At 48.1% G+C, this 142,384-nt stretch overlaps 2 protein-coding genes, 2 long non-coding RNA genes and 2 other non-coding genes across 11 annotated transcripts; 3 read left to right on the forward strand and 3 right to left on the reverse strand.

The window, feature by feature from the left end:
* Positions 1 to 2,830: 2,830 nt before the first annotated feature.
* On the reverse strand, positions 2,831 to 43,497 carry Mpzl1 (myelin protein zero like 1). 4 transcript variants are annotated; one of them, XM_021658259.2, is made up of 6 exons: positions 43,263 to 43,496; positions 18,247 to 18,413; positions 15,223 to 15,436; positions 14,100 to 14,232; positions 11,195 to 11,300; positions 2,831 to 4,291 (listed from the first exon to the last, which is right to left on the reverse strand). In XM_021658259.2, exons 1-6 carry the CDS (start codon positions 43,351 to 43,353, stop codon positions 4,190 to 4,192), a joined length of 813 nt encoding a protein of 270 aa, XP_021513934.1. In that variant the 5' UTR covers positions 43,354 to 43,496; the 3' UTR covers positions 2,831 to 4,189. The 4 variants fall into 4 exon arrangements, with proteins under 4 accessions (XP_021513934.1, XP_021513933.1, XP_060220587.1 ...); XM_021658258.2 differs by having other exon boundaries at positions 15,211 to 15,436; XM_060364604.1 differs by lacking the exon at positions 43,263 to 43,496 and adding an exon at positions 23,149 to 23,287 and having other exon boundaries at positions 15,211 to 15,436.
* A 141-nt stretch (positions 43,498 to 43,638) lies between these two features.
* LOC132646390 (uncharacterized) lies at positions 43,639 to 47,783 on the forward strand. Of its 2 annotated transcripts, XR_009584630.1 has the most exons (4): positions 43,645 to 43,776; positions 44,624 to 45,062; positions 45,782 to 45,912; positions 47,538 to 47,783. It is a non-coding gene; the product is annotated as an uncharacterized LOC132646390 (long non-coding RNA). The 2 variants fall into 2 exon arrangements; XR_009584629.1 differs by having other exon boundaries at positions 43,639 to 45,062.
* A 3,818-nt stretch (positions 47,784 to 51,601) lies between these two features.
* Trnap-agg (transfer RNA proline (anticodon AGG)) lies at positions 51,602 to 51,673 on the forward strand. The gene has a single exon. It is a non-coding gene; the product is annotated as a tRNA-Pro (tRNA).
* Positions 51,674 to 52,066: 393 nt separating this feature from the next.
* On the reverse strand, positions 52,067 to 52,138 carry Trnap-cgg (transfer RNA proline (anticodon CGG)). The gene has a single exon. It is a non-coding gene; the product is annotated as a tRNA-Pro (tRNA).
* A 108-nt stretch (positions 52,139 to 52,246) lies between these two features.
* LOC132646391 (uncharacterized) lies at positions 52,247 to 57,966 on the forward strand. Its single transcript, XR_009584631.1, has 2 exons — positions 52,247 to 52,623; positions 57,728 to 57,966. It is a non-coding gene; the product is annotated as an uncharacterized LOC132646391 (long non-coding RNA).
* A 1,633-nt stretch (positions 57,967 to 59,599) lies between these two features.
* Positions 59,600 to 118,026, reverse strand: Rcsd1 (RCSD domain containing 1). Of its 2 annotated transcripts, XM_021658262.2 has the most exons (8): positions 117,880 to 118,026; positions 117,236 to 117,412; positions 75,593 to 75,700; positions 74,191 to 74,280; positions 70,249 to 70,320; positions 68,377 to 68,580; positions 66,835 to 67,569; positions 59,600 to 60,835 (listed from the first exon to the last, which is right to left on the reverse strand). In XM_021658262.2, the coding sequence occupies exons 2-8, from the start codon at positions 117,239 to 117,241 to the stop codon at positions 60,803 to 60,805; spliced, it is 1,248 nt and encodes a 415-aa protein (XP_021513937.1). In that variant the 5' UTR covers positions 117,242 to 117,412; positions 117,880 to 118,026; the 3' UTR covers positions 59,600 to 60,802. The 2 variants fall into 2 exon arrangements, with proteins under 2 accessions (XP_021513937.1, XP_021513938.1); XM_021658263.2 differs by lacking the exon at positions 74,191 to 74,280.
* Positions 118,027 to 142,384: the final 24,358 nt, after the last annotated feature.

A 142,384-nucleotide genomic window follows, 5' to 3' on the forward strand; every position in this document is an offset into this window, starting at 1 on the left:
GCCTGAGAGGTCTGTGTTTCCCTCCTGGTAAACACAGCCCACTCTCCCGTTGATCCCCGGGCTCCCTCCTGCCGTCTGCTCCCAAATGTTTTTCTTCCAACCCACAAAGTCAGGCTTTCCTGTCAGCTCCCAGAGGCTTCGGGAAGGATGTGAGGATGGGGGGGGGGGGCCCGGGGTCCCCCCCATCACTGACAGATGTTAGGTCCCATTTCCAAGAGCCTGAAAATTTCTGACCCCGACCGAGCTGTGATTCCTCTGCCCAAAAATTTACATTTGGCAGTTTTGTTTTGTTTTCTCTGTAAGAGTTCATAAGGACAGATAACCACACAGTTACTAGTAAGAACAACTGGGAACAGCCTAAAATGTCTTCGAGTTTAGAAACGGCTTAAGATGCCATGTGTCTGTAGGTGTGGGTGACTGACGGCTGCTCCCTTACTGGTGTGGAACCTTCCCTGGCAAAAAGCTAAAGGGCAACAGAGGTGAACTGCAAGAGTATCATGATCCCATTTTTGGTTTTAAGATAGACTTCCCTCATTCCCTACCCCAAAACTCTTCACTGGGACCACGTTTGGATCCTGATTTGAAGAAGCTGCTTGTTTCACAAAAGAAATCTGACTATACGGAGGGAAATGGATGAAACCAAGACTTTGGCTTTCAGAATGGTTTTTTCAAAGTGTTTGTGCTTGGCCACGGAGCTGGCTCAGGGGGTAAGAGGGCTTCGTGATAAACCGGACAAGGGTCTGTTCTGAAGGACCCAACATGGTAAACGGATTGAGGCAACTTCACCAAACTGTCTGCTGCCTTCCGCACTTACACGGCGACACGTGCTTTCTTAACACGATAAGGTGAAGTTGTTCTGTACGTATGGATCCATATTTTTAATTAACCCTTCGAGGTTAGCACAGTAGTAATGGGTTTCACGCATGTGCCATTATCCTTGTCTGTGTTTTAGTTTTTAGGTTTAATGTGTATTAGTTTTTGCCTGCACGTAGGCATGTGTACTGTGTGTGTGCCTGCTACCCTTAAGAGTTCTGATCTGGTTTGTCTGGGGTTTTGTTTATATTTTTGAGACCATGTTTCACATAGTCCAATTCCCAATCCTCCTGCCTCAACCTCCCAAGTGTCAGGAAGATAAGTATGTACTGCCACACCTGGAGACTGACTTTACTTTTCTTTTCCGAATATTCGAGTGTGTTCAGAACCACAGTCTTGATTCTACAGGAAGGAAGTGCCACCACCAGGGAAGGGTTAGCCCCTGCCATTTCTGCCAGTGCCCCAGAGGATCACCTTCCCTGGGCAGGGCAGGATTAAGTCCAAAATCCCTCCACCATCAAGGTCATCCCTCTGTTTTCAGAATGAATCCCAGAGACTTCCTCTTAGCCCAGCTCAGCTTGTGGGGCCCAGGCCTCCATGAGAGGCTTTGGATAGGGTTGACATGTTTCCTGAGAAGCCCTGAAGCAGGAGGAAGGCCAGCAACACCAAGTTCTCCCTTGAGAGAAATGTAGATGCTGAAAACCCCCAAGGAATCCGTCTCTCCCAGCCAGAGAGCCCGAAGCCATGAAGCCAGGGACGCACTTCGTATCCTTGGTAACCAGCAACACACACACACACACACACACACACACACACACACACACGCACGCACACGAAAGCACCGACCCTTGTTTGGTCAGTGGCAGTATTTGTGGTACAGCTTTTGCTAGATTAAGTCATCACGTAGTTTTAGCTTTTTCTATTTCCACCACACTGTCTTCAACCTGAAACCAAGACCCCTGAACAGCTATGCCTCCGTCACCTGCCTCCCGCTCCCCCCACCCCCCGCCCAGCCCCACACCCAGCTCCTGGAGAAAAACTGGGAGAAAACTGCCACTAGGCGTGCGGAAGCTGAGGAAGCTGATCGGAATAGAGAAGAAATGAGGTGGTTTGGGTTTTGTTTTTTTCCTTTAGACTAAACATTTCCAGCTTGGATAGTCATTGCTAGGTGACAGTGTTTGGGCAAACTATGTAACCTAAGCAAGGTTAGCACAGCTGGCCCCAGTCAGTGTGCAACAGGACAGTAAGAAAGGCCAACAGCCAGCGAGTGCCAGGTCTTAGCGATAGGTCTCACTGCTGAGTCACTGCAGCCATCATCTCTTCACCCAGCTTATCTTCATCCTCTTCAATTCCTCGTGCTCAGCGCACTGCCTGGTTCAGGACAGTCCTCAGCGTCTCTTGCTGAAGGGACAGAAATACCCACCCAGCAGGCATGCATAAGCAGCTGTAAAGTGCAGGGTGCTTTTCTGCAGTGGGTGGAGCCATGGACAAGACAGAAGAGTCTTGCTATTCACGTTCTTGTTGGGGGACCAGAAGAGTGAACACTCAGCTGACAGACACAGAGCGGATCTGGTGGGCTAGGGAGTGGCTATTTTATTTCAAGTCATTTTAGATGTGTGTGTGTGTGTGTGTGTGTGTGTGTGTGTGTGAGAGAGAGAGAGAGAGAGAGAGAGAGAGAGAGAGAGAAAGAGAGAAGGTCAGAGGACAGCCCTCAGGGCCCAGTTCCGTCTTTCCACCATGTGGACGGGGGCTAACTTAGTTCCTCAGGCCCACCACACCATCTCTCTGGCCTGAGGTGGCTTTTATATGTTGCGCAAGGTCTCTCTAAGGGAACGTCTGAACATAGCCTTAGGCTAGGAACAGACCACACACAAACCTCTGCCTACGTGCTGTTTTAAGCCCTGAAGGAGGCACACAGGCGGCTCATTTCAAGGGTAGGGGTTTGAGTAGCTGCAGGGCTTCAAATGAAAAGGCTTTGTACCTCTTCTTCTGTTCGATTAGAAACAAGCAAACACCATTCAGAAATTGAAAAAGATGTATTAAAATATTCACAGAAATACAAAAGAAAATATCAGAAAGTAACAATGAACTTGATATCTCTCCCTAGCCGGATGCATTTCCATGAGGAAACACAGACAAGAATTTTCATCTGTAAGCCATCCCTTTTAGGTGTCCTGTCATAATTCGCATGTAAGTTTTAGGCCTCACTCTTCCGGTCGGAAGACATGGGAAGGGCAGGTCTGCCATCTGGACGTGACCTCACTGTTATCTGTAGTCAGAAAAGAGCCCGGGTACTGCAGAGGAGGAGGTGTGTGGCGCTAGGACATGCGGTCTGTGCACTGTCCTGCAGGCGGCAGGACACCTGAATCACGCTGCAGACCGAGTCCCAGGATGCAGGCAGCTAACTGCTTCTACCTGGGGAAGAAAGCAGGTTTGGGACAGAGGATTGGGCTCTGACTGGGCAGGGAGGTCATGGAGTCAGCTGTAGACAGCCCTCAAGAAGAGGTGCCGTCTGAACAAAACCCACAGAGAGTCTCACATACATCCATGGTCCCAGCACTGCAAGGAGACGGGATAGCACCTGTGTCTGGAATGTGCCGTTCATTCATAGAAATGAATAAAAGTCGCTAGGAAGAAGAAAAAGGAGAATTCTGGCTTCCTCTGACGTTAACATCATGCTTGGGCTCTGTAATTTGTACCCTTTTAACCAGGAACACCGCCTCAGCCAGCTGTGCTGTGTGCACGCTGACAAAAGCTCACTGCTGAGAGCTTAGGTAACAGAAGGCTGGTGATGAGGACAATCTAAAGCTGAGAATCCCCTCCTATTTTAGAAAAGCAACAACAAAAACGACCCAAACTGCCCTCAGGTGGCACAGTTAATGGACAGTGTCTATAAGCTAGCATGGAATAAATGGTTCTGATACCGTGAGAAACACGCTTCCACTGAACATCTTTCTCTAGCTACGAGAAATCTCGAAATGCTAAGACTGGTTGAGCCCTTAGATGAAAAGGCCACGTCTGCTGGAAATACTAAACGGTTCTGTGGAGTCTCCAGGAAGGCAACCGTTATCACTGGATGGTAGGGATGTTTCTGAAACTTCCCAGTTAGAAATTTCTCTGCAAGAATATACAGCAACAGTAAGACAATTTACACATACATAGACTCATACCACTTCTTCATCATGCAACACCAGCCTCGCGCATCAGGGAGATTAAATAGAATATACACATCCTTTGTACACTTTTCCTTCTCTCTGAGTAGACATGTGCTCGTCCTTGCCTGACTCCTCAAGGCCATGCGTGGTAACGGGCATCTTCTGCACAGGAGTCCAATTTGCGTTTCTTTCATTGCTTAAGGTATGTTTGGGGGGTTCTCTCAGTCTTTCCGGATGTCCGCATACACCACAGACTCTGACTTATTGATCTTGCCACTGTGATGTCCGCCAGAGTGGTCTAACTGTGCGTATATGACCGGGCCCTGGAAAAGAGAAGCTGAATTAGAGGTTTGGAAAAACAGATGGTCCCTGAGCCACAGGAACACAGGCAATCACTACAGCCACACTCTAGGCTTCCCAGGCAAGGACTCCTCTCTTCTGAAGAGTCAAGGTTCCTTAGGATGATATGTTTAGAAATCAGCCTTTGCAACTGGTGCCTTGCATAAAGACTAGACTGGGCCCTTGATCGACCCAAGGGCCACTGAGATCTTGAGTTTCAGAATCATCCTATTAGAAAACAACATACAGATGCCATCCATAGAATTAATTTGTGCTGGTCACTTTATACAAATAGATCCTCAATTAAATACAACACAGTCCTTTCAGCTTGACCATATCATGACTGATTAAAGGTTTGCTGCTCTGTGAGACCCCCAACTTTTTCCGCTGTTAGGGACCAATCCTCTTGGTCTTGGCCAGGCTGGGAATGCCCTCCACTACTGAGCTGCATTACCAGACTGCCTCTCTGAGTTCCAATACCAGTTAACTGTACTGCCAAGCTTTCTTTTATTTATTTATTCACAGTCTAAGAAACATAGGAAAAACTCTAGACAGACTAAAGTAGACATTCCCTTAGCATCAAGAAAACTGACGAAGCTCAAGATGGCTGTAGAGTGCAATCCAGGAGAGCAAGAGAGGCTGGGCTGCTGGGAACAGGGCAGATGCCTGACTCTCAGGAGACAAAGCTGGGCAAAGGCTGATGGTTCAACTGCCAGAATGGCAGTTTACACTTACAATTTTTCCAATTCCTTTAAATCTGTAAAATTATAAAGAAAATTAACAAAACAGCTCTGGTTTAAGAAGGGAAATGTAGTGTGCCCCAAAATCAGGTCTTCTCCCAGTCTAGGGGACTTTGAGAAGCCTACCGGTGTCTTTGAGCTTCCTATTATAATAAAACAGCAGGTGCAGTGGCCAAAGCCAGGAGTGGCCAGGAGCCCAACCTGAGCCCTCCGGTGTGTAGGTTGAGATCCTGCAGAGTTCAGCATTCCAACCTGCACAGGGAAGACAGGCCTAGCTGCAGTGCTGCGTGACGGTGGATCACAAGTAGGAAAACCAGTCAGTCACTAGACCCATCTGGACTCGGGTAAAGTTACACTCCAGAACACAGGGGGTGCTGTGTGGCACTGGACATACTGGACCTCTGGCCTTGTTACAAGACTAAAATGGTAGCCATAAATGACCTGGTCGGTGCTAGACAGTGCACATGACAGACACCAGCTGTTACTGCCAGCATCAAGTCACACAAGCACACTCTGCAAAACTGAGGTAACTGAACCAAAAAGAGAGATTCCACTGGACTGATGTGCAGCACCGGCTGTTGTAAGCCCTTCGTCTTAGAGTGCTGATATGCACAGCAGCAGGTACCTGACCCAATGTAGGAAACTAAGAGAAGAAACACGGGATTACCCACAGCAGTCAGTAAGTGTTAAAATCCCAGCAGGTATTTCGTGTGAGACAATACTGTGTTTCATGTTGAGCCTGTCTGGAGAGGCAATGAAACAGGAGGAATCCTTCCTGGGGCTGGACTGGCTTTCTTCAGTTGCCTATCAATGTCTGATCTGTTCTTTATTCCCCTTAGAATACAACACATTTAAAGTCAGGGTCTTTGTTACTTATTCACCTAGAAGTTTTGAGATTATGGAGGGGCCAGGCCAGATGAAGGGATGTATAAATAATGCTGAGGACTGTGGGGTCCTGGCTGGGCTCAGGGATCAGCTCCACTGGAACAGCTCATGGAAGCTTGGTTCTGGGGCTAGTCAGAAGGTGATGTACACTGGGCTCTCTGTGGAACATGCCTCAGGACCTTGATTTTGACGTTCAGCGAGACTGCAATGGACTTCACGGGGATCCAGTGAAGAAGACTGATCTGGAAGCGAATCCCCTACTTCTAAGAGAGCCACGAGGGGTGAGGAAGAATACAGGAGGAAAAGAGCAGCAGCCAGATGCACAGAAGCCTAGCTGCCTTACCGCACAGCTCTGCGGCCAACCTTCGACTTTTCTTCCCCCAACAACTACTGCAACAATGAAGTGAAACTTTCGTTTGGCTAGCACCCCAACAACTGAAGAAGCCAGGTGTAGAACGCAGGCCTTTAATCTAGGCACTTACTTGGGAAGCAGAGACAGGTGGGTGTGAGTGCTAGGCCAGCCTGAGCTACAGGGGGATCCTGTTTCAAAAACAAAGCCAAACCTTTCAAGAAACACAATGCCTGAGGTGGCCTATTCTTTTAGTTGAACTCGGTCAACTAGAGAGATGCAATCAGCTCTGAATTCTCCCTCTAATTTCATACCAGTAAACGGTGTGTAATGACTCTTGTAGACAAACCAATTTTGGTTATCAAGAGAGTCGAGAAGAACTCATGAATCAGGAAAGAATCTTCAAGTTAGCCCTAGAGTCAGAAAGATCTAGGTCTAGAGACGCGCTCCGCCAGCAGAGCTTGCGTGAATCCTGACAACACCTTCAGGGGACAACAGAAGCAATAAATAATACATAATCTAGGACCCCTGTGGAGATTAGATAGGAAGCTGCTTAAGATGTGCGTCTTGAAATGTCACTGTGTCTCTAGATAGCCAGTGACAAATATATACATGTCCCACTGAAATCACTCTTCTCCAAATATTTATTTTTTTGCATGCAAATATTGACTCTTTCCAGAAAGGAATCAGGAAAATTCCTCAGATACTCAAACAAATTATCTTAAACCTGTTGTTGTAAAAATTAAGCTTCATAAAGGAGAGTTTGTTGCTTATCTTTCCTGCCATGACACTGTGCTCCAAGCTCTACCCAGAGCCTTCCTGCCCCCACCCTACCCAACCCATCCTGCCTCATGCTGCGCTGAAGGAGCCCTCCTGTGGTTCTGCTATTCACTGTGTGTGTGGGTGGGGGGGGATGAGGGTGATTGTTTTTGTTTCATCCTGAGGCAAAGGCCTTCACCATTTAGGTCCCTAGGGTGAATCATGGCGTTAGCTTGGCCAGACACAGTTATTACAGGTGACTAAAAGACCTAACATACTCTTGGCATGCAGGGGCTACAGGAAAAATGTCTGTGGGGGCTTCTGGCAACGTCTTGTTCATAACAGATATGCACACGAGGAAACCCGGGGTTTCTTCCTGTTACCCATTTTTACATGATGCCTAAAGCAAGGCAGCCATGTGAGGCTGAGAGAAAAGGGCTGGAAAAAAAAAGGCAGCTAGTCACAATGATAGTTCCCTGTAATCCTTGCACTTAGGAGGCTGAGACAGAACTGCTAACAGACCTGAAAAAGGAAACCATGTAGAGAGAGCACACTTGAATTTGTATCTTCAGTGACAATACCTCGGCAGCAGTGAGCACACAGCACCCTCAAACGCAGATATGTTCTCAGCACTCTCAGGAGCAGCTTCCCTGAGAGGTAGGTGCCACAGTCATTATCTGAAGGTCAGGCTGGTCTCAAAACACCTGGTCTCAAAATTTTCCTGCCATGTATGCACCAATCAACTCAGATGCGGTGAGCAAAGGCATCCCTTTGGACTAATTACTAGGGCTCTAAGGAGCCTGGGAACTGAGGACTATTTGAAGCAAATTTTGAACCCTAGCAGAGCAGCCTCTGATGTAAGTTAGCAGGAGCATGGAAACAATCATTAAAACAAAACCCAAACAAAAGCCTACCCAGTAAATCTGAAAATCATGGGATTCACCTCCTAGTACTGTGTCAGCTGTCCATGGATTGACAAATTCCACAGACAGCCGAGGCAGAAACTTCATTAATTACAACTTTTAAAAAGCACAGACATGACTTAGAAAACAACTGAGTAAATGTGCTTCTTTTTGAGATCCTATCTTGTATGCAGCCCAGTCTAACCTTGAATTCTGATCTACCTGACTCAGCCTCCCAAGTGCCAGGATTATATGGGGGGTGTGCCGTAAACCAGGCCTGACTATGCTTTATTCAATCTGACCAACTCCTTTCTTTCTTTCTCTCCATCTATCTACCTACCTATCTATCTTTCATCTATCTATTTATCTATCTATTTACCTACCTACCTATCTTGGAAACTTAACCTAGGATTTTGTGCAATGTTAAAAAGTATACTCTCTGCCATTGAGATCCCTAACCCCTCCAACTTTTAATTGGAGTGTTCTGAATATAATCAGCACAGCTGAGTTTACTACAGTCCCTTTTCATTCTCAGTTTTTCTTCCCAAGTACCACACCTACGTTCTTTGCAAATGGAGCAAGCGCTATGACTGCTGAGCCATCTCTCCAGCCCCAGTCTGGGTTGGTTCCTATCCACTGATTTCTTTTAGCTACCTGCTTCTTATATGCCGACTTTCCCTCAGCCCTCTCTGAGGCAAGGTCTCTGTGTAGCCCAGCTTGATCTTTAGGCAATCCTTGTGTCTCAGCCTCTCAAGTACTAGTACTACAAGTTTGTGTTACCACACCTGGCTTATGCCTAATCATTTTTGATTGGTACCAGATACTATGAACTTTACACCACCAGGCACTGGATTGATGGGCACAGCTAAATGACTTTGAACTAGTTTAATTCTCTAAAGGCTTCTTCTCAGACCCTGAAACAATGGGGACAGAGCACCCTTCCTCCCGTATCACTTTAAGCACCTACAAAGTCCTACAGAGTACTCCGAGCACCAGCACCAACATCAAACAACTCCAGGCGAGCGCCAAGCACTGTGCATCTTGTTCTTTTCTGATGGTTCTTTCCCTGGTCTCAAAATTTTCCTGCCATGTATGCACCAATCAACTCAGCCCAAACTCTCGGAGATACTGCTCCAGGCTTATCAAGTGCTCAAACACACTCATGGCTGTGCATGCTCTTCCTTTCGAATGTCTGTTTTTCTGTCCGGACTCTGATTTCCACCTCTTATCAGTTCCACTTTCCCGCCTGTACCACTGTCTGTGGCACGCTGGTGGGATCAGAGGGTCTGCACTGTTTCTTCCCTTTGAGAGCTCAGAGAGTAGGATGACGTCAATGTCCCGAAAGCCACTGTCTTCTCTGTTCAAAACTAGGGGTTTGTTTTCAGCAGGAGAACAATGCCCACTTCACTGCAAGGGCAAGGCAGAACTCTCCCATGGCTCTGTTAGCCATAAACCTATTTCTAATCTCCTGACTTCGCTACAATGCTCTGCCTGGTCAGGACCCAGATCAGTAAACTAAGGCACACTGTGGAAATGGAGAAAAGGAGGGGGAGGAAGCAGATAGGATCAGGTTCTGGGCCTGAAGCTGCTGGAGAACACATGTTGTCTAGAGACTGGGTTTGCTTTTAGAAATTCAAAACAATGCCTCAGTTTCCTCACTGACCTCAGTCGCCTCACATGTAAAACCCATGGGATGAAACTATCATGTTCTTTATGGAACATATAGTTCCATCTCTTTACTGTTTGTGAAATCTAGTCCTTTTAGCTGTTACCTCTTTAGGGCAAAGCAGAATTGGCCAAATTCCTCAGAATGGTTTCTATTCACACAGACCCCATGGGCACTAAGCTGTGAAGCTCTGAAGAAGCTACAGTTATGGTTCAAACAGCACAGTAAAAGCACAATATGAAGCAGAACACTGGGTCCCATGCTAAATTCCAAAAGATATTCCCTTCAATACTTCCTACAATCAGCCTACTTCCTACAAAAACCCTTCCTTTCTCATCTAGCCTGTAAATTATTCACATATGCATTTCTTCTCAAAAACATTTCTTAAGATTCTTTTGTTTCTATGTGTTTGAGTATTCTGCCTGCACTGTCTGTGCCGATGGACATCAGAAGAGAGCATTGGATTTCCTGGACCTACATAGTCAGAGATGATCGTGAGCCACCATGTGGATTCTGGGAACTAAACCAGGGTCCTCTGCAAGAGCAGCCAAGTGCTCCCAATCGCTGGCCCATCTCTCCAGCCCCTCAGTTTTTTCCTAAATAAAACCAAATTTCTGTTTCATTATCAATACCAAGAATATAAACTTTTCCCTGAAAATAAATTTTGTAGTACTCTGCATCATAATTCCTGACCGCCATGGCTGGTCATGAACTATTTCTTGTTTTATTATTCATACTAAGAACACCAATTTCCCCTGATAACTTCTCTGTGTGTGTGTGTGTGTGTGTGTGTGTGTGTGTGTACGCACATATGTATGTGTGTGTGTATGTACATATGCATGAGCATGTGTACATGTGCTAAAGACTATCTTGCATGTATGTGGTTTCTTGGGAACCACACTTTCTTTTTTTTGATATGTTCTCTGTCTCTCTCTCAGGGGCTTTCTAGACAGCCCTGAACTCACAGAGATCCACCTGCTTCTGCCTCCCTAGTGCTAGAATCAAAGGCATGGGCCACCATTGCTGACCAGACAGGGTCTCTTTAACAGGACCTGGGACTTGCCAATTAGGCTAGGCTAGCTGGCCAGGGAGCCTCAGGGGTCCATGGTCTCTACCTGTCCAGCACTGTGACCGTAAGTGTGGAGTGCCACACCCAGCTTCCCCTCTTTCCTTATGTGGGCTCCACGGACTGAACCCAGGTCCTGTTGCAAGAACCTTCAGGAAAGTTAATAAACTACTGCCCCAGCCCTTTCCTGTTAAATTCTTACAGAATTCTTACCATTACAGTTTACTAGATTTTATTTCTTTGGGCAACTGAAGAATGTTTTAGAGCTGACAAGGCCACTTGCTATTTGCACTTGGGCCAAAGGAGCCACATTTTTAGTAAGTGTTAGTGGTGGTTTGTGGGGAACTTCACTGAGATCAGTTCTTTCTACACATTTTCCTGTGATCTTACGCCGCCCTTTAATTCCTCCATCTTCCTCCCTCTCTCTGTCTGCACGTCTCTATGACAGTGCAGTATTCTCCCTTACACCCAAGAAATTACAGCGTACCAAACCTTAGAGCACCATGCCATCAGCTGTTACCTGGTGAGATCCGGCGGAAGGCGGACTCTTTACTAGCCCCTCTGTGTCGGAGGGATACTTCCGTGGAGCCTGCTTAACTGGTGACAAACGCTCTGAAGTACTGCAGCTGATGAAGTGACAATTTGAAGAACAAATGTAAAAACAAAAAATTATAATAAATGGAAACAAAAGTGATGTGCAAGTGACGGCACAATGAAACAATGGATACATAAAAGCAAAAACAACAGAAAACAAAACAATGGGTCTCAGACAATCGATAGTTTGAAACTATCTTCCACTCCTGAAACTGTAGCATTCTTCTAAACCCACGGGCATGTTGCTGAGGGGGGAAAGAGCACGTTGTGATTCTGTCTGTGTGGTGCGTTTTTGTCTCCTGCCATCCACCCCACCTCAGGATAAATGTTTGAAGGAATAAGTTCCCCTGGCTTAGTGGCCAAGTGCTTTAGTCATCATCAAAGGAAAGGCCCTTCTGGGTGACTTTCGAAAAGAACAGTCCACATCCAGACTCAGCATGGTGGCTTCCCTCACTTCTTCCAATCTTTAGTTCCCCACACTTTGTTTTCCTATCAACACTACCACCAAATAAAACCAGAAAACAAAAACCTCAAAACATGAACAGCCAAGAAATCATGACCCACAGGACACTGTGGAGCCCAACATGTAATGGAACATGCGCTGAACTCTGTGAGAGACACAGAGGCATCTTTGACAAGTGCTACCTCAGCCAGGCAGTGGTGCATGCCTTTAGTTCCAGCAGTCGGAAGGCAGAGGCAGGTGGATCTCTGTGAGGCCAGCCTGGTCTACAGAGCGAGTTCCAGGACAGCCAGGGCTATATAGAGTGACCCTGCCTCAAAAAACCAACAAAGCAAAAATGAAACAAACAAGTGCTACCTCGTGAATAAATCAGGGCAAATGAACACCAGGAAGGTTATTAGGGCTGTGTCATTAGTGCTGATGTACCAGCTTAAGAAGTGAGGAGTCTGGAGAGGACCACATTTGAAGTGTCATTACTTAGACCAAAGCATCGTGGGCACTTTGCAAACCTCCTTCTCTGAATGGGGCCACGCGCCCTAAGCCAAACTGTTCAGTTATCCTATCACAAAGGTCTTAATCTTTAACCATAAAATTCATGTATGGAAATCACACACATATACTTCACGTGAAGGGCACACACACACACACACACACACACACACACTCAGATGAACCTAAGTTTATCTGGATGTTATGTTTTGTTTTCAGGAGAGTCGAATGACACATTCGTGAACACACCAAAACAGCTGTCGGGTTAGCACAGGGCTGGCTGGTTAGTGTTGACAGGGGGAACGGGCTGAGCACGTACACACAGCACTAACAAGCAACGGGCCATGTGGTGGGTTACCATGTGTCTGGTGGGAGCAGCAGAGGCGCCAGCCTGGTGACAGCGCCACCGTGTCTTCTATGTCAGCTTTTCTTAAGAAGGGAAGCTAACCAGGACTCGGGCCCAGCACACCCAGAAAGAAAGGCAAGAAATGGGGGTGGGAGGAACCACAGTAAGAACAGCAACAACCACGGAGCCATGCAGGCAGGGCCCCAAGGAATATCCTCCTGCCACTTTATTAACCCCCGAGCAAGAACTACGCCTCCAGCGTTACTGCCTTAGATTAGCCCCATTTTGAAAACCGTCAATCCCAGTGTATTTAATCACAAAACACTCCTCATGCAAGGGGTAATCGTCAGCAGAAGCATTCCAAGCAAATAACACCTGAACCAGAACACGCAGACCTGTCTAAACACAGCACTCCTAACAACTGCGGGTCAGCAAAGCCCACAGCGAGAGGCCCCGCCCCCCGGGCATGCAGTCTCTAACCACAGTCGCTCTAGACCGGCTCAAGCTAGCGTGTGTGCGTGTTCACGTGTGCGATGCTGCTCATGCATATACCTCCTTGAATGCAGCCTTCACCCCCGGTCTAAGCGTGTGGGTGCTTTAGCTTATATGGGTTAGCTTTCCAGCTGGAGTGGGGAAAAGAGAAGGACTCGCAGTCAGGCACAGCCTACACTCAGATGTCCCTTGTGAATCAGCTCCTTCCTTCTTCCTCTTACAGCTTGACATTAACCCTTATTCTCCCAGTTTAGGTGCTTATAACCAAGGGAGAGCAAAGCGAGGAAGCTGCTCGGGTTGCAGTGTGCTGCAAACTACAGCAGAGAGAAGCCTTGAATCACACTGGACCAGGAGGGCCTTTTACGACAGAGCATCTCCAGTGGGATTTTATATAACCAAGCGAAAGGAAAGCCCTTATAAGATTAATAACAACACATTACAATGAAACTGGTTTTTGTGTTTTTTTTAACCTTTTCTCGTTTCATTTTTTTTAACATTTATTTGTTTGTTCAGAGTGGTGGCACGCATGCGTAGCACGGCGTGCTAATGGAGGTCAAAGGAGAACTTGTGGGGAGTTAGTTCCCTCCTACCCTGTTGGATCCAGGGATTAACCTCCAGTCATTCATTTGGGGTGGGCAACCATCTTTATCTTCATCTGCTATAGCATCTTACCAGTATATAGCCAAGTATGACCCTGAACTATTTCCCAGGAACTAGAATTGCAGGCGTGTGCCACCATGCCTGGCGAGATTAAACCCTTAAATTGGGTGAGCGATGTTTGCGGCTGAGGCTCAGCACATGACTGCTGAGCAAGTCAATTCTCCCAACCTCAGAAGGAAACTGCAGAGCAGACTGGCCTCCTACCCCGACAGCAAGCCCGGCTGACATCTGCTTTCTAACAACATAGCACCCAGGACTGATCGAGGCCGACAGGGAAGCAAACAGCAGATAATTCTCCACAGTGCTTTTCCCATAAAAAGTAAATTTTTATTTAAGCCCAATTTTTTTCTGTCTGGCCCTTTCCTAAAAGACAGCAGTTCTTACCCGGTATAATCCCGCTTTGCGTGTTTCCTTCTGTAGAGGACAACCAGGACCAGGCTGATGAGCAGAGTGAGGCCAAGGACCACAGCAGTAACAGTGCCCACCACCACCCAGACCAGGAACACCAACAGATTGTCTAGAGGGGAGGACAGGGTGAGGTTCGGGTACGGGACCAGAGAGAAGAAACGGAACTTCATTAGTTTAGTAAGCAAGGGTCTCCCTTTAGCAGTTATCATTTTATTTAGCCTCTTTTATTAGCCAAAACCCACGGAGCAGCATGTAATGATGGCCCACTGCTGCCATACCCATGGCCTATCAGCTGAAAACGACCTAGAGAGCCAGGCACTGCTACACCCCCAACCCTCTCCACAGTCAGAGCGAATCTGGTGACTCTCCGGCAGAAGGTGGCCTTGGGAGGAGCCACTGGCACCTGCACTCCCCCTGCACAGCCTCAAACACGGGAAGAAATTACTCTACTGCTTTGAGGCATACTAAAATATCATCCTAGACAATATCAAATTAGCCTCAGTCAGGGCTGGAGAGATGGCTCAGAAATTAAGAGCACTGGCTGCTCTTCCAACAGTCCTGAGTTCAATTCCCAGCAACCACATAGTGGCTCCCAACCATCTATGACGAGATCTGGTGCCCTCTTCTGGCGTGCAGTTGTACATGCAGGCAGAACTCATATACATAATACACATAATAAAATAAATACATCTTTTTAAAAAAGTCTCAATCTCCTTTCCCCACAGCCTACTTCATCGAACCAGAGTGAATCTGGTCTTTCTTGGTCTTAATGCCGAATCAGCTCCACAGGCTCCAGATACAGGTGTGGGAAAGGAAGCCACCTCCTGTCCTGATGGAGCAGCAGCTCCCAAACCAGCAGCTCTGCTGGGCTAAACCACCACAGAGATGGAGGCACAGCTGGAAGGCAAAGCCTTCCCTGCAAGACTCAGGATGTGGCCAGCATCTGTAAGGCCTGGGGTTTGATATCTAACACCATAAAAGCATAAAACTAACCCCCCCCCATACTTCCTTCCAAATGCACCCTGAAACATAAATCTTATTCCCCAGATAAACATGGTAAAAGAGACCATCAGGTCACATCAGCCACCTTGGGAAGTACCTATTTCCACCACATGGAGCCTAATGTGCCCCGGCCGGACAACAATGTCAGGAGGGTTTTTGACATCACAGATATAGGTGCCATTGTGAACAGCCTGGATATTTTCTATTTTGATTGATGCATCTTTCTTCTCAAGGTCCCCGGCCCAGGTGACTCGGTCTTTAAATGGTGGATAATCTCCAATGTAGACTTGTCCTTGCGAGTAGTGGAAAAACTGCAATGAGAAAACAGGAACAGGTGAGCTGCTCTCAGCGGCGGTACTGTGAGGGCTTCTTTTTAAAAAAGACTCCCACAGAAAGACATGCAAAGCACACGAGGGCTTGGCAAAGGGCCTTTACTCTCCTGTCCTTCTGGCTTCCACCACAGGGTGACACAACAACAAAGTCCTTGCCAAATGCGGGGTCCACGGCTCTTCGGCCTCCCAGACGCCCATCTGTGAGAAGTAAATCTACGGTCCTTATGAATTATCCAGTCATTGCCACTTTATTATATCACAAAAATGGCTTAGAAATCTATTGTTCATCATAAACCTTGAAGTGCTCCTTCTCCTCCCACTGCCCTTCCCGTGCAACCCATGTCCTAACAGTCAACCAGTTCACATAACCCAAGTTCTCTGTTTTCTCTTCAGTTCCCATCTGATTTCGTCAAGCTTCCCCTTGTCTGCCCTGAATTTCACAAATGACGAATGTGAAGCTCAGAAAACCGTAGTGACCTGCCCCAGGTCACAGGTCTTGGAGATGGAATTCAAGCCCCTCTTTGATTCAAAGACTAGGAGACTTCTGTTATTTGGCATCTCTCCTGCTCAAAGTCAGCTGCCATCTGCCTTCCTTTCTCCCTTCCTCCCATCCCCAGCAAGGAAACAGACAATAAGTTGTCAACCCAGAAAACAAGCCTTCCCTTCCTGTAGCATCTCTAAATGCCCTCCAACTTGCATTCTGAACCAGCAATGGTGACCCATCACGAAGTAGGAGAAAGTACAGGTACTATGTACCAATCTGGGACAAGGAAGCAGAGGTGCACCTAGCCCAGACTGGAGGAAGAGAGGCAGCAAACGTTCTCATTTCTATTAACAGTTCTTATTTCTTATTAAGAACTAACATAAGCAAAGAACTAACTGGACCAGGTGGAACCATCACTACAGAATCCCACAGAACCACTTCAAAGAACACAACTAAAGTAAAAGGACACAGAAGAGAAAGAGAGGGGAAGAAAGGTCGGTTCAATGCCAGACATGTGGACCCCAACTTCAGGCAGCAGTGGTCAGCACTGTGGAGCATCTTGCTGCATCGGAACGTGGCAGAGTACCCCGGGAAGATGGAATACATGTTCTGGGGAACTCTCTCTGCACCATGCGGACCCTATTTCCTCACTTCACCTAATCTCACCCTAATGACCTCCAAACACGATCAGGGGACTAAGATCCAACGTGGACTTTGGGGAACATATTCAAACCACAGCCAAAAAAGAGCTACTCTTCTGGGTGGGTTGGTCTGTTTGTCTTGGGGAAGGGTGGCATGGAAGGACAGGGTACCACTGTGTAGCCCTGGACATTCTGCAGCTCACTTTGTAGACCAGCCTGGCCTCAAACTCACAGAGATCCCCCGACCTCTGCCTCCCGGATTCTGGGATTAAAGGTGTGTGCCACCACACCACACCTGGCCCAAGAGCTAGATACTTTTACTTAATGATGGATGGCATTCTTGCCCTGTCGAGTACTGACAACTCAATGCACATTACTAAAGCAGGGGCCAGTGTCCAAAGGACACACAGCGGACCCACAGGAGAACAGGGCCATGAAGTCTCTACCTTAGGACTGCAAGAACCAGACACCATACTGAGAACTTTCTTGTTCTCAGCCGCCTTCTGTGGGAGGTTTTATCAGCTCCCTTTATAGACAGGGATGGGAAGCGTTGGTCCATATCTAGCAAGCTCTTGCTACATAACTAGCCTCTACCAGTCACTGATTCTCTGTGATGATTAATCTCAACTATGATCAACTCTAGACACACCTGGAGGATGGGCTCTGCACATGCCTGTGGGAGATCGTCTTGGCTTAATTAACTGACATGGGAAAATTTGCCCACCATAGCGAGCACCATTCCCTGGGCTGGGATCTGGACGGCATAAAAAGGGGGGAGTGAGCTGAGTATGCATTTGTCATTCTGTGCTTCCCTAAGTCACTGTGCTGTGACCAGCTACGTCAAGCTCTGCTGTCTTGACTGCTCCCCTCCATAATGGATGGTGCCGTTGAATTATGAGCCCAAATAAACCCTTTCTCCTTTAGGTTGCTTCCGTCAGTATTTTATCACAGCAACAAGGAGAAAACAGGACAGCACGTGTGTCCCCCCTCTCAGCACCTTCCTTCTGTTGAGCCCCTTGTCATCCTGGAACGACACGCCAGGCTTCCTTCTCAGTATGCTCAGGTAAGAGCAAAGGCAGACCGATACAGACAGATATCTTAAAATAAATAGAAATATGAGCTGGAAAGGTGTGGGATAAGGCACAGTCCAGCAGAGGCTGCTGTGTGGAAGTGAATGACTCCACGCGGACTCTGATGGTCGGAAATTAGGGGATGAGGTGGGGAACAGCAACACGGTAGACATGCGGACGACATGGCAAAGAACATTAAAAGACAAGAAAATAAGCTGCATTCAAAAGATGCTGAGCAAACTTTCTCCTGGCACATTTTGAAGCATGAGAAGAGAGAGCCTTACGGCAGCTCATTTCAGTAATGGGCGGTCAGAGTGGATCACTGATCATAGGAGAGTACAGCAGTGTGTTTGAGGTGGTGAACGCAGAAGGAAGAGGAGGGAGGGGGGGCAGGAGGGGGGCAGGAGGGAGGGGGGGGCAGGAGGGGGGACAGGAGGGAGGGGGGGCAGGAGGGAGGGGGGGCAGAAGGGGGGGCAGGAGGGAGGGGGGGCAGGAGGGAGGGGGGCAGGAGGGGGGGCAGGAGGGGGGAAGGAGGGAGGGGGGGGTAGGAGGGAGGGGGGGCAGGAGGGGGGGCAGGAGGGCGGTGGTCCCTACCGACACAGCGCTGTCCGTGCCGTCTGGCTGGAAGCTCCAGGAAACAATGGTCAACCACCCCGTTGTATTGGGAGAGTCAAACGTGCACGTGAGCTTCCCCTGCGTCCCGTTCGCCACAAAGAGCTCTTTAGGGGTGTGCACCTCCAAGGCTGATACTCTCGCTGTCACTGAAAACAAACAAACAAGTTCAAGAACAGGACATGGCCGAAATTCCACTGTGCACATTTGCCAAAGAAAGGGTACCGGTTTTCTTCACAGTAAGTGTTTAATGGTTTGGGAGACATGTAGTTTATTTGGAGACACAGCCTCACTATGTGGCCCAAGCTGGCCTTGAACTCAGAATCCTCCTGCTTCGGCCTGGTTAGTGTTGGGATTACAGGCATGGACCACCAGACATGGTTTATTTTGAGTTTTTATTAATTAAAGATTAATTTTCTTTTTCACTAGTTTGGCTATAGTTATTTTTTAAAAAAGATTTATCTATTAATTAAATATATAGTATTCTGCCTGCATGTGTTGCCTGCAGGCCAGAAGAGGGCACGAAACCTCATTATAGATGGTTGTGAGCCACCATGTGATTCCTGGGAATTGAACTCAAGATCTTTGGCAGAACAGCCAGTGCTTTTAACCTCTGAGCGATCTCTTTAGCCCCCATTTTTTTTTTTTTTTTTTTTTTTTAATGAACAGATGAGCCAGGTTTGGTGCAAATGCCTTTAATCCCAGCACTCCAGAGACAGAAGCAGTCAGATCTTTGTGAGTTTGAGGACACCCAGGGTTACAGTGAGTTTCGGGTCGGCCAGGGAGAGGTATTGAGTGACCCTGTGTGTATGGGGGTGGAGGGAGAGGGAGGCCCTTTGGAGGCTGGAAAGATGGCTCAGCAGTTTAGAGGACTTGCTGCTCTTACAGAGGACCTGGGCCTGATTCTTTTACATATAAAATAAAATGAATAAATGTAGAAAAAAATCATTCACAGGCAAGAACAAACAGTAAAAGCAGTTTCATGTTTACAGAAACCTGCAGGCAAAGTGCAGAGTTCCCACAAACTCCATCCCCCTCCTCCGGTCTCCTCTCTTACTAACATCTGGCATTAGTGTGGCACATTTGTCTCAATTATAAACATATTGCTACATGACCGTTAACGAAGATCCCACTTTACATTAGGGTTCATTCGTGGGAAGACTCCTGAGTCCTGTGGATTTTAACAATGAGCGTGACAACATATATTCCTCACTGAGGCATCATATCTAATATTTCACTCTCCTAAACATCTCTGATTAGGCTCCTGGCCTTTTCCTGTCCCCAGCTTTTTGTCTTCTTCAGGGAGCCAGAGAGCAGCTGGCCTTGCAGAGCGACTTCTCTCAACCGTCAACAGTCTCTCGGGCTTCCTTGAGGCCTTCCAACGCAGCAACAGTAAAGCAACGAATGCAATGAGAAATATCCTGCTCGTCCATGGAAAGCCTTCCTGGGTAGTGTGTGTGTGTGTGTGTGTGTGTGTGTGTGTGTGTGTGTGTGTGTTGGGGGGGGTGACAAATGCCCTTAATCTCAGCTCTCAGAAGGCAGAGGCAGGAGGATCTCTGTTAGTCTGAGGCCAGCCTGGTCTACAAAGTATGTTCCAGAACAGAAAAAAAAAAAAAAAAAAAAAAAAAAAGCCTTCTTGGGTTTCCCTGGTGGCCTATTTTTAATACCACTAAGGTCTTATTCATACTTGTCTGAACAGTTTTTGTATTTATGTGATATACTCCAGTGGTTATCACATAAGCTTTACTCACATTTATATCTAAAGGAATTAATCTAAGATCATTTTGTTATTACTTAACTGACATTCTTCTGGTGTAGGACTCAAGGCAGGAAAATGTATAATATATTTGGTTTTGTGAGTTAAATCTTACCTCCCTTAAACTTGCCCTGTGCTAGGGACAAGGGGCTCTAGAAATAGTTGATCACATCAGTTTAGGTTTGTATTTCATCCTCCATGTTTGTTTAGTCAGCCCAAGCCCAGGAAATGCTAATTAAAATGTGTCTAACGTTTGCAATTTTAAAACAGTTGGGTTTTTTTTTGTTTTGTTTTGTTTTCTCTTGGAGACCTTACAAAAGTGCAGGGTTGGGGGGCGGTTAGAGGCTGCAGCCTGTAAGACGTCTTCAGTCAGAACAGAGGCGCTGTCACAGGCTAAATGCCTTTTTCCTGAAACTGTTAACCTAAAAACACCCATCTGCAAAATAAGGTCTTCTTTTAAGAAACCATTTGGAATAGATACCTGCTGTGTTCAACTACTCTCAGAATGTAACAGGCCAGCATTGTCACCGGGACTGACAGTCATTTTCTCCCCGAAGGCTGAGCTGTGGCTCCCGCCAAGGAGAATAGGGGCACCCCCTCATTACTTCCAACCATCTTGCAAATGTTTGTTCTCAGAATATAATGGCCACTTTGGCTATTCTTTTAAATAAACTGATAGCCACACTGAAGCAGGCAAATTTTTTTTCTCCTCAGAGAGGGTGGATTATTATTACAGGGAACAATGGATTATTATTTGCGGCCCAGGCCTCAAAATAAGCCTTTCTTTGAGACTCGGAGCAAACAAAAGGCGGGCCTTGCAAACTGTGGGCAGGCAGCAGCAGCCCTGGGGAGCTGGGTTCAGAACCAATGACAAGGAACAAGACAGGCCAGTTAACTGGCTCGTGGCAGGAGCATTAGCTTTACACGTTCCTCACTTACTCTGTGTGGTTTGGACACGTTTTTTTTTTCCCTCAGATGGTGAGAACTGCAAGTCCCAGTCTCTGATGTCCACAAACAAAGTTTCCCAGGGATTTTATTAAGTTAGAGCCTTGCCTCGGGGCCCAGCTGCAAAGGGCTCTTTCCTTGAGATGTCCCATGCGGAACTGGGGAAACTAGGGAAGGTCACATAGGCCTGAGATCCCTGCACAGGGCCTGAGCAGGACGCTGAGGGGTAGAAGCCAGCCTGGCCTAGACAGTGAGAAGCTATTTAAAAAAGAAAGCCCGGTGGCAGAGTTTACAGTCAAGAATTCTGAGAAAAACATTAGTCAAACACCGAATAGGTTTTTGGCATCCTAGGTGAGATGATTTCATTACTTAAGGCTGCTGAGGAGAGCAAACAAGTGGCCTTTCATTATGAAACACCTTCCCACCAGTTCTGCACATGTCACTCTCAGAGCCAGGCTAGGAGTTCTACAGTCCCGGTGTCTGACTTCCAACTCTTTTCTCATGAAGAAACCCAAATCAGATCTTCCTGCTCCTCCAATCAAAATGTGACCTTCACGTGGCTTAACCAATGTTAATTTCTGAATCCTAACAGAGTTCGTCCTTGCTCCTTGAAATTTAATCTGGCTCTGGAAGGCTGCTCTCCCTGTTCTCCTCGTCCCCACAAGTCAAAGAGCCCCAGAGTAACCCCTGAGACCCACCTGCACTTCATGGTGCTTTTTGTGACTTCATCTCCCTTCAGAGCTCCTAAAAGTGACGACTCAGAACCCGAGACTGACATCTGTCACATATCTGAAATGCCCAAACCAAACGCCTGATTCCTGACTTGCAGAGCTGTCCTGACTCTTCTTCCTCACAAGGTCCAAAGTTGTCTAGAAAGCACCTTCTCCCTACTTCAAACCACAGTTCGACTCTCTCCAGGCCTCAGTGCTACAGTCCTGGAGGAAGGCAGCACTTCACTCAGAAGACTTCGGTGGCCTCCTAACCAGTGTCTTCACTCCCAGCCCCACCCACTTAACTGCAAGTGTCCCACACAGAGCTCGGAAAGGTTTTGTTGAAAAAAAAAAAAAAAATAGGTAAGATCACATCACTCCTCCATGCAAGCCTTCCAGGGCTCCCTACATGACTCAGAAGCAGGCCAGTTCTCACATTCCCTGAGGCCTTCTCCCCCAGCTCTCCAACCTCATTCAAACATGCTGCTGCGTCCACTCCTCCTGAAGAAGCTAGGAATGTATCTAAGGGTGGAGAGCACCGTGAAGGACAAGCCTGGGACTATCTCAGAAAGCCGGGATGATGAGAGATAAAGGGAAAGTATTGTGTCGAAAGCTCTGCATAGCTCTCTCAGGAGAAAGCCTCGGAGGAAGGAGCCCTTGCTTGAGCCTGCACATGGTTCTACGCAGTAACAGCAGCTAAAGCCCAGCCAGTTTATACCAAGCAACAGTGAAGTGACTCTTGCTTAAACTTTTTTCTTTCTCTCTCTTCTCTCTCTCTCTCTTTCCTTCTTCCGTTGAAAATTCCTTAATTTTTTTTATTCCTGGCACTACTAGTACAATTTACAGGGAAATATACCTGGTGTAATGAAAAGCTACAAAAGAGGAAAGACCTCGGGAGTGCATTAACAAACAGCTGCACATTTCGCAAACTGTGCTACGACAGTCCTAAGCGAGAAGGCTTCCTGGTTAAGCTGCAGTGAGGTTTCTGACCAGGGACCATCGTTCCTTCAGTGGCTGATTTTTACAGTTCCTCTAATGCATTTGGAACAACTGTCTCAAAGTAACCCGCAGCTTCCCTGACAATGCCTCCCTCTCCTCCGTAGCCATTTTCTGCATTTGTTAAACCTTCTACTACCATATCTACCACTTCTGTCACCAGACAGCTGACTCCTTACGGACTCCCTAAGCATCGCCTGATGCCACCCTCATCCGTGGACCCATGCTTTGACTGTTGTTGCCGCTGTAATTTCCAAAGTCGTCAGAGTTCCCATCACCTCCACAGCTATCTCCACCAGTTTCCTCCTTCACGTCCTCCTCCACCATAGCCTCCCCTGCTGCTGTAACCATGACTACCACCACAATCGCTACCATCACCTCCAAATCCACCATCACCACGTCCATGACTCCCCCTGCCGCCACCACCTTCACCACCACAGCCTCCACCTCCGAAGTTTCCACCACGACCAAAACTACCTCCAAAGTCTCCCCCAGAAGCCATACAGTTGCCACATCCACCTCCTCGACCTCTCCGGGATCCAGCAGACTGCATCTCTCGTATGGAAATAGCTGTCTCCCTTCACAATCATGCCCATTGATTGACTTCTCTGGGATTGGCAGACTGCATCTCTTGTTTAGAAACATCCCTTGACAATCATGCCCTTTGACAGCTAGCATTTCTGAACACTTTTATCAACTGTGTCATGATCATCAAAAATTACAAAAGTAAATCCTTTCTTCTTTCTTTTTCTTTTCTTTTTTTTTTTCCTCTCTGCCTGACTTCCAGAACTTGGACGGTTTCAATCTGCCCTACTTTATCAAAGTGTAGTCTCTTAGATTATACTCTTCTATATCTTTTAATACCACCACCAAAATTTTCTTCACTGCTCAACGGGGCACCAGACTTTATAGACTCCTCTCTAGAAAGGGCTGCGTGATTCCACCACAGGCCCAGCCACCCTGTGTGGCCTAGCACACACTGTTGTAGCCACCTCGTTCAACACAAGAGCAAGTCACAAAACCAAAGCGCCTGGAAAGTTTTATTGAGGATCTCTCATCACCACACAATCTATAAATGCTCCTCAGTTCTCAGAATGTTCTTTAAACTATCATCTGCAGTTTCAAAGCTCAGACCACCAATACACAGCTTCCTCAACTACGCTGGTTCCTTTGGATCATGGCCCGCCATTGTGAGACCAGGCTGGCCTCTTTCAACTCTGCGTGTGGTTTCAACGCACTAACGGCAGCTAGACTTCAACCAGCTTTTGCCAAGCACACTGCAACGGTTTCTCTTGCTTCAGCCTCTGTGCAATGGCGGAGTGTAGAAGCCAACGTGCTTTTACACTAGCACACTGCAAGTGTTTCTGACAGGAATGGCACGTTGATAGAAAAGGTCTCTGCTGTGTGAGCAGAGAGAGAAGCTAGAAGGCAGGTCTCCCTCTCAGGCTGCATTCCAAGCAGAGGGTGGTTTCACTGCTTTCTTAAACAATTAGGAATGGCTTGCTTTGTCCTGCCCCCCCCCTTTTAATTATTACAGTAGGAAAACATAGTTAAATTATTGTGGATTCAGACAGCTCAGCTTCAGAGTCATAAAAGAGAGTTCTCAGGGTCTAATTAAAACATCTACACATGCAAATACGAAGAACACCAAGACACAGAAAGGCCTGTGTGCTAAGCTACATTCCAAGCCACCGAAGGCTGGAATCAACAATGTGAAAAAAAATATCAAATAGAGTCTTTTCAGGTGTAGAATTTATAATTATAGGATCATGACAAAAAAAAAAGTGGCTCTTATTCTTAGATGCCCACCAGCTGATGAACGGGTAATGAAATGGGGGGGGCATACACAATGGGACTTGATTCAGCTGTAAAGAACCTGAAATTGTGACATGTCAGGAAATGGGTGGAACTGGAAAACCGGAAGTGAGGCAACCCAGCTCAGAAAGGCAAAGCGTATGTATTCTCTCTTACGTACACATCCTAGCTTCTAATTTTATATATGTGCGTTTAGGTAAAGTGTGTCCAGAACCAAGAAAACGTAAAAGGGCCTGCGAGAGGGAAAAGGAGATTCTTTAAGTTGGGAAGGGAAGGAGAGCAGAACAGATATACAGATATGCTATAAAAACAGAAGGGTTAAGGTAGGGGAAGGCAGATATGGGAGAGGAGAGGATGGTGGGGAAGTCAACCAAAAATAAAGATGTATGAGACAGCCATGTAGAAATCTGACACTTCTCAAAATGAAGGGAAAGTTAAAGCTGCCGGCTGGATAGGTCAGAGGGTGAAAGTGCTTGCTGAATTTGCCTGACAACTCAACTTCCGTACCCAGAGCCCATGGGGGAAGAGAACAGACTCCTGACAGTTGTCCCCTGACTCCCACATGCACGTTACAGCACGCACGCTACTTCATACCAACTTCCATTATGTGTGCAACTTCCATTTATGTGCAACACACATAAACAAATTAAAGCTAAAAACATAAGAGTTAAAAAAAAATAAGGAAAATGACTGTTGCAATGTGTGTTGGCTAGTTTTTTGTCAGTCTGACACCAACTAGAGTTGGGAAGAAGGAACCTCAGCTGAGGAAATTCCTTCTTTAAGCTGGCCTACGAGCTTTTTCTGTGGGGCATTTTCTTGATTAATGATAGATGTGGGAGGGCCCAGGCCACTGTAGGCAGATGGTCCTGGGAGGTCAAGGTAGCTGAATGGAGCCTACAGAGCAAGCCAGGAACCAGAGTTCCTCCATGGCTTCTGCTTTAGTTCCTGCCTTGAGTCTCTGCCCAGACTTCCCTTCGTGGTGGACTGTTTGGTTATGGTATTTATTACAACAAAAGGAGAAAAAGATGAGAGAGAAAAACAAACAAACAAAACAAAACAAAACAAAAACCGGGAAACAGTGTATTAGCTTTAGGAACAAAAACTCTTTAAAAAGTTTTTCCTGTTGACATCAGGGAAAACTATTGTCTACAAATAAAACAAAAATGAGATGAATGAATAAAAAGATTACTATCAAGCGCTCCCAGATTGGTGAACTTCTGAGGCTCACATAAGCTTCCACAGAAACTCAGACAGTAACGGCAAATGGACGCTTCCCCTTGGTTTGACAAGAAGAAAGAAACCTTGCTGAGTTATGCTAGAACTTAAAGGTCAAGAAAACAAACAAATAAACAAACCGGAAAGATCTCTTCAGTATTGTGCCCTAGAGAACTGCATCTTGTCCAAAGTCATCTTTCAGCAGCTAAGAGACACTGACCGTTACAACAAAGAGCATGGAGATGGCCTCAGACTGAAAGACTTGTAGAAAACACTTGACAGATAGAAACACCTGAGCAAGGTCATTTCCAAGAGAAGCAAATGACGCCCACACTTGTGCTTACACTTTGGATGGAGAGTCAGAACATGTTAGAGAAGAACAAAAGGAAAATACAGAGTTTGAGAGGACAAAGAAGCAGAGCTTTCTTTCTGCTGTCTGGCCCGGCAGCTGGGCAGGCTCATGCTGGCAGTCCTTCTAGCGGAGTCTACAGGCGTGTACCACACCACCTGGCCGGAAGAAAGCAAATTCACACACGGTTTGTCTAGCAGTTTGTCCAGGAGGTCATTTCCTGACATGACCTGTTCCAATAGTCTGATTACTTAAAGCAATATGAAGTGAGCGAGGCACCCTTATTATTCTAAATAAATTCAAACTTGTAAAATCACTAGAAATATACTGGATAGCACAGTTGTGACTAAATAAACACTAACAGCCCACGCAGACAATGATCCTGAAACTGTTATTGGTTGAGGAAATCCTCAGTGCCCCAACCAGGTACTTTTCTAATACATTGCTTTGTAAAAATCTTAAACGTGGGCTAAAGAGATGGCTCAGAGGTTAAGAGCACAGGCTTTTTCTCCCAAGTGGTTCTGAGTTCAGTTCCCAGCAACCACATGGTGGCTCACAACCATCTGTAACGAGATCTGGTGCTCTTTTCTGGTGTGCAGGCACACCTGCAGGCAGAATGTTATATAAATAACAAATAAATATTTTTTAAAAACCTCAAATGCTTCAGATGATCGTGTTTACGGTTTCCCTTAACCAGTTCTTTCTTAAGCTTTGTGAAGTTGTCAGAATGTCCTCTTTGGTAAAAGAGTACAACCAGTCCATTTACTTAGGAACTGCTCTCCGGCCTATCTTTTGTTGATTCTGTTGGGACACGTGATGGGCTAATATTATCTCCTAAGACAAGCACTCGTGACCTTTTAAAAGGAAAGAACAAAATACAACAGTAAACACAAGATTATTCAGAATAATGGTTACGGCTGGGCCACGGCCGAGGGGGACAGATTGGAAAGGCCCATGACAACAGCGGCAGAGCTGCAAGTGCCTGGCGCTCATTTTCACATTTACCCCATTAGCTGTGCACTCTCTCTGTCTCAGTCTCTGGCTCTCTCTGCTTTTTTTTTCTTATACATCTTATTTTTCAGAATAAACACTGAAGGAAAGCCAGGCGGTGGTAGCTCAGGCCTTTAATCCCAGCACTTGGGAGGGGGCAGCAGGCAGATCTCTGAGTTCAAGGCCAGCCTGATCTACAGAGTGAGTTCCAGGACAGGCAGGCCTCAACACCTTGTCTGGAAAAACAACAATAACAACAAACAAACAAATGAGAAAAGACATTAGTAAGGGCAGGAATAGCGTTTTTTTTTTTTGTTTTTTGTTTTTTTTAATTCCAAGATGTTCCCAGTCAAAAAATTCAGTAGTGTTCACTGTGCCTGCGCAATCTGGCGGGGGGTTAGACGGCAGAGCCAGCTTGATCACGTCAGTAGGGACTGCTCAGGTACAGGGCTGCTTGGCTGCTGTTGGTGGCCAGAGACCATGCGGAGCTCAAGCGGGTTCTCCTATGAGTCAGGGTTGCTATTTTGGATCTCTTAGCTGAATGACACAAAGTTAGGGACGGCTACAATAATGTACTCCATTCAGTGAGCCTGAAATACTCATCAAGTGAACTTTTCACTCATCAGGAACACACGCCTCTGCACTCTTGTCTGAAATTCTGCTTCAGGCCTCAATCTCAAAGTAAATTCCTTCCCCCACCCCGGTGCTCCCTGGACAGCCTGTCCTTCCCTTGTCACTCCTCCCATCACGCTCTGCAGAAAGGACAGCTGTCTGTGGCCACCGGTGGGCAAAGGGCTGGCTCGGCAATGCTCACCAATATATCCTCGTTACCTGACTAATGCCTGGTGCTCTCTCAATGTGCTCAGGGTTCAGGGTTTAAATGCAGGGGGTGGGGAGGGAGGAGGAGGATGAAATTAAAGAACTAAGGAAAGAAAAAAAAACATCAAAGTCCTATTTTGCTTCACGATAAAGAATTCAAGATTTTCGAGTCATAGTGGCACACACCTTTCATCTTGGCATTCGGAAGGCAGAGACAGGCAGATCTCTGAATTCGAGGTGAGCCTGGTCTACAGACTGAGAACAACCACAGCTCTGTTACACAGAGAAACCCTGTCTCCAAAAACAAAAAACAAACATACATCCTAGATTTAAAACATCATCACAGAAAGGGTCTACAGAGACGACTCAGGGTAAAGTCTGCTGGCCGACACAACCCCGAAGGGGGCGTCCTCAGGGCTCCTCCAAAGGGAGTTTATATGTTGAGATTTCAGTTGAGGAGAAACTTCCATGTGCTTGTGGAAGCAGACAGGATTCCCCAGTCTCTCAGACTCAGCTCCTTCCACTCACATGCATGTCCAGCTGCCTACATCTCTATCTTGAACTTTTTTTTTTTTTTTTTTTTACCAACAAAGATGGTTCTGTTGCTGAACTGAGAAATATTCAAAAGGTCCTGAATCAGGCCAGTCACTGCGCCGATCACTTGACTATCTGGCCTGGCGTTGCTTCTCTGCCTCTCTCTGTGTGGACTGTCTCTGTCTCCTGTGACTGAGCGCTTTTTTTCTCAGCTGACCATTCATTCTTACGAGCCCACCCTGGACCTGACAGCCTTGTGGAGACACACAGACATCTACAGTGCATCCATCCCCTGCCCCAGAGCACGTGCGTGTAGGATCCAAACGTCCTCAGTTCTTGGCAAGCAGGTGAAAACACGACCCTGTGGTAAATCAGATCATCTTCCTTCTGGGGGGTTGTACCTTAACACCCTATGTTGAAGCTCTGATGGCCTGACCAATGGAGAGCTCACTTCATCCTTCCCGAGTGCAGGAACATGCACAGAACTTCTCTTTAAGCAAAAGATCGCTGTGTCTGAAACTGCGTGAACTCTGAAATCTTAGAAGATTTACGGTATGTCCAAGGATGTGGGGAAACAAAGCCAGCCCACACCAGAAAGTCACTGTAGTGACTGGAGAGTCACTGTGCTCTCTTCTGGAGAGACAGAGAAAAGGCCACCCTTATCTACCCAGCCAGTTCAAGGTCAAAGCCAAGGAGGGCATTCCTCAAAAAAAAAAAAAAACAAAACCGCAAAATAAATAAGTTAGCGGTGCTCATTTAAACTACTAGAAAACTTTGAAACTATGTGTATGTGCTCATAATGGCGGCCCTACCCCCAGACACACTAGAAGTGGACACTACCGTAAGCTCTAGAGTCCTAGGGTTCCAGCGATGTCCCAGGACAGGTCCAGCAGGCTCAACAGCCTTCTCCAAGGCCCCACTCTGGTGGGGGTGTTGGTAACACCGGAGCCTGTGGGCAGGTGTGTGGCTGCGGGAGGTTCTGAATACCTGCACCTTCCTCTGTCTTGCTGTGCCACCCCAACAGCCCTCAAAACCAAAGTTCGCTTAAAAAACCTCGGGGCAGGAGAGATGGCTGGTGCCTAAGAGTGTTTGGTACTCCTCCAGAGCACCTGAATTTGATTCTAAGCACCCAAGTTATTCGGCTTGCAAATGTAACTCCAGCTCCAGGGACTCTAATGCCTTCTTCTGGCTTCCTCGAGCATCTGCACACACACGGTGTAAACACACAGACACAGATATAGACAAAAGCTGCAAGGCTTGCAGCTAGGCATGAGTTCAAGGTCACCCTCATCTACCCAGCCAGTTCAAGGCCAGGCATGGAAACATGAAACCCAGTCTCAAATCAACTAGGAAAAGAATACAAATAAAATATTCATACATGGGTCTACCCTCTCCCCTCAGACATTCTGATTTAACTGTTACGAAGTGTGTACCAAGGCATTCAAATCTTTAAACGCCCAAGGGTCTGAGACCACTCTCTGGCACACCAAAGAAGTCAGGACTTAACTGGTGATGATGTCCTTTCACAGTAAGACCGGGCCTGCGGTAGATGAAGCCAGTTTTGCTGGCATTTCAATAAGGTTCAGACATAGTAAGGTTCACTGGTAAAATAAATGTTATAAACCTGCACACACACACACACACACACACACACACACACAAAACCAGTAACAAAATCTAGTTCACATTGTCTCCAAAGTCCATATATTTATCTCTCTCTATATATAGATATCTATATATATCTATATCTATATATAGATATCTACAGATTATATATAGATATCTATATATAATCTATAAATAGATATAGATTAGATATATAGATACCTCTCTATAGATATCTATATCTATATATCTATATATCTAATCTATATCTATCTATAGATATCTATATAGATAAACAATGCAAAGAAACACTGTGTCCTCTCTAGTGCTGTGATAGCTGGCAGCTGTGTCTACTGCTGATATTCTTGGGCCAATTTCAATTAAATTTGATTCAAATATAAATTTGTTCATGCCAGTCTCTTATTTAAAACACAATTTAAAAATGCCATCTTTGGCCAGGCAGTCCAGGTGCACCTGATCCCAACAGTGGGGAGGCAGAGGCAAGTTTGAGGCCAGCCTGGTCTACAGGGCAAGTTCCCAGACAGCCAGGGTTATACAGAGAAACCCTGTCTCAGGAGAACAAAACAAAAGGAAAGAAAAAAAAAAGTGCCACCAACCCTCAGCACGACACTGATGTCCTTTCAAAACCAGGGCCCCATCCAGGCCTTCCGCCTGAGGTGCCACACAGGTGAGCTGGAGCCGTTTGTTCTCACTTCTCCCTCTTCCTTCCTTTGCACATGTGACACCTACTTTTCTCGGCCCAGAAGCAGGCCAGTCTCCATTAAAGCCCAGCCTTCCAGGGTTCCATCTGACAAGACTGGGCAAGAGGCCTCTGATTTGATCAGCTCTGCCCTGCTACTCAGTACTTCTCATACGATACCTCATGGCTGCAATCTACTGAACCTTTACCTTCCAGAGAAAGACAAACCCTTTTTGATTATTGGTACCGCAGCAGACTTGAGCCCCCCAGATGGATTCTCACTTTCTTAAAAAAAAAAAAAAAACAACAAAAAAACAAAAACTTAAAAAAAAAAGTCTACTTTTTTGTTTGTTTCTTTGTTTGATGTTTTTGAGACAGGGTCTTATAATATAGCTCTACCTGACCTAGAACTAGCTTTGCAGACCAGGCCGACCTCGAACTCAGAGATCTGCTTGCCTCTGCCTCCAGAGTGCCACCATGTCCGACTAAAGATATATTTTTTCTATGTGTATGTCTACAAGTGTGATGTGTATATGCCTCAGGCATGCAGGTTCCCATGGAGGCCAGAAGAGGGTGTTGGAGTACTTGAAGCAGGAGTTACGAGAGGTTGTGAGTCACCTAAATGTGGGTGTTGGGAACCAAACTCAGGTCCTCTGGAAAAGCAGCCAGCTCTCAGCCACTGAGCCATCTTCCTAGCTCCCTGGACACACGACTCCTTGATAGTCTTTATGTCCTGGTACCCAGTGCACTCCCAGTTCCGTTTAAAAGGGAATGACAGCACCAGACATGGCGGTAATCTCAGCAGTATGGAGGCAGAGGCACCAGGACTGCGAGCTCAAAGCCAGAAGGGCAGTGAAATCCGGACCACTCCAAGCTGCATACTGAGATTTTTATCTTAATAAAAAAAGAAAACACACATACAATTTAAAATGGAGTAGGCTATCCTTAATGGTAGAACACTTGCTTAGCATGCACAAGACAACCATTACTAGTATAAAGAAAACAGACCAAAACAAACACAAGTCAAACATACAAAAAAACACAGCAAGAACAGACAGCTAACAGATGATCTTTTGTGATTCCTCTACAAGGATACTATGGCTACTCAAACACGTAAGTACTCATTTTGAACTAAAATAAAGAAACCAACCACCCTTAAGTCACACCTTCTCTAGCTTGTACAAAAACCTGGTGAATGTCTCCAGGATCAATTTACTACAGCGAGGAAGAGTTTGGATGCAAACGCTCACACTTGGAGTGGGAAGTAAAAGAGGAAAGAGACAGAACATCTGTGTCCCCTTCCTGTTATGTAGCACGGCTTCGTCAGAGTAGACAGGAAGGTTGTCAACAAAACAGGTCCCAGGCAGCTCATTCGCTGGACAGTGCTGGGCTCTGCAGAGACACAGCTGGTGGACACAACACATGGGTGTGGACATTCTTGAGAGTCAGGTGTGGTGCCACACACCTGCGATCCCAGCACTCGGGAGGCTGAGACAGGAGGATGACCACAAGTTTAAAGTAAATTCTAGTCTGGCGAGAGTTACACAGAAAAAAAAAAAAAAAAAGGTTAGGTACGCATATTATGCAGGGAAACAGCCTTTGTAACAGGGATGGGACTGTCCTGAGTGTGAGTTATTTATTGGGTTTGCCTCCATTTCTTTATATTCCAACCAAACCATCACCCTGATATACAATATAGAGCACACACAGTTAAGGCCAAAGTCTGCAAAACTACGGCGGTGAGGACATGCTTTATGAAAGTGCACTTTGCCCAGAACGTCAGAAAGACTCAAGGTAGACCACAGCGCATCCTGCAGAAACAGCGTCTACATTGTGGACGACACAGATCTGTAGGGTCTGAGCGCAGGAAGACTAAGGGGTTTTAAACAGGGCAATATGGTCCGAGTGGGCTTTTGGCTGGGACAGGACGTTACACAGAAAAAAGAAGAGAGACTCGAAATAAACTTTTCTAAGGATTCTTTAAAATGCTGTTTCTACCCTCCAAATAGACAAGTAAAAAACTCCCAGAGGCAGAAACTGATCTCAAATCATCTAAAAATGATATAACGAAGAAAATCAAGTTATTTACATATATACAGCTACAAATACCTTAGCTAGGTTTTATGTGTATAAGTGCTTGCCTTCAAGTATGCTCGTGAACTGCCTGTGTGCCTGGTACCCACAGAGGCTAGAAGAGGGCATCACATCCCTCTTGGAACTTGACTAACACTGTTGTCAGCCACTGTGTGTATGCTGGGAACTAAACCAGGTCCTCCAAAGGCTCTTAACAACTGAGCTGTGCCTATAGCACAAGGGATTTTTCTCCTCCCCCACCTTTTATTTTAAGAAAACAACAACTACGCATGCCTAATTTCTTTGAAAGAACTAATAAGAAGAAATTCTAGAGCATGCAGAAGGCAGAGACAACCAAATCTCTGTGAGTTCAAAGCCAGCCTGATCTTTATAGTGAGTTCCCTACATAGTGAAAGCCTGTCTCCAAACTAAGGGGGAGAAATGAATGCTATGTTTTAGCAAATGCCTGCTACATGCTCTTGAAGCTTTATTTTCAAATACCATGGCCACTTGGACGGCAATCTTACCAAACATTTACTCAGTTTCGAAATATCCCGGGGTGGGGCGCCACAAGGATGTAAAGTGAATAAAATAAATAAATGAGAAAAAAATGAAAATCCATTCCTCACAGGATGGCTCCTTACATAGCAGGAAATGATGGTCACTTTAGTGAGGAGCAACATGGCACCAGAAATAGAAAGAGGAGCCAGCGTCTTCTGGTGGCCTGCGTGGACAACAGTGTCACTCCTGTTGCATTCCTGCCAAACGCAAAGCCTGAGTCACCAGACAGATGGGGGTAGGGTCGAGGTACAATATAGCTGGATGCTCTAGTTTATATTTAAAGATACTGGTGTGGATTTAAAAGGGGAGAGGGGAGTGATCCCGACTCAAGGTGACCAGAGAGGCAGGCACTGCCATGCGATAAGGGATAATCTTAGAGGAACAGGCAGTGGGCATGGTGGGGCACGTCTCTGATCCCAGCAGAGGCAGGCAGGTCTCTGGGCCTGGTCTACAAAGTGAGTTCCAGAACGGCCAGGGCTATGCAGGGAAACCCTGATTTGAAAAAAAAAAAAAAACAATACTCATCTCCTGATTATAATGACACTGTGGTGATACAAAGAAAAAGTGTCTTTGGAGAATGTGCAATGTACTTGGGGGCAGGAATCATCATTTCTGAGGGAGGAAGAGGAGAGAGATATTAACATTTGAGCAATCAGGGTGAGCACAGACATTATCCCTTGCATTTTTCTGCAACTTCTTACGTCTGAAATTATAACACAGTGAATATGAACGAGAAAAATAATAGTGTTTTATTCACTCCTGCAGACATCTCAACTACTATAATTCAGCGCTGCATCTGTGGCCTCAAGCGGGGCGATGAGCCCCACCCAGAAACACCCCACTCTGAGACTCAGCCTTCATGAGTGCTCTGACTGCTTAGCCTTCAGACCAGGCCAGCTGCCCTGGGTCGCCACCAGCCTCAGCGGCTCTAGCCTGCCTCCTAATGAAGTGCTCCCATGGCTTACAGGCCCTACAGCCCTGTCTGGCTCGAGTTCCTCTTACAAATGAAAATACTCTGGGCCAGAAGGATGACCTGGTGAAGGTGTGCGGACCATCCTCAACAAAATCGGGATGTAATTCCAGTGCATAGAAGAAGCGGAGTCTCCCATGGAAGAGCTATGTTGGGAGTTACATGACATGGACATGGATGACAGGTAAAGGAGCTTCATCCCTGGAACCCACGTGGAACATGAAGACTCCTGTAAGCTGTGCTCTTTCCTCCACAAGCACGCCACAGCACTAGTGTGTGCGTGCACGTGCGAGCACACGCTCAATTAAAAAAAAATTCTTACAATTTTAAAAACACACACACCACATTTAAAAAAATCTTAGGTGTCCCATTCCCCCCACTGTACTCCCAGACAGGTTTCTCTGTGTAGTCTTGGCTGTCCTGGACTCACAGAGTGCTGAGATCACAGACGTGCGCCACCACATCTGGGTATAAAAATCTTAGTAACCTGATGCAATGCGCTTTGTCCAGCTGGTTTTTGCTTCCTGTGGGCTTTGTCGCTGACTGCTATCCAGTGGCCAGAAGTCACTGAGGACCAGTAATGGGCTGTGTACTTCAGGATTTTCACAGAACTTCCTCCCCGCTTAACAAAGAAAGCCACACCCACATTGTTTCAGACTCGGATGTTTTACCACCTACAGCGTGGCTGCCTGTATTGATCAAAGTGTAGCTTATTACTCTTTGTGAGTTTTACAGACAACAACACAACCACGGGTGAAAGAACACGTACTGTGAATTACGAGGCACAGTCACTTTGGGGCACAACATTCATCCAAGACTTCCCCAGACACTGCCAGGGAACTGTGTCTTCTGCTTCCCGACACTATAAAAGCTCAGCGAAAAGAAACCTTTCTCAATTCCTCGGGGCCATTCTCCCAGGAGATGAGCACTCACCAGAGGCCTCTAGAGGGCAAGAAGTGTCAGAACAACCACGCCTGTCCAATCACCAAGTGTGATGCAAAGTTATTTGAGCAGTGCACAAAACAAGAATAAACAGTCTCTTACAGAAGAATCACGTCTCCAGACTGGATAGCTCAGGAACCTTTGAGAAAGCTAACATGAAACTCTCTAAGACACACTGCCGTTTAAAAAATAATTTTCAAATTCATATACTCATCTGAATTTTCAAAAAGAAATGTTTAAGCCTTGGCTAAGATAGTACCATAGCATCATTAAAATAAAAAATAAAGAAGCTCTCTCTCTATATATGTGTCTGTCCGTCTGTCTGTCTGTGTCAGAGGTTAATGTAAGGGATCTTCTTCAACAGATCTTTATATTATTTTTGAGGCTGGAACTTGCCAGACTCAGCCAAACCGGCTGGCCAGACAGCCCCAGAGATTCTCCTGCCTCTACCTCCCGACTGGGCACCTCAGTACTGGCTCTTACGATGGGGCTGCTGGCAGAATCCAGGTTTGTACTTGGGTGACAAGGACTTAACTGACCTTCCTAGCCATCTCCCTAGCCCAGTAAGAAAGTTCTTTAATGCTGGTAAAACAATCCCCAAGATAGATTATTAAACAAGCAAACAACAAAAGCAAAATGTAAACATACTCTTATACAAAATTTAACTCAAATAGATCAGGCTTAAATATAAGAGGCAAACCTATACAACCTTAAAGAAAACACTGGAATTAACCGCGGTGCATTGTATTGGTCAGTGGATGGTTTCACAGACACCAAAAGCAGAAGCATATAAGATGGTAAATTAGATTTAATAAAAATTAAAACTTGTGTGCTTCAAACGCTCAAGAAATTGAGACAAGAACTTACTAATAGAGTATATTTGCCAGCTGTGTCTAACTTAGTGAGCTGTAGGTCAGAGAGACACCCTGCCTCTAAAGCAAGGGTGGCGTGTGACTGGAGGGCTGCTCAGGGGTTAGGAGCACTGGCTGCTCTGGCAGAGGACCAGTTCCTCACACCCACATGAAGTCTTACAACTGCCTGTAACTCCAGTTGTAGGAAATCTGACACCCTCTTCTGGCTTCCTCAGATACTATAGAGGCATAGCACACTGGCATACATGCAGGAAAAATACACACAAAAAACAAAAATAAATGTTTTAAAATTAAGTAAAAACAACCAAAGTATTTTAGATAGTGCCTGAGGAATGATGTCTGAGTTTGCCCTTTGGCCTATACCTATACACACACATTTCTGGCCGGGGGGGGGGGGGAGGAGGAGTGGAGAATGGGGCACAGAAGGTGGGGGAGATTGAGGGGCAGTATGCTTTCCCGTTTTTGGATTTCCTTAGGAACCTGCCCTAGCCAGGCACGGTGGCACACAGCCTGTAATCTCAGCACTCAGGAGGCAGAGGCAGACGGATCTCTATGATTTGCGGCCAGCCTGGTCTACAAAGCGAGTCCAGGACAGCCAAGGCTACACAGAGAAACCCTGTCTCGATAAAGAAAAAAAAAAAAAAAAAAAAAAAAAAAAAAGAGCCTGCCCTGCTCCCAAAGATTTCTGAACTTTTTCATACCTTCCTGAAGTAAATATGATGTCATCAGCTCCTGAATCAAATTTTGCAAGCCTCTATTTCACAAAATCAAAACAAATAAATTCCCAAACACAAGTACATTAAATATGTTGCATAAAAATAATCTTCAAGCTACTTACAAACGGTACCTAATAAACAAATGAATCTGCATCACAGATTTGGTTCCACCCCAAGATATCTCAGTATATGCTTTATGCACATATTTCAAAGTTAAAAAGAAATCTGAAACACTGCAGCGGGAATTATGGTGTGTTTAAAAGTGTAGTTATGTGACGTAAACATATTTTTGTTTTAACCCCACAGCAGCAGACTTTTTGCCTCATGCACGCTCTGGCAGGGGGTTATTTCTGCCAGCCGAAGTTAGTTTAATTCTGGGGACTCTAAAGAGGGTATAAAAAGACCAGAGCCCCGAAAGAGGCAATGTGGCTGTTCCTCCTGCTGCTTCCCGCTCCTGCTGGTTTGTCAAATGGCGGAGAGAAAAGAGACAAGATGCTGGAGATATCCTGACTAGACAAAGATTGGACTTGCCAAAGGAATTCAAAACCCCTAATCAGCAGGAAGTAGTCTAGAAGGATACCAACGTCCTCTTTCCCTACTAGCCTGTCTCTTCTACCTGGTGCTGGGGTGTTGGAAGGAATTGGGGTTGAGAAGGGTGATGGATATAAGAACCCAAATAAAGAAGCATTTAAAAAAATGCCTACAAAATGCTATTGGTCCTGTCATTTTAAAAAAGTGACTGGGCCTGCCTCATTTGGTTATTTCAGGACTGAAATTGTTTGCAAAGGGCTCAAAATGGTACTTATTTACCTGTGATGAAAAAGTCTGTAGCTGCAAGAACATATATATTAGACAGACTTACGCCCAAAGGAAATTACTTATCAAGAGACATTAGCAGGTGAGAGAACAAAGTTAGAACAGTCAGGATACATACACATTAACCTGCAGCGGGGGAAACTCATTACTTTGTACCCTAACATAAAAAAATTAACAAAAGGCACACTGGTTCTCTTTTCTCTGAACAATTACCAGTGTTAGCAATGAGAGTAAAACCTTGGTTCCACTTAGTTTATGTACATTACTTATCTGTCCAAATAGTCTCTAAGCACTGAAGGACTTAGGCATCCTCAGTCTTCCACTATACCCCGGGACTTTTGCTAGTCTGAGGCTTGTGAGACCCTAGTTCGGTGTTTCCCAATCCATGGGTCGTGACCCCCTAGCAGGTCAATGAACATTTTCACAGTGGTCACCCGAGACCATCTGAAAACAGTTATTTGCATTGCAATTCATAAGAGTAGCAAATTACAGTTACAAAGTAGTGATGAAAATGATTTTCAGGCTGAGGGTGACAGCGTGAGGAAGGGTGAGAACCACTTCCCCGGTTACATGCCTGTGCGGCCATACAGTGCCTCACACAGGCCAAGGTTCCCACGGTGGTTCTGTGCAGAGGAAGCCAGCAGAGCTGAGACCACCCGGCCCCTCTTCTCAACATGCTTGCTTGTGGGAGCTCCATGGCAGGGGGGAGTTCACTGCTGACTGTCCAGGATTAGAAGGTGTGCTCCTGGCGCTTTCTTTCTTGGCCTCCCCCTGGTATTGCTGGAGTAAACACGGGGGGGGGGGGTGTGCTGCAAACAAAGCAGACAAACTAGAGGCTAAAGGGAAGAATCGGGAAAGAAAGATAAAGGCGAATAAAAGATCCGCGATGGAAACATCAAATTCCAAGACCTCCAGACGACAAGACTTAATTATTAAATGGAGGCCAGACACTTCTGGAGAAATTTTGCTGAGACCCGGAGCTTAGAGGTATAGCTAAGGGGAACTGTGGGGTCCGAGGTCGGGTTTCTTAACAAGACAAACTCTACAGCACGTCTGTACTGCACAACAGTAAGAAAGATCTGACTGCAGCAGCAGAGGCGAGAGCGGACGCGAGGCGATGGACGAAGGCAGTGGAGTTCCCCAGCAGACTTGAGGCACTGCCAGGTGCATACAAGGAAGGGCCAGAAGGCCTGGGAAGGGAAGAGCATTTGCCAGGAAATGAGTCCAACAATGGGCTGCGGAGAGCTGGAGAGGGAGAGAAACAGCCAGGAAGCGGCTAACGCACAGAAGGGGGGGTGTGGTGGTGAGGGAGCAACCACAGCCCTCAAGAGCTCCAGTAACTTGCTGTGGGCTTGGGAGGCGGCACTGAAGAGCAGGGTGACATTCTGCACTTGGTACATTTTTTAGTAATGGTGCCGGAGACATAAGGAGGGAGAGGGAGGGGCTGGAGAGATGGCTCAGCAGTTAAGAGCGCTTGAGTGATCTTCCAGAGGTCCTGAGTTCAAGTCCCAGAAACCACACGGTGGCTCACAACTGGCTGTAAGGAGATCTGATTCCCCATTAATGTGCATGAATACAGAGCGCTCTTGTACATAAAATACATGAATGAAGGAGGGGGAGGGGATAGAAGGCCAGAAGAGTAAGAAACAGGCTGAGGCTGGGCATGACCTCAGAGACACAGGGACTTCCTGTAAGGCAAGGATCATCCAGGGGAATAGCCCACAGGGAAATGACAAACAGAAGGTAAATTGGGAGAAAGTGATGCAAAAGTCGTCACCCTCAGGCAGATGTCACTTCCCAGGACCCGTGGGTCGTGTGGAGTGTCAGGGCAATGTTTATGTTTTCTTAGGAGAGCAGTACCATTCAATTTTTAGACCTCAATTTCAACATTTGTTTACAGTAAATTATCTGCGTACCTTACAAGTTTAGAAAGCTTTTAACTATGATTTTAAAAATTCACATCAACTGTGCTTGCTCATACTAGTAATCTCAGCATTTAGGAGGCTAACACAGGAGGATTACTGTGAGTTCAAGGCCAGGTTGAGTCTGAAGCCAGTCTGGGCTACATAGTGTGTGAGGTCCTGTCTCAAACAAATACATATAAGTAAATTAAATAAAAGGTTAAAAACTCAAAAGTTCCTTCACTTAAAACTTCAGGTGCCAGGCCTGAAGGTGGCACACACCTTTAATCCCAGTGCTTGGGAGGCAGAGGCAGGCAGCCGTCTATGAGCTGGAAGTCAGCCTGGTCTACAAAGTGAGTCCAGGACAGCCAGGGCTACATAGAGACACCCTGTCTCGAAAAACAAAGAAACAAACATTTCAGGTAACAAACTTCAACTTGCAGATGACGTCATGCCACCTGTGCCACTCAATGAAGGCACTCAGCAAACACTTACTGAGTTCCTGTCCGGTCGCAGGCACTTCCCTAGGCTTTTCGGTGGGAATCTTTCTAAAATAAGCCCTCTGCTCGAGTAAGAGCCGAAGACAGGAGACGTCACTCACTGGTGGACCTAAGCCAGGACAGTACCTGAGGAGCTTTGCTCCCGGGTATGCAGGTTTTGTGCTCTAAAACCACAGGTGGGGTGGGCAAGCTTACTGGCGGTCAGCAGGTTGTTAAGCGTAACTGCCCAGGGTTTCAGCTACCTTTCCAGGTCACTATGTTTCAGGTAGCAAGTGAAGTCATGCTTGGCGACTAGGCAGTACAAGCAGTGCTTTAGGTAAATCACTAAATCATCAGGATCTAATAGTTGTTCTTTTCTGCCTTATTCTCCTTCAGCCCTGGTGGTGAGTCATATCATCATCAGTGGAAAAGCCAAGAGACAATAAACATGAAAAAATGAAATAATCTCCAGGAGACAGAATATGAACCAGAGAAATAGGGCTGAGTGTGGTGTAATGGGGTCAGTAGGCTTGTAAACAATTTTGCTCCCAGCAGGCATGACTGCTGGCTGTGCACACGGGCATTTTTGTGTACTCTGACTTCTCAGTCCAATATTCCTCCCATTTAACATTAGTCTAAACATGAGGACGTACACAGCACTGATGCGACTGTTAAGCGGGGAAGGGGAAGGAGAAGAGGGGCGGGGAAACATGATTACAGAATGGACAGCCCTGGTCATTTGTAGATTAATCTACTTTCTCAACGGCAAGCCTCTGCCCTGGAAAGCTAAAGCCCCAGAGAAGAGCCCACTCAAGTTTCAAGGCTGTACCTCCATCTCTACGATGTAACCATCAGCAACAACTAACAAGTTTCAAGGCTGTACCTCCATCTCTACAATGTAACCTCAGCAGCCGCAGCCACCGTTGTTGGACCACCTTGCTGGAGAGACTTACAATGAGGGTCAACGGTGGGTGAGCCCACCGCCTGAGCTGGACCACTTAGACCTGCACATGCCTCTTGCCCTTTATTTAAACTTCAAACGTTCAGGATTCTGGGGATGGGCTGGAGTTGGGTCACTGGATCTCTCTCTTCCCAACATGGCTATACTGAATATAGCTTCATTTTCTACATTAAAAACAAAACCAAACCTTTTGGTTTCACTGTTCTGACATCTCAAGAACTGGGCATCCTAGGGTAACGCCTGTCACCCCAAGTTCCGTCACAGTTTCAAATACTCAACATCTAAGAAGTGCTTATGGACATTTGCTCAGGAACTGGACAGAACTTGAGAAGCTGCTCCTGAAGGGTACACTGGTGTGGTCCTGTAGTCCCAGGTGTCTGGAGGCACAGGCAGGACCGCTTGAGCCTACGAGCCGAAGGCCAGTCTAGGCAGCATGGTGAAAAATAATCTCAAAAGCACAAAGGTCAGTGTGGTGTACACCTTTAGTCCAGCACTTGGGAGGGGGAGGCAGGAAGATGTCCAGTTCCAGACCAGTCTGCAATACATGGAGAGAGTCTGGCTGCCTCCAAAGAACTTTCTGTAAAAGATGAACCCTTACACGCAGGATCTTCAAATCATCCCAGATTGGCCTCGAATTCATGGCAACCTTCCTGTCCCGACCCCTCAAGCCCTGGGATTTCAGGTGTAAGACAGCACACCTGGCTTCTAAAAATAAAGATTGCTTTATTTTATGCCAGAGCAGGCGACATTTCATTCGTAACACCAACGTTCCTGCCTCTGCTGCTTTTAACACCCTGAATTCAAGGTCACTCTGTCCTTTCTTAACAGCAATGTCTGACATAACACAGTTCAGCCCACAAGAGTTCTGGCAAGAGGGAGTTTGGGTCTATTTTATCCTTCTTTGCTTAAACACGAATACAAGCCATACCAATACAAAAACAAACAGCAGGCAAAACACCTTTTCTTTTTCCTTAGGAGAAAGAGGAAAACACAGAACAGATCCCATCTGATACAGACAAAGCGAATCTTTGTCCATTTTCACATTTATACTAGGTTAAATGAAAGCTGGTAATCTAACAGAATCTCACCTATATTTCTGGTTCCAGAGACTACCACATTAAGAACTTTTACACGGCTGGCCGCAATGGTGCACGCCTGTAATCCCAGCACTCAGGGAGGCAGAGGCAGGCTGATCTCTGTGAGTTTGTGGCCAGCCTGGTCTACAAAGTGAGTCCAGGACAGCCACGGCTACACAGAGAAACCCTGTCTCAAAAAAAAATAAAAAATAAAAAAGAGAGACCTTTAACACTAAAGATACTGAGTAATGGGCACTGAACAAATTATATTTTGCACAACAAAAGAAATGGGGCGGGGAGGAATCCCCTGTGTTTTCTCAGCAGTTCGTCCTCTCTGTAACCACTACTTAACCGAATTTGGAGACAGAAACAAGTACTCGCTTCGAACGACAGACACACACACACACACACACACACACACACAAAGTTCTGGGGCAGACACCACTTGAGGCGCCTCATAAAACAACTCATCCAATTCACATAAACCAAGCCGGAGCCTTTATAAAAAACTTTGGTCTAGTTATTTGGTAAGGGGCCGGGAAGGGTGCTTTTTAAATCAAAGTAAAAACATGCTTTGTAAATGTTCTACGTCTTGTCAAATTATGGTACCTATGCTTGGCATCGGTATGAATTCGACTCAAACTTTCTAAGCCTTTGCATTTTAGTCCAGAAGTAACATAAATTTCTTCTCTGTGATTTGCAGACCGCAGGGGTGAGAAAAATGAGATTCTGAGTTTTCTATCACGGAGGCTTACGAATGCGTATGTGCACATTCGAAACAGATATTACCAGGTAAAAGGAAAACACTGGCTTAAACAAGGAAATAAACCAACAAAGGCCCCAACAGATGAAAAATCCTGCAACCTTCCGCCATCTCCCAAAGGTGGAAAGAACCCCAATTCCAGAGCCGGACTCCCGGGAGACCCCGAACGACCCAGTCACCAGGAGGCGACGGCAGGGGACTGAGCGCGAGTGGGCTCCTGCGTGTGGCCCCCAGGGAACTGCAAGATAGGGACCCCCCCCCTCCACGCAAAGGGATCCAAAGAAAGAGGCTCCTCGGCCGCCGGCCGCGCTCCCCGGGCGGCGCGCCCGGGCCCCTGAGCGCGCAGGCCGCGCCCCCTCCCCTCCGCGGCGCCCCGAGCGCGCGCGCGGCCGCCGAGCCCCCGCCCGACCCCGGCCCGGCCCGGCATCACTCACACAGCCCGAGCACCGCGGCCAGCACCGACCACAGCCAGCGCCGGCGAGCCGGGGCGGCGATCAGTGCCACGGCTCCGAGGGCCTCTGCCATCCTGCTCCCGCCGCTCCGCTCCGCCGGCTCCCCGCTGCGGTCGGCTCGACCTCACGACTCCGAGTCGCGGCTGCGGGCGCCAGGACACCTCCGCGCCACCGCTCCCCGCTCCCGGCCCCTGCAGCCAGCCGCCAGCCCTCCGCCCAGCCGCAGGCCCCACCCCCGGGCCCGCCCCTCTGCCCGCTCATTGGTTCACCGCGCATCCCGTGAGAGGAACCATTGGACGACGCGAGTGCCCCTCTAGCGAGGCCCCGCCCCCGGGTCCCACCCTTCGTGTGTCCGTGCTGCACGCCCGCGAACCGTGCCTCTGTAGCGGCCCTAAGCCGAGCCTGCCTGCGTGGCTGGCCCTGGGGTTGCCCTGCTGCCCACCGCCGCCAGAGTCTGCCCTCCCCGCGTGGCGGCCAGTCCCACAGATCTCTTCAGGTTCCTCCCCGCGCTCTCCTCCAAGTCCTGATCTCATCCCTCGCTAGGTTCTGCTTGGTTGCTCCCGGCCTCCCCTAAAGAAAAGCAATTAATTTAGGGACGGGGTGCGGGAAGGGGGGTGGGAGCGAAGTGTGAGACGAGAGACTTTCCATTCAGTCGTCCAGACATAAAAGGACCCACCGTCCCTTTGACCTGTGCCCAGAGTCTGTCTTGGCCTGAAATGGACCGTTTGTGTTGCAACCTGAGACGTCTCCATCTTGCCCTAACCTCTGAGCAGCCCCTCTTCTAGCTTTCAAAAGACAGGAAAGGAATGGGAATTGGAACTCTTTCCTGCCACCTAAGTCACCAGTGAATGCACTTACTGTTTGTTTAGCATATCAGTGTCCCTCGGCCTGTAAGTTAGGATGGGGGCGGGGAGTTGTCCCGCCTCGATTCTGAACTTGCCAGTCCAGAACAGTGCCTGGCTGCAAGAGAGCTGCCCAACGAATCCTTAAAGAGCAGGATTCTGAGAATAGTCTCCAAAGGGGAAAAGGAAAAAGAGAAGGACCAGCACACAAAACGGATGAGAGTGAAGGAAAAATAGGAAAATCCAAGGAAGAGTGTTGGGTAGGACAACAAGTTTTAGACAGGAGCAAGACTAGAAGCAGAGCATTGTTGCTGGAGTCCAAACTGCGGGGAAACTGCAGTCTCCCGGTTCAGGGTTTTGCAGAAAGCCGGTCTTACCTGTGTCCTTCTGATGTCTGTCCTGTTCTAGGCTATTGACCATGTAGTAGAGCAAGCTCCTAATTACCAGGCAATTAGAGAAAACCAGGAGAGAGCATATCACCAGTGTTTCGTCTGTCCCCAGGTCCTTCCAATGAGTGGCAGTGTTAGCTGAACTGCAGGTGCCAGCCCCAAGACTTAACTCTGGGGGAGACTTCACTCTGGGGGAGCACCCCTCCAGTAGGCAGCCTGATACTCAATTTTGAAAACAACGCTTTTGGGTTCTCCTGTTGTTGGAACTTGCTTTGCAGACCGGGTTGGCCTCTAACAGAGATCTGCCGGCCTCTGCCTCCTGAGTGTTCAAATGAAAGGTCCTGAATGCTGGGATGAAAGGCACGGGCCACCACAGTCACCTCAAAGCAATTCTTGAAGAGAAAGCAAATAAGGCCGTTGTTGGAGGCTAATGGAAACAGCGGTTCTCGCAGACGTGTGTCAAAGCTTGACGGATTGTACGTGCACTTCAACACGGAAACGCTTGGCCAAGAGGACTCTGGGAAAGATTTATGAAAGATGTCATATTCGAGGTGGGCTTTTAATGAATGAAAAGTTTATTAGAGAAACAGAAGAAGCAAGCTGTGGAGGGCGAGTCTGAGAGAGGGCTGTTTCAAGTGTGAGGACAGCCTAGGCTGCAGCGTGAGTTCTAAGCCAGCTTGCACCACAGTGCAGAGTATCCTGCGAGAGTCTTATGTCAATAAATAAACGAAAAAAACAAAAACAGAACAGGAAGAGCAAACTCAGAAGACAGGAAAATGTGCATCAGGCATGTGTGGGTGCACACACAACAGATCTGCAACAGCTTTTGGTCTGGAGGGAGAGAAAAGGGAAAGAAAGAATGCCAGCCCTGTGCGCCTCGGTGATATTTCAAAGACCCTTAAGCTATTCTGTGGAGAGTAGAGCGTGACGAAAGACACAGTCAGGTCTGTGCTGGGGGGGAGGGAATGCTTGCCTTTCGTCCTGCCCTCAGGAGGCAGAAGCAGACAGTCTTTGTGAGTTCCTTCTACACAGGGAGTTACAAGTCTGACAGGATTACACACTGAGACCCTGTCGCAGAAGGAAAGAGAGAGATAAAGAAAGGGCTGAAAGAGCAGGTGGAGAGAGAGAGGAAGGCAGCATTTGAGAGGTAGTGCGGAATCAGATTGATATAAGATCCTATAAACCGAGTAGGAAATACAGTCAAGAAAAAGAGTTCTGATTTCTAGACTGTCAACCTTGTCTCTAAGATCAGTGTCTACCGTCTTTTCAGCCGGCTACTTCCTCCAGGTGACCACCTCAGTCTGCAGCTGTCAGCACCATCACCTTCCAGGACCTTTGTCTGACATCTCCAGAATCCAGGAAATTTTGGTCAGGCTGTGCCTCAAGGTGGAGGACTGGATGGTGAGTAGGATAGACGGTGACATGGGTGACTCGCTCATTGGTGGAAATGCTTCCAGAGAAGGCCAGAGGGCCAAGGGACCAAAAGCACAATAATGACAGGTGAAGGAAGCTTCTCCAACAGGAAACTGGCTTCACAAGAGACCAGGGCCCTAAAACAAGTCATCAGAGGTGGGTGTTAACTCACTCAAAATAAACCTGGAGAGCAGAAGCAAGAAAATGTAAAGCCCTTTATGACCCGAGCTACAGTAAGTACATCCTGGTCAGCTTCAATAACTACCAGTTTTGTGAGTAAAAGCATTGCTCTTCTGGACTCTGTTACTCCAGACAGGATTTTCTCTGTTTTTAAATTAAATTTTTATTTTTTATATTAATTACAGTTTATTCACTTTGTATCCCAGGTGTAGCCCCCTCCCTCATTCCCTCTCAATTCCACCCTCCCTCCCTCTTCTACTCCCATGCCCCTCTCCAAGTCCACTGATAGGGGAAGTCCTCCTCCACAGCCATCTGACCTTAGCTTATCAGGTCTCTCCGGGACTGGCTGCACTGTTCTCCTCTGTGGCCTGGCAAAGCTGCTTCCCCCCCTTGGGGGGGGGTTCGGTGGTCAAAGAACCAGCCACTGAGTTCATATCAGACAGTCCCTGTTCCCCTTACTAGGGAAACCACTTGGATACTAAGCTGCCATGGGCTACATCTGAGCAGGGGCTCTAGGTTATATCCATACATGGTCCTTGGTTTGAGTATCAGTCTTAGAAAAGACCCCTGTGCCCAGATATTTTGGTTTTGTGGCTCTCCTTGTGAAGCTCCTATCCCCTCCAGGTCTTTCTATCTCCCCCTTCTTTTATAAAATTCCCTGCACTCTGCCCAAAGTTTGGCTATGAGTCTCACCATCTGCTTTGATACCCTGCTGGGTAGAGTCTTTCAGAGACCCTCTGTGGTAGGCTCCTGTCCTCTTTCCTGTTTTCTCCCTCTTCCAATGTCTATCCTGTTTGTCTTTCTGATGAGGATTGATCATCTTACCCAGGGTCCTCCTTCTTGCTTAGCTTCTTTAGGTGTACAGATTTTAGTATGTTTATCCTATATTGTAGGTCTAGTATCCACTTATAAGTGAGTATATACTGTGTGTGTCTTTCATGCTTCTGGGATACCTCACTCAGGGTGATCTTTTATAAATCCCACCATTTGCCTGCAAACTTCTTATTTTCCTTGTTTTTAATTGCTGAGTAGTATTCCATTGTGTAAATAAACCACAATTTCTGTATCCATTCCTCTGTTGAGGGACACAGACAGGATTTCCTTTAAGAATGGTTTAGAAATGAAAAAAAAAAAAAGCACTTAGCACTTACATTGGCTCTGTTGCCAGTCACCAAACTTGCCTGCTGCTTGTCATGCATTTAACACCGAACCCAAGACAAATGAGACTGATGTCATTTTAAACTCTTCTTTAATTTTGACTGTGATTTATTTAGAGTAGAGATAGAGGCATACATTATATATGTGTATATATATATATAATATAATTATGACATATATTATATATATAATATAATTATAATTATCTTGTCTAAAAATAAAGTGTATTTAAACAAAATGTTAGCACAAGAAAAATGAAACACTGTGATCTGCAGGTAGGGGCAGAAAGATGTTCTGAACCCTGAATGGATGACCAACCATTAGACCCAAAGATGAGTCCAAGGACTGCTGTGATGGCTCATCCCATAAAGACACTAGCCCTCAAGCCTCAAGATTTGACCTCAGCCCCTGGGACCGACATGGTGGAAGGGTATGATAAACCCTGTGATTTAAACTCCTACAAGCTGTTCTGTGACCTCCACGTACATACTCCACAGGCACTACGTAAATAAATGTAAAAAAAAAAATTATTTTAAAGTTATGAATTCAAGTTATGGCAGGTCGAATGAAAATGGTCCCGAAAGGCCCACATGTCTGAATACTTGGTGGAACTGTTTGGGAAGGATTGGGAGGTGTGGCATTATTGGAAGAGGTGTGGCACTGGGGGTGGTCCTAAGGCTTCAAAAGCCCACACCATTTCCAGTTAGTGCTTGCTTGTGTTCTGTCTCGCTCTGTGTGTCTGTCTCTCTGTCTCTCTCTCCTTGTGCTTGTGGGTCAGATGTGAGCTCTCACCTACTGCTACATGCAACGCCACGCCTGCCTGCCTGCCTGCTGCCGTATTCCCCAGCCCTTTGGAACGGACGGCAAGCCCCAACCAACTCCTCTGGAGGTTTTCTGGGTCGTGCCGTCTCTTCCCAGCAACAGAAAGGTGGCTAAGACACCGGGTCATCTTGAGAAAGGCTTGCCCAAGCAAAGTTAGCTTCGTTCACAGTCCTGTAGAAAGAACGCCTTCCTTAGGGAAATATCTCTCATCCCGAAGAGCTATTTTTGCTAGAAAAGTTTGCATCTGGAAATCAAGGTTTTCGTTTCTTCCGAGCCTACAGGCAGAAAAGTATGGGAGTGAGGGCAATCAGGTCCTCAGAGGAGGAGCAATGACTAAAGGAGAAGTGACAGTGGTGGAGGCACAGCTGCCTGCTGTCACCCACTGCAGCCTGGGAACGTTCCCTTGTGTTTTAGGAACCTCGCTCAGGTGAAGCTGAGGAGGCTTCACCACAGCAGAGGATTTCAAGGTGAGCCTGGGTGGCGAGGGGTTGGAGTTTGCGGAAAGGCTTCGATGGCAAGCAGCAAGTTAGGAGGGGAAGAAAGGCGCATGCGTGCTCCTCAGAGAGGCGCCCTTCATTCTCTAAGATAGTTACAGACAGGATTTCAAAAGACTGCAGAGAAGCGAACTTCTTAAAGAACTTGCCTGCATTTATCCCGCATGCGTGGGGAGGCGTGCAGGCTGAGGCACGTGTGGAAGTCAGGACGTGGGGAGAGCCAAAGGAGCTGGCTCCCTTCTCCCACGTGGGCTCAGGGCATTGAACTGAGACTGCCAGGGCTGCTGGCGTGCACCCTGACCTCCCGAGCCGTTTCCCGAGGTCCTCCCGACAGCTGATACGTTAAATCGTACATCGCTGATACAGCAAGCTGGTAGCTCACTTAGACGCAGGAAGTTAGGGTATCATTATTGTGAATTAAATTATGGGCCAGAGATAGGGTCCAAGTTCGGTTCTCATCATCATACACGTACAGACTGCTGTTATAACTAATAATACTAACCCCAGTTTTATAAACAAAACCAACCAACCAAACAGTGACAACAACAAAACGCCTCAGAGTTAAGAGCATCATTTGTGAGATTCCCAGCGAATGTCTGGTAGAGGAATGGGGTCCTACCCAAGGTCACACACATTCCGGCCACAAGCCTGGTTTCCTGCTATGGTAACAAAAAATGTTTAAAATTTAAAATTATCTGTAGTTGGCAACCTTTCTAGCAAACATATTGGGGTTCTTGCCTCAACCAGAATCCACAGAGGCTGTTTTCTTTCCATGGCCCTATAGTTCTCCCTGTCTTTCTATCCTGGTCCAGAAGGACATGCCACTAGGCATTTCATTCAGTGTATCTGGGGGGAAAATGGTCCTCAGGATTCAGACTCCCTGTGCCCTGCAACCACCCTTGTCCTGTTCCTCAAGGACCTTATTCTGGGGAAGGACGTGCTCAGGGCTGAGCCACAGGCTGTCCTGGTTCGTTTTTATATTGCTGTAATTAACACCATGACAAAAAAGCCTGCAGTCCACTGAGGGAAGCCGAGGCAAGGGCTCACAGAACCACGGAGGAATGCTGCTGACTGGCTTGCTCCTGTGTCTTGTTTCAGTGTACCAGAACCAGCTCCCAGGGCTGAGAGAGCTCAAGGGGGCTAGGCCCTCCTCGCAGCAATCATTAATAAGACAGAGCCCCACAGACATGCCCACAGGCCAATCTGATGGGGGCAATTCCTCAACGGAGGCTCCCCCTTCTTCGGTGACTCTGGTTTGTGTCAAATTGACGAGAGCCATCCAGCCATCAGCTTGGAAGCATCGCATTCCTTCCACCAGGACAGAAGCTTTTCCACCCAGAGGCAGCCGTTACTCTGAGTCCTACTGTCAGTTTCTTTATTATAAATGAGATAGTCTAGTATCTGGACCGCGGAGAGTAAGAGATAAACTCCTTTACTGGCTATGGGGGCTCATAGGACTCCGGAGACCAGGCAAGCCAGGACTGAGAGCATTTCACTGTGCTGCCCCGAAGCGGAGGAGGTCAGCGCTGTGCTAGCTACAGTGAATCCAGGTAGAGCAGGACAGCATGCACGCTGAGTTTGTGGACACTAAGGGATCACATTGTCTCAGTAACAATCACTGCTTTATTTGGGAAATAGAGACTTCTGTGGTGTCTGGGGCACATTTTTTCCCCCAGTTAGATTTCCATGAATAAATTATCCTGGCTTCTAGAATATTCTAAAGAGTATTCGCACCATTTTTGCCCAGAGCCCTAAGAATTAAAGTTTCAAATAAAACAAGGGCGGAGACTGCACATGAGAATCCCAATGTTGTAATTTTCTGGTATCAAACCCTAGGGGGAAAAAATGACAAAGGTCAAGAACCACGGTGTGCCAAATGTTTGCCGAATGAGGGGGCAAGAAACGAATGAGTAAGCTGAGGAATACCATAGACATAAAACGAACGACTCTGTTTAAGATAACCCGCTGCCTGTTTGTAATTTCTCACGGGTTTAGCTGTTTAGCTCAATGACTATGCCTCAGAGTACCAAAATGCACATTGGTAAGGAATTTGGGACAAATTATGATCACTCAGAATTACTTGATGTCTGTCGTAAGCAGCGATGAGAAACATTTAAAGATATAATATACGTAAGAAGCTATGACTTAAAAAAAAATACAGAACACAGGAGCCATGCCATTCTTTGTTTTGTTTCAATTTTAGCATATGGTGTGTGCTGCTGGAGAAAGCGCGAGCTGGGATTTCTTTGTCCATCTCAGGATAAGGAGCAACCAGACCACAATTACACAAGCAGTTGCCAGTGGAACAATAGAATTAAGTTTGGTACTGGGGGCCCCTAAGAAATTACAGGGGGCAAGATTGCAACTCAGGCCTGGTGTGATGCATGCTTTTAAACGATTTAAATTAAAAATATGAAAACCACAGCGTTTGGGAGGCAGAGCCGATGGAGTTCTGTGGGTTTGTGGACAGCCTGGTCTATACAGTGAGTGCCAGGCTACTCAAGATTGCACAGTGAGACTAAGTTCAAGAAAAAATACTGGCTCTGATATGTTAAAGGATTCCTCCACGCTCTGGGATTTAACAAAATAAAACAACAAAAAGTCTCAAGCCAAAGTTCAAGGATGGAAGGGTGGGGGTTTGAAGAGGAGTCTTTTAAAATATGTAATATCGAGAAGTAGACAATTTCACCGAAATTGGAAAGTGTGAAATACTGAGACACAACACTGAAAACTCAGGAAATGGCATTTGCCGCTCGGACACTGTCTCATATAGCTTGTTAGCTACAAAGACAAAATTCTGGTTTTCAGAACAATAGGTCAGTATTACACTAATAACGGTGTTGTCACATTTCCTGACTCTCCTGATTTTCAAAGAACAAAACAGTAAAAAAGGAAAATTAAAAACGAAGTATAAAACGCAACCTAAAGCACAGAAACGCTACCACACGCGGATGGCCACGAGGGGGCGCCAGACTAAATACTTCCATAGACCTTTATGACAACGGGCGAGAGGAGTGCACCGTGGCTCGTTGGTCTAGGGGTATGATTCTCGCTTAGGGTGCGAGAGGTCCCGGGTTCAAATCCCGGACGAGCCCTGGTCCTTGTTTTTGAACTTTTTTCTTTTTATGACTCATAGATGCAAAGAAACCTAAAACTGCTCCTTTAAAAAAAGAGAAAACAAGCAAACAAAAAACCACCACAACAGCAGCAAAACAAGCAGACAAACACCCCGGCACGCTCTACGTTCCAGCGAGAGCGGGAGGGTTCTCTAGCCTCCGCCACGCCTATCCCACTCGCAGCGCAGGGGCGGGGCGGGGGTCGCTCGGTGGTGTCCACCTCGAGGTCCGCCGGTCCTTCGCTTCGAAAATGAAGTCAGAGGGCCGGAACAGCGTCACGTGGGTCTCTCGGAGGAGACGCGCACGAGGAACGAAACCGACGGTGACCTCCAATAGGTTTAAAGGGGAAAATAAAAAAACGTAGAAAAAGTAGGGCTCGTCCGGGATTTGAACCCGGGACCTCTCGCACCCGAAGCGAGAATCATACCCCTAGACCAACGAGCCGCTCCCAGCAGCGGCGCTCCCGGTGCCTCTCTTCAGCCTCCCTCGGGTCCTCCCCGCTGACCCGGCCGGGGAAACCTCTTCCTGTGCGCCGTCCTCTCGGTTCCGAGGCCCCGGGACCGGTTCCGGCCGGGCCGAGGGGAGCCGGGAGGCCGCGCCTTTGCCCTGAGAGCCGCTCGGAGCGGGGTAGCCGGTGCCGCCCGCCCTCGGCAGAGCCACGCGGGGGTCGCCCGCGGCCACCCCGCCCTCGGCCGCCGCAGGGAGCCGGCCCGGACGGGAACCTGCCCGGAGCGAGTCGGAGCCGGAGCCGGAGCCGGAGGGAACGTGCCGCTGTCCGGCTCTGGACCGCGCAGCTTGGGGTTCTGGGAATTGTGGTCTTTCCCCGAAATCCCGGCTTTTTAAGCACTTTGCACTGAAGCCATCCGAAGCAGCCCTGTTGCTTGCAGCAGAGGGGCCAGAGGTCCAGAGACCTTGAGTTGTTCACCTAAGTAAGCGGAGCTCGGGGATGGAGGGACAATAGGGCGGGGAGAGGGATGGGGGAAGGGGTGGCCCTCGTCACGTTTGCTCTTTCCCTTGCTCCTGCCGGCCACTCTGTTCCTCCCTGCCTCCTCTCTCCCACTTCCTAATGCTACTAAGCTTCTCTGTATCTCAAGTCCCTGTATGGAAGGCCAGCCTGGGCTACATGAGTATCAGTTTCAAAAATTATTATTATTATTCCAGAATTCACACACAGAGTTACTTGAAACAGATAGGACAGGAAGTGCAGTCTGAAACATGTTCAGATAAACAATAAATGTCGACCAGCAAATCATTTTGCTGGCCACTGTCCTCCGAAGGCACTCAGCAAACAAAATAGTTACATAGATACATGCAAACACGGGTCTGAAAATGTGCATGAATAATAAGTGACCCGTTAGGTAAACTTAGGTACATCTTGTTTGCAACCTAAGGAAAGTATACCTGGAAATATTTCTATGTAAAAGGCATAATGACCCGGCGTGGTGCCACCGGAGAGGCAGAGGCAGGTGGATCTGCGTGAGTTCCAGGCCAGCCAAGGCTCATAGTGAAACCCTGTCTTAAAAAAAAAAGAAAAGAAAAAGTCACATTGAAATACTAATTAACAGTCTTACAAACCCGTCTCTTAAGGAAACAGCTGATAGAAATGCCCTCCTGCCTATCAATCATTTGTGTTTTAACTTTGGAAACAGATCTACCCATGTAGGTTTTGGAATCTTGGAACCCTGGCCTTTCTGCACTGTGGCCAGACCCTGCCTCATTCAAGATACACAGTTTCTGTAGGAAATGGGGTGGCCCAGTGTTGCCAATGAAAAAGAACCACCCTAAACCCGACATAAAACCGGCTGGCTTTGTAGGGGCCGCCCACATCCCCACTCCTGCAGTGTTGATTGACATCTGCATGGATTCTCCAGTTAAACCGGCTGCTCCCAGCATAACTAGCACTGACTACTCCAGAGCCAAACTGCTTATCCCAAGCGTAAGAGGTCGGTGTCTAGTTCTCTCTCTCGATCTCTTCGGTTGTATTATCATTTATTCACTTATCCCGTACTGATTAATGCACCTGTTTTGATAACGTGTTGAAAAGCCTCCATGTATTCCTGCAGTCCCGTGGTTGCTGCTGGCTGGAATTGACACGTTTTTTTTCCTGGTAGTCCTTAGGCACCTTGTGTATTCTTTTGGCCAACACTACCCAGTTTAATTCCAGATATTTCTTCTCTAACAGGAGAACTTAGGATACTATGAAGGAGAGAAGCTATCCTCTCATTTTCAACAGTTATATCCCCATTGGGTCTCAGACATCTCACAAATTGGTCTTGTCTTCTATCCAATTACAATTTGTAGGTCACTACCCCAATAGAGACAGAGGGATGCCAGACCCAGATTATGGAAGAGCTGTTTTCCAGTGGGCACCTGTATTTCCCACAGGTGATCCTACACAGTCTGTTTTGCACAATCTTTTTCTCTTTCTTTCTCTCTCTCTTTCTTTCTTTCTTTCTTTCTTTCTTTTTCTTTAAGATTTGCGATAAGAATGTAGCTCAGATGATAGAGTGCTGGCCAGCTGTACAAAGCCCTGGGTTTGATGCTCAGCACTTATAAACCAGGAGGAATGATGCATTGCCTGTATCCTAGCACTCAGGAATTGGAGCCAGGAGGATGATTAGAAGTTGAAGGTACTGAGGTAGAAGCCAGCCTGGGATACTGGAGGTTCTATTTCAGAACAAAACAAACATGCACTGAGAAAAATTAAGATAAGCTATATATATATATAAACATCTTTATTTAATTTTATGTTTCTATGTGTATCGTATGTGCACAGTGCCCATAGAGGACAGAAAGTTGTAAGCTGTCACATGGATGCCAGGAGCCAAACCCAGGTCCTTCACGAGAGCAGTAAGCCCTTAACGTATGAACCATCTCTCTAGCCCCAAGATAAGTTATAAAACTGTGTATGTGTCTATTTGTGGCAATTTGAATAGAAATGGCCCCCATAGACTCATGTGTTTGGATGCTTGGCCCATAGGGAGGAACACTAGTGGGGGGTGTGGCCTTGTTGGAGGAAGTGTGTCACTGTGGGTGCAGGCTCTGAGGTCTCTTAGATGCTCAGGCTACGCCCACTGTGGCACACAGTCTCCTCCTTGCTGTGTGCGGATCAAGATGTGGAACTCCTCCAGCACCATGTCTGCCTGCACGCCACCATGCTTCCCACCGTGATGATACTGGACTTAACCTCTGAAACTGTAAGCCAGCCCCAATTAAACCTTTTCCTTTAAGTGTTGCCTTGGTCATAGTGGAACCCTAACTAAGACACTATTCAAGAATGACTAGTGACATAATGAAAGGGCCCGCATCACAAAGCGGGCTCTTTTGTGCCTTTCCACCATATGCTTCCAGAGGTCATAAATAATAGTTTCTGCCATTCCTGGAAAGTCAAGGCCAACCTCAGAAGTGCCTAATGCCACCCAGCACCCTGACTTTCTCAGACAGCAGTGGTTAGTGCCAGGGATCCCAGTCTCTGAAGAACATTGTTTTCTTGGAGAGGAATTAGTTCTGTATCTTAGTAACTCCTGTTCTTTGAGTGATAACCAGGAAATCATTCTAGAATCTTGTTTTTGAGTGTTCCTTAAAGGGTAACTCAGCTCACTCATTAAAACAGTGTTTTGATTACATCTGTTTAGCCTGTATGTGGGTGTGTGTGCGTACCTTGGTACTGTAAGACCTGGGGTCTCACAGCTCAGGAGTTTAAGATTGTGTCCTTCCCAGAAACTCCCCAGACCAAGACTCATTGCAAAAGCAAGAGGTTTATTAACCATTGCACAATGGGGCCACCCCTGCCAGTCAGCAAATAGTGGCACCGGGAGACAAAGGCCTTTAGGTTTTTAAAAGAAAAATTGTGGGAAATTTGAAGTTGCAGTTTTGGCAATTTAGGATTGGATGAGGAAGCTATAAAGTAAGATAATTGGTTAGTCCTAGATGCTCAAGCTTGGCCAGGCCTGCCAAGTGTGGATGCAGCTGCAATTTAAGGTGGGGGTGGTTAGCTCATACTTGAAGATTAGGGGCTGTGAACTTTTGGCTGGAGGTCAAAAGCTACTCAGAAGTCTGGGTTTGTTGCTAAGAAACACTATCTCAAAGACAGGAGTTTTTCTTTTTGCTGAGTGAAGGTCATTGCTCGCTTGCCTTTTTTTCTATCTGTCCTCATAGATAAGGTCACATTTTTCCATTCTCTGGAAAGGTACTAAGAGGCTTTAGCTTAACCTGAACCTAAAACTCAAAACTATAGGCTTTAGAAGACATACAGGTTACAAAGGTAGTCTAGCCCTTTCAGTACATGTATAGGGGTCAGAGGACTATATATGGGAGTCAGTTTTCTTCTTCCACCATGTGGGTCCTGGGAATCGAACTCCGGATGCTAGATTTGACAGCACACACCTGCTGAGCCATCCCACCAGCCTCGACCCATTCATTCTTTAGCACATTAGCAATGGTAAGTATGTAAAACTGTGTTCAGAAAAGCTGGAGTTATTATTCACGTGAGTAACCAAGGAAGGTCAGATTCATTTTATGTACATTAGTGTGAAGGTGTCTGATCACTTGGAATTGGGGTTACGGACAGTTATGAGCTGCTTGTTGGGTGCTGGGAATTGAACCTGTGTCATTTAAGGAAGAGCAGACAGTGCTCTTAACCACAGAACCATCTCTCCAGCCTCCTGGCTCTTCTTAAGAAAGGGCTTACCGGTGTGGAGGCACACACCTTTAATCCTAGGATTTGGGAGGCAGAGGCAGGTGGATCTCTATGAGTTTGAGGCCAGCCTGGGCTACAAAGCAAGTCCAGGACAACCAGTGCTTGATACACAGAGAAACCCTGTCTCAAAAAAGCAAAAACAAACAAACACAACAGCAAATAAACCAAAAGCCCTCAAAAACTGACAGGTGTGAGATGACAAGAAGGGTGCTTAAATTTCACTTATTTTTGCTTGTTTGTTTATTGTTTGTTTATTTATTTACTAAACAGTCTCGTTATTTAGCCTAGCCTGGCCTCTGACTCAACAAATAACCCAGGCTGACCTTGAACTCATGGTAATCCTTCTGCCATTGTAAGCAAACAGGACAGGAACTGAGCTACATTCCCAGCCCATCTTGGCATCAAAATTTTGTGCCATCTAAAACTGGAAGATAATACTGTTTTTCTAATGACGTATTCCTTTACTTGACATATATCTAACCACTTCCTAGTTGACTGAGCCCTGGCCCAAACCTGCATGGCTGGCTTTCTTGTAGGTGATCTTTATGTTAAAGTGGAGCCAGCAGCTCCTGTGGCCTCTTATGTCCTGGGTAGTTTTTATGTCATCTTCATACAAGATAGAGTCCTCTGACAGGAGGGAACTTCAACTGAGAAAAATGCCTTCAGAGATCCAGCTGTAGGCCATTTTCTTACTTAGTGAGAAGGCCTGAGCCTTCCCCCATGGCCTCTGCATCAGTTCCTGCCTCCACGTTCCTGCCCTGTTTGAGTTTCTGTCCTGGTATCTTTCAATGATGGCCAATGATATGGAAGTGTAAGCCAAATAAACGCTTTCTCCCCACATTGCTCTGGTCACAGCAACAGAAACACTAAGAGACCCAATGAACTAATTCTATAGGAAGCTGAACCAGTGTCTTGGTTAATTTTTATGATCAACTTAACACAAGAGAAGGGAAGAAAGAACCTCAGTTAAAGAATTGCCCGGATCACGTTGACCTTGGATGTGGCTGTGAGAAATTGCCTTGATTAGTGATTGATGGGAGGGCACCCAGTTTACTGTGGGTGGGTGGGCCTGCCGGGGCTGTAAAAAAAAAAAAAAAAAAGCCATGGAGAACGAGCCAATAAGGAGCATTCCTCTGTGATATCTGCCTCAGTTTCTACTCCTTTTCTTCCTTGACTTCCTTCAGTCATGGACTGTGAAAGTGTAACCCAAACAAACTGTTTCCTCCACAAGTTGCTTTTGCTCAGAATGTTTTATCATAGCAACAGAGAAGCAAACTAGAACAAATGGCATCTTCTAAATTCAGCAGGTCTCTTCCTCCTCCCCCTTTCTGCAGGGAGAATGCAGCATGAAATTCAAGGAAAACTGCCTGTAATCCAACACTGAGGGAGTCAGAGGCAAGTGGATTTCTGTGAGTTCCAGGACAGCCAATGCTATGCAGAGAAACCCTGTCTCGAAAACGAAACAACAAAAAGAAATTCAAGTAAAATTAGAACGGCCATGGAAGGACGTGCCTATCGTTGTGGAAGAAACTGTTTTCTTTCGAACCCATAAAGAAATCCAAATGAAACGAGATCTTCCTGGCTGGTTGTGACAATGTGTTTACCGAAGACACAGACTCTGTGCATAATGCATGTTGGTTAGTGAAGCCCCAGCTGGTCTCAAACATTTTGAAACCTTCCTGCCTCAGCCTCCCCAGTGAGGAAATCACACGTATGAGTCACCACACCTAGCTTCAGATGGTCTTCTCTAAACCCAAATATAGTCTCTAGGCATGGCGCCAAATGCCCTTAGTCCCAGCACTCAGGAGGCCAAGGCAGGAGAATCTCTAGGAGTTTGAGGCCAGCCTGGTCTACAAATCACTCTCCAGGACAGCCAGAACTGTAGAGAAACCCTGTCTCCATCCTTGCCCCAAACAAAACAAAAGAAAAAACAAAACAAAACGCCACCCAAATGTGGAATCCCCTTTATCCACCATGGAGGAGCAGCATGCAGTCTCCAGTGCTTCAGAAAGGGGGAGCACACGTTGCCAGAGAACAGGACAGTGTCTGCCCTTTAGAGATACCCTGCCAAGAGGATACTTAGCAATGAAGAACCCCTGGGAATGGGGCTGTTTTCCTTCTTTTTAAAAAACACTTATTTATACATGTGAGCACTCAGTGTGCATGTATGCCTGCATGACAGCCGAGGGCATCAGATCCCATTAGAGATGATTGTGAGCCACCATGTGGTTGCTGGGAGTATGAGCTCAGGACCTCTGGGAGAGCAGACAGTGCTCTTAACTGCTGAGCCATCTTTCCAGGCCCATCAACAAGAACAAGTGATGTAAGTAAGGACTGCGCTGGGATTTGGGGGGGATGGGACCCTGACACCATCAAGCATGTCTATCCCTGTGTTGTTACAACGTCACCACATTTTAAAGTTGCTCCAATCTCTTCTGCTACTACATGCTTAGTGCCTTCAGGACAATAACAGTTTCTTTTCTTCGTTTACAGCCTGTCCCTTGCTTTTGCACCTTTCACACCGCACACAATCATGAATTATCACAATTATATGCCCTGTGTTCACAAAGCAGTCCTGTGAGTGTGGAAACAATCCACAGAGATACACAAATAAAACCACATGCTCTTCAGGGGTCAGACATACCTGGAGATGGATGACAATATGCAGATCTCAAAAACAAACAAACAAAAAACGTCTGGCTCATACTTTCCCCCAAGTTCTGCCAAAAGTTTGGAGTTTATAATGTATATGAAATTGTCGGGTCGAAAGTTTGTTACATCTTACAAATTATTTTAAAAACTGTTCTGAAACATGCCGTAGCTCATATTTTAACATTATCATGGAGCTGGACATGGTGGCGCATACCTGTAATCCCAGCACTCAGGAAGACAGAGGCAGGTGGATCTCTGTGAGTTTGAGGCCAGCCTGGCCTCCAGAGTGAGTTCCAGGACAGCTAAGGCTACACAGAAAAACCCTGTCTTGAAAAACCAAAACCAAACCAAAGCAAACCAAACAAAAACAAAATATCTTGGAATTAGAAAACCTATAAATTGGTACCACCAATGACATTGGCCTTTTTGTCTGTGACACTTTTCTGAAGCCAGAGTTGGTGTAGCCTAATGAATTTCCAGGAAAACAATTGTTCTAGAAGACAGCCTTGCACCTTGAGACACAGAACTACTCAACTCAGAATAAGGACCAACCCTGAAGATTCATCATTTATTTAGTTTAACATTTCTTCAGCAGGAGTGTGTGAAAACGGGAGAGGAAGGGAGGAGGCGAGGGTATCAGAGGAATGGGTATCAGACCCCCATCCCTGCAAACCCTCTTTCATCTCCAGATGAGAGTTCCTGATGCAAACAGGCAGAACCCGATCTCGCGCCTTCTGAGTCCAGGAGAAGAACTTGGACTTGGATGCTTACTGAGAGCCGGGCATGGTGATGCATCCCTACAATCCTGAGGCAGAGGCAGGGGGAATCATGAGTTCAAGTCCAACCTGGGCTACATAGTGAGTTGAAGGCTACATAGTGAAATTAAAAAAAAAAAAAAGGAAATCAAACAAATAAAACCTTCCTAGAGAAACTAAGAGAGATGTTCTCAGAAGACGATGAGCTGTGGACTCTCAAAGTCAGTCCATTTCATGTTCAAGTGTAACATTGTGGAAGAGTGTGACCCATGCTGGTAGCATCAGGCAGGCATACTATGGCACCTTCAGGGGAGGAAATGAAGCACAAAGCCACAGGAATTCCTGTGCCTCGGCAGGATGGGATGAAATGGGCCAGTCACCCCCTTCTTGTCATCGGCCGGACTACGTGACAGGAAAGGAACAAGTTTTCAAATGTTTTAATAAATATCTCTTTGAGTCCGATGCTTTTGAAATTGGTTGGCGGTCTTGAGGGCTTTGATATGTTTTCAGTTCTCTGTCACTTAGAGGATTTTATTTTCCATAAGACTATCCTCTTTATCTAAAACTGGTTTAAGTTACCTCTGAGAACCCATAAAAACTTTAGAACATTGAAAAGGCAGTAACTTCACCCAATTTCAACAAGAGCCTAGTTGGGAGGTCAGCTGCAGGAAGAGCTGGGCGAGCAAAGAATGGCCAGCATGGCCGAGGAGTGGGGACCAAAGCAGAGTCCTTTAAAAACGTCTCACTCTGAGTCAAGTCCATCAAATGACACAGACTCCAGTTGATAAAACTCTACTGTCCTCAACGCTCATCCCCAAGGAGGAAGCCTCTGGCGTGGCCGACGGGGGACAATCCCCCCCCCCCCGCCTCCCGGGCTGAGTCCAGATGCTCAGTGTAGTCTGCGTCTGCAGTGGCTTCATGCTCTGCCGCTGCTGCCATTGTTGCGGCCATTTCCAAGGGGATGCCTCCGGTGGCCTCGTCACTGACACCAAGAGCTCTTCATCACATTCGAGTATCCTCCATGGGCATGCCATCCTGTGGACAGAGGAAAAAGGCCGACACTCAGCAGAGCTCCATGGGGACATGAGGTTAGGCAAGAACCAGAAAGCAGAAGTGACCAGCAGGCAATATGCCTGATGTATTTATTTACACGCCATTTAATTGCCGTCACACTCATGGGAGTTCGGCAGTTCTAGTAACTCTATGCTATCATTGAAACAATTAAGGCACCAGGGAGGGAGGCGACTTCCTAGGGTGACACGGTTAGCAAATGGTAGAACTGGGACTTAATCCCAGGGACCAGAGCTTGATCCCTCAGCTACTGGCGACCACCCTTCTTTGTACCCTGGCTTTGTTTTCCCCACTGCCTTTTCTGTTTTCCACCCAATGTCATCTTCTTGAACTGCCACTTAAGATTTTTGACAGCAAAAAGGGTTGAAAGACCGCCCGGATGGACTGTGACGGAGGCAGGGACCTTGCTGGGCGCACATGAGCCCTGGTTTTAGTCTCCAGCACTGCAAGCAAGAAAGAGAAGCCTCACATATAGAATGCAATAACATCAAAGGCACTATTTGCCCAATGTTCGTCCAAAAAAGGCCTTCCCATTTCCTTCCATGTTAGGACCTTATTTCCACCCATTTTTAGCTGAGAAGTAGACATGTTTACAACATGCCTAGGGTTCATGACCTGGTCCATTCTGATGGGTTAGACTGAACACAGGCAAGTACATGAGGAGTTTGTCGTGTTTTTGCTGGGGTGGTCATGGATGCCCAGGGAGGAGATGGGAGATGATGAGGGGTCCCAGGCATCAGCCATAGCTGGGATCATGGAGTCTAAACATCACCCAGCAGCATGACAGGCCAAGAAATGTGAAGTGAGTTCCTTCTAAGCCGTAGCAAGCTTTTGGGGTAGCCCAGCGGCTAGCAAAGTTGATTTTAGGAAGAGAAATGTGGTGTTCACGTAGAGGGTGGATCTGGAGACCAAAGATTCACGTGGTAGAGAGGTGTGATTACAGAGAGAAGAAAGGCGGAGCCGCCCAGTGCTGGCAAGGCAGCTGAGCTGAGGACGGAGAAGAAGGATCTTGGGGAAGGACAGTTAGGCGGACAGGGTGCAGGTGGAGTGTAGGGAAGGCACCCCCATGAGAGCCAGAAGGGATAAGGTCCCCAAAGGCGATTCAGTGACCTTTGAATTTCCTGAGGGGAAGAAAGAGGTAAATACTCAGAGAGTTTGAAGCGTAGGGGCACTCTCAGTATGTGTATCTCTTGCTACGGAGGAAAAAAAAAATTCAAGTCAGACTAGAAAGCAAGAATGAGTCAGAGAAGCAATCAAGCCAGGCAGTAAGGAAGTCGTATTCAGGGTCAGGTACAGCGCCGGGGTGCTTCATGGCTGCTTGAGAAGAGCTTGTTGAATTCACTGAGCACAGCAGAGCTGTGTCTTATTCACTGTCCTCTGTGTGTCCTTCCTTCCTTCCTTCCTTCCTTCCTTCCTTCCTTCCTTCCTTCCTTCCTCCTTCCTTCCTCCCTTTCTTCCTTCCTGTTTTGTTTTGAAACAGGGTTGCCTGTAACCTTGGCTGGCTACATGGCTGAGGATGGCCTTGAACTCCGGCTTTGCCTGCCTCCACCTCCCAAATGCTAAGATTATAGATGTGTGTCACTGCACCTGGCAAAGCGCTTCCTTTCCTTAGCAACAGAGTCTCAAGTCCTATGACTTGTATGTCCAGACATGATGAAATTCCAGGGACAGCTCATGTTTTTCGGCATGAGCCGTTAAATTACCTGTGAGGGGTAACAGAGGAGGAAGCTATCTAAATCCTTTAGATACCGCCATACGTGGGATGCCTGTGTAACTCTTCCCTGCTCTGTTTTGTGTGTGTTTGTGTGTGTGGTGTGTATATACATACAGTTTCATGCAATGTGTGTACAAATACAGATGTACATCTGTGTGTAGAGGCCAAAGGCAGATGTAGGGTGTCTTCCTAAGCTCCTTTCCATCGTGTTTGTTTGTTTGTTTGTTTATTAAGACAGAGTCTCACTGTGTAGCTTTGGCTGGCCTGGAACTAGCTATGTAGAGCAGAGATTCGCCTGTTTTAGCCCCCAAGTGCTCCCTGAAAGGCAGGCATCACTGCACACTACTCTGTCCACCTTTTTTTTTTTTCAAACATGGTGACAAGAAGCCGAGTTTAGATCCTCATGATGGCATGGCAAGGGCCTTGCCAACTCAGCCACCCCCATCCCCGCATCCCTGTTTCTCTCCAAGAATGTCTTTCTCCATCCTTCAGACCTCATATAGCACAGTTGGCAAGCAGGTCCCACACAGTCTATTGTCTTGTGTCTGCTCATGTGTTTTTCCCACTTTGAAGCTCCAGACTCTCCCACACAATAAAGACAATCGGTGCTTGTTAAGCGCTGACTGAACAAATGCAAGGGTAATGAACGTCTGTGATCAACCGATTTCTATCCATCAAAATACAAAATGGGAATTAGGCGGGAGCAGAGGGAAACTACCTGCTGTTGTATACTGCCTGTCTCTGCCAGTCCCAGGAAAGACCCAGGGTAGGCATGGGTGCCTAGGAACGTGCCAAGGGACCTCTCAGAACTACTGCCTCTGGGGAATCCTTTTGCCCTAGTATCTGAGGCATTCTGACTCTAATCTGGACCAGGCTTGAGAGGGACCAAAGAAGCAATACCCCTGGCAGAACAGACGGATGATTCACATGGGCAGAGGCGCTTCATACACAGTCTATTCTGATGACTTGAACAGGTGCCCAGTAGGTCAGCACCGATAGAGCTTGGTGAACGTGGACAATTTCCAGGACCACAGTGCCTTCCCTTCTAAACCCAGGAGGGTGGGCTAGATAGGATTAAAGTTTGTCTCCCGGTGATGGTCTGGGGTGGGGGTCGGGGGTGGTTGGGATGGGGGTGTAGGGGTGACATGTCTGGAAGAGGCAGGGAGTGAAGCTCTTCTCTTTCTATCTGAGCTGCTATTTGTGGGGATAGTGCGGCTGAGGCATTTTCTCCTCCGGCCAGCGTTCTTTGGGTCAGGAGGGCCAGAATGTAAAGCTGGAGAGGTGACCAGAAAGCCTGCCCCATGGCTTCTGCCTGAATTTTCTTTGGGAATCCATCCTCTACCCAAGACTCTGCTGAGACAACAGAGTCCTGCTGATTCAGGAGTTAGGAGACTTCCACTCCTGGGAGACAGAAGGAAGGCAGATACTTCCCAGCCCAGGCAAATGGCCCTGGGGGCCACTGGCAGAGGACTCCTTGGACTTAAAGAGCACTAAGGGTTTGGACATTGAGTGTAATCTGGGGATTTAGTGGACTCTCCAGGTTCCAGAAGATTCTAAACCCAGTGACTATTCATTCTCATCCTAATTTAAAGAAGGCTCAGTTAGAAATGGAAAGTATTAAAGTCTGTCGTCCTTCCTGAGTCTGAGTGGCACTTTCTTCTCCCTAATTTACTTGGCATGATAGAAAACGAGGGCCTGTGGGGAACCGGCACAGCACGGTGACTCCTATTACCTGCTGTCCTATCATTAAGAGTCATTTACTTGGGGTGAAGTGACTTTCACTCCTCTTTAACAATCCATGTACTCAGCTGGACGCAGCGACATACACCCAGAACTCAGGAGGCTACAGCAGGAAGATTCCCTTGAGTTCAAGCCCTCCTGGACTAATAATTGTGAGCTCCAGGCCAGCCTGAGCTATAGAGTGAGACCTTATCTGAGGAAACCAATTAATTAATTTAAAAAAATAATTCATTCTCTCCACACATATTTTTAAGTACCTACCATGTTCCAGATTCTACAGTAAGTTTTGGGGGTATACTAGAGGAACAGTACAAGAGACAATAAAAATACACAGGAGAGGAGTTGGAGAGACGGCTCTGTGGTTGAGATCACTGGCTGCTCTCACAGAAGACCTGGGTTTGGTTTCCAGTACCCACATGGTGGTTCACAACCCTTCCTAACTCGGTTCTATAGGATCTAATGCCTTCTGTTGGCCTCCACAGGCATACATGTGGTATACATGCGTCCATTAAGGTAAAACATGCATATGTATAAAGTCAAATAAATAAATCTAAACAAAACAAAACAAAACAAAAAAACAGGAAAATGACAAAGTGGAATTATGGGAGAGTATCTGGAGTGGGAACAGAACTTTGAGTAAGTGGTCATAGGATGGGCTTCAGTGAGGAGGTCATCTGAGCTGAGACCTGCAGGATGGGCTGAAAGTCACCGTACGAGGATCGGAGAGAGGAGTGCTCTAGTTGGAGGGGGTTACAGAGGCAGAGCTCTGACTGGACAATGATCCTGGTGTGTTTCACGAAAAGACACCAGCACAGCTCCCTGGAGAAGCGTGTGTCCACTCCTGGAACAATTCCATCTTATTCAGAAAGCAGACTGCCACAAATGCAGTGAAGCATCTCAAGATGAGGTCTCGCTGGCTTTAAGGCGCATCCTACACCGGAAGACTGGTGGCTTATACGGGAAGAGAGGAGGAAACCCGGGACACACAGATGCAGACAGAGGTCACACAGAGGTGGTGACAAAGACTGGAGGAGGCATCCTCAAGCCACAGACTGCCCAACATTTACAGCAGCCACCAGAAGCTACAGGAGGCGAGGGAAGGTCCTAAGGATGCAGACAGCAACTAACAAAGGACAGGTTCTCTGTCAGCCCTCTGACAGGGACTTATCGGCATCTTAACTGTGGAGTCTGACGTTCACAACTGTGAGAAAGTACATTTCTATTATCTATCTATCTATCTATCTATCTATCTATCTATCTATCTATCTGCAGGGTCTTTAACTTTAACTCAGGCTGTCTGGGACTCACTATGTAGTCCAGGCTGGCCTTGAACTTATGCCATCCTTCCAGGTGCTGGATTACAGGCAGGAGCAGCACACCTGTTTCTTTCTATCATTTTTAAGCCACTAAGCCTGTGGTAATGTGTCTGCAAACCCTAACGAGAGGCTAGAAGTTTTGTCAAGAAGATCCATGCCAGCCAACTACCCATCGCTCGACCCACTGTTTGGTTACTGTGTAGAGAATGAAGCCCATTGAGGATACCAAAAGGAATAGCAGGAAGGCAAGCAAGAGACTACCATAGCAGCATGCACATGGTAGCTGAGTGGCAAGACAAAACCTAAGCTGAAATGGAAGGTTTTTTTTGGTTTCTTTAAAAACTTGGTTACATCATGCAAGTAGGTTTTTGTTTTTATCCCAAGGGTGCGGTTTTAGTTTGGGCTTTAGTGTGTCCCCAGCTGAAAACTGCCTCTTGGTGGGTGTGATCTTTGGAGTGTGCAGCACCGAGAGGGGCGTGGCCTAGGACTTTGAGGAGTGTAAATAGGAGAGCCCGGAAAGAAAAGGTGTGTCACCTGGTGCAGGGCAGTTTGGAGGGACTGGAGTTGGACGGTGTGAGTGTTTAACTTAAGTGTCTCAACTTAGTGGCTTGGAGGAGACTGCTGGCTGCGTTTGCTGTCGATGGAGATTGGGATAGCCCCAAAAGAACCCACTGACCCTAAGCAGCTGGGGGAAGTAAGGGGGTCTGCACCCCCTCTCCCCACTAACCTTCTCTCTCCCACTTAGGGTTGGGGGGTTGGAAGGGAGAGGCTTTTAGGAGCCCCAAATAAAGCAGGGTTGAGAAACAAGCATAGCAGTCAGGGACTGTGCCGCTCCCTGCTCGGCTGCGGCACAGGACATTGCCTGTGACTGAGTGGGTGTCGCATAGCCTCTTCTAAACTCCAGGGACACCTGTGCTTGGAAGTGTCCCTGATGTCTTACCCTGTCGAGCCCGGCTCACTCCACACTCGCACACCCAGAAGCTGGCCCAGTCAGCCAGGAGCAGGCCAGACACGAGATAAACTTCCCTTCCTGGCTTCCACAACGGAAGAGAGGCAATCTCTGCACGGCTGGGGGCAGGGGCCCGTGATTTTTCTCTCTGCATGAGCTGATTGATCACCGGACTAGGAACAGGACATGAGACCATAGGGGCAGCTCTGGTCCTAAGACAGTGGGAACCATCAGGGCCACCTACCTTGGGGACGCCGTGATCATTCTGGATCTCGTTGCTGGTCTCTGCTGGGGCCTGGTGGGCCCCCGGGCTGCAGCTCAGCTCCTGAGGTGCCCCTTCCTTTTGCTTTGTCTCCGGATCTGCACCAATGATGCCCTCTATCCTTCCAGAAGAACTTGGCGGAGCCTTCTCCCTGATTTCAGCCCCCTCCTCCAGCGTATTCGCATCTGGGCTTCTTTGTCCGAGCCTGTCCTCTTCATCTGCTACCCTCTCCTCGGAGGCTGTCCCTGCTGTGGCCTTCCCAGTGTCTGTATGCTCTCCAGGGGCGGACTCTTCCAGTGGGCTTCCACACCCATTCTCAGACTGTGGGCTGCAGGTTTGGGGTGACTCCGGGACCTCAGGACTGCCCTGGCTAGCTGTGTCTGGATTCTGTCCAGCCTTCTCTCCAGCATTGGCCTCCTCTGGGGTCCCGATCTGCTCCTCTGGCTTCTCTGTGCTGTTGCGCATGCTCCTCCTCAAAGGCTTTTCAGCAGCCCCCAGGGTCCTCTCCACCCCGTCTCCCATGGCCTCCTGGTTGGGTGTGGGGGACCCGGGGGCCTTGCTTTTACTAGGGAATACATCATCTCCATTCTCATCCCTGGCACCGTTTTCCTGAGACGCTTCCACAGCCCTGTAATCTCTGAGGTCCCCACAGTCCGACTGAGACCTTCGGAATCGCCGGGAGGGAGGACGTCTTTTTATCGAGCCTCTAGTCCGAACCTGGAAGAAAACATGAGGGACTGTTAACTTAATAAAAAACAAAACAAACAAACAAACAAACAAAACCCAAAGCCAAGAGGAGGACCATGTGTACTGAACAAACCCACTGCAGGACCATTTTGTTTCCTGGGAAGGTGTAAAGTTATTTGCTGCTTATAATGATCAGAATCTAGAGGTTTGAAAAAAACGACATGGTAAACCGCAGACTTTTGGCTCAGGAAGATGTAGATGCTTTCCATGGGCTAATAACATGGGTGGTAGCTCAGGGAGTGAGGTGTTTGCTGTGAAAGCGTGAGAGTCTTGAGTTTGGACCCCCAACACCTGTATAAAAAACATGGAAGGTGCTGGGTGGTGGCGGCACTTGCCTTTGATCCCAGCGCTTGGGAGGCAGAGGCAGGTGTATCTCTGTGAGCTGGAGGGCAGTCAGGGTTCAATTACACAGAGAAACCCTGTCTTGATAGAACAAAAACAAACAAAACCAAAAACAAGCCCGTTGTGGTGGCTCATGTCCCGGTAGGATTTGCTGAAGGAGGCAGAGGCAGGAGGATCACGAGTTTGAGGCCAGCCTGGGCTACTCATGAAAACAAACAAACAAACAAACAAACAAACAAGGAAGGCAACCCGTGTGTTTGAGACAGTAAGTCCTTGGATCTGGCTGGCCAACACTGTAGCCAATTGGTGAGCTCTGGGTTCGATGAGAATGCCCCCAAAACACTGTAGATGAAGTCTTTTCACAGTAGTCAGAAGTCTGAACACCCTGAGTGAAGTTTCCTCGGCACACCACAATGAGACAGCGCCAGAACTCACCTTGTTGTAAGAGGGCAGGTGAGTCCCCTCCGGAGGCTGGTCAAAGCTCACAGGCACCTCTTCTGCCTCACCTGGCTGAGAGCGAAGGCCAGGGCTGCTGGGTGTGGAGGGGGGGCTGTGAAATGGTGACACCATGGCCTTGAGTCCAGGACTTTTGGGGGAAGCCCCAGGCAGGAGAGCTGCTGGGTCAAAGGCTAGGTTGGCCTGGGAAGAAAGGGGAGAAGCTGAGGCTTCTGCTCTGCCTCCCAGCAGGCTGGGACAGTGACTAGGAAGCTTTGTACGCTTCTCCCCAGCCAATTATCCACCGTTACTTACACCGTGGCCCCCTCTGAAAGCACAGCCTACCCATACCCGCAACCTGGCTGAGCGCAGGCTGCCTTTTCAGATGCTCTGATGATGATGAAGTGGATTCGATACAGACCCTCTCAACAAGAGTAGAACAGCCCTGGCCTGACCTAGTGGTACACGCCTTTCATCTTGACTGAGGAGGCAGAGGCAGGCAGATCTCTGAGGAGGCAGAGTTTGAGGTCGGTCTGGTCTCCATTAGGGAGCTCTAGGTCAGCTGGGACTACATAAGTGAGCCCTTACTAATAATAACAGTAATAAAAAGTGATGATGGTGATGAAGAGGAACCGTTGGCAGCACCTTCTGCTCCCAGGTTCTTGCAGTATTTGACACCCATGTCATCTTCCCATTAGCCAATAGCATTTGCTGCTTTTTGAAACCTGCTGTGCACAGCTATCCCCTCGGCAACCACTCTGTGCGGTCAGGGTTCATCTCCTGACAGAAATTAGGAAGGCGGATTAACTCTCCTGGGGTTCACGGTGGGTCTGCTTGTCTCTCAGGCCTCCAGGAAGGGCTCTGTCTTTGGGGAAGGCAGGATGGTGGGCATGGTGCTCTTCAGGGTGTGTGTGCCCGCTAGAGCACCACAATACAGGTGAAACCAGATGGGCGTGGAGGGAGACCAAAGACCAGAGGAGAGTTACTCAAAGGGAACCTAAGCCTAAGGAATCTACAGATTTGGCTGGGGGACAGGTGGGACCCCAGATCAACCTTATGGACAGTGGAGCAGGAAGAAGGTTATGGGAGGATTATGTATGAACAGCCCAGGCTGGCCTTCAACTCATTACGTAGCTGGGAATGACCTTGACCTTCTGACTTCCTTCGTAGTGATGGGATTGTTGGCCTGCCCCACCGTGTCCAGTTTTTCCGAGGTGCTAGGAATTGAACTTCCAATTGAATGGGACTTAGGTCACCAGTACACAGATTTTTAGCGCCACCTAGGGGCACACCTCTTCCTCCTGCCCTCCGTAGTTCCAAATCTGTCCTTTGAGTCCCGTAAATCTAACTGGGCTGGTCAGAGGGGAGACAGGCAGGAGAGGCAGGCGGAACCCAACACCAAATACAGGATCTTTCTCTTAAAAGCTGCTGTGTGACCTTTAGCAAATCTAAACATCCTTTCCGAGTCTCAGGTCCTCCATCTGTCCCAACTTTTAGCCTGACCTCCACAGACTTCTACGGATGATTTCTGGTCACTCTCAGGCATTGCTTGGCGGATACCCCACACCCACAAAGTCTTCCCCAGTGCTCCCCTCGGGCAAGACTGATGACCCTGAGAACTCACAAGTGTCTTTAGCACTCCCAGACCACAAGGCGTTATGTGCGTTTAGGAAGGTAGCCTTCAGGTGGCCTTAAGGACGAATGCACAAAACAGACCAGACTGAATCGTGAGAAGAGTTAACGTTAGGAAACCAACAAGCACCATTAAGCCCAGACTGTGTTAAGGTGGTGGTGGGGCGGGGAGTAGCATATGATGAATATTAATGAAAAGGGCGGGACCACTGACGCCGTGGGCAAACGCTTGGCACTTACCTGCAGCTTCTCGATCAGAGGTGAGCTCTTCACCTTGATTTTAGGGGGGTGGCTGGCGCTGGACGGCGATTTCTACAGAGCAAACAGACCAAAGCAACCAAGTAAGCCAGAGGGAGGAGGGGGACGGAGGGTTCTTAAGCCGTCAGTCACCGCTTCAGTGCCATGGCCACTTACCTCAGACCCAGGTGAGACAGGCTTCCTGTCCCCAGCCCCCTCATCTCACCACTAGCCAGACCGCTGGAGTTTGAGCAAAGAGGCGAGGGCGGGGATTCCTACCACAGGAGGCCTCCCATCCCAGCTCAGGAAGAGCTACAGTGGGAATCAAGACCCTCACCTCACGGCCTTCTACAAGGCAAGCCAACGGGTGGAGGGAATTCCACAGACGAGAGGCAAACTCGGTCATTCACTCTCTTGCCCCACACAAAACAATACATCACAGGCTGGAGTCGGAATTAGGCAGAGGCGTTATTACAATCCCTCCTTTGCATTAATATTTTGGAAAGTTCCACCGACAGCATGGTTCACATGCCAGAATTTCCCCAAGCACTGCGTATTCATTTAATCCAGCGGATTTCAGTGTTAAGATTTAAGATTCAGTATTAGGTATCTATCAGTCCCACCATGTGTCGTGTTGGTTATATGAAGATGAATGCGTTTAGTCTCTGCCATCAGTTAGTGGCTGCTAACTATGATGCAGGTTCTGTAAACTGCTCTTGTGATCAGGGCACGCCACAAATCATTCCTGCTTCCAGATTATATATTTGTAAAAAGACTGGCTCTTTGTTTCATGCTAAGTTCCTACTACCATGCAAAAAATGGTGGCAGGCACATGACAACTAAATGATGGTGAAGACACAGAGGAGGCCTTTCAGGTTGCTAGACGGCGCCAAGCACGGAAGGGGTTTCTGCAATAGTGTGGGACCAATCTCCATATACGACTGCTGACCTCTGGGTAATATTCTGAGACATCTGTTTGTATTTTAGTTGTAGAAAAAGAGAAACTGACCCAACTGATCCCCCGTGGCCCTTTCAAACACCAATGTCAAAGGGATGCATGAGACAGAGGATGGGTCAGCTGATAGCTGCCTCCTCCTGACTCCAACCTCACTCCAGTGAGTGTCAAGATCCTCCAGCCCCAGGTGGGAAGCTCTTAGTTTCTGGGCTTTACCAAGGAATTTCTTTCGTTAGGTTTTGGAAGTTACAGTTTCATAAACTACAGCAAAATTTTTTACTACTAAAACCCATTTTAGGTAATATCACAAACTCTCCCAACTGCTTTTGAAGACCAGAAATCCAACAAAGAGCACCTCTTCACTTCAGTGCTAGAGGTCCAACATAACCCCTTAACTGATTTGACTACGAAGCAAAAGGGATCCTGTACAACTGCTAGTGCAGTTCATAGGATGGACAGCAGGTGGCAGCATTTAGTTTGTAATTTAATCATAGGCCCAGGCCAGTGGCTGGGGCGAAGACCATCTTTGGCATTCGTACATTTTATGTAAATGTGTATTGATGTAACATGCCAATAATGTATAGTGACGCCTAGAAGTTGTGGACCTGATGTTTTCAGATGGAGTGCTATTCCTGTCCTCTTCCCACACCCTGTCATCTGGTTACCCAGAAAAGCTGACTTGTCACTTTGCCTACAGGCGGGTGAAATCCTGGGGGCTGACCCCACATCTCAGGCCCAGAAGGTGTAGGAGGGCCCCACCTCTGTAAACGAGCAACCTAGGGTAGCCTGAAGGATGCTAGGGGTCCCTAGGCCGCAGGCGCTACCCAGGCAGCCCCTCGAGGTGGACGCCTCCTTCTCTCCGACAGAGGTCTCCCTGGAGCTTGCTGGATAGATCTGTCTGGTGTGGAATCAGCAATGCTCCTGTGTCAGTGTCTGAAGCGCTGGGATGGTAACTGTGTGCCATGACACCCCACTCCGAATTTCACGGCCAACAGAAAGCCACTGCTCCTGGGGGCAAATGCCATTTTCATGAACACACAGCATCTTTTCCGGTCTGAAACCATTCTGTCCGTTGGCCATTACTTGACATTACTTTCCGGGTTTCTTGCCCCACAGATGAAAGCTTTATGTTCATATTCTTATAAAGTCCTTGGAATGAAGCTGTATAATCCAGCCACTACAAACCTGACCCACTCCGGCCGCTTTCACTCCCCCGAGCAAAGCTTCTCCATCCAGCTTCCGCGCTCTCTCTGGTCATGTTCTTGTCCGCTTCTTACAGACAAGGAACTAGTGTGGGACAGTGAGTCCTCTTGGGGCAGGCCTAGGTTATCAGGGGACAGCCTCCGGCGGCCACAGCCTCAGCCCATTGTGCCGCAGCAGAGGTACCCAGCTCGGCAGGGGAGAAGCTGACCATTTGTAAGGAGAAGTTGTGGGTCCTAGCACTGGCTGGGAACCCCGTGAAGCCACAGGGTCATGACGGCAGCGCTGGGGGAGACCCATCATCAACACAGAGTTCCTTAAACTCAGCTCTTGGGACCTCTCACCTCACCAGAGCACCCTTGGTCAATGTGTGTGTGTGTGTGTATGTGTGGGGTCATTCCCAGAGCAGGTGGACCCAGGACCCTGCAGCTACCTGACTGAGAGTAGCTACGAGTTCTCTGCCCTTTACATTTTTTAAAATGTTCATTTTTAGCTAAACAAAATTTCTGGGTGGGTGGGTGCTCTGCCTGCATGCATTTCTGTGCGCCGTGGGTCATGCCTGGTGCCCACAGAGGCCAAAGGAAGACGTCAGAGTCCCTGGAACTGGAGTTACAGACAGCTGTGAGCCATTGTGTGGGTGCTGGGAATCAAACCTGGGTCCTCTGGAACAGTGGCTAGTGATCTTAACCACGGTTCACTACTTTTTAATTTTGTTTGTTCATTTAGTGTGTGTGTGTGTGTGTGTGTTGCACATGTGACACTGTGTGTGTAGAGGTCAGAGAACCACCTTCCAGAGCCGGTTCTTTCCCTTCCCCATGTGGTTGCTAAGGGCTGAATTCAGGTCATCTGCTCTGGTGGCGGGGAAGTGCCTTTACCTGCTGAGCCATCTCTCTGGCCTGAGCTCTGTGCTTTTTTGGTGCACTTCTGCTTGTGAGCCTTGGGTTGACAGAAAGCCTTGAGAACTATTCATCTACATCACTTGGCAGGGGAAAAATGTAGGTCTGCCTGCCTTCACAGGGGCATTCGGCGCCTTTTATCAGGAGGCTGGTCCCCAGAAAGGAGGGGAGGGAAAAAGAGAAAAAGCTGAGGTGGGAATTGGGAACTGAGCAGTTTGGCTTGCGTGCTCTATTTTGGGCTTGGCCTCCCAGGCTTGGAGACAACTCGCAAATTGGTTTCTGGCAGGACGGTGACTGTGACCACAGTGAAGGGTCATGGGCTGCTGGGTTGGGGCCTGCAGCAGCCACTCTAAACAGCTACAGTTAGATAAATACGGCCGGGCAAGTGTGCAGGCTTGGACTCTATTACTGGCTATGATCTATGACACTAGAGCCTTTATTATGTTGGCAGCACCGGCTATTTATATCCAAGGGCCAGGAGGCCTCCTGTGAGCTCTGGTTGTCTTCCAGTGATCCAGAACAATGGCCAGCCTTTTCAAGGATCGGGAGAGGCCACGAACTGCTCTAGCATTGTGGTCCCACCTCTGCCGGCGCAGCTCGTCTTTCTAGAGACCCTTCTGCACCTCTTCCACCACCATCTCCCTTAGACTCAGGGACCGAAAAATAGCTCCGGCCTTTGACTGATCCATAAGGAGGCTTAATATAAGAGACCAGGGGAAAGCCAGCCTCCACAGTAAGCGGTCCGGGAAGTGTTGAGAGGCTCAACACCATTCTTGTGCCTGAGGTGAAGAGACCCTTGTGCGAAAGTCAGGGTCTGAAAGTGTGGTGTCGGTCGCTCTTCCTGCAAGGATGAAGCCCCACAGCCAGCAGCTCTGTACCCAGGATGGCACTTACCTGCTCACCATTCTGGCCCAGCTCTACCTTTGGGGGGAACAGGGGTAGGGAGCAGGGTGGTTTCCTTCTTGTTGGTTTACTGGCTGGTGTCTAGAGGGAGAGTGACAGACGACACAGAGAGAAAAAGAGAGGCAGTGAATCGGGCAATAGGGAGGAAGAGGGAGGATCAGAAAACAGCGTCAGGAATGGTTAGGGATGTCTAGAGGAGAAGAGGGTGGTGATGGGTCGGGCTGTCTAACGGACGGTCCGCCCACTGTTTGAACTGGTGCTGTGCATCGCCAACCCATTATTTCAGCAACAATGTCCTCTTGTGCTTGAGCTCCCCCGATCTGAGCCAACCTCTCAAGATGACATCCACATTTTGCCTTTTTGGCCTCGAGGCAGAACTAGGCCCTTAGATCAATGCCATCTCCTTTGTCTTTTAGAGCATTCCTCTCTAGATAGCATGGGTCGATTTTATTTCTAGTTGAGAAAACACAAGTGCAAAATCATGTACCTAAAAGAGCAAGGCAGCTAAGCTGTCCTGGGATCCATGGGCCATGGCAGACCCCTTCCACTGCAGGAACTCTTCCTTCCTCTTTTGTTTTGCTGTTTGACAAAGGGTCTTCTGTAGCCTGGGCCTAGCCTTGAAGTCCTTTATGTAACTGAGAAAAACCTTGAACTATTTTTTTGTTTGGTTTGGTTTGGTTTGGCTTTCCGAGACAGACTGTTCTGGAATTTTCACTGTAGACCAAGCTGGCCTCGAACTCAGAGATCCCCCTGCCTCTGCCTCCTGAGTGCTGGGATTAAAGCCGAGCTCACCACACCTGGCTGACCTTGAACTCTTGGCCCTCCTACCTCTAACACCAAGACTGTAGGCAAGCACCACACCTGCTACCCTCAGCTCACTTCTAAAGGAAGCCACAGGCTACATGACTGAGACCAGACTGTCCAAAGGCATAACACGTCTTTTAAAAAAACTATTTTTCTTCTTCTTCAGCAGGATTCTCCTAGAATCTCCTAGTCCCCGGTCTCTTTCTTCTACATTCCTGGTTAATTTTTGGAATGTGCTTCCTTCTAAATTCTCAGTTCTGGATTGAGGCTAGGAGCAGGAGCTGGGTGTGGGGATGTCTTTATCCTCTGAGCCAATCGAGGCGGGGCAAAGGATGAAAGGGAATCCACACTGCCGGTTCTCACCCCTCCTCGCCACAGTGGGAGCCTCACTCTCACTCTGGTACGGAAGGATTCTGCCCGAGAAGCCTGTGGTGGCACATTCCTCACATTCAGAGGGACCCTCTCTGGCTTCTCTTCCTAATTTGGTAATTGCCAAGGCTCTGCTTGCCCTCCTTCTCCTCAGGGCCTGCCGGGCTTCCTCTTCCTCCAGTCCCCTCCCCGAAAAGGATGCAGGGACCTTCAGACTCACCGGGTCCCTGGCCACAACTGCTTGCTCCCGAAACCGCCCCGCCAGCTGGGCCACCGAAGGCTGCGCTGAGCTGTCCACATTGGAGTTGGTCTCGGCGGCGGGTCTTTCCTGGAAAACAGAGATGTAGACGGTAACCAGCAAGCATGCATTTTCATTTTCAAAGGGTCTGCCCGGCTGCCGTGAGAGGCACCTGTTCTGTGGTCCCACCAGGAATTCTGTGATGAGATATTTTTAACAGGTATTCTGCAACTGGTTCCCATAGCCGAGATTAAGAACTAAACTACAACTTCCACACAGACCCCTGAACTGTTCAGTCACCCACATGTATGTGCATACATGTATGTAGTGATGTATTGGGGTTTTGTGTGTGCCCCTGGGGACAAATAAAACAAGGCTTTGTCCTAGACAGGAGCTGAGGATTGGAGGCAGTCAAGGCAAGGTCCCTCACTCTGCGAAGACCCCCCAGACATGGGCAGGATCAACAATAGCTTGCAAACCTCCTTCCCCTGCTTAGTGACTCTGAAAAATGGGGGCACAGTGGGGATGCAAAATGCCTTTGGAGCCAGGGTCTTTGAAGGGAATGGAGAGAGCATTCGCCCTTTCTAGAATTTTCACATCTGAATGTATGCGATTTTGTTTTTCCTTCTTAACCAAATGCCTTAGGCAACAGTGACCATTTATTAAATGAACGAATGACCTGAGGGGCTGGAGCAGACAGGATATGAAAGAGACTGCTGGAACTCATCCAGAGCCTCCCCCCACCTCTCTCATTGCTTCAGCCATCCCAGCCTTGCAGGGCCTGAGTTTGGTGACTGACTCTATAATGGTCAGGGAGCAGGGTTGCTGTTATCATGACTGGCTGTGGGTCCGGCCTCCAGTTCTGGACATCAGTTCATTGATGCTTCAGGCCAAGATGCCGTGTGCCACTTGTCACCATGACACGGAGGGTGAGTTACTGACCCTCGGAATGGCACCTCATGTCTGCTACATACACATGATCATACACATAATAACCGGGGTTGTTTGATTTTGTTTTCGAGACAGGGTTTCTCTGTGTAGCCTTGGCTGTCCTGGACTCTCTTTGTAGACCAGGCTGGCCGAGAACTTACAGAGATCCGCCTGCCTCTGCCTCCCTGAGTGCTGGGATTACAAGCATGCACTGCCATGCCTGGCAATAACCTGGATTTGAATCTGCTTAGACTGCTGAAGCAGCTCGAGAGGTTAGACTGAGTGTCTGGGAGAGACCCAGAGGCCCTCTTCTCACCATGTTTACTACTTGCAGGGTCAGTTCCTTCCTTCTTTCAGTTGGGCCCTGGAATCGAACTCTGGTTTTCAGCCTTGGCAGCTAGCACCTTTACCTCCTGAGCCGTCCTGCCGGCCCCTCCTCTTGGTTTTATGTGTTCAATCTAGAGCTATCGGGCTTTTGCTGTTTAGTCCCCATAATGGTGACATTTTCAAAACACAGGCAGAGAAGTTTATCACTCTCCCTCTGCCCTGGGAGGCTTGGGCAGCAGTTTTAGGAAGTCTGTCTCTGCCTCTCCGTGGCTCTCACGGCCTCTGAGGTGGGTCATGCCCATCATGCCCAGCAGTGAGGCTGCGTCTCTGTGCCACATATAGCCCTGTGCACAGACAACTCCCATGACCCTCCTTTTTGTGCTAAAAGTGTCTCCAAGTTTTTTTTTTAATTTGGCCCAGTCACCTCCTGGCAATCAAGTGGAGTAAACAGAGCTGGTTGGAAAGGAGAGTTGTGCCGAGGTAGGAAAGAATGAATGGGGTCTTAGGCCTCCTGATGTGAGTGGTCGTTCTGGGGCCAAAGTCAGGTACTTCATTCCTGTTGCCTGTGTCTCTCAAGTTCGCCCCCATTCCAGTCTCAACACCAAGGCTGACTTCACGTGATTCACCTCTATCCAAGATGCCAGATTTTTTTTTTCCCAAGTTGCTGGGAAAGCCTGGAAGCCTGACCCGCCATCCAAAGAGGTTGCTAAATGGGCTCAGGATTGGCCCCCGTCTCATTATTCCACTGGTCTCATGAGTAGAGGCCAGAGACCTGTGTCTCGATGTCCCGGAGGATGATAAAGGCTTTAGGGACAGTGTGTGGTGAATTGAGCTACCCCTGGCAAAGGTGTGGGGTGATCGGTTTGTCCATCCGTCTTGCTTCCTGACACACACCAGCATGGCCCCTGTCCACCGCTATTTATTGCTCTGGCCCTTGCACTCTCCCCCAGCTTCCCAGGCGCCGATGGCTGGTGGGGCAAGGAGAGGCATTCCAGTTAAAAATAGAGCTATACGGGGATCAAAAACGCCGGAACTTCCCTGTCTCAAGACTGTGTTTGGCAAGGGGCTCTCAGGCAGGGGAAACACTTGGAGCTTACAAGTTGGGTGAAAGGAAAGATTCTAACACAGACTTTGCTTTCTTAAGGCCCCTAGGTAATGAGTTTTCCTTAGCTGGCAAAGCTTCTCACCCCCACCTATCTCCAGAACACCTCCTTTCTGAAATTTAAGAACACTGAGAGATGATTGCTCGCTGCCCGCAGGGCACACTGGAGCCCAGAGATGCACATCATTTAGCCAAAGGAACACAGGAGAAACAAAGTAGAATTAACAGAAACACTCGACCCTAACATCCAGCAAAGGCCACGAGTTAAGCGGCTTTCCTCTGAAAGGTGCTATAAGAAGCATAAAGGGCTATTATGTAAGTATCAAAATTATTATTAGCCTCTGAGCTGCACAGATGCAATGGCAGAAGCGTGACCCTCAGGCTCAGCCCGTGTGAGGCTTTGCATCCGTGTCTGCATTGCAATTCTAGTAACAAAGCTCCTTCAGTGGGCACAGCAACACCTTGCAAGCCCATCCCAGGCTGGAGCTCACACTGGGCCTTGAGGTTATCCGTAAGGCCACACTCCCACTGTCCCCTGTACTGTCCCCCTGTACCACGAGGTCTACGAAAACCAAGCTCCTCTCAAATGCACTGTGTAGCTGAGGGTGCTCTTGAACCTTTCGCTTCCTCTCCCCAAGTGCCGAGATTACAAGTGTCCACCGCGATACCCAGTTTTATGCAGCCCTGGGGACTGAACCCAGGGTTTCATGCCTGCCAGGCGAGCCCTCTACCAGCTGAGACACACTTGTAGCCCATACATTCCTGGTTCTAAGAAAGATGTCACCATCTCTGCCTCCTTCTAGGCAATTTCCAGGACTCTCAGCCTCTCTGGATAAATATCTTTTTTTTTTTTTCTGGTTGATAAATTAGTCAGCACTGGGTTTGAAAGGTAGAATGTGCTCATTGGAGCTTGGTTCCTTCGTCCTCATCTGCCAGTGCAGGACATGGGCACCTGCTCTGACAGTCACTGACACCCTTAATTCACTCTCTGGATCACGCCCGGTTGCAGCCCCAGCCTCCACGGCATCCCTTTGGGCCCCAATCTTCCTTGCTATACCCTGCATTCAGTTGGCAGAGGCAGGCAGATCTCTGGGTTTAAGGGCAGCCTGGTCTATAGAGTGAGTTCCCGGACAGCCAGGGCTACACAGGGAAACCCTGTCTTGAAAAAAAAAAAAAGTCTGATTCTGCCAAGGCCAGGAGAAAATCACCTGTGGTGTTTTCTCTCCGTGTCTGTGGGATTTTTCTGAGAACGGAGGAGCCTCTGTCTAGACTGTGTGGAACTTTCCTGGACGCTGTTACCATGGTGAATAAATAAATTTGGAGGCTGCTGACCGTCTGCATAGTAGACCCTTTGTGCATGGGCCAGAGGAAGGCCGTGTTACCTCCCTGGCTCTACCTTGCTTCTTCATCCTCCTTGTTGTTTCAAATTCAAAGTGCCTAGCAGCCTCTGGGACACAGTTTAGGGCAAAGAGGCATGATGGGAAGCCTGGTAGTGTATGGCCATGAGAGGGCTGTGCCTGAGGGTGGGAGGAACTTTGGCTCTTAGCCAATAAGAAGGCTCCTTGCTCAGTAGATCAGTGAACCCAGAGCCTCAAAGCTATGAAAGATGCTTGCTTCTTTGGTTCCCCAGAAAGGAAAAGGATCTTAAGAGAGCGCTGTCTCCCAGGAAAGTAGCCAACTCTTACAAAGGCTTCATCATGGCTTGAGAAGGATCAGCATGGTCCTAGGGTGTTCTCTTTGTTCCTAACTCTTCAGTTTATCCCAGTGTTTCCCTTATTGCCATCCTAGGATAATGGAGAGGCCACTGACCCAGAATAGGCAGGTCCATTATCCTACCTGCCTGTGAGAAAAATGCTGTTCTCAGGGCAACCGCACTGCTGTGAGATTCTTACCTCTTCTAGAGAAGATTGGAACTGTTGGCTACAGAGTAACTTTCTGTTAAGGGAGTAAGTACTGGTGCCGGAACCACCTGGGTTCTGGAGTGCCAGCTTTCCCCACACCCCAGGTCTCACTAACCCTACCCCTTCACTGGAGGGTGTGTCTCAGGCTCCTCTCACCAACAGACACCGTTCTAAGCTCCAAGTGTAGCAGTGAATAGGGTAGATGGTTGCCCTTCCGGAATTTCTATTCCTGTGAGAGAAAGCAACAACAAAGATGCAGATAGATGAACCACAAGGTGATTTGTTAAGAGATTTGACAGAGCACCTCTGTTAAATCCCAGGAGGGAAAAGACAGGGAGGGGAGGTGTGCTGAACAGAAGCACAAGCACTAACAGGATGAAAGACAGCAGAGGTAAGCGAGGCAGGGACGATCTGGATTCCAGATTGAGGTGGCGAGGCAAGGGATGGGTCCGAGTGAGCCTGCGGCCGGCCCCAGTGGATACACTGTAACAGGCTGTTCCTGTTTCTTTCTTAGTGTAGCCGCTACAAGTGGAAGATGAACGGGAGTGAGTCTGAAGGCAGGTGCTTGCAGATGAACGGGAGTGAGTCTGAAGGCAGGTGCTTGCAGTTGCTGACTTGCTGGCTAGGAGGCGACAGTGGAGTGGACAGGACGTCGGGGGAGAAAAGAGCAGCCAGGAGACCGGAGGTAAGAGAGTCTGAAGGCAAAACTGGTGGAATTACTGAAGAAGCGAGGGCCAGAGTGGCATAGAAAAATGATACCTGGGCTTTTGTAAGGGACAATGAGACACAGGAAGTATCTTTGGGTTGGAGAAGTCTGGTTGAGGAAGGAGGCGTGGGTGGGCTAGATGGGGAGGGAATAGTTCTTTCTTGGTCATGAAAGTTTGAAATGTCTCCTAGACACCCTAGTTGAGATGCAGTTGAGAGCCAGATTTTACACCGGAGTCTAGAGACTGAAGGAGGGAACAAAGCCGAGAGTGCCCAGCTAGAGATGGCAGTTGAAGTCAAAGGGCTGCACCGAACCAGAGGACATAGAGGACAGGGAAGGGCAGAGGCTCAGGGTTGAACACTGGACTGTCTGCTCCGCTGTGAGATGGTCTTCATCCACAAAGGCGGGTCATCACTGCTCCTCCAGGGGAGACACTGGGTGTGGGTTGAAAATAGGACTGGACAGTGCCAGAAGTTTCCTCAGCTTAAGAGAATAGGGGTGCAAGAACCCCCAAAAGTTCAACATAAACTGGGTGGTGTTCCTCATCCCTACTGGAAGCCATTCATCCATCCATTCATCCATTCATTCCTTCTTCTCTCTTGAGCATCACCAGATACGGTCAAGTGCATTGTGGGAACAAGTGATGCCCTCAAGCTGTGAACAGCCTGCTCTGGGGGAACACAGAAGGTGGAGGTGAACAACACATACTTGAGGTAGAAGACTAGAAACGGGCACATGGGAACAAATATATCTTTCCCACAAGATTTAAAAAGAAAAAGTCCCAAATATCTCCAACCTACCCTCTTGTAGGATTTGAGGACCTGAAAATGGAAAGTCCTTGGCTTCTGCAACTCCCTCCGAGGGAAAACCCACATAAAGATTCCACCCACCAAAGGAGCCACAGACACTGGTGAGGGGTGGGTCCTCCTTTGGGTCTTTCCGGGCTTTCCATTTCATCTGGTTTTGCAGCTCAGTAACCCCAGCGGGGTGACTATGGGACACAGTCCTGGGTGCCTAAGGGCAGGAACCCTGAAGAATCCTCCTGGCTGGGGGCCAGCAGGCATAATAGCAGTAACATATGCAGTTAGAGTTTGGGTCAATTCCCAGGTAACGGTGATGGGTAATAGAGGAAACAGGATGTCCATGACAGTTGGAGTTCAGCAATGGAATCTGGGAGATCCATTTTCTGAAAAAAAGCCTGTGAGCTGTAGCACAACTATAAGGAAGGAAATTGTTTAGACTTAGGCACATGGACAACAGAGGAGAGAAATGCAGTCAGAGTGAGGTGCCGGCTTCTGGATGCTTTGATGTGTGGAGGGCAGGGCCCTCTGTGTTTGAGCTTTGGTTTCCAGCGTGCCAATGAGAGGGAGTGAAAGCTTTGAGAAGTTGGGTCTAGTGTTAGGGCATTAGATCAGCGGGGAAATGCCCAGTAGAGGAATATTATGACCCTGGCCTCTCCTCTCTCTTTGCATCCCAGCTGCCATGAGATGCTCAGGTCTCCTCTACTGGACATTCCCCCTTTGGTGCAGTACGCTCAGAGCAGCAAAGCCAGCCGGCCATGGACACCTCAGAAATCGCACGCCTCAACAAACCTTTCCCACCTTAGAGTCGATTTAGCCTGGGTATTTGTTAACGTGGCAACGGAAAGTGGACCAACAGTACCTTATTGAGCCTCAGTTTCCTCTTCTGTAAGTGAGGTTTTCATATCCACCAACCAGCCTTTGCTTCAACACAGTATGCAGCTTGTGTCCTGCTTTTTAGTGGCTGTACTGTCCTTCTCTCGTGGACAACAGGAAGCAGACTAACACCCACACGGTCCCCGCTCAACTGGGAAGGAGCCTTGTGTCCCAGGTAGGGGCCCCTGACAGTTTTACCATGCTCTGTGTGGGACACAGGTCAGGCGTCAGACTGACTGAGTCCAGATACTGGCCCTGCAGTTTCTATTCTGTGGCCCTAGATGTTAACTGTAAGGAGGGAGTGAAGTCCTGAGCAAATGAGCCGGCCATGTCAAGGCTCAGGGCCTCTGACTCATAGGGAATCGGCAGAGCCTTTTTCATTTGTGTCAGGCTCGGATTGGGCAAATCTTTCTTCTGGCCCAATAGGAGGTGTTTATGAAAGTGATCAGTGTGTGCAAAAACTACAACTACAGCTTCCTCATCCTGGAAGTTTACAGCCGGGCATGTCTGCCCTACAAACATATCCTTCCGGGACTAGCTAACCCCCATGCCGTGCCGGATATAATAAAGATGCTGAGGTTCTGGGTTGCAGTGGTAGTTGGTACTGTTCCATCAGACCACCTGTCCCCAGCTTTTCTGGGCCCACGTCTATCCTTCCTTCACTCCCTCCATGCCCCAAGTCAGATCAAGTTCCAGCCACAATGGATGCAGTGGTTACTAAACTCAGGTTTCCAATCTGTAAAGTGAGAATGACTATAATAGAACTGTGTTCTTACTGATTCCTGCATGTAAGATGCTTAGAACAGGACTGGACACATGGGAAAGGTTCGATAATTGTTTCCTATTACTGAATGTTGGTTATGAGGCTGGCAGCTCGCCTGAACGGCTTGAAGGACGTTCAGAGTGATGCTCCATCTTCTCTTATCCTTCTACTCCCTCTGGGGTACAGAAGGTCCTTTAAGAGTGGGACATCCTGTGTCAACCATCACGAGGGGCTGTTTTATCACCAAGGTGATGCAGTGCACAGCAGATACGCTTACTTCATCCTTGAACTCAGGAAAGTTTCACAGGGATCACAAACACACATCTCAGCGATGTATGGCTCTAAGCACAATCAAAGCGCCTGAATCAAAACACCAGACTCGTGTCCACTAGCCAGTGAATGGAGAAATAGGATGCAACACAGCCACACAGTGGGAAAATATTCACCTATAAAGGGAATGAAACTTAGGGGCCTGTGAGATGGCCCAGCAGGGCGTGCAGAGGTAGGCCTACATGCCACTTGATCACTTGATCCTATGATTTATATGATTCCAGACCAGGTGAATCTATAAAGATAGAAAGCAGATTAATGGCCGCCTGGAGGGGACGGGAGGACAGAAGGTGGGGTGATGGCTGTAAATCTGGGTTTCTTCTTTTGGAGATGCCAGAGAAAATGCTCTAAAGTTGATTTTGATGATGGCTGCACACACCTGCAGATAGAATGCAAGCTGTTTCCCGCTCCTCTTCCCCATCCTTGAGACGGGGTCTTAGTCTGCAGCCCAGACTGGCATCAAACTCACAGATATCCTCCAGCCTCAGCCTTCCAAGTGCTGGGATTATAAACATGAGCCAACGTGCCAGGTTTTTTTTGTTGTTGTTGTTGTTGTTGTTCTTTTTGAGATAAGGTTTCTCTGTGTATCCTTGACTGTCCTGGATTCCCTTTGTAGATTAGACTGACCTCGAACTCACAGAGACCCACCTGCCTCTGCCTCCCCGAGTGCTGGGATTACAGGAGTGCTCCACCTCACCCTGCTGCCCACTAATTTAAAAAATTTATTTATCTACTAGCTGTATTTATCTACGTGTGTGTGTGTGTGTGTGTGTGTGTGTGTGTGTGCATGTGTGTGCACTCACACACAGATGCCACAGTATGCACCTTGGAGATTAGGAACCCCGGGGATTGAACTCAAGCTGTCTGGCATGGAGGCCTTTGCCCACTGAGCCATCTTGCCAGCGCTGATTCTCCACTTTAATTAGGTAACTTGCATAGCGTGTCAGTCACATCTCAATCAAAGTTTTACTTTAAAAGATGGCAAATCTTTAGCACCGAACCTAAAGGGACTGTTGAGTTGAGATAGACGGGCTAATGGAGAGAAAACTGACTTTGTTTCCACGGTCCTGACTTCCCAAACAATAGATAACTGAGTTGATGATAATTTGCTACAGGCAGCTGGTTGGTTATCCAAGTATCTCTAGGCACCCCCCGTGTTTTCTGAGCCCTAGGAGTACAGGAGCTAAGAGAAATCCCTACTTTTTTATTTGGAGGCTGTTAACAAGAAGTAAATGGGCTGAGGATGGAGCTCAGGTGTAGAATGCTTGCTTAGCTTGAGGCCTTGAGTTCAAAGCCCTGGCACTTCACAAATTGCATGGTAAGCCAAGCCAGGGGTGGTGGCACACACCTTTAATCCCAGGCAGAGGCAGGCAGATCTCTGTGAGTTCAAGGCCAGCCTGGTCTACAAAGTAAGTTCCAGCACAGACAGGGCTGTTAGACAGAGAAACTCTGTCTTGAGAATAAAAACCAATCCAAACCAAAACCAAAACCAAACCACCAAAAATCTGGACATGGTGGCGCACACATGTAAAGTCAGCTCTTGGGAGGTCAAGGCAGAAGATCAGAGGTACAGGGTCATCTTCAGCTACCTCACAAGTCTAAGGCTAGCCTGGCCTAGACCTTGTCTCACTGGACGGAAAGGGATTGGGGGTAGGGTGGGGAGAACAGATGGACCAATGGAAAGACGTAGTAGCAAGTGAATGCATAGCCTGTGAGTGGACGCCATGAACACAGTGGGAAGGGTTAGCCCGATAGATGTAGACTGGGAGGGAAGAGGCTGGCCATCACCTGTGTGGAAAAGGTTGGGAATGGGGAGGAGAAGGCAAAGAGAGAAGCATCCAGTTGATAGTGCTGTGAGGACAAGATGGTGGGAATGCAGAGCAGACACTCCTGATGTGGCTAGAGACATCCCAACTGGTGACAGGAGGAAGAAGGGTGTGTAGGGAGGTGCAGGGTAGAAATGAAGAGGCTTCTGGGTAGACAAGGGCGTTGTTGACAAAGGGGACAGGGGAGAGGCAAGGGCTGAGGAAAAGAAGTCAGAGCAGGTGCCACAGAAAGGGTGAGATGGAACACAGACCCAGCAGCACCGGCCTGGGTCTGTGGGAGTCAGGAGCCTGGAGCTGAATCTTGGCTTGTTCTACAAGGTGACAGCAGAGCCTTCAGACAGGTGGGAATGAAAGGTCACAGACCACATCCAGCTAAGGATAGGTAAGAATGCAGTCCGTCACAAAGTTAAAACACGAACTTTGTAGATGGCAGAATCATGTCCCAGTGTCAAAAGGTCAGATGTACCTGGTTCCTAGGCAATTCCTTTACTTCTGTCAGCAGGTAAATATACACTCTGAACCTCCCAGCCCTGTGCTGTGCTCACACTGCTAATTCTACTAATATACTCAACCTTCTGGGGAGTCCCTCCCGCTGCAAGCCTGGAGTTCTCTGGGCAGCCACCTACAGGGACCCACGAAAACCCTCCTCCAGGGACCACGGTGGTGACAGCATATGTGTATCTGAGGTCCTTGACATTTGTCCTGCCGGCGGCAGCCGAGGGTACTGACTGCCTTCTAAGATTAGAACAAATTTCCCAAGGACCAGGCTTGCCTGCCAGTCAGCTGCTGCCTCTCCTGTTACAGCGGCTTCCTCTTGGCTCTTCTCGGGGCTAGAGCCAGCCTAGCCAGGAGTGGGAGCTTTGTCAGGAGGTTCTCAGGATGTCCCGTGCTTGGGGGGCTCACAGGAGCGTGGGGTGCTGAGCCCCAGAGCCCCTACTGTTGAAAGCCTCACAAAGAAAGATGGGGGGAGACCATCCCTTAACATACCTTCCATCTGAGTTGTGGACCTAGTTTATAGACAGAAGAACCTGCTGGTAATAATCCTAGTAGCTACAGTGCCCTGAGCACCTTTCAAATGCCAGCCCATCTGTGGACACAGCTTCCTAGAACTTATGTAACACAATAGGTTCTATTCAACGGAAGGAGGAATTTTGATCTCTCTCTCTCTCTCTCTCTCTCTCTCTCTCTCTCTCTCTGGTTTTTCAAGACAGGATTTCTCTGTGTAGCCTTGACTGTCCTGGACTTGCTTTGTAGACCAGGCTGGCCTTGAACTCACAGCAATCCACCTGCCTTTGTCTCCCTGAGTGCTGGGATTAAAGGCACATGCCACCACGCCCCTCTGAATATTGGTTCTCATGGCTAGGGAAAGCAAGGCAGAGGGCTGTTAACAGGTTATTCTCCCTTAGCAGGGACAGCAACAGTCTCTGGAGTCACTCTGGGAAATGTCCCACAGATGGGTAGCTTCATGTCAGCTGTGAGGAGCAGACAGAACAAGGGCTGGCCTGAAAATGGCAGGCTAGGCAAACTCGGGGCACAGCTGAAGGCTTGTCTATGGAAACCAGGGTATCTGGGCTCACAGAATCCGAGGTTGGTGAGCAGAAGGGAAGAGGAAGCTACACATTTTCCTTGTTTGCCAATACGTATCTGCTGTACAGTTTTACACAACACGGCTATTTGATTAAACTGCCTGGTACGACTCTGCCGCAGTCCTTTTAAATTCTAGATAAGAAGCCCCCCTTGGCAAGCAAGGCTTTCCAGGGTTTGAAGTCACAACCAAGCGGCTGTTTGCAAAGATGAAGGAAAAGTTTCTCATGCACTGAGTTGCCTTGGCCTTGGTTTGGTCTCAGATGTAACACACGCTGGAACTGTCCAATATGGAGACGGGAGAAGCTAACGGAAGGATGCATACTTCATTATTTTAAATAAATGACTGAACACACAAGCCTGTCTTAAAACACTGTCACAACACTGCCCAGTCCTGAAGAGTGCTAGGAGCCGAGGTAGACAGAGACCTTGCCTGGCAAACGGACACCCCAAGCCCAGCTTGGGCACGCACACACACTTTGTGTGAGGCGGCTCTTACCCATCTGCCAAATTTGGCCAGAAGCAGCTCTTCCTTCTTTCTCCTACCTTGTCTACACCATTTCTATTTAGTTTAAATGTTACAACACGGATCAGGCTTCTTTCTCCTGTGCTTCTCACCCTTGCTCTCTGCGGCATTTTGGCCCTAATAAACTAGAAGCAAAAGTGAAAATAGCGATGGCTGTTGAATGGATGTCTTCTACAGTACCGTCCATTATGGAAGGAACTGTTTCTTGGCTTTGCAAGGTGCTTTGCAAGGTGAATGGTGTGAGTGTGTACATGTGTGCTGGGGGGAGGGGGAGGGATGTCGGTGCCGGGGTGGGGGCTAAGGGGAGTGACGGAGTGGATGCTGGTGACCAGGAGAATTCTCAGCCAAAGCCTGATGAGAAGAGGTTGTGGGGATTAGGAAGCCTGTGTGGCTGGAACTAAGGGGACCTTTAAGATACAGCTCTGTGAGTCTCCCTCCTGTCGGCCCTGAGCACAGAAACAGTATGGTCAATCTCTAGAGGGCTGCCTGGCCCATAGCAGCACCTAGCAAATGCCTGCAAGTGAACAGATGAAGGAACCAGACCATGTCTATGCAAACTGACATTCTGAAGGTCTGATAAATATAGACCAGGACCTTGAGGTGAGAGTGGAAAGAGACTGTCAGCCAGGGCTGGTTCTGAGCAAGCTGGTGGTTTGCACAGTTTCATTAAACTTCAGTGACTCATCGGGGTCACTGGAATAGTGATGGGAAGACAGAAGGCGACTGTCCCTGGCTCAGTCCCTTAGCTAACAATCAAAGCCCCTGTGTCTCCTTGGAGCTAAGAAACCCATTACCATCTCCTGTTCTGCCCCTGGGCGATGTCTTCTCCAGTTTTAAATAACTAACCTATCCTAGAACAGGCTGGTTCTCTAGCAGACTTCAAATCCATTTCTCCACCTGAAGTGGTCGAACACTCTGTGAGCAATTCCATGTTTTTCATCCCCATTTCATCAAGGACAGAGCCGAGGAAAAGGAGGGTTTGGGTCAACTACCAAGGAAGCAGACTGTCCTGGGGCTGAAGATCCAGGATCTGGCAGACCTGCATGTACATTCTATTCCTTGTAGGAACCTCAGACTGAAGAAGCGCCCTCCTAGCAGTGACCCCAGAAAGAAACTGGCCCCAACCCAAGGAGTAGCACTCGTGAGATCTAAGACAAGTAAACCAGCCTCCTTCTGCTGCATTGCCGTTAGCATCCAAACCGTCTCCACCACACTCGGGAACTGTCTCACTGGAGTCCAGCCAACCTGCTCCATGCACAGGTACCTTAGCATGTGACCCATGTTCTCTCTCCTTCCTTCCTTCCTTCCTTCCTTCCTTCCTTCCTTCCTTCCTTCCTTCCCTCCCTCCCTCCCTCCCTCCCTCCCTCCCTCCCTCCCTTCCATCTTCCCTTCCCTCCCTCCCTGTTTTCCTCCTTCCCTTCCTTCTTTCCTTCCTTCCTTCTTTCCAACAGTGGATCAGTGGGCAAACCTAAGCAATGCTTTATGCCATCACCTTGGAACACAACTCACACTTCCTAATTGTCTCTGTAGTAGCCTGGATGGTCACAGACACTGCTTTTCCTGGAGAGGCCTCTCTACCCGTCAGGGCTGTTAACCTAGTTCTCACACAGAGGACTCGGAATTGAAAAGGACCTCTGCATCCTCTCAGAAATCAGAGAGTAAACACGGGGCTCATTGTCAGCTGTGCTGTTTAAGTTGATAGTCTAAGTGGATAAATGTGAAGCAAATATAGATTAAACACCAGCACAGTAAGAAGATAATGGAAGAAACCACGAGGGGCAGAGTGAAAGGCTGGCAAACAGCACCAGCTAGAAGTCAGGAAAAGAGGCAGCGAGGTGGCCCAGTAAGTAAAAACGACTGCTTTGCCAGTGTAATGACTTGAAGTGGGCCCCAGAACCCACATGAGGATGCTGCTTGTGTGGGGCTGAAAGGAGGCTCAGTGGTTAAGGGTGCTTGCTGCTCTTCCAGGGAAACTGAGTTCAGTTCTCAGGACCCGAATTGGGTGGTTTACAGTTCCAGGGGACCCAACACCCTCTCCTGGCCTCTGTAGGTACCTGCACATATGTGCTATTCACACATACAGACATATACATATACATATAGAAAAATTTTTTTAAACTGAAAACCTGGATTATCTGTAATCCCGGCACACCTATAATGAGCTAGGAGGTGGAAACAGGAGATTGCCTGGGAGTTTATAGGTCAGCCAGCTTAGAGAATACAGCACGGTAGAATCAAGAGACTACCCCACCATGGTGGGAAGAGAGATCAGACCCCGAGCCCTGGAAGGGAAAGTGGGGAGAGGATGGGAATGAGACAGGCCCGAGGTGGGTAGGGACAGGAGTGTGCAAGCAACAGCCTGATGCCAGGCTTACTCTTACATGACTGTACACAGACAAACACAGGCAAAACACTCATGCACATACAATAAAAATAGGCAAATCTTAAAGTTAGAAGTCGAAGCTGGGTACCTTTAAATCCCAGCACTTGGGAGGCAGAGGCAGGCAGATCTCTGTGAGTTCAAGGGCAGCTCTGTTACACAGAGAAACCCTGTCTCAAACAACAAACAAACAAGCAAACAGAAAAGAAATCGAATGAGAGGGTGTGTGCAAAGTATTTGCCAGTCTAAGTACTCTATAAATGCTTTTAAACACGAAGCCCAAGTATTTGGAAGACATCCCGAAGAAGTGAGAGCTGCAGAGGAAAACACTTGACCTGGATCTGACCACCCAAAGAGAGACTGCAAAAACCAAGACACTGGGGCAGATCCCGCAGCAGGACAGACATCCTTCCAGAGAGAGCACTGGGTGTCCAGGGAGGGGCGGGTGACCCCACTCAGACCACCTGAAAGGACCTTGTACTCCTGGACATGTCTGGGACAGGGTCGTGGAGAGTTCAGGGACATTCCACAGCTAGTCCACCGCAGCAAAGGGCAAAGTAGAGAAGAGAGCTGGGAAATGGAGACTTCCACGTAAGGAGCGCACGGAGGAGGGAAGGGAAGACAGATAGAAATAGTCCAGACTGGTATCTGCTCTGGGGTGTGGTCAGAGCATGGCCTTGGAGGCTGAGGGAAGCTGCAGCCACAGGATTAAGCGAGGCCCTCGGAGGGGAGCTGTGTTGCAGGACTCAGCAAGCTTGGCTAAATTCCCACACCTGGTTCCGGGGAGCCTGGGATTTCAAAGGCAAACGGTGATAACTTAGTGGAAACGAGGGACGCAGCAGCACAATACAGGACACAGGACCGTCCACAGAACGTGCTTCCCTTTTTAAATGGAGGCAGTGATTCTAGGTGCTATTAAAAAATGTAAAAAAAGCAAGAGCTTCCCATAATTATTAAAACTTTTAAAACCTATTTCTGGTATGTGGCATATGTGTGTTCATGTATGTATGTGATATGTGTGCAGGTATGTATGTATAGTATGTACATATGTGAAGGTGAGATGCCATGTTGGGTGTCTTCCTCAATCACTCCCCTTATTTATTTATTTATTTATTTATTTATTTATTTATTTATTTTTGAGGTAAGGTTTCTCAGTAAACTTGCAGTTCACTGATTCATCTAGACTGGCTGGCCAGTATGCTCCAGGGATCTTTGCCTCTGGCCCCTCCACACCCCAAGGGCTGGGGTTACAGGCACACACCGCCACACTCAGCTGGTGTGTGGGGTCTGAGCATCTGAACTCAGCTCCTCATTCATGCTCACTTTCTCATCTGAGCTGTCTCTCCAGCCAAAAGACCTTGGATGGTAAAAATACTACAAAGAGAAAACAGTAGATCTGGAAAAGAACCTGTAGCACACCCAGAAAGGAGACAGCAAGCTGGCATGATGGCAACAGAACACATACGTTCTCGTCTGTGTGAATGTGACACAAATATGCCAGTCACAAAAGCAAATGTAAACGGCCACATGAAAAGATGCTCAGGCCTGCTCACTGTAAGGAAAATGTGAATTAAAGCAGCACTGAGATTGCTCTGCCTTTCACATGGGCAGGAAGGAGGAGATGGAGGCGCCAGAGGCCATTGGGGAGCCCTCATATATTGCTAGAGGAAATACAAATTGTTCCAGTGTTTTGGGAAAGCAATCTGGCAGTATCTATTAAATTAGATTATACAAATCCCCTTGGTCCAGCCTCATGCTCTGTCCACCTCACAGACTGTAAAGAGACCCATGTAAATGGGCACAGAGGCCGCCCGCCCGCCAAGCTGTTTACAGCAGGAGAGTCCTGACGACAAAGAGAACCCCCGTAAAAAAGGAAATGGTTTACGGTGTAGCCACATAACAGGCTATTACAAAACCATTAAGAGGAATGAAGAGAACGTTCTGAACTTCCAGACACAGGGAAGTCAATGTATGTAAAACCTGTCCCTCATATCTCTATCTGGGCCTGTGTGTACATCTTCATCTTCTACGCATGTGTACCAACACACTCAACTAGATAGCCACGTGAACATGGGTATTCTGCAGAAAGACGTACGTGAGGTTTCTAGCGGCTGTGGGGAAGAGAGCTGACTTGAGGGAAAGCCCAGCCTGCTGCTATAATCTCAGTCATGTGAAAAGGTATGTGATTGAGCACATCTGTGCTGGAATGCGTGACTAGGTAGCAACTCAGAGCTGATGTATAAAACTGTCCATCATATGTTTTTAAGGGAAAGAAACGTAACCGCTAGGATATAGTGAAATATAAAATGTTAAATATAGGGGGAAAAAGTTGAATTGCTGATGTGAGCTTTCCAAGCTCTGCTCTCCGAGGAAGGGGTGGCTCCAACAAAACCTGGAAAACACCCAAGAGAGGGAGTTGCCAACCTCTCAGATGTCAGCGCCAAGTCCCAGGTGTCCACAGAAAGGGCGTACATGCCCAGAGGGGAGGAGGAGAGGAGGTAAAGTTACTAATAATTGCATGAAGATGTTTGGGTACTAAATGTAAATTTGTTCACCCTGAAGGTGGTTTTAGGGAAACCGAAACTTAAGCCATTTGCAGTAGCCCCAGACACGTTTTTTAAATGCTGTCTTTTTCATCTCCTAGGCTCAGTCTGAAGCTCAGACAGCCACTTGACCTCACCTTCCACTCAGAAGAAACAGATTTCCAGGGAGAAGTAGGAGCAGGTGATTTCCTTTCGTCCCCACACCCTGATTTCCTACAAGTCTTGAATAACCCAGCATAGATTCATCTGCATCTCAGTGGAAGTCATGTAATCATTAGCTTGGGAAGGGAGAAAGGAGACAGGAGCCAATATACATGGGGTACTTCCTGTGTATACATTATAGACATCTGTTCTTAGTTCTCTCTGCATCCTCGGAGGTGCACAGTCCTACAAGATCAGTTCCTCCCGTGGAATCAGACATGAAGTGTGCTCCCATGGCCACGGGCTTGGCCCAATGGCATTGGCCTCAAAGCTTGTTGAGTCTGACTGTGTGCCAGCTTCGCTCTTCAAGGTCGACTCCTGCTTCACCTGTCAGCATCGTGGACAGAAGATGCCGCTCTGGGACGATAGCTCAACCCTGGGAGCAATGCTCCACTCTGGAACAGACGGGAAAGGGATCTTGGCAATATATGCGCTTCATTCTGGAGCCTGGATGGTGACCTTTGCAGGCTGAGTCCATGACATGGCCCTCTCTCCCATCATGGGGGCAGAGGCAGATGTTGTAAGCCTTAGGGTCTTCAGAGGACAAGCAAATGACATAAAAGAAGGGATGAATGGGTAAGCCATGTCCATCGAAGTGAAAATGGCTGCTGCTACTCAGCTAAGACCCCAAGCCATCAATTTGATCTGACTTGCAATAGAAGATAATAATACATAATGAGAGGAGTGAAAGTGGGAAAGGGCCTTTCCCTGGAGGTGGGAATGTACATTTGGCCAAGCCACGTATCTGTTTGCCACCACTGATTTATGGGAAGAATTCTTTCATCATACAGCACCCATTTCCCTCGACCTTAATATATTAAGAACATATTAATTTATTTTTACTCTTTTATATGCTCATAATGTATTATGTTCTTAGTATGAACGGACACCAAAGGTATTATTTCTTCCTCCTTGCATCCTAAGTAGGATTATAATGTAAACCTCCAGACAAGGTAAGAGGCCTGGGTTCAAATCCTCCTCTTGTCCCTTAACAACAATTAGACTTCCTAATATTTTGAGCCTTAATTTCCTAGTCAGCAAAATGAACCAGCATCTATGCGGAGAAGTTCATGACCTCCTGTAACTCCAGCTTCCAGGGATCCAGTGGCCTGCTCTGGCCTCTGAGGGTGCCTGCACTCACATGAACAGAACTAACACACAGACACACATATGTACACATAATTAAAAATAATTAAAAAAAAAAAGAATCAGTTGTGGTGGCACATGTCTTTAATCTCAGCCCTCGAGAGGCAGAAGTGATCATATTATGAGTTTCAGGCCAGCCAGCGCTACATAGAGAAACTCTGTCTCAAAAAACAAACAAAGAAACAAAAAGCCCCATCTCATAGAATGGCTGCAAAAGCTTTAAAAGAAGCTACGTAATGAAAATATGTTATGAATGTTCGCTTTATAAAAGCGAAGAGCAGGCTTCTCACGTGCCCAGAGAACGTAGCATCTTCTACCAAGGCTTGAGGTTTGGGCGACGTTTTGTTTTTAAATACAGAAGTGCTGTGTGTTTTTAATGTCAGAGGAAAGGCCTTCTCACCTGTCCTGTAAGTGGGGACAGTGACGGGAGGGTTGGCTTTGCAGAGGAGAAGCCAAGAACAGCTCTACTGGGGTGCCTCGCAGCTCCGTCCCAGCGTGCTCCCCTTTGTGTCCTCTGAGAGCTTGGGGGGTGTAGGGGGGATGGTAATGGGGTGGGGGTAGGAGGGATGCAAGGTTGCTGGAGGACCGCAGTCACTGCCCTTTCTTAGAGGGGATCCAAGGCAGCAACAGGCCAGGGCAGGGATTTTGGAGCTTTGGGGAACAAAGCAGATTATGTCACAAACTCTGTCCTTTTCACAGAAACATCATAGGAAACACCTGTGGACAGCGGGAAGCGAATTAAAAATATCTGCCTGATCCCTTAAAAAAAAAGATGAGAGGAAAATGGTCTTTTTTTTTTTTTTTCTTCACAGGGAAAACAAACAAAGTGATATCTTGTTTGAGGCATTTCCTCTCAGCAAAGTACAGCCCTCCCCAGGCAGAGATGGGCCTGGACCACACATTTTAACAGCCCAAGGCATCCTGATCCTGATCCTGGTGCCTATCAGCGAGGCTTGGAACAGGCTCCCAGCCCCGAAGCTTGGGGCTTCTAATGCAGGAGGGTGAATTAGGGGAAACTAAGATAACCTCATTTCCTTGGGGAGATGTGCAGCCTCCAGCCAGCTTTGGAAACAAGGGGCTCTGGTGTTCCTCCTCCATTGTCTTCTCAAGCCCAGGAAGCCTCCCTAGGGTCACAAAGGATGGTGATGACAACCCCATCCAGAGGGGACGTGATGCTTGCTGTCTCTGCAGGACCTGGCCGAGCTCAGGAGCAGGCTGAGGGTGACAGCCCAGAAATAGATCACGCTGGCTCCTTGATGTCTCTCTCACTGGCAAGAAATCACCAAACCTGGTGCTTTTGTCCTTCGAGTTTATTTCTGGCCTAGCTTTCACATCACTGTGCCGCTGACCATTGGGCTACTGTCATTTCTGTTTACCTAACTGTTTTGTTCTTGTTATCGCTTGCTTCTGTTCTTCCCTTCCCTCTGCTGCCTCCCCCACCCCCCACCCCCAAATATCATTGTTAAAATTGAGTTCAGTCATGTTCTTACTTGGTTTACCCGTAACATAGCACCCACCTGGTTAACCTGTTACGTGGTACCCACTATATGCTCAAAATATCCTTGCACAGGTTAAACATCTTAAATCTTCAAGTCCCCAATCAGAAATGATTTCATAACCCAAAATTCTTTGGATGAAAACATGACAGCGTAAATGGAAAATTCCACACTCAATCCCATGCCACAGGAGGCAGCCAAAATGAAGGAACACACACACACGTATCACAAAATTATTGTCAGCCTGTATGTAAAAGGTGAAAAGGAAGCACACGTGAATCTCATGCTTACACTTTACCTGCATCCTAAATAACTCAAGATGGCCACGCATTTGAATCGAAAAAGAATCTAAGACTGAAAATAATTGTGTGGGCTGGAGAGATGGTTCAGTGGTTAGAAACACCTGCTGCTCTTCCAGAGAACCTGAGTTCAGCTCCCAGGGCCATGTTAGGCAATTCACCACCTACAACTCCAGCTCTAGAGGAGCCAACGCCTCTGGCCTCTGTGAGCACCTGTACTCATAAGCGCATTCCCCTGCACAGACGTACAGACATAACTAAAAATAGCAGAATCAAGCTGAGCATCCTGGCGCATGCCTTTGTCTGAGAGCTCAGGAGCCAAAGGCAGGCGGATCTCTGTGAGTTTGAAGACAGCCTCGTCAGTCTACAGAGTGAGTTTCAGGTCAGCCAGAACTACATAGGGAGACCCTGTCTCCAAAAAACAACAAATAAAAACAAACAAACAAACAAAATCTGGCCCCAAGAATATCTCATATAGGATGCTCCACATACTCAGAACGTAAGACCCCTGCTCATCTGTCCTTTGAGAAGACCCCACTCCCCAGTAGCAGTTGCCAATCCTTACTGAACATTTGCCATGTGGCAGGAACCGTGAAAATGAGCCCACTGTACCCTCACCACTGCCTTCCAAGCATTTTGATCACCACAGTGGTTGAGGGGCTGGAATTTGGGGAGGCTGAATGACTTGTCCAGGGCCCCAAAGCGGTGGTGGGGCTGAAGTTCTAACCCTGAAAGCTCCTTTCCAGGCGTTTGACCTTTCCCATCACACGCCTCTTGCAGTGCTTCAATACTCGTTTCTATGCCCCTGTGCGTGTGCTGTTCCTATACCTCGAGTGCCTGGGATCTGTGGCCTCCAGCTAGACTGCTCTTTATCCTCCCGCACCCAGCTCCTTGCTGAGTTACGTCATCACCACCCCTCTCCACACCCTCTCTCACAGCACTTGCTTTGCCACACTGAAGCTCTGTCTCTTTCCCTAGATGGTAACCTTCCCAAGAAGTTTCAGGACCATAGCCTCTACCTTGGGGTCCCCATACTCTTAGACGAGAGGCTGACATATAACAGACTTGCAACAAAAATCAACTGGTTTCAAGACATCAGCCACCGGAGAAGGTCGAGGGTCTGCCCTTGGGATCCAGGCTCTGGGCTCCCTGTGTATTCACCGAGACCAGCGGTTTGCTCAGCTCCCCTCTTATTGCCAGCAGTCCCCGGGCTTGGAGATTTTAGAAACTCTCTGCACGTTCCTAACGTGCTTCTGGACTTGTGCACCATTGCTGGAGTCTAAAGAAGATAGTGGAGGCAAAGGCTCCCCAGGGGATTCCCATGTCTCTGGGTGTGAAATCTGGGTAATGCAAACTCTAGAAAGCAACAGAGAAGAAAAAACTTCTCAAGCAAGAAAAACACCAACTCACAGTTACCATTGGGAAGGCACTACTAATAAAATGCAAAGTACTGCTGTACTGTTGTCCAGCTTATCAGACAGACAGACAGACAGACAGACAGACAGACAGACAGACGAAGTGTCATTGTAGCGTCCAGCCAAAGCTGCTGGTGAAAATTGGTACCTTAGCAACTGCTGTGAGCAGGCTGGGGGTGTGGCACACTCCTTTAATCCCAGCACTCAAGAGGCGGCGGCAGGCAGGGCTCTGTGAGTTCCGGGCCAGCCTGGTCTACAAAGCAAGTCCAGGACAGACAGGGCTCTGTTCCACAGAGAAACCCTGTCTCGAGAAAACAAACAAATAAACCAGAAACAAAAACAAAACAAAACAAAAATTGCTGTGAACATTACACATTGATTAATTCTGCCCTCTTTGGCACAGTCATCTGGAAAAATATCCTAAGAGGTCTGAAAGGCTTTGTTGTAGGATATATACAAAGTAGAGAAAGCATGTTGTTTACACAAAATTGTATATAGCATCGCTAGTCCTGCAAAGGTGAAAAACAAGAAGCCACCTTGAATGCTGTTTCAGAGAAGAGCTGAAGTCAGTCATGGGGCACAAAGGTGAAGGGTTGTAAAACCTTCTTTAAACACAACACACATACAAAATTTCCAGCACCGAGACATGAATATGAAGCAACGACAGAAAAATAGCGAAGGTACAGAGTAAGTGAGCACAATGGACTCAGCACCAAGCCATCAACAAAGCCTGGAAGATGATGGCAAGGATGGCAAAAAATGGTAAATTTTCAGTAGCCCTGGGGCTGGCTGTTCACATCTCTCGTAATTAGAGAGTAATCATTGGAAAATCTGTGTTTTCCCAGGGGCAGCAACCATTGACTGTCTCTAGGGAGGAACCTACTTGGTTCCAGTGACAACTGCTTGGAGCTTCACTTGACCCTGGGGGCTGAAAACACCCTCAAGTATCTGGCCATGGAGAGGGCTCAACTTTAAAGGGGTTCAGGTTTTTTTTTTTTTTACACTTACATTCTTTCCAGTCCAGGTGATAAGAAAGGAATGGTGGCTCCATGAGGAATGGAAGGCTAGAGAAGAAGTGGGAGCTAGGGGTAGGAGAGTTCCTTCTACTTGGGCCTGGCAACGCAGGTAGGCCCCCCTCTGGAAAAGGGCACCAGGGCTGGCTGGCTGACAGGAAACATCTAGGCTCTACTCCTCAGAGGTAGCTGGGGCCCGAGGAGGGACACAGACACTAGCTGGCTAGCTTGGAGTCTATCTGACAGAGACTCATTCTGCCTCTTTCTCACGTGCCTCCTGTTTGTGACCTACTTGTGTTTGTACTTCCTTCTCCTCTGTCTCAAATGGGAAGACCGAGTTTCTCACACAGAATAACCATAGGAGAATAAAAACCCAGGAGGGACTTCTTGCAGGGCCTTGGGGCAGAGTCGGGTGTTGCTGTGGGAGGAGAAGCCAGCCTGGAGGACAGCAACTATGAGTCATTTGGAAATGTGGCCTACAGCCTCACGTCAGGTTTATCGACCCAGAAGAAGGTGACGGGAGCCATGCCTGGAGTCAAGGGGTGGACAGAGAGTGAGGAAATCTCTTCAGCAACACTGTATTCTGTGCTCTTAGGATATGGCAGGAGCTGAGTGACATGACAGGTGGCCCCGGGGCCACTGGGGTCAAAGATTTCCCCCAAGGGCTGCTAGCCCGTTCTGTAGACCAGGCTGGCCTGGAACGCAGAGAATCACGTCTCTCTGGGTTTAAAGGCATGTGCCCCCACTGCCCAGCTAGACCTTTCCATTCTCATCCACGGTAGATAGTGAGGTTCAGGACTGGGGGATTCCTTATGGGTTGGATTTAATCCTTCATAGTTTACCCGTTGCAGCCTTGATCCTCAGCACCTCAGAATGCAACTGTATTTGGACATAGGGTCTTTACTGAGATAATTTAGTGGCCTTTAGGGTGATCTTTTTATGTATATTAGTGTTTGGGGTGTATGCATTTATGTACACCACATGTGTCTCTGGTGCCCACGGAGATTGGAAGCGGGCATTAGATTCCCTGGAACTAGAGTTATAGGTGCTTGTGATCCGCCAAGTGGGTGCTGGGAATTGAATCTGGGTCCTCCGAGAGCAACCAATGCTCTTAACCACTAATCCATCTCTCTGGCCCCTGAGGGTGGTCTTTCTGACTGCTAGCCCATATGACTGCTAGAACACAAAGGGGCATAGGACGAAGCCAGCACAGGACGAAGCCAGCACAGGAAGCCTTAGGGAAAGAGAAAAAGACACAGACACTCACTGTTATAGCTTCAACATGAAATGCATTGTGTTGAATGCTTAGTCTCTAGGACATCTGGGAATTGGAAACTCTGGGAGGAGAGTGGGGGCAGTGTGTGTGTGTGTGTGTGTGTGTGTGTGTGTGTGTGTGTGTGCTGTGTTCTGTTCTTCCTAAGTATCAAGTCCCTGGCTCCTTCCTGCATCCTTCTCTATTTCTTGATGCTGTTGTGGGAGGATCTGTCCCACCCCTAACCCCTGCCAGGGGAGACTGACCCCTCTGAAACAGAAACCCCAGATAAATCCTTCCTCCTGTATCAGGTATTTTCTCACAGGAAAGGTAACTCATACAGACACCACGTGAGGACATAGAGAAGATGGCCTTCGTACAAGCCCTGAAGTGCAGCCTCAGAAGGGACATCTCATCTACCTTGATCTTGGCCTTCCGCCCTCTAGAACTATGAGGAACAAAGGTTTTGGCGGTTGAGCCATCTGGTGGGGAATGGCATTTGGGGCCGCCCCTCCCCACACCGCACTATGACCCTTCCTGCTCCCTGCCTGCGTCATCTCAGCAACCCTACCCCAACTTGTGACTTTTCAAAGACTCTTGGCTGGGCTATATAATTCTGGATGTCTGTCTCTCTTGCTCTGCCCTTCACTGGAGTTTCTGTTTCTAGAGTTTAGACTCCTCGCCTGCACAGGGGCGTCTTCAGCCTGCATGCCGGTCTTTGCTGTGCTTGGGACAGTTTACGGCTGAATGGCTGGGCAGCAGATCTTGAGGGCTACACAGCAGGTGTCTCTGCGTGTCTCACGCTAGCACGCAACCCTCTTCTGGAGCATCAGAAAGTGCTGCAAGTCACTGGTTGTCGCCTTCAAATGTAGTCTCAGCCTCTCTGCTGGCTCTGCCCAGCCCAGCCCAGCCTCTCTCAGGATAAAACGAGTAGTTACCACAAAGGTGACTTGAGAGAGCTCTTCCTGTATGTAACCCATCAGCCACACCCATGAACGTCCGGTTTAAGTGAAAGAGTGTGCTGGCTATGTGGGCCGGGATTTCAGGCTAGCCCCTGAGACTTTCCTCTGAGGTGAGACTGTACAGAAATCCTGGGTGCTCCCAATCCCAGCCCTGAAGATGCTCTGAAGGTCTGACAGGAGCCCCACAATGTAACCAGCTGTCACACTCACAGGCTCTCTGTCCCCCAGGGCGGCTATCCTTCTCTATCCTTCTGCAAACTGTCCCTGACTCAACCCTGCCCTTCTGGGTTAAGTTCAGGATCACCTCTCCTTGCAAAACACACTATCTGCTTCTTTCCCTGAACAGAATCCCTAGGTCATATCGACCAGAACACTTGGTCACACTGTACCAATCATCTGCCATCTTTCTGGTTCTCTCACTAGACTGCAAAGCACCCCACAGCACTTCCCACCTTCCACCTAAGACAGTAGACAAGACATTTTCCAACTGGGTCCAGACCCAGCAAAGAACCTGACCTACTGGGTACTTGTCAAATATTTATCAAGTGAGTAAATGAGCCAGTGATTGTTTCTCCTCTCAAACCCAGGCCATACCAGACTTCAGCTGTGAAGGATTTTCTAGAAGACATTTGCTTTTCGTTACCCCTGTGCTCTGGTTCTCCCTGTCCCTGACTAGATTAGGTTCTGTGCCTGCAGACTCACTTCATGTGGACACACACAGACACACACAGACACACACACGCACACTCACACGCACAGAAATACAGGTGTATGTGCACACACCTCACCAGCCTGTCATTTCCCCCATCTGCAGAGGCCTCAGCAGGAAGTACCAAATGGTTGCTTCATTTCCGAGAGTGTCCACGTGCCCTTCCGGTTCTGCCCTGCCCTGCCCTGCCCTGCCCTGCCCTGCCAGCTGGAAGGCAAAAAGCAGTTCTCGAAGGCAGCAGGGCACTGGAAGGAGGGTACTGTTTGGAGGTGAGTCCCTCTCCCCTCCCATTCCCCTTCTAGCCCACTGACAATCCTGTGATTTGTAGATGCTGGGTGCAGCTAGGCTGTGTGGAAGGCGATGTAGCAATGCTCATCAAGCGTCGTAAAAATATCCATATCCTTTGGCCTAATAATTCCACTCCTGGGAATTGCTTCCAGAGAAATTACTTAGAAGAAGAAAAGGATACGTGTACTGTTTATAGCTATGTTATTTGTAACGCAGAGAAAGCAGAAGCAAATGCCATGACCCAAAATAGAAAAATAATAAAATAAATGATGGTGCATTTGTGGAGCAGACCAACGCAGAGACATTTAAAATGAAAATACAACTTAGTAAGAACAAGGATATCACCTTTGATCGATTTAAATGAAAAGATAGAGTGCAGAATTGTGGGCATCTGTGCTTATTGCAATTGTGTAAGTGAGAGCCAGAAAGAGGGCTCAGCAGCTAAGCACACTGGCTGTTCTTCTGGAGGACCGGGTTCAATCCCCAGCACCCACACAGTGTCTCACAATTATCTATAACCAGGGGACCCTATGCCTTCTTCTGGCCCTGTCAGGCACTCATATACATGCAAAAATTATCCATACATGTATAACAGAACACTAAGAATAATTTTAAAGAATTATGCATGGGACTAAGAGTAATAGAGACACAAAGTTGGAAGCAGTCATTTTTGGTGGAATCATCATTTTCTCCCCATCTCAACTCTGCTCTGAGACCAAAATGAAACAAGAGAAGGAACCCACCTGGGTTATTTAGTCTTGGCTGGCCTTGATCTCGAGATGCTCCTCCTTCAGGCTCTTATTAATAAATTAATGTTGTTTATTTTAAATGACTAGAAACCAAGGGAAAATACTCTGAACTTGACAAAGTGCTAGAGTTTTCCAAAAGGACCCTACACACTCAATTACAACTTTATCATGGAATATAATAATAAAAACATGGCTCATTTGGACCTCTCCAGTGCCTGGTGGTAGGTTTATAAATTATCTGCTGTGTAGGACTATAGCTTGACAGCTACTAAAACCACTCAGGGGACATTTGCATAATGAACAAATAGTTCTATTTACCCAGGTCTCCATCTGGCTACCTCTCCCCAGCCTCCAGGTCACAGCTCAGCAGTCCTGAGGATGCTGTCTCCCCTGAGACCCCACCCTGAAGCTTGGGTGGAGGGTGGGGGTGGGGGTGGGAGAAGGGTTGCACAGATCTCAGGGGTCACTTGGATGGATAGAAACTCTAATAGGTCCAGAATTTATGCAATGGAAATAAAGCCTGAGAGTGAGCCCTCTTTATTTTTCTTCCCTTCCTTTTCTCTTTTCTTCCCTTCCCTTTCTTCACATCTCCTTTCCTCCCTTCCCCTTTTCTCTTCTCCCTCCATGTCACTTCTTCCCCCTTCTTTCTTTCTTTCTTTTTTTTTTTTTTTTTTTTTTTGTTTGATTGTTTAAGACTTGGTGTCTTTGTGTAGCCTTGGCTGTCCTGGACTTGCTTTATAGACCAGGCTGGCCTCAAACTCATAGAGATCTACCTGCCTCTGCTTCCCCTGGGTGCTAAAATTAAAGGCGTGTGCCACCACGCCTGACTGCTCATTTCTTTTTTCTTTTTTTTCTTTTTAAAGTGTTGGGCTGGAGTTCCAGCTTCATTCTTCCCTTAGTTGAGTTTGCAATGCCTTTGCCATCCCAAACCCAGGGCCACGTCTCACGAGCACTTCAGCCCCTCAACTAATATTTCTGCCTCTCCTTTCTTTACCCACAATACACCGGGGCCAGTCAAAAGCCTGCCAGCACAGCTTTGGAGCCTTGAGAGCCCCTCCTCCAGGGACCTCATTATAGACAGAAGGAGGCACACACAGGTCAATGCTGTCTTTCTAATCAGCACATAGATTCACCCCGCTGCACCCCTACTTGCCCATCCCTGCGTATAGACACCATCCAGCATCCCTTCATCATCAATACCTGCTCATACAAGAACAGTTTCAGCTGAATAGACGGAGAGTGGCTTTTCTCCATGCTCCAACCCCATGGTCTCGCTGCCTCCACAGCACCTCAGCACAGTTACTCCTTGCTCTGTTTGGGGAGCACATTACCTCCCACCACCACTAAACCCCCAACCTACCATAGTATTTGTATTTCACTCTCTCCAAGAACCCAGACAGCATTCTTTGTGCAGCTAGCTGAAAAACTATTGCAGAATGGCTGAACAAACAGATGTGTTTTTCCGGGCCAGTTCCATCCTACACTAAAGCTAAGCAGGGATCTTCACATTCGTCCCTGTTTAATTTCATTCTGTTGGCTTTGGCCCTGTGTCCCATCCGATATAAATCATTTTGAACTTGAATGTGTCATGTATCATATTAAGCATCCCAGCTGTGGGTCATCTGGATTCTTTCTAGGTTTCATTCAAATCGTTAACAAAAATATTTAACAAGTGCGTGCCAAGGACAGAACGCTGCGGCTTGCCACTGGAGACTGTTCTCAGGAAAGACCCAAGGTCCTTAATGAGGATACCCTGGACAGCCAGCTCAATCTGCTCTGAACCCATCTTGCCAAAAAAATTTCTTTGCAATATAAGTAATGGGAGTATTTGAGGGATCATAATACTCTTGTTGATATATGAAAACATTTGGTTCTCTAAATCTAGCCAGGAGTTCTTGATTGATGTCAGCTGAGGTGGGGAAATGGCCTTGTGTCTGATGTTTAGACTCCTACTCTCCCATCCACGCTGTGCTCCTAAGGCTCAGCATCCCACTTTGCTCTGCTTCTGGCAGGCCTCGATACAGAAGGTCAGCAGGGTGGTGGGGATATGGGAGGCACAGGGAAAGCAGACAGACTATCGTCTCCATCAGCCCCCATTGCATTTTCTTTATTTTCAATTACCCATGAGCTACTGTAATCCAAAAATACTAAATGGAAACTTCCAGAGAGAAAGAACTCATCTGTTACAAATTATGCTCTCTCTGTCCAGTGTATCCATTCTGTATATGCTGCCTGCCTGCTGGCTAATAGCAAATCTACTGTCACTTTGCTGCTCATGTTCAAGCGACGTCATGTCACTTCATTATGGCCCCAAAGCACAAGCGAAGCAACACTTGGTAATTTGGATAGGCCAAAGATAAGCTAGGAAGTACTTCCTTCAGGTGAAAAGCTTGAACATTTTTTTTTAAATAAATTAGGGAAAAGAAAATCATAATCCGAGGCTGCTAAAATTCTCTGTAAGATCAAATTATCCATCCACGAAACTGTGAAGAAGGAAAGAAAAGCAGAACAAATGCATGCTAGCTTTGCAGTTGTGCTCAAACCATAAAGGTTATGACCACAGTGCATGCTGTAAGGACAGAAAGAACAAGACAGGCTTGTTGGCTCATGCTTGCCAGACCAGCACTTGGGAGGCTGAATCAGGGGGATTGCTGCAAGTTCCAGGGCAGCCTGGGATCTGAGTGAGACCCCTGTGTCAAAAATAAATAGTGAAGACATTAAATTATTAAATTATCAGGTGTGGTACCCTGAGGTTTTAGGCACATCCTGAGGTCTGTGACTATTTCAAGAGCAACTGCTCTCCTTCCCTTTTCCTGTTTCCTCCCTTAACCGCTCCTCCGGGGTGAATGCAAAAAACACACTTGTCTCTTCTCCTCCTGTCCCTTCTCTAAAATGCATTTATTAAGTCAAGGAGTTTCCCTTCCTCAGGCAGGCCTGGGCCACCCTGGAAACCTTCAGCTTTGATCTGCTGTTTTATACCAGGCCCAAACACCAACAGAAATCCAGAGAGGTGGGCTTGTGGGTGGCCTGCAATAACTAATTGTCACAGACCCTGGGGCTAGAGGGGGCCTTCAGATGTTCAATCAAAGCTGCACCAACGGCATGAGGCTGTTCTCTTCTGAATGAGAACCTCCTCCTCCCTGACTCACTATCCACACCTGGCACTTTTCACTACCGTTAGCTCAGAGGTGGGACTTGCACTCTGAAAGTGGGAAAATCAAGAGCTCAGGAGGTCACAGTCTAGTACATGGCAACATCAGCTTGAATCTCAGCCACCTGGCTCCTGGGCCCAAGCTCTCTCTGCAGGTGGCCATCGGTGGATCCACAGGACACATGCGAACCTGCCTTCATGGACAAGGACACGCTGTGTATGTACCAAAGAGTATCTCATCCTAGAGTTTATAAGCAAGGTGTTTAGATCTCCTGCTTTAAAGGAGTGAAAAGTGGCTTTGCATGGCACAGGTCAGAAATTATTATTATTATTATTATTATTATTATTATTATTATTATTATTATCGGTATAGTAGTAAGATATATGCATGTAGGGATGCATACTAGTCATTTGAAAGTCAAAGGGTAACTTTGTGGACTAGGTTCTTCTGTCTTTACTCAAAGATTGAACGCATGTCATAAGGTTTGGGCTGCGAGCCCATTTACTGGCTAAGCATCTCACCGGCCCCAGAACCTTTGATTTGTCTTGTTTTGAGGCAGGTTAGATAGCCCAGGCTGGCCTCCAACTCACTGTGACGCTGATCCTCTTGCCTTCCCTTTCTAAGTGCTGGAATTACAGGCACGCGCCACCATACCTGCTGTGCGGTGCTAGGGACCGAACCCGGGACTTCGTGCGTGCAAGGCAAATGCTCTATCGACTAAGCTATATTTCTGGCCCCAGAGCTGCTTGGATGGCCTGAGAGTGTCCTTGCTTATATTAGAAGCCTTATTGTCTCAAAGCTCTGCTCGTGTCCCCCCTCTTCAACCCCTCTTGTGACACCTATACTCTAAGACCTGTTCAGGGTTGTCACCATTTTGGAAACATCATTCGATTAAGTATTAACAACACCGTCACCACCAATTTGTGGCTCTGCGGCTTTTCAAGTTGAGATCATCAAATATCTAATCTATGATGCTCACGATCGTATTTCCTTTTAAAAGAGCCTGTATGGTGAAGAGGCATTAGCTTTACTTATGGGGAGCAGGCCACAAGGCTGTTATCAACCTGGAACCTATAACTGGGGTTCACATCTCCCTCTGGTGCAGCACCCTCCTTGGCTTGCCACAAGTCTAATGATTAGATGAAGCGGGGAGAGCGGTCTGTTGTTACTATGTCCTTCAACATCATTGCCAAGTTCTGCTGACCTTCACTAACCTTTCCATAGGTGCAAAAGGCAGGACTTATGAACAAGGGTCATGAAAAGAAAATGGCGATCCCTGGTGTCAAGTAGGGAAAAGGCTTAGGCTCCCTGTTTGATGGGTGCTGGGGTGGTGGGGAGGGGCTTTAAAATCAAAGTCGTTTGGGTGATCCAGCACTGTGTTGCTGCAATAGGAAAAGAGGTTTTCAAATCCCAGGAGCCAATAAAGCTATAAGCCGCATCTTCTGATGCCATGCTCGGTGGAACAGGCTCCCCCAGGACCGAGATGTTTAAGAAACTGTCCAAGCAGCTGTACCTAATGGTTTATGTATAAACTAGGTATATATATATATATATATATATATATATATATATATATATATATATGCTCTTTACTTCCCTTCCAAACCTACTGCCTTTCTAAGTCATCTCCCAAGCACAGAGCACAGTTGCCATTGGGAACAATCTTTCTGCTTGCAAAGCAGCTTTCACTTCAGTCAGGAAGAGCAGATCTGACCACAGAGCTCTGCAAAGCTCTAGAGCCGGAGGCTGAGTGGCACATAAAATCACTGCCTTCCTTGGCCTTCCCTCCTTCAGCTTGAAGGACACAGCCTTGCTCCCAGACCGGCTCAGAGAGACCAGCAACGCTGTGGAGTAAGACTTCTGCAGCCCATAAAAGCCACGGGTGCAGTATTTCTAGCTCTTGGCCTGTGAGGTGATGGTAGGCCTGTACTTGCTGTCTCACCTGGTTGTGAGGAGCTGTTTGGCTAGTTGTCACCTTTCTGGGTCTCTGGACAGATGACGGCAGGGAGCAGAGTCCCCAGTTACGCGCTAACAGTCACACAGCGCGAGTCAGAAATGAACGAACCTGTTTTCCCTCACTGAAACTCTGGCCTTGCTTGTTACAGCAGCATTCACCTGGCTTGTAACTCATGCAACAGAACCACCTTCTCACCATCTTTGCAGAAGCAACCGTACGGTCTTGCCTCTATTTCTGCTCCCCTCTCCACCTACAGGCGATAGAGATCCTGAGAGATCCTTGTGACTTCCTAGCTCTCATTTGCTGACTGCTCAGTATATGTCTTTAGATAAAAGAATGAAAGGACGAGTGAATGGATAAGGAATTCAAGAATAAAACACGGAGTAAGATCAAATGCAATGCCATTTTATAACCTTGCCAGGCCTGCTCCTTTCTGAAGGTGGTGATGAGTTCTCTTTACCAGCTCTTGCTAGCCTGCCAGCCCATCTAGAAAAAAGTGAGGTCAGGAGGAGATGAGGGTGGCTCTGTGAGAATGCTCTTTTCCACCCTAGGGACCCCCTTCCTAACAACAGCTTTTCCAATGAAGAGTTGTAGCTAAGATCCAGGACACTATTGCTACCTAAGGGGGTGAGAAGTTAGTCACACAGCAGGTGGTAATGAATATTCATTATACTCATTAGACATTTACCCCCTGAGCACAGAGGCAGGGATGTTTCCACTATAACCTAATACCAAGGATTTTCCCTATCCATCCCCAGGGACTCTACCTCTGTATGGACAACCGGTTTCCAACTGTCAAGGGGTGATTAGTGGCTCCCCAAACACATAATCACTCCCTGGCACCCTAGAACCTGTAAATACAACCTTCTTTGCCAAAGGAGACTTCATAGATGGAGTTAAGGGTTTTTGAAACAAGGAGATCATCATCCTGAATTGTCACGTAGGGCCATATTTGATGACACGTGTCCCCATAAGGAACACACAGAGAAAAGAAGGGTGTGGCCTCAGGCCAGCACCACCAAGTACCAGGAGTGAGGAGATGTGTGAAGAGGGTGGCTCCCTGGAGCCTTGGTTGGAATGTGGTCCGGCTAATATCTGGCCATGGCCATCTCTCAGCAGAGCCTGTTAAGAAGTGGTCTGGTGCTATGTATTCTAATGGGAATTACTGGCCCCCAAGATCTGGTCCCTGCCCAGACCAGCACATTCTCTTGTACACCTGTCCTTTTTGTGTAAACCTTGCTCTACCCAATTTAATGTTGGTTAATAAAAAAAAAAAAATGCTGAAGCTTGGGATTTGGCAGAAGAGAGGGAAGCAGAGTTTGAGGTTCTGAGGCCTGAGGTCAGGGGATGAGGAGAGAGAGAGGTGCAGGTGAGGAGGAGAATGGATGAATTCCAAAGATCCCAAGTACCTGGGATCTGGGAGGGAGGAAGATAGATCGATAGTGGTATAATAGATTAATTATTATGTTCACTTCTGTGTTTGGCTTTGACTGAATTATAGTCTTGATGTGTGGTTATTTGGGGGGAAATTATTGATTAATGAATCAATAAAGATTTACTAAATATATGACTGAATATTATTTATTAACATCCATCAACAAGAGCCCTACCAACTGCACACATTGACTAACTTCCCCTGACTTAGGCTTCTCCATCTGTGCCATGCCACTGTAGCCCAGAGCATCAGGCAACTCACTGAGCCTCCCACACACTTCCAAAACGAAAACTTACAGAATCATCCTTACTCTCCTTGGAGAATTCAAAGCCAGGCCATCCTGAGGGGCCATGGCCATGACCAGCCAATGGGGGCCACATATCTCCTTGAGGAAGCTCCCTGGAGCTGGAAGGCAGCCCAGGGAGGGAGGCACAGTGCTGCACTTGAAGGGGGCTGAACCCTTTCTAGCGCTGGGTCTCCTGACTAGTTAAAACAGTGACAATGAAAACTGTTCTCCCAACTCCCATTGAGCTGGGAGGACCTCCGACACTGAACGATAGAGTCTGGAAGACTGCAGAGAGCAGGTAGAAGGTGATGCTCTGAGATGCAGAGACAGCAAAGCACTCATGAGTCAGGTGAGGTGTGTGGACCAGATGAGTCCTGTACATCCTGGGGGTTAGAAGGCCATTTCACAGCTCTGACTCAGCCACTAACTGACTTCAAGCAGGGCCATCAGCACATCACTCCCAAGGATCCCACCTTTAAAGTAAAGGGGAATGAGAAACTGCTAAGTTTCTTTTACTTTCCAAACTCTGTATAGTTCTGGCTGCTTTGGAACTTACTCTGTAGACCAGGCTGGTCTTGAACTCAGAAATGCACCTGCCTCTGCCTCACAAATGCTGGGTTTAAAGGTGTATGCCACCATACCCAGCATAATGCATATTCATAATCCCAGGATTTGGGATGTAAAAGCAAGCAGATCAAGAACTTAAGGGCAGCCTGGGTTATATAAGACCCTATCTCAAACAACAACAAAATCAACTTGCAAAATTCTACCTCTTTTTGTCATAGATGTTGGCACTGGTGGACCCCTACCCCTGCGGGAGACACAGTGGTGCCTTCCTGATATCCTGATGAGGATTCAGAATTAACTCAGCTGAGCTAGGCCTTAAAAACTCCAAGCGTTGAGCTTCCTGGCTAGCATGGGCTGAAGGAAGACTGTCTAAACAGAAGAGAAAGAATCAGGCCCGAAGACCCCACCCATGGTGTGATTTCCTCGTGGCTCTTGTGGGGAATTGCTCTCCTGCTCTTTCAGTAGCACTGACCATCACCTACCTTATCCACAAAGCAGATGCAGTGAGATTTTATAAGGACGAAAAGGGTAAATTTATGGAAAACACGCTGCAGCAATCACCACGACGACAGCTTTTAAATGTTGCCCACACTGCCATTGCTGTGGCTGCTCGGAGCGAATTCGCCACTATCCATCAATTCATATCTTAGAAGCATGACAAGCCGGGGGACCCGAGGTCCAGGAATGTATTCTACAGGACTGAGGGGGTGGGGCAGCAGGCTGGATCGAGTGGCCTTGGAGCTCAGGTGTTTGGAATGGACTGTTCAGGGCCTCCCAGGGAGGAGATTCAGAGGAGGTGGAAGCCTTTTAGGCGATGGAAATGCCCTCTCCCATGGGCGCTCGAGTTGTGCAGTAGCAACCACAGGCTCAGCAGGCTGTGTTTCTGTTGCTCTGTTTTAGCTGGGTGGGGCGGACGCATGTGTGGTCTGCTGTTTGTTGCTCCTGGGTCCACTTGGCTCATCCCTTGGCTGGCTGAAGACAAGGAGAAACAAATGGGCTTCCATGGGGTGAGTGGGGGTGCAACCACAGCAAGAGACGTGATTGGAGCTGCAGGTGGAACGGGACAAGAGCTTGTGGGTGTGTGGTTTGTTCTGAGGCCCCTCCTTAGAAGAGAAGAGGGAGCCTTGAGGATGGTTTGGATGGTTTTGGCGGCCTTGATCAAAGCCTCGGGCTGAGGCCGGGTTTAAGAGGGAATGACCTCAGTAGGAGTGGCAGAGGCCGAAAGCCCCTGGGCTGCCAGATGAGGGTGGGAAGCACCTGGAGGGGAAGTCCCAGGAGGAAGCCTGTCTTCTCCCTCTCCTACACAGGAGAAGCTGACTCTGAACTGCACACACCTCGCAGCTTATCAAGATCACATCTTGTGTTTTTAAAGTGCCCTGTCTTCTGTGTGGACCTTGCTTCTCCAAATAGAAAAGAGCCCTTTTATGGTAGTTTCTGCAACCTACATCCCTCTGCTACCACCCGGCCCTCCCTCTCTCTCAAAACTTATCTCTTTTTTACCTTCCAGGAATGAACAGGCACACCGTGCCGTTTGCCTTTGGCTGAGGTGCACTCCTCAGCATTTTCTGCTGCTGGTTCATTCCTTGACTTCTGTCATCACTTGACTCAGAGGTCATCTGATCCGGGAAACCCACCCCAGGCTGGGTGTGGCACCCCTCCTCCAGTGGGGCAATTGCTCATCCTGTTCTGCAATTAAGGGTTTAAGAGCTTGTTTCCCCTCTTAGGCCATCAGTTAGGTGAGAGATAAGATCACAGGTAAGGTCTGGTAAGTGATCATGATGTATTGGTTAATCCTAATTAAACAGTTCTGTGGGCTGAGGAGACAGCTCGGTGGGTCAAATGCTAGCCCCGAAAGCATGAAGACTGGAGTTCGATTCCCCAGCACTTAGATTAAGAGAGAGTTTGTGTCAGGCATGGTGGCACATGTCTAAATCTGCAAGCTCTGGGTTTAGTGAGAGACTCTCAAAGTCCAAGTAGGAGAGCAATTGAGGAGACATCTGGCTTCCACATGTACTTCAGTACTCATATACATGTACATATACAAGTACACACACACACACACACACACACACACACACACACACAAGCCCAGTTATCTGTTATCTTGCAAACTGCTAAAGAAAATGTCGTGATTGCCATCCACAGGTCAGGAGCACAGCCCTGAGAGGGTGCAGGGGTATCTAGAGAGAGGCTCATTTCACAGTCAGGTAGAATGTTAGCTCCAATGTCCAGAACTGAGGACTTCCAGCTGGGGACTCCTAGGGTCCACTGAAGATGGGATTTTCGGTACTACGTGTGGGCCTCTTCGGTAAGGGTCTTGCTTGGGCGCCTCACCTCTCTTAGGGAGCTACCGAGTGTTGCCTGGCAGCGAGAAACCGTCTCCCCAGAACAGGATCTGAGCCACTCAAATGCATGACTTTACGTGGTGGGCCTCATGGCTTCACCAGTTAGTCTCCACAAATCCCCACAGCCAGGATTCCGAAGGCCCCGAAGGGAGGCAGTGAGGGGGAGAGTGGGACCCACACTGCCCCAAAGGGCAAAGACAGTGTCCTCTCTGCTCAGGAGGGTCTGTTGGGAGATGGGAACTGGGAGGGCTCTGGGGTAATGCAGTTGAGGGTGGTGGTTTGATGTTTGTCCTCTGCCTGCCGGGTCCCTGAGAGAGGCCTGCCCACCTGACACCATGAAGGTGGATCTGAGCCACAAGCTGCTGCTGTGATGAAACTTTATGAGCCTGGCTTCTTAAAGAGGAGGATCTCAAGCTGTTGCCTTCCAAAGGGCCGTCTGCACCCGCGGTATGCCCCAGCATACCTCACAGTCCGGTTTGCTCACTCCCAGTAAGGAGCATCTAGGGACTGTCTTTTTTCTAAGTGAGTTAGGTAGGCCAGGCTGGCTCTGCAAACCTCAGACACCGTCAGCTAGAGGAAGGCAGAACTGCCTGGAGAATTTTCTGGAACCGAAAGGCCTTCTCCTGTGGCTCTGATAAGATTACCGCGCCGCTGAGCCGCCAGCGTTCAGATTTCCCACGGCACCGCGGGAGCCCGGGCTCCAGCTCTCCTTGCTGTGGGCAGCCTGCTGCGGATCAGGCCCTGAAACCCGACTCCGCTCCAGGAATGCCCTCGCCCCTCTGAGATAGGGCCGGGTCCTGACAGCCTGCCTACCCGAAACCACCCCTGTTCTCACAGCCCAGCAAATGGAAGACGTCTGCGGAGTGGAGCCAGAGTGACGGCGAGGGGCTCCCCCAGGAGGAGAGGGAGACGGGTAGGTATCCAGGCCCGCCCCCACCCTCCAGCCCAACTCTCCCCTCAGAGTCCGAAAGGTCCCCTTTATGAGCCGGCTCAGTGATGGGGTGGGATGGGGGGAGGTTCACAGAGACATCCCCCAAATAGTCCCCCCCCCTTTTTTTTTTTACTCAGACTTGGAGTTTCCGCTCCAATAAATAAAAAAATAAAATAAAAATGAAGTAAAGAGACAGGCAAAATGACCCAACGGGTAAATGCGCTTGCTGGGTTAATCACCCAGGGATTGCCGTGGTGGAAGAGAGATTTGCCTACTGAAAGTTGTCCTCTGACCTCCACATGCGCAGTGTAGCATTCGCGACCTCACACTCAGACACACACACACACACACACACACACACACACACACGTAATAATTATTGTTAATAAAACAGAAATCTAACGTGTTAAATTGTTTTAAAATAAAGCAGCAAATGTTTAACATAGGTCACAAAATGAGTCCATCCTACATACATCAGTATGTGCACACATGGTGCATATTGCTGGTGTTATGAGTATGAAAAGATAGCCCCACTGTGTGTGTGTGTGTGTGTGTGTGTGTGTGTGCGTGTGTGTGTGCGTGTGTGTGTGCTCTTCGGACAGGGTCCCACTGAGCCCAGGCTGGCCCGAAGCTCAGTCTGTGGTTGAAGTCTGTAACTTGGATCTGCTGCTTCAAGCTTCTATGTGTTGCAATTAAAAGGTGGTCTATCACACCCAGCTTGACACACGCCCCACCCCCTTTGAGACAGCGTCTGTCTCACTAGTTAGCCTTGGCTGGCCTGGAACGGGCTCTGTAGATGACACTGACCTTGAACCCAGAGATCCACCTGCATCTGCCACTTGAGTGCTGTGATGAAAGGCATATGCCACCATTCAGCTCACCTTCTTTTTTTTTTTTTTAAGTTTTTCCTGATAGGGTTTCTCTGTGTAGCCTTGGCTGTCTTGGAACTCACTCTGTAGATCAGGCTGTCCTGGAACTCACAGAGATCTGCCAGCCTCTGCCTCCTGAGTGTTACCAAGCCCTGCTGGAAATACTTTTTATTTATGTGCATTGGCTCACTTTTTTTGAAATTATCATTTATATGTGCGTACCCTGAAAGGCTTCAGAAGGGGGTTTTCCCTGGGTTTCTATTTATAATAACTTCGCTATTATTGTTTCTAGAGACAATCACTTCTGTATCCAAAGAGGTCTGCATGTCTCAGAATGCTGGGATTACTGGTCAGAATGGTCAAACCAACAAATAAACATACTAAAGCCTGCCTTTTTCCTTCCTTCTTTCCTTCCTTTCTTCCTTCCTTCCTTCCTCTTTCTTTTTCCTTCCTTCCTTCCTTCCTTCCTTTCTTTCTTTCTTTCTTTCTTTCTTTCTTTTTTCTCTCTTCTTCTCTCTTTTCTAAAAGCCTAATCTTGCTCATCTCCAATAACACATTCACTCAATCAGCACGTCTTAGCTGGTGCCAATGAGGCTCTAGAGATATAAAGTATGGTCCCTCTCAACAGGGAGCCAGAGAACCAGCCCTAGTGCAGTTAGTTAAGTGCTCTGTGGAGGCTGACCGCCTCTGGGAAGGCCTTCCAGAGGCAGTAACAATTTGAGCTACAGAGTTTCTATTGGGCAAATTTTATTGGGAAATATGGGTTCTGTGATGGGCATTGTTTTGGTTTATAGAGACCCACAGACCAGGAAGACAGCTCCTCCTACACTGAGGTATATTCTCTCCCTCCCTCCCTCCCTCCCTCCCTCCCTCCCTCCCTCCCTCCCTCTCTCCTTCCTTCCCCCCCTTCTGCTAGGAATCAAACCCAGGGCCTCACACATTTTATGCAAAGTGCTATGTCCTCTCTTCTGGGCACCCTGGTGAAGTCAAATGCAGCTGTAGTTTCTGCTTCCCTCCAGCATGTGGTCTTCACCCTCCGTCCTTCTCCTAGAGTCAGACTACATCCTGAGTCTCAGAGGGGCCCCAAGCCTGAGAGCCTTGCACACTCAACGAGTGGCATCTACCACCTTGCTGTATCACAGCCGCCACCTCACGCAGGACCCCTCAGTTCCCTGCTGTCTGTGGAGCAGAGTCCGGGGCCATTCGTGAGCTGGCCTTCAAGGTCTGAAAGTGGTCAATGAGAAGGCAAGTGGGGAGCACAGCGAGGGGAGGAGATTTTGTGTGAATAAAAAGTAATGCCTTCTGGGTGGCTTAGATCTCAGATCCTGGTGGCCACCTCCTATACTCGTTGGTCCTGTGGCTTTATCTTGTTCTTTCCTCTTTTCTTCTTTTAGGAACCCCCTATTCCCTGATCCAGCCAATTGTCCTGCCTTCCCGAATGCCACAGGTCTATTCTTCCTGCACCCCTTCTTTGCGTTTCTCTACCGAATCACTGCCTTCTTCTCAAGGCTTCTGAGCAGCATCTCCGCTGGACTGTACTAGTCATGCTTGCAGAGGCAGTCACTTAGCACACACAGTCAAAGAGCGATGTGTGACAGGCAATTCGGGCCCCATTTCCTCTATCGGACTGGGAGTGTTTGCAAGGCAGGGGTCAAGTGCCCCCTTGTTTGGTTTATAACAGAGAGGTCCCTGTGGGCTGAGGCATGATTAATTTGTTTGATAGCGGTCACAGCGATTCGAAGACTTCCCTAACACTGGGAGCAGGTTAAGTTCAGGTTAGAGCGCTGGCTGGCGCCTGGAATGTTGATGGCAAGTCCTGCTGATCTGGTTTGAATGATCAGTATGGGGACCTGATGGAATTCGGCTTCTTCTCAACAACAACAACAAAAAAGCAAGTAACCTCCTTCGTGAGGCTGATTTCAGAGATCCTCGCTCCACTCATGAGCCTGTGATACACCTGTCCCTGACATTCATTTCCTAGCTGTGTTGTCACTTCCTCTGTCTCTGTTTCCTCTTTACTTCCTTTAATGGTGCTAGCGTGGTGCAGTGTTTTGTTTGTTTGTTTGGGCATTAGTGAGTGGTTTGCCAAAGAATCTTCATAAACAGTCACGGCCAGCCAGCAAGTCCGTGCCGCAGCTCAGGGTGGATGTAAGCGGATCTGCCTGGCATTCTGGTTGACTAGGGGACCTCCCAGTGTTGGTGCACAGCCTTCGGTGCACAGGGATTTGGCTGTCTCCATCCAAGCCCTTTCAGTCACTGTGTGTATCAGCTTATAGACAGGACAGTCTTCTCTTTTCATGCTTCCCGCCCACCTACCAAGCCACACAGGAAGTTGCTGGGCTGATATTTTCAGGGCTTTGGACTCTGTTCCTTCCTCAGCTGAGGAGGAGAGAGTGCCTCTGTGAAGGGGGCCCCTCTGTGTTTCCCTGCTTAAAGTCAGAACTTGCACTGGGGCCCATCAAGCAACAGCCCAAATTAAGCCACTTGTGCCTTCACCTTAGGTCCATTACAGTCCAGCATTATACATGCTTCCAGCTCACCACTGTAGGCACCCTGAGTTCTCCCGGAGGAGGGAACCTACCAATACAGCAGTTTCTTTATGAGCCTTTCCCCAACCCAGCAACTCGAGGGTTCCTGGGGCCATCTCCCTCCTCTGTCCTGTAGCAGTAGCCAGCTCAGAGAATCCTATTGCTTTGAGTTTACAAGGTCTTGACCAAGCCTTAAGAACCCACCTGCCACTTGCTGGCTCATAAATGATGCTACAGAAAGTCCATCTCAGACCCCAGCACCCCAGGTACCCAGCATTCCCCAAGTCCCCCAGAATGCAGTCCTTGTTTTGTTATGACAACAGGTTGAGGTGAACATCCAGGGCAAGCCTGTTGTTCTTTTAGAGAAGACAAGTGGACAGCGAAGCTTAGAGAAGATGGGTGACTCAGGCCTGGAAGGGGCTCTCTGCAGACCGAGGTCTAGGGAAGAACAGTTTCCTTTTGAATGTGAGCAGGAACCACCTTCAAGGCATGTGGAATTTTTGCCTCCTTCTTTTCCCTCTTTGAAAATCCCAGGCCCCGCTGAGGTTGATTAATATAAAATAAAAAGGTCATAGTGTCTTTCTTCGTGGCACTGGGGATTGAACCTGGGGCCCTGGCCATGTGGTGTCTCTGTGCTCACCTATAGGTAGTCTAGGTTTGAAGGGGGACCTCTTTGGAATTCTGTAGATCTGGAGAAGGGAGGTAGGTGAACGAGTACTCCCTGAATACAGAGCGGTGGCCTGTATTCCTTGGAGGTTGGAAGAGTACAGGGAAAGTCCCCGGCCCCCTCTCTGAAGCTCCTAAGTCTGGGACCCACCGCTGCACACCCCTCAGATCTGGCTACCACATCCCAAGGTGCACACAACCTCAGGAGGCAGGGCATCCCGGAGAGCCTCCAGTTTCCCAGAAATAAGCTTGTCTGACAGCGGCGAAGAGAGCTTTTCAGAAAGTTACGGAAGAAGATGTGACAGGCACGAGGGGCCACTTCGGAAGCCAGAAGACAACCGGCCTGAAAAGCCATGCTGCAAGCGAAAGGGGAAGCCATGCGGGCCGAGTCCCAGCCCTGTTTCTCAGTGCCTGAGTCAGGGTTGCTGGAGTTTTTGTTTTGGGGTTCTTGGCTCACACCTTTATCCGTTTATGACCTTAGCTGCACCTACGTTTATCTTCTAAAACACATGTACGTACACAGTCAGAACACCTGAATCCCCCCAAAGGGCCTCCTGTTTCGTCTTGAGGTCCTTTCCTGACAAGCCCACGCCGGCCCACAGAGGTCTCCTAGGCAGGAGCAGGAACCAGCCTCTAGAGTTGGTCCTGGCGACTTTGTGGCTGTGCGCTCTCTGCCGCCGACAGATGGGACAGCGACCTAGGCAGGAGCGCCTTGACCTCACCTTCCCCCTAGCCGCTAGTCCCGAGTCCCCGCTGGTCTTTTACCTCCATGTCCTCCAGGTAGTCCTCCCGTGGCTGACACGCCCGCTCGCTCAGGCCGGAGCTCGCTATCTTCGCTGTCCCCTCCGCTCCCAGCCCGGGTCACTTTCGGGCTGCAGCAGGCACAGGGCGGAGTGGGCGTCGGCGCGCGCCTGGCTGCGCTCGGCTGCGGGACTGCCCGGGCTAGGGGCCCGGAGCCAGAGAACGAGGAAGGAGGAGGAGGAGGAGGAGGAGGAGGGAGGGAGGGAGGGAGGGAGGAGGGACTCAGAAGGAGAGGAGGGGAGGAGAGGGGAGCGGAGCAGGGAGGGAGGCCGGATCGGGGTTTAAATTTAGACACAAATCTAAACAGATATTGTCCCTCCCAGAGCAGGACTCAAGAGCCCGAACCACGACTCCATTAATCTGCCCAAACATGGGCTGGCTAGCGCCGCGCCCCCTTTCTCGCGAAGTTTCTCAGGACCCCGGTCTTTGCACGTTTGCAGACTCTCCCTCTCCCAGCCTGCCTTATTTTTCTTGCCCCTCAAATTAGAATTGCCTTTTGATTCTTTTCCTCTTTGCCATTTCCTTCTTCTCACACCCATCTTTTCAGCCTCTTTTCCTCCTTCTCCTCCTCCCCGCTACATCCTTCCCTTTATTCCTTAACCTCGTACCTGGCTCTCCTATATTCGGTAGCCTAATAGGGCCACCTTTGTTGTGACACCTCTCTTCCTGTCCACCTTCTACGATTCTATTCGCAGGAAACAACTGTCAGTCTGTATAACTGTTATCTGTCTATGTATTAAGAGGAAGAGGAAGTGAAGGGGAAGGAACCCAAGCAAAGTTTTCCAAGTTTCCTGCAGCAGCAAGCTCTTCTTTCCATTTGCCCTGATGCATGCTCGCCTCAGGGGTTTGTGGGAATATCTGCTCCTGCAGGCTGCTTGCTAAAGGACCTTTTCTCTGTTCCTATTAAATATAGCAAAGGGCACGGTCCTAAACATCCGATTCACATAGGGCCCAGCTTAGTAACTCTTCCCTAGGGAGGTCGGTTTGCACAGCCTTCAGGACCGCAAAAAGGCTGTGTGGGAGGGATGTAGGGACTTGAATCTGTGCCAAGGCTGTTTGTTGTCTGCTACTGGATCATAGCTCTGGGTGCCCCTTCAGGGTCCCATTTCCCAGGGGAAGTGCCTTCAGGGAAATGGCTGACAAGGATGCCCGACTGTCTTTTTACAGGATCCCTCAACTTTGTCCTCCAAAGTGGGGCCTGCCAGGCAGGGGAGAGGGAGAATCGACACCGTGGTGGACCATCGCACGGGTGGGGTGGGGGTGCTGCACCCGTGCGAGGAGTCTGAGCGAAACCACTACCGGAAACCAGCAGAGAAACCGGCCACGCTGCGAAAAGGCTGTCCCGGCTGCTTGGCATCAAAGTCGGTCTGTGGACTCTGAGGTCACTAGCCTGCTAAACCTTACTTTGTAATACAAGATATCGGGGCAGCCCCCAGGTTCATGGAACTCAGCAGAGCAAAGGGACAAGACTTCTACTTTCAGAAGCAGATGAAGGTTCTAGTCCGCTGCTTTCTAGCTGTGTTCCTTTAGAACAGCCACTTCTCTGGTCTTCCTTTTTCTGCATCTTCCCAGTGTCGCAGGTGATCTGGAAAGAGCAGCTCTTTTAATAGTGCCTAGTCTCACGTATGTGGTTCAGATGACTGAGCACCCCACGGTCCTTTTACAGCCAGTGGCTCTGGGTCCCAGAGTTCCCATATTCTATCCACACAGCTACAGAGGGGATATTAGAACAGAGATGGAAGCAAGAAAGGAATGTCTTGCTGATCTTGAATCTTGGATCCCCCTGCCTCAGCTCCCCGATGGTGGGATGACAGGTGTGTGACTCCAGGTCAGGCTGACCTTCCCCTTCTTCTTAGAGCTGGGTGTTCCTTTCTACTCAGAAACAGCAGCATGAGTCTTTCCCCGGGGCAGGAGGGCGGAAGCGCCTACCCAGAAGAAACCGTTAGGCCCAGATAACATCACTGCCACAAAAGGTGATACATAGAGCTGCTCTCCTGCCCCACCCTGCACAGGGCCTCCCTTGGCAGAGAACAGATGACCCACAGAGCAAACACTCCAGTGTCTCCAAGCTCCTGGGACCAAGGGCAGAGCAGGTTAGACTCCAGAGCTCTTTGCCCCGGCAGGGCCTTCCTCCCAGGAGAGGAGTAGAGTGGAACGCAGACGCCCAGAGGTCATTCTATAATCTGGAGTACGTGTAGGGTGTATTCTCCCGTTATCGTCCCTCCCACCTCTGCTGAAGATCGCCAGAAACCAAAGTGGAGACTGACAATCTGGTAAACACCCAGATCTTCTGCTGACCAAGGGGAAGGGAAAGTGGCTGTGTTAGTCCCCCTCCCTCCACTCTCCAGGGTCTAGGTGGCTCAGCAGGACTCACTTCCGCCACGATGCTCAACCTGTGCTTCCCCTTTACATAATCTAAACCAGCTAAGCAAGAAACAGGGGCAGGCCATGGTACATCAGAGATGCAGCCCAGGCCGGGGGGAGGGGGCAGGAGAGGAGGCCCCCGTGTATACATACAGGCAACCCTTGGGCAGTGTTGTCAACAGATACTGGGTGAACGACTATGGAGAAAGATGAACGAGAGAAGAGCAAAGCAGACTGATAGAATCTGAGCATGAAAATAAAAGGCAGAGTCGTTCAACAATTCCATATTCACCAGCTCCGGGTCCTAGGGGAGAAAGGACTTGTGGAAGAGAAGATCACCAAGAGCAATGACTGGTAACTGAATAGATTGATTGCAACTAGGACTGCAAGGAAGCTCCAATTAGCTACTGCTTCGTAAATGGCCTTCTTGTGCTGCTGGTCACTTATTTTAATTAATTTAAAAATCTGGGGTAGGGTCTCTTCTAGTTTCATTTCTGTTACGGTAATAAAAATACCCTGACCAAAAGCAACATAGGGGAAGAGTTGGGGGGGGGGGGCTCATTGGCTTACAATTTCAAGTTACAGCCCATTATTTGGGGAGGGATCAAAATAGAAACTTACAATATCACACCCACCATCAAAAACAGGGAGTAGGTGCGTGCCTGCTCTGCTGGCTTCCATCACGTTTTCACGGTTCAGGCCAAGGGAATGGTGCTGCCTAGGGTGGGCTGGATCAATTAACGATCAAGACAACCCCCTATAGGCTAACACTAGACAGTAGTTCCTTCTTGGCTGGCCTCAGAATTGTAACCTACCTGTCTCAGTGCTGTGATCACAGGTGTGTGCCACCACTCCTGGCTTGACTGTCTACTTTTAATATTTAGAAAGATTTAGGAAGAAGATATTCTTTAGTGGCTCTAAATACTAACTAAAACATGCACACAGTTGACCCATAGAGAATGGTTCCAGTAATACTGGCCCTACCTTCCATAGATACCCAAATCTATGGTGCTCAAGTATTTTGTGTAGGAAGGAATGATATAACAAAAAACAACAACAACAACAAAAAAACCATGTATACTTAATTAATTCTTAAAATTACTTAATTATTAAAATTTTACATGTATTTATTTGTATTCTCTGTGTGTGTGTGTGTATGTATGTGCGTGTGTGAACACACATACCACACAGCACATATATGGGGGTCAGATTCAACTTCTGAAAGTTGGTTCTCTCTGTCCACTATGCGGGTTCAGGGGGTCAAACTCAGGTCATCATGCTTGGTGGCAAGCATTTTTACCCACTGAGCCATCTTCCTGGCTCAGGTTACTTTCAGTAGCTCTTATAATGTAATATAATCTACATAGCCAGCTTCAGAGCTAATAGAGAAATCCTGTCTTATACCCAAACAAACAACGTGCAAAAGTGCTCTGTCAGCAGTTGTTCTGTTTGGGAGAAAGGAAACGTCTATACGAGATCAATACAAATACAATCTTTTTCCGGGTATCGATTGAATCCATTGACGCACAACCACAGTTACAGAGAGCTGATGTCTACATTTCAGGCCCAAATCCTGGGAATGTGATAAGATAAGCCAAAGGACACGCCTGAAAGCCCCTGCTTTATTCTGCCTCAAGAAGAATTGGGGCATTCCTGAGGAAGGCTTTCAACCAGGCCTGTAGAGCAATGGCCCTAGGTAGGTCAGCCTTATAGGAAAGTCAGCATAACATCAAGGAGGCAGGAGGCAGTTTTCTCACTAATGTGGTGCACACCTCTAATCCTAGCACTCGAGAGGCAGAGGCAGGCAGGTCTCTGCGTGTCTGTGTCAGCCAGATCTACGTAGCTAGCTCCAGCACTAATAGAGGAAATCCTGTCTTATGCACAAACAGACAACATGCAGAAGTAGAGGGCTAGGACGAACCACGTAGTGTTGTTTGGAGGAAGCACACAGGTAGGGGCTCCTGGTTTTCAGTCTGTGGAAATGAACGTAGAAATAAATGTATATATGTGTATATGTGTATTTCCTACTTTGATGTGTTGAGATGTCTCAGGAGCCATGAGACCCCAGGAACAGAAGGAGACAGCCTACACCTTGTTTCTGACCATTCTTTACTAGCAGAACTCTTTGGAGAAAAATGGGTGCAAGTCCTACACAATAAGAAAAACCCCGAAAAAAAATAATATCATACCAAGAAATAAGGACATCCTCACTGGGTCACGGGGAGATGCTGAAATGACACGGAAGTCAGTTTGCTCGTGACAGTGAGGTGAGCAACTGTGTAGAGAGGAAAGCTCACAAGTGGCCAGAGCAGACACCACCAGGGAGGGGACAGGCCACATCCTGTGCTACCTGATGAGACACAGGACACAGCATTGCTTCTGACCCAAAGGGAACAGCCTGAGTTCAACCAGGAAGAAACGTTGCACAAACCAATGGCAGTTATTTCTCAAAATGGCTGCTCTACAATCTCATGAAGAGTCGGTGTCAGGAATGGTTCCGATGGGAGAAGGCTGTAGATGCGTGACAACTAATCTAGCAATACAATTGTAGGTCCGCTCTTTTGACTAGAAGTATGTTACAAAAATTGTGAGGAGGAGTGGTGACACAAGGCTTTAATCCCAGCACTCGGGAGGCAGAGGCAGGGGCATTGCTCTAAGTTTGAGGTCAGCCAGGTCTACAAAGCCAGTCCAGGCCAGCCAAGGCTACACAAAGAAACCCTGTCTTAAAAAACAAAACAAAACAAAACAAAATTGTGAAGAAGTTAAACGGAAAAACTAAAACGAATCTTGAGCAAAGGATGTATAGGAGTTTTTGTACTAATTTTTCCATTTTCTCCAAGTTTACAATCATTGGGCAGGAGAGGTGATTTAATGGTTAAGGGTGCATCCTGCTCATGGCTTGTCATCTGTAACTCCAGCTTCATCTCCAAGAGACGGTACACCCTCTTCTGGCTTCTGTGGGTACCCGAACCCTTATGTGTGCACACAGCCAACACAGATAAATATGTTGGACTAAACAAATTGAGAAAAATAACAGTGGTGTAGGGGGGATCCCAGACTGATTGCAGGTCTATCTTTTTAATTTTCTATGCTGGGGCCTGGTTATACTGGCCTGGCAAGACAGTGGACGCTGGGAGTTCAGCCTTCAGAGATAACCCAGGTTGATATGGGAAAGATAAGACTACTCAAACATACATTTGCAAAAGTCTTCGAGTTGCTCCAGTGGATTGAGTTAACACTTCCCCTCCGTCCCTCCCCCACTCCACTGAGGCTGCCTTGGAGCTCACTTTGTAGCCAAAGATGACCTTGAACTCCTGAAAGTCAGGCCTGCACCTTCTGATCTCTGCGATTAGAGTCTGTACCACCACACCTGCTTTAGGCAGTGCTGGGGATTGGATTTTTATAATTTGGGAGAAGAAATTTAACTGAATGGAAGAAAGTCTGGCTGCCCAGTTAGCGGTGCCTGGCAGCTCACGGGCCCTAAGGGAGGGAGGGCTGCTAGCACAGCAGCTGAAGGAAAGTCACCCGGGAACCCAGATGTGTTCTAGAAGCCTAGCCAGCACACTGGACTGACCAACAAGCTGAGGAAGAGCACAGTAAAACCCCAAAGGCAGCCCAAAGCTCCCAGCTGACGCTCCCTTCTCCTTCTGAGACCTGATCTTAGGGATAGCAGTTTCCACCCCAACTAAACAACTAAACAAATCAACTCAGGCTTGACCAAGGCCCTTCAGATCACTGGAGCGCCAGCTTCACTCTGGATGCCAGAGACGACGACCCTACTCCACATAGACAGGGGGCGGGGCCTGGTGACAGTGCACTCATTTACAGAAGTCTGCTAAAGCCTTGCATCCTCACCCGTTAGTTTCTGTCTGTCCTGTGGTGGTCTCACTCTCTGTCCATCTGTCCTGACAGAAACCAGGCATGGCTCTGGGTTCCCCACATCTTTACCAGTCAGTACTGAAATTCTGGGGCTGAGACACCCCAAGCTGATTCTCCCCCTCCATCATGGTCACTGCCATCTTCGCCTCTGCATGAAGCAAGCTGGTCTAGGCCGAGCCGCACATCTCCCAACTGTTCCCCTCACCTCCAGCATTGCTCACCATCTCCCTCATGTACCTTTACTCCACAGGTAGCAATCTTTCTAAAACAGGAGCTGGGCTCCCAGAGTCTTCAGGATGAAGTCAAACTTCTTGCATGACTCATTCATGCCCTTTCATGACAGGACCGCACTTACACCTCTAGCCTCTTCTCAAAAGAACACCTAGTCTTAGCCATCGGAAAGCAGAGACGGGAGGGTTGTTAGTTCAGGGTCAGCCTGGGCTACATAGCAAGACTCTGTCTCAAAAAACAAAAACAAACAAACAGCAGAACAGCAAAACCTCCAAGGATCCTCAGAATTATTTGATCAAATCAGTTGAATTAGTTCAGGGCCTCCAAAAAGTTTTCTCCTGTCCCTGGAATACATTCAAGACAGGGTTTGTCTGTGTAGCCCTGGCTATCCTGGAACTTACTCCGTAGACCAGGCTGGCCTGGAAAATCACAGAGATCTGCCTGCCTCTGCCTCCCCAGTGATGGGATCAAAGGCTTGTGAACCACTGCCTAGCTTTGCAGAAAGCTAACTAACTTCCTTCCTCTCATTTCACCTCCCAGTTGAGGCTTCCTCTAGGAAGACTTTCTTAGTGCCGCTTCCTTCCTGGCCTAACCAGGCCCAGGGAAGATTTTGTAACAACCCCCTTACTTTCTCCATGCTCCACCAGAAGTTCAGGGTTAAGGAGGGCACATTTCATTCTCTTGGGTTTCATGATCAGTGTTGATGTTCGTACATGCTGGATGAATGCACTGTGGACTGAATGGACACTAGCTCCATGCAAAAAGGTAGCTCCGTCATTTTGCAATCCAGTTCTTGCCTGTCCTCCTAAAAATGGACTAGTATTCACAGTGCCATAGTACATCTGAGTACAGCGGTTTAGAGTCGGCTTGGACAATTATCATTTTGATTAGGAAACTCCATTATCTTGTCCCTCAGATCCATGTGTAAAATGGGAATAAGGGAGCTCACCACACTGAATCATGAGGGATGCTTAGAACAGTGCTGACGAGCGTGATAAATACATGCATTGGTAGCAATAGGAACAAATGAAGATTAAAACCAGGGGCAGGGCAGCTAGCACACTTCACTCACAGCACAATTCCCAGGTTACCCTTCAGTCGCAAGCTACCCACCCCCTTGTGATTTCCACCTGCTCTTATAAGCCTCTTGGCTTGAAAGAAAGTCTTTGCTGGGCTTAGGTGTTTTGTTTTGTTTTTCTTTGTATAGCAGTTCTTGAATATTCTAGGTTCAGATGCAATTCTTTTTTGTTTTTTCAAGATGGGGTTTTTCTGTGTAGCCTTGCCTGTTCTGGACTTGCTTTGCAGACCAGGCTGGCCTCAAACTCACAGAGATCCACCTGCCTCTGCCTCCCAGAGTTCTGGGATTACAGTCATGCGCCATTGCCCCTGGCTGGAAGAAACATTTTCATACCACTGTTTGGAATAAATTTTGTGATATTGAATAGTTAGTTATCATTTTGGAAACCATTTTTAGGTTCTCCAGAATTAAATAATACACAAATATCTGTAGTTTACGCCTAGCACCAACAGGATTGACTACTATTTTTTTTTAACATTTTTCACACTTCAAAGTTTTACTTACTCCTCTTCTTCCATTGTGACCATTCTTGGTGGTGAAGTTTTCCGCATTGTTTTGCCCTTTGAGGGCATGTCGCAATTCCATTGTCTAAACTCAGATCCTCATTTACCTCTCTACTCCCTGATCCTTCTATGACATAAGACTTTCCTCACCTTGTGGATCCTACACTGTAGGCACCATGAGGCAAGCTTGGGGACCTCAGCTCATAGGACTGTCACTCAACTGAGAAAACAGTAACAGAAAAGGTGTGGCTGGTGGAGTGGAGAATAGGAAGGGGGATGACGTGGGGGACAGCCCGCAGGTGATAGGACCTTATAAGCCTTGAGGAACAGTGGATGGGGAGAGCAGGAGTGTTCCTCAGAGGCCAGCTTCAGACTCCCTCAGGCTGGCAGTGTCTATTCCAACAGGGCACACACACATCAGCCTTTGAGCAGGTGTGAGTCTGGGAAAGTCTGCTCTATACAGAGTTTTGATCTGACAGTATTTTACTGTTGGTGTTTTCCCTGTGAAAATAGGTGGCGTGTGTGTGTTGATTGGTTGGTTTCTATTTTGTTTCTTTTCCCTTCATTCACACAGGAAAGGGCTTTTAAGTGGCAACAACGGGAGAAAGGAGCAGGGAGGGTGAGCAAAGAAAATCAAGGGGTCCACTCAGGTCTGGAGGTCAAAGTTGACTACCGGCCCTTTGAGAGAGCAAAATTACTCAATCATTCTGATTCTTTATTTTATGTGAACTCTCCATCCAGGGAGTTGTACAGAACTCCTAAAATCAAAACCCACCATGAATCCGAAACCATGATGAGATGAGTTAAACACTAAATCTGACCCCACACAGCAGGACTGGTTCAAAAAGGAAAGGGAAGAGAGGACACAGGGGCCCCTGATAAGAGTTGCTTAGGGAAACGAATGGTCTCTCCAGCGGAAAGGAGAATAGTGTGGGTGGCAGTGGCCGGGGAGTGGAGTGGGTGTGGGGACAGGGAGGAATTTGCATCTCGTGGCTCACTCAGATCTGAAAGCTCACATCCTGTTTTTCTGTAGGTTGGGCGCATCGGGCTCCAGGAGCCTCCTCTGACCATGGCCTGCCTCAGGAAATGAGTGTCAACAGCCTTGCAGATGGGAACCAAGCTTCTGGGTGACTGACTACCCAAGAAAAGGCAAGTCCCGCCCCACCAGCCTCCTACCCTCTCTCTACCCCAGTTCTGAGACTCCAGGCCTCACCCCTCCTCCCTAGAGACTATCAACAGGAAGTTAAGTCAGCTGGAACACTCTGTTCCCTTGACATTTTTGTTTTAAGTCTGCAGCTGTGTTAAGGCTTCGTGAATCCTCTCTGGCTCTGCATCTATGGGTCCATCTCTTCGTCTGTGCGGTGCTTTCCCTCCCACATCCGTGTACAAAAGAGTGAAAACATGGAGGAAACTTTGGCACCAAGGATTGAGGCTCTACAATGGAATGAGAGCAAGCCACTGAGGCCAGGATTTATAAGAAGGGAGCTGGGTGTTGGGAAAACACCAGGGAGTGAAATGTTGGCTGCTGGTGGGCTAAGGATATTGGTCTGGCTTAGGGGTCATTACTGAGGAGAGAGACCGTCAAGGCTGAAGAAGAGCCCTACATAAGCTCTCTCCTCCATCCCTCCTGGTACTCACCTCTGTCAGTCATGTGTGGGTGTGTCATCCTCTTTAACATCGCTTAGCATGCCCGTATTCACTCTTATACTCCGGAAGCTGTTGGCACTGGAGTGAACGAAGCTTCCTTCTCTCTGTCCTTTAAGCTCAACCTGGCTTGTCAGGTAACGCATAAAATCAACAAAAGCAAAATAAAGCAAGCTACAGTCCCCAGATGCAACTCGGACCTGCTGAGGTGACGTTTCTTCATTTCCTGCGGCTGCTCTCACACCTTGGTCTCATTTCTTGTTGATACTTCTGTCTTCACGGATCATGATGGCTCTGATGTCCCTCCAAGTGAGACTCCGTTCTTCGGAGGCTGTCTTCCCTTCTGCTGCCTCTCACTCAGGTCTAGAGAGAAAATACCTCAAGAGTTCCACTAAACCTCGGAAGCCGTCAAGTGCTTCAGGAAAGGGACTAGTCTCTTCCAAGTTCTCCCTCAACAGACCGAGAAGAACGCCCCCATTCACTATAGCAGCTGTTCCATCAGTGCACGTGTGTAAAGTATCAGTGGTGGCTGTAACGGTCACCCAGGAAAGTAGCTTATCATTGGTCATACAGGATATACTTCCTGTATAAAGCCTTAATGACCATGGCTCGTCAAAGCCAAGTGTGAGAGAATGCACAATATTGTGTCCCATATAGCTCCATAATAAGCTACATTCAGAAATTCAGCCAGTACTACGGAGACCCAGATGCAGATCTTCCAGCGGCAGCTGGTCATCCTGGGCTTGCCCCTGCCTTCACACCCTCCCTCCCTTCCTCCCTCCCTCCCTCCCTTTTTCTTTTTCCTCTCTGACTCTGAAGATCAAAACCATAACATCACACATGAAGTACTCTGTCTTCATCCTAAGCTTGGCTGTCATTTCTAATGCCAGACCAGCACCTGTCAAATTTGACATTTCAATAAATTGTAAACTGTGTGTGCGCGTGTGAGTACTGTTTAGGGGTTTGCTTTGTTTCCTTTCTTTCCTTCCTCTTTCTTTTCCCATTCTTCCTCCTCCTCTTCTTTTTCTCTTCTTCTTCTTCTCTTTCTTCTCCTTTTTGGTTTTTTTTGAGACAGCACTGTGTAGACCTCTCTGTCCTGGAACTCACTGTGTAGGCCTCCAACACGCCTGTCTCTGCTGGAATTAAAGCCTTATTTTATTTCTTCAGAAAGAGTCTTACTAAGCTGCCCAAGCTGGCCTTGGACTTATGAGCTTCCTGTCTCAGCATAGTCAATGCTAGAGTTCTTACATGCATTTTTATTCTCAGCCCAAACCCTTTATTTGTGTGTGTGTGTGTGTGTGTGTGTGAGCGCACGCACGCATGCGAACGAGAGCACGTGCACATGACACAGAAAAAGTGTGGAGGTCAGAGGATAACTTGAGGGGGTTGGTTCTCTCCTTCCACCGTATGGGACCCAGGGATGAAACTCAGCTTGGCCGGCTTGGCAGTAAGCATCTTTACCCACTGAGCTATCTTGTTGGCCCCCAAGCCCTGTGTGTGAGTGTGTGTGTGTGTGTGTGCGTACATGTGTTTCAAGACAAGGTTTCTCCGTGTAGCCTTGGCTGTCCAAGACTTACTTTGTAGACCAGGATGACCTCGAATTCACGGTGATCCATTTGCCTTAGCCTCCTCAGTTCTGGGATTAAAGGCGTATGCCACCATGCCCTGCTCCAAGCCCTATATCTTAAAAAGTAAAGCCTACAGTTAACATTATGCTCAGCAGTGAAAAACTGACAATTTTCCCTATAAAATCAGCAGCGAGGTAGGTGGGCTTGCTCTTGCCACTTGTGTTCAGTGAGGCACCAGAAGTTCTAGTCAGAGCAATGAGCAAGAAGAAGAGATACCAAACATAAAACCAGAGAGAAAGAAGAAACTTTTGGTTTTAGATGACATGATTTTATTTGTATAAAACCCTGAAGATTCCACCAGAAAACACCACTGGAAACAATAAGCAAATCCAGTAAAGTCACAGGACAGAATATTAACACAAAACTCTGTGTTTCTGTACAAGATGAGCAACCCAAGGAGGAAGGCAAGAAAACAGTGTCATTTGGAATGGCATAAAAAAGAATGAGCCATGTAGGAAGAAGTCAGCTTAACAAGCAGGTAAAGCACCAGACACAGAAACCCACAAAACATTGACAGAGTTGAAGAAGACCAAATAAGTAGAAAGATACTGTGTGCTCATGGATCAGAAAATGAAGTATTATTAAGAGAGCCATATTTCCCAAAGCTATCTAGATGGTCAGTGTCATGCCTGCCAAGGCTGCAATGGTGCTTTTTGGAAAAAAGAGAGACAGAGAGTGATAGAGAGACAGAGAGAGAGAGAGAAAGGGAAGAGGGAAGGAAGGAAGGAAGGAAGGAAGGAGGGAGGGAGGGAAGGAAGGAAGGAAGGAAGGAAGGAAGGAAGGAAGGAAAAGAAAGATTTAGAAAATTCATATGGAATCTCAAGGGACTCAAAATTACCAGGCCTCAGATTTTCTGAATTCAAAACACATGACAAAGCTACAGTAATCAAAAAAATGTGATTACTGTCATAAAAACAGACACACGGGCCAAAAGAACAAATTGAGTTCAGAAATAGACCCTCATGTATATGTCAAATGATCTCCAGCAAGGGAGCTGGCATCATGTGTGGAGAAAGGGAAAAACGACAATGGAAAAACTGTACATTCACATGCTCAAGAATTAAGGTGGACCCTTACCCGTTACGTATAAAGATTAATTTCAAGTAAATTAAATGGCTGGCTTTGTGGCACAGACCTGTAATGGTAGCTACACAGGCAGGAGGATGCCATGTTCCAGGCCCGCCTGGAACAGAGTGGATTCAGGGGCAGCCTGGAAAACCCTATTCCAAAATTAAAAGAAGAAGAGAGCTGAGTATATAACTCAGTGGCAGCCCTACGTTTAATCGCCAGTACCAAAATAAATAAATAAAAAAAAAAAGAAATAAAAATAAAGATCTAAACCCCAGACCCACCATGAAGAAAAAGTGATATGGGTTTGGCAATGGTTTCTTTGATGTAACACCAAAAGCATAGAAAACAGTGGCAAAATAGACACATTGACCTGAAGATCTAGTATGTTAAAGGGAATGTTATGGTGAAAGCCAAGCTATGCCACTGAAAATAATCATGTATACAAAAAAGTTTAATATTAAGAATATACAAAAACAACATAAAACTAGAAATATAAAAGAGGATATATAGACACACACACCCACCAACCCTCTCCTATAATTCAGCAGCACACTGACAGCAACAAACCCACTAACTCAATTTAAAAACAGCTTGAAAAAACTAAATGGACATTTTTTCCTAAAGGACGCATGCAAGTATACGAAAGGACGTTTGATGCCACTAATCAATAGAAAAACAGCAGAATCACAACGAGCTATGACCTCACACCCATTTAAGACAGTGACTGCTGAAGACCACAATTCAAACCATATAAAAAGAAGATAGCTGTTGGAAACACAGCACTCGGGTCCTTGTGCCCAGAGATCTCTGGGGAAACCAGGAATATTAAACACACAGAATTTTCCTCTCAAAGGAATGGATGTAAAACCTGATCTTTCATTCAGAAAGCTCAGAACTGAAGGGGATTAACAGCCCAATGGTCTGTGTTATCTAATGGGCCAAGCCATATCAAGCTCTTATATCTGGACTGGAGATACGTAATAGTCTAAATGACCTTTACATTATCTGCATAGCCAGGTGCTCCCCACAAGCTCCCACAACCAGGACCAGAAGTGGCTAATAGCCCAAATGACCTCTAGGCTATCTGTATGATGGAGACCAGGGCAGATCTGTCCTGAGGCTCTTAAGCTAATGCAGGTAGCCTATCTCCAGAACCCAGCTCCTTGAAAGAAATGACATGTACCCTGAGTTGTGTTTTGATGTAAGTATGCTTTCTTATGCACTGGGGATTGTATTATAGCAGGAAACTTTTTTTTCCCCAAATTCTATTGTGTTTAAATACGCTGACAATAAACAATAAACCCCGGGCATCAGACTTGCTAAGGTTTGATCCAGGCTCACAAAGTCAGTCTGAACTGGGGTTTCAGTTCTCACTTCTTGGTTCATTTCCCTGCTTTTCTACACCTTCAGGGACTCCTCCCCTCCCCCCAGCCCATCGCCAAGTTATCGAGGGAGTGGAGAAATTGAAACCCTTGTGCTCTGCCAGTGGAAAATGGAAAATGATGCAGTCCTTGGGGAAATCAATATGGAAGTTTCCCAAAAATGTAAAGACGAAGGTGGAGGATGTATCTCCATGGTAGGACACTTACCTAGTATGCAGAAAGTTGTGGGTTCCATCCCCAGTACTGCAGAAAGACATTTAAAATTATGTTATCATGTGATCCGGCAATCCCACACTAGTATGTATCCGACAGGATTGAAAGTGGGATCTAAAAAAAAAAATGCAAGCCTTACTTGCTATAGCATTGTGTGCAGCTGCTGACAGCTGCTCCCGCCACAGACAGATACCCAGAAGGACCATCACGCAGATTTAAAGTACCAGGAAATCATGTTGGATGCTATACTGATGAGTCTTAAGGACTGGTTACGCAGCCAAAAAGGAACATACAACTTCACTTATGTATTCAGAGTGCTCAAAGCTGTCAACCCCTGAAGAATGGTGGTCACCAGGGCTGGGCGGTGGTGGGGGGGGGGTGTTTAATTTACCTTAACATTTATTTAATTTTACTTTATGTGTTTGTAAGAGTCCCTCTGTGTATGTATGTGCACCATGCTGTGTCTGGAGCTGGAGTAAGTCAGAGGAGGGCATTGGAACCCCCTGGACCTGTACTTAAAGGAGGTCTCGGACTACTATCTGGGTGCTGGGAACTGAACCTGGGTCCTCCCAAGAGCAAGTGCTCTTACCTGTTGAGCCATCTCTCCGGTCCAAGGGGAGACAGGCTCTCAGTGTTTGACCAGGCTGCCCTCAAACTGGTAGGCCCAAGCGAAACTTCTGCTTTCGTGTCCCGGACAACTAAGACTTTCAGGCCTATCGCACTGTGCTTGCCTCGGGGGCTATCACCCAACATCTTAAACCTAAGTCAATACTACTGCTCTGGACACCTAAAACTGGTTAATGAGCTGAATCTTGTGCCACGGGCCTTTAGAAACCCAAATTCAAAGCAAGTAGGGGAAAGAGGTGTTAAACTGAATTCTTGAATCTGCCTGACCACAAACTGCCACCATCAATGGCACTCTTCTCTCCAGGCATGTAACTCACTGGGTCAGAATTTCTAAGAAAACACATATGAAGTCGAGAACAAGAACCGTCCTAATGTCAAGCCATAAGGTCTGGCCCAGGAAGGTGTGTATCTCCAGGACTGAAGGCCACTGGCTGGAGATGAAGCCAACTTCAGACAGTCCTACGCAGGGCGTCGGAATCTCCCGTGTCATGACCCAGCCTGAAGGCTTGACTTTAGAGGTAGTTTTCAACATGAGATTCTGAGCTGAACCACAGGACTGGGCAGAGTGCCATGGGCCTGCCCACTGTCTCAGTCTTTGGTTAGGCGCTGAGATGAGCTGCTGAAGCCACGGCAAACACAACCGGATCCACAGTGCTCCTGGCCAGCCTCCTCAGGGTAGTCTGAACAGCAGCAATCAGTGCATATAACCTGCGTTTGCTAGTGGTTCACTTCAGCATTGCCAATAAAAAGGTGTCAAGGAGAAGGTCCCCTCTGAGCTAGGCGTGTTGGCGCATGCCTTTAATCCCAGCCCTCAGGAAGGCTGAGGCTGGTGGGTGGCTGTGACTTCAAGGCCAGCCTGGTCTACAAAGCTAGTTGAGGCAATCCTTGAACTCCTGATCCTCCCAGGTGCTGAGATCACATGCCCTGATAGCCTTTTGAAGTTTCTGACCCAGCAAGCTCAAGTCTCTTGGCAGAAAATGTTATCTGGAATGTCCCAGGGATCAGATACGTGGTTCCAGCTCCATCCCGGATTCTACTTCTCATCTATTCTTTTGAAAAAAATATATTGGTCTTGTTTACCCAGCTGTTTGCCCCAGGAGCAACGAAAGAATCCATTTTTGTTTTTATATTGTATTTTTTCTGAAAACATCAACAGCAAAGCCCTAACCATCACCAAGTCAACAGAGTAAGCAGGCCGCCATTGCCATGTACGGAATAATGAACCTGTAGCCCGCTAAGAAGAAATAGCTAGTTTTCTTGGACCTCCTGCTGGAGCACAAGGGTCAGGTGAGAGGGCCTCATGGGGTTGGAGGAAGAGTTCAGTTAATGATCCGTACAACCTTCTTACTAGATGACACAGGCTTCAATTCTGGACAATTTTTTCACTGTTGTGGGCGTTGGGGCCAATCCTGCAATCTCTTATCATCCGTCCCGATTTTAGAATCTGCAAGCTGTCGCAAGCTGCACTTAAGAAGGCAGAGGCAGGCAGATGTCTGTGAGTTCGAGGCCAGCCTGGTCTACAAAGTGAGTCCAGGGCAGCCAAGGCTACACAGAGAAACCCTATCTCGAAGAACTAAAAAAAACCAAAGCAAAACAAAACAAAAAACAGACAAAAAAAAAAAAAAACCCCACAGGACATCCAGTTAACATGTAATAACAAATTATGATTAATTTTCTGTATAAATACGTCCTGTGCGATAATTAATCTGAAGCTGTAAGTGAATCAGCTATCCCGTATTTTTCTCCAGAGAGCCGTATTTCAGACTCATTGTAAATATGAATCTCTGACCTGCTGCCTGTCTTCTCTTTATACATTTATTGTCAGGTTTCATTTCTTTTGGGTCTTTTGATTCAGAATCTCATGATGTACTCCAGAGGGTCTATGAACATATGATCCCCTGTCTCAGCCTCCCCAGTTGCAGGGATTATAGGCCATTGCATGTGCTAACCACACCCAGCTACCATCCAGCTCTCTGATATTGAGTTCCCCGGTACACAGTCCCGCTGGAAGGCTTACCATGCTTGTGGACTGGAAGGAGTATTTGACGCCATCATCATATTTTTCATTTTTACCCAGAGCGTGAGCAGAGATAAGAACTTTTTTTTTTTTTAAGGCATCGTCTTTGTTTCCATGTCATGGAGCCTGCGCCATCATTCACTGAGTATGTTGTGTGTGGGTCCATGTGGGTGTGCCAGGGCATGTGTGTGCATCTGGAGGTCGGAGGTCAGCCTCTGGGGTTACTCCTCCGGAGCTGTCCACTGGTTTCTCTCCGGGGACCCAGGGCTGGCTGACTGGGTTAGGCTGCCAGGCCAGAGGGCACCAGGGATCTTCCTGTCTCTGTTTCACCAATACCGGGTTTGCAAATGCTCTCCTCCATGCTCGGTTTTAATTCAGATGCTGGAGATCAAACTCAGCCCTCGTGCCAGCTCTCGCCCCAGATCATGGTTTTTACACGTTAGTATTGTTCTAAGTAACAATCCTGAGGAAATTGGTTATTTTTTTTTCCTATGCCAATTACAACAAAGAAATGACCATAGTATCTATAGTATGAGTTTTTTGTTTTGTTGTTGTTGTTTTTCAAGACAGAGTTTCCCTGTGTAGTCTTGGCTGTCCTGGACTCACTTTGTGGACCAGGCTGGCCTTGAACTCACAGAGATCTGCCTGCCTCCGCCTCCCACAGTGCTGGGATTAGATGCATGCTTTCCTATACCCAGCTCATACTATGAGTTTTTAAATCTTCCTGATACCTAAACTTTGCATGTACACTTTAGGAAATACCGGTATGATAGGGAGACCTTTGCCTGGCAGATCTGACACTGGCCTAGACTGGCTTAAACTGGGAAGAGAGGGAACTATGGAATCTATTAAGGCCCTACAAGAGGGACCTGTCCCTCAGCTCCAGGCATCCACTGTGTGGGAGAGGAAGAGGACTGTAAATGTGGGTAGGCCTCACTGCCTGAGAGAACTGGGAGCTGGGAACAGCCATGCTCTCCAGCTGATATTCGAGAATGCTTGCTGGCCATGGGATGGAGCACAGTCTGCAGTCAGTCTCCTTGTTTCCTTGTTGCTGGTTTGTTCACATGGAGTCTCCTGATACTCGGCAGGGGTTCAGGCTGATGTCAGCCCTGTGCTATCCCTGGTTTCGCACCTTAGACTGGAGCCGCCAGCAATGTGGCATGCTGACCTTGAACCAATCAGCCATTCTTTCCCCGGCATCTCTGATCTCTTAGGTCCAGCCAAGCTCTCAGAGCCCCGATCATGATCTCAGCCCTTCATCCACACAATGCCTCTCACTGTGGCGTTCACAGATGCCACAGGCTCCCCTTCCTCCGGGCGTCACAGGGCCGCTGTCCTCGTAAAAAGACTCCTGGCTCCTGTCAGGGAGATGCTGGCCCCTCGATCTCCATTCTCTGAAGTGGGCAGATTAAAGGCTGACCCACCTAGGGCACTGGAAAAGGATTTGTCGGGAGAGCAGACCCCATCGTCTTCATTTCACAGCTGAGAAACAAACTCAGGGAGAGCAAGCATTTGGTCAGGAAGAAAAGGCTGAGCTAGGACTGGACCTCAGATGTCTTGGCCTCGAGCCCGGGGCTTCTTGATCACTTTAAAAGAAAGGGTGGCTGCTATTTCCATGTGAACATGTGTGCAGGAGCGTCACCTCTATGTATAAGCTTGGGCCCTACATGGTGACAATAATTTAGGTGACAGCACCTAACATGTCCTCTGACAGCCTGCTTTAACTGCTAGCATTTATTGTGCCCAGGTTTCCTTTCCTTGTGACAATGATTTGTGATTCACATCAGTTAGAGCAAAAGCGAAGTCGTTACAGCAAAGAGATACAAAATGCAATGGCTTGGGCTCACTTCTTTACTTCCTTAGGCTTACTTACCTTCCTCACGTGAAATCCCAGGTGAGTGGTTCAGAGTCAGGATACACCAACCTGGCTTTCTTGGCTCCACCCAACATCCTGCATCTGCCGTTCAGGGTGGAGGAAGGCACAGGACATCTGGCCTGGAAGACGGCGTGTACTCTTTTTCTTATAGCCTATGTTGAACCGTACAGACATCTGTAGGTGCAAATGACGTCGGGAAATGTAGTCTTTAGCTTTACTCTTTGGTGCATTCTGCAACACATGCAGGAAAAAAATTTTTTCTGTTGTTATATATATATATTTTTTAAAAAGAGAACATACTTGGAGAGCAGCTAGCATCTACTACTACCTGGCTTGAGAGTTCTTTTACATCTTTGGTAAGAAGTGAGGGCTTAGAGACTCCTCTGTCCTGAAGGTTTGATCTTAGCAAGTTTGTGTAACTTCTTTTTTTCTCTCTGCTCAGCAAAGTGATGAGAGCTATGAGTCTACACACCTCAAGAGGATGCTGGGAGTCCCAAAGACGTAAATGAATCCCAGAGCCCGCTAGATGGTGCCAGGCCAAGCAGAAAGAAAAGTCTACTATCCTGGGATACTCTGAGGGCCGTTGGTCCTGTTTTCTAAGTTTTTGTTAGCTCATATTAATTTCACATCATAGTGGGTTTCATTATGTCATTATCATACGGGTATATTATATGTTTTGTATTTTGATCATATTCACTTCCTGTTAACCTCTCATTTATTTGTTTGTTTATTATTTTTCTTGAACAGGGTATCTCTGTGTAGCACTGGCTGTCCTAGAACGTGCTCTGCAGACCAGGCTGGCCTCGAACTCACAGAGAACCTCCTGTCTCTATCTCCAGAGTGCTGCAAAGGAGCTGGGATGGAAGGCGGTGGTGGTGGGAGGGAGGTGGAGGTTGCCCTCTCCTCAATCTCCCACTCTTGCTCACGCCCTTTATCTTCCGAACTGTTCTCCCTTCTACAGCCAAGCCCCGCCCCCGCTCAGCCCCCCCCCCCCCAAGATCCCCTGAGGCCAATTAGAGCTGCTTACAGGAGCCTGGGTACCTCCTCAGAGGTTATACCACCGAAAAAAAACTTCTCCATCCTCCTGCAAGCATTACCCTCCTACAGATCCTCTGCTAGAGTGAGGCCTCACAAGTCCCTCAACCATGACTAACGTTAATGGACCCAGGCGTGTGTGCAGGTCTTGTTGTAGGTAATCACAGATGCTGTGAGCTCAAGAATGCAACAGGCAGGTCATGTCAGAAAAACAGTGCTCCGCAAAGCCCACGGCTCCTCTCTCTCTCAGCTCTCTCTGCCCTCAGTCCCTACCGACCCCTGGGCTTTGTGTGTGTGTGTGTGTGTGTGTGTGTGTGTGTGTGTGTGTGTGAAACAGCTATCCCGTTTAGGGCTGGGCATCCATCCGTCGGTTCTCAGTGCCTTGAGCTGTTATGAGTCCCAGCTGTAACTGCCACCCACTGCGAAGGCTCTCTGCACGGACTTGTCAGGTGATAAGGAGATGGGGGGAAGAGGGAGGGAGGGCGAAACTGGGGGGAGTTGAGGGAGGGGGCTTCAGTCGGGATATATAACGGATAAATTGTGAAGAAAAAATTAAAAAAAAAAAAAAAAGGCGATCCGACGCACAGTACCCACTTAGCCAAGCCGGCTTCAGCCCGGTGTAGGAGGGAGCGGCGCATCTACACTCTGGCGTGTGCTCTGAGCACAGCCGCTCCCGCGCTCTGCTGCGTCCTGTTCGCTCCCGCTGCTCCGCCTGCACGATGGGCCCCGGCGCTCCTCGGAGGCTCGGCTCCCGGCCTTCCAGGCTTCCCGCGCGGCTTCCCTGCAGCCTCCCCGCAGAAGGCGCAAACGCAGCCTCAGCACCCCGGCCCGCTCCTCCGTGGAGTCCGCTACGGTCTCCAGCCTCTGCCTGTTTTCCCGGAACCTGCTCTCACCCATTAGCCTTTAATCTCCTTAGGAGAAAACCATTCTTTTTCTTGCCACCTGTTACATCCCCCAGGGGCACAAAATGTGACACCGTTTATTCCCTGCCCTGGCCCCGGGTCAGCAGGAATTTGGGTTTTACCTGTTGGTGGGGGAGGAGTTGAGTTTGTGGGAGAACCTTGCCCAGTACCGTACAGCCACGGAAAGAAAGGAGGTAAGATTTGAATGCAGGACCCCTGCGGCCAAGTCTGGCTGTCTGCATTCGTGCCCGATCTTAAGTGTTCAAGAGCACACTGGAGCAGGAAGGGGTGGAATCCTGAGGTTGTATGCTGCGGCACCCCTCCCCCAATACTATCACAGCTTCTTGCCCTTGATAGGAACTCAGAATTTGAATGAATAGCGGTTTTCACCACTCCTCCCCCGACCCCCACCCCCGTCCCGGACCGCACACACAAAACCCCTGGCAGGGCACAGACAGTGCTGTGTTTATTGGATATACTTTGGTTGTGGGATTGGTGTATTTTTAATTTTTTTTTTAAATTTCATTCTATGTTTATGAGTGTTTTGCCTACATGTATGTCTGGGTACCAGTTGCGTGCCCGATGTCCTGGAAGGCCAAAAGAGGGTGTCAGATCCCCCGGAACTGGAGTCGCAGATGGTTATGCGCCATCACGTGTGAGTCGGGAATGGAACCAGGGTCCCGTGGAAGAGCAGGCAGAGCTCTTTGTCACTTCTTCAGACCGTGGTAGATAGTTTAAAACAAGCAGAGCAGCATTCCAATAGTGAAAGGTCAAAGTGTCTCAGGCAGCCTTCATGACGGGAGCGGGCGGCACAGTCTCCCACGTGGGTTCCTGCCTCTGTCCTATAGTGCTTTTATGCTGGGCTTCTTGGAAAAACTGGAGCAGGAGTCAAAAAAGGGCCGGCTGTGACCTCCACCTGTGTCACACCCACAGGCGTGAAACTGTGGCACAAGCAGATAGCACTTCCAACAAGTGTCCGCAGGGGAGAGTGTTATAATTTATGATTATGCCACATAACATTTCTGCATAAAGAAGTCTATCTGGGGGAGGGGAAGGCGGAGGAGTTAGGGGGCAGACGATTGCATGTGTAGACAGGCAGACGGATGGACGGTGGTGGCATTGTAAGGTGATGACATAAGGCGTTGCTAGGGCCCTAAAGGCAGGATAGTGGGATCCTCTGCACACTAACAGAGAGAATTTCCCAGGAAGCATGGCGTCCATCCTGGGTTTCCTGGTCCAATTTTACACTTTTTTTTTTTTTTAAATCAGGGTGCTGAAGTGATATGTGGGCCTCAGAGATACAGCCATGGACAAAGGTGCTTGCCACCATGCCTGACAACCTGAGCTTGATCCCTGGGACTCATACAACAGAAGAGAACTGACTCTCAGACCTCTACGTGCACACGGCTGCATAGGTGCACACATGCACATACACACACACACACACACAAACTGCAATAAGACAGTGGGTGTGGCGGCACATACCTTTAATCTCAGCACTGGGGAGGCAGGGACAGGACAGGAGCGGAGGTAGAGGCAGAGGAAAAGGCAGAGGCAGAAGAGGCAGAGACAGGTACATTTCTCAGAGTTTGAGGCTAGTCTGGTCTGCACAAATATGTGCAGACCAGCCAAGAGTACATAGTGAGATCCTTTTGGGGGGGGGGAATAGAGGTGGGAGTGGGCTTTTTTTTTTCTTTTCTTTTCAAGATAGGGTTCCTCTGTGTAATCTTGGCTGACCTGGGTTTCTTTGTAATCCAGGCTGGCCTCAAACTTATGGAGTTCCCCCTGCCTCTGCCTCCCCAAGTGCTGGGATTACAGGCATGTGCCACCTCCTTGCCCGGCTGAGATCCTTGCTCTAGTGTGTGTGTGTGTGTGTGTGTGTGTGTGTGTGTGAAAAAAGATTTCCTAAAAACACATAAGAGAAAAAAAGAGAGGAAGTTAAATGTGCTAACTTGGAAAGCATGACTCAAGCGCGCTTTTAGAAAGACCTAGGAGATCAAAGGCAGCGGGGCTGCGCTGCCTCTGCCCCGCCTGGCCCTCTCCCCCAAGGAAAGGGTACCGTTAAGGGCCTGCACCGCTGTGCTGCTGTTCTGCGAAGTCAGCAGTCCGGGGGGAGCTTTCAGATAATCAGATAGAAAAATCCCAGGTGTGCGTGTGAGCCATCCCAGCCCTCAGGGGATGATACAGGACCACCAAGTCTGGAGGCCTGACTGAACTGTCTAGCGAAGGCCTGTTGTGATAAAACCAAACAACTGACAAAAGCCAGCCGAGGCTGCCGCAGACCTGTCTCCTGAGAATTCGCAAGGAAGGAGCCTTGGTGACAGAAAGAAGCAGGGCTGGAAGGAGGGGTAGATGGGTAAGGGCACCCTTGCTCTTGCAGAGGACCTGGGTTTGTCCCTGAACTCAAGAGTTCATAGCCCCAATCATTCATAACTCCAGGCCCAGGGGATGCGATGACATCTTCTGACTTCTACGCGTGCATGCGGTGTGCACAGACGTCCATGCAGGCGAAACACTCCGCATAAAATAAATGCAAATCTTTACACTCTTGTTTTTAGAGAAAGAGGCTGTCTGGGAAGCAGAACCTGTTCTTTTGATCTCGTTGCACAAAAGGTGGGGGGAGGTGGCCCAAGGTCCCTTGCGACACACGGGGAAGTGAACGTGCCTTCAGATCAGCAGCTCTCCGTGGGCGGCAACCCCTTTGCAGTTCCAGCTCTTTCCACACCAGGATGGGGGTCAGTGCGGGGTGACCTTGCGCTTCATAAGCCCAGCCAAAGCAAACCAAAAGCTTGTTTGTTTTCTAGGGTCAGCGGCTAACTCCCCTCAGCCCGGTTGTGCTTTACAATAGGACCCAAGAGACCCACAGGGGCTGGAGAGATCCCTCAGTGGGTAAGATCCTGGCCTCGCAAGCACGAGGACTTGAGTTCAGAGTCCTTGAAGCCTTAAAAGCCAGACCGAGGAGCACACGGCTGTGATTCCAGGGTCGCTACAGCAAGATGAGTGGAAGACGGAGAATCCCTGTTTGCCAGCAGGCCAGCCAGCTTCGTGGATGCAGCAAAGCATGTATGCACCCCCATTCATGCACACCAACATTTACACATACATGTGAATACACACACACACACACGCACACACACGCACACACATGCACACACACACACACACACACACAAGGCAGAGTTCAGTTGTATTCACTGCAAAGTGGTTGCTAACTGGCTTTGAGGTGTTCTGTATCTCAAGGCACTTAAGCCCATATATGTTGGTTTCCTTTAAAAAAAATTTTTTTTTTAATTTTATGTTCATTTGTGTTTTGCCCGAATTTATATGAGCGTGAAGGTGTTGGATCCCCGGAACTAGAGTTACGGACAGTCGGTGAGCTGGGTGCTAGCAATTGAACTTGGGTCCTCTGGAAGAGCACTAAACTACCTCTCCAGCTGCTGTGGATTTTCTTTTTCTTCTTCTTTCTCTCTCTTTCTCTCAGCTTGTGTGTGTGTGTGTGTGTGTGTGTTTGGGGGGTGTTGTTTTGGTTTTGTTTGTGTTTTCAAGACAAGGTTTCTATGTGTAACAACCTGGGCTTTCCTGGAATTCTCTTTGTAGACCAGGCTGGCCTCAAGCTCACAGAGATCCCCCTGCCTCTGCCGCCCAAGTGCTGGGATTATAAGTGTGTGCCACTACTGCCCAGCTCCCTTAATTTTTTTTTTTTTAAATTTCTGGTACCATTACCACAATTTACAAGACAATCTACCTGATGTAATGAAGAGAAAGAGACAAAGCTACAAGAGATAAAAGACCTCGAGAACATACATTTAATTGACACTACACTGCATTAGTCAATAGCTGCGCGTTTTGTAAACTGTGACTAGGATAAGCTTGAGCAAGAAGGCTTCCTGTTTAAGCTGCAGTGAGGTTTCTGACTATGGACCATCGTTCCTTCTGTGGCTGATTTTTACAGTTCCTCTAATGCATTTGGGATAACTGTCTCAAAGTAACCGGCAGCTTTCCTGACTACGCCTCGCTCTCTCTTCTGCTAAGAACTGTAGCCATTTTTCTACTGTTTTTAAAACCTCCCCTCACCATATCCGCCACTTCCACCGTCAGATCTGTAGCCACCACCATAGGGACGGTCTGAGGGTCTTCCACTAGAACTGCCCCCTTCATGAATCCGTAACTTGATTGCTGTTGTCCACCATAATATTCAAAGTCATTATAGCTTCCACCACCACCACAGTCCTGTCCACCAACATTTCCTCCTTCATTGTAACCATCCTATCCTCCTCCTCCACCATGTCTACCACTTAGGTTTCTATATCCTGGTCACCACCATAGCCTCTTCAACTCCTGTGACTACCACCACGGCAGCCACCATCACCTCCAAATCCATTACTTCCACCATCACCACTTCTGTACCTACCTCTGCTGCCATCACCTCGGCATCCCCAGCCTCCTCTTCCTCCAGAGTATCCACCATGACCAAAATTACCTCCAAAGTTTTTTCCAGGACCCAGAAAGTTGCCTTACCCACCTCCCCGATCTCTCTCTGATCCAGTAGACTGCATCTCTTGTCTATAAACATCCCTTCTCACTTCACAATTGCACCAACTGTGTCGTGATCACCAGAGGTTACAAAAGCAAATCCTCTCTTTCTCCCACTCTGCCTGACCTT

This window comes from Meriones unguiculatus, chromosome 11, assembly GCF_030254825.1.
Source record: "Meriones unguiculatus strain TT.TT164.6M chromosome 11, Bangor_MerUng_6.1, whole genome shotgun sequence".
Classification (NCBI taxonomy): domain Eukaryota; kingdom Metazoa; phylum Chordata; class Mammalia; order Rodentia; family Muridae; genus Meriones; species Meriones unguiculatus.

Excerpts from the sequence above, each read along its gene's own strand:
- Mpzl1 (XM_021658258.2), bottom strand. The coding sequence starts at position 43,353 with ATGGCAGAGGCCCTCGGAGCCGTGGCACTGATCGCCGCCCCGGCTCGC. Across the intron at positions 18,414-43,262 it reads GGCCGCGGTGCTCGGGCTGT|TGACAGCGAGAGTATCAGCC; the intron begins GTGAGTGATGCC and ends GTTTGTTTTCAG. Across the intron at positions 11,301-14,099 it reads GCAAAGCGGGATTATACCGG|CTGCAGTACTTCAGAGCGTT; the intron begins GTAAGAACTGCT and ends TCACTTCATCAG.
- Rcsd1 (XM_021658262.2), bottom strand. Across the intron at positions 68,581-70,248 it reads CTCTGATCGAGAAGCTGCAG|GCCAACCTAGCCTTTGACCC; the intron begins GTAAGTGCCAAG and ends CTTTCTTCCCAG. Across the intron at positions 60,836-66,834 it reads ATGATCACGGCGTCCCCAAG|GATGGCATGCCCATGGAGGA; the intron begins GTAGGTGGCCCT and ends CTCTGTCCACAG.